Consider the following 112346-nt stretch of genomic DNA (forward strand, 5'->3'; position numbering starts at 1 on the left):
TTCTCAGCCTCCAGAACTGTTAGAACTAAATTTCTTTTGTTTATAAGCCACCTAGTCTATAGTATTTTGTTATAGCAGACCTGACAGACTAAGACATGCATGCATGGCTGCTATCATTTATTGAGCCCCCAAACACTGACCAAAATACAGGCTTAGAAGGGAAGAGAATGGAGAGTTTGAAGCCATAGGAATAGATGAGAAGGTCCAGGAAAGGAGTGTAGAGTGAACACAGAAAGCGGCCTGTGGCAGGAAGCAGAGTGGTGAGGAATCTTACATTAATAGCTTATAAGAAGGAAACACAAAGTGACATCAGAGCAAAATTCTCATAGGTATAGGGCCTTAATTTAAAAGAAAGATTAGACTGTCCATACGTGTCCTGAAGGCCAATTGAGGACAACAGTTTAAAGTCTGGGAAGTGTATTTAGATTTACCATAAGGAAGAATTTTCTAAAAGCTCAAGTTCCCCAAACTGGAATGAGTTGTTTAAGCACAATCATAATCACTTTCTATGTTACTTCATTTAATTTTCGAATCCTGTCAGGTAGGTGTTCCTGTCCTCATTCTGCAAATGAGAAAATTGAGTGGCAAGGAGAATATGTAATTCATTCAAGAACACACAGCTAATAAGTGTTAACATTGGAATTTGAAATTAAGCCCTCAGTCTTATAGTCTTTCCATCCACTACTCTGAAAAGAAAGCTAAATTTCATAATTCTGAGGGTCTGCAATCTAAAATGTGGTGAAAAATGTGACTCCCTTTAGAAGGGCTGCTATATACAATCATTCACTCCCAATCTTTCAACTCTAAGTAAAGTACAGATGAAGCACTTGAAAAAGCAGGTTTTTATTCACATACATATGTATTTTGTTATTTTACTTTAAGCCCTGGGATACATGGGCAGAACGTGCAGGTTTGTTACATAGGTATACATGTGCCATAGTGGTTTGCTGCACCGATCAACCTGTCATCCAAGTTTTTTTTTTTTTTTTTTTTTTTTTTTTTGAGACGGAGTCTCGCTCTGTCGCCCAGGCTGGAGTGCAGTGGCGCGATCTCGGCTCACTGCAAGCTCCGCCTCCCGGGTTCACGCCATTCTCCTGCCTCAGCCTCCCGAGTAGCTGGGACTACAGGCGCCCGCTACCACGCCCGGCTAATTTTTTGTATTTTTAGTAGAGACGGGGTTTCACCGTGTTAGCCAGGATGGTCTCGATCTCCTGACCTCGTGATCCGCCCGCCTCGGCCTCCCAAAGTGCTGGGATTACAGGCGTGAGCCACCGCGCCCGGCCTCATCCAAGTTTTAAGCCCCACATGCATTAGGTATCGTCCTAATGCTCTCCCTCCCCTTGCCCCACACCCCCCAACAGACCCCAGTGTGTGATGTTCCCCTCCCTGTGTCCATGTGTTCTCATTGTTCAACTTCCACTTATGAGTGACAATATGCAGTGTTTGGTTTTCTGTTCCTGTCTTAGTTTCACATAAATATTTCTTTCTGCTGTGCATGTGTGTGTGTGTGTGTGTGTGTGTAAAGCTTTTGCTAAAACTACTTTGGATATTGAGGATAAAGATTCGACACTTTCAGTACGCAAATCTCTGACATTCTATATGAGAATGTAACTGAAAGTATGCTACAAAGTCATTTGATGTAAAATTAAAGGAAAAATTTAGTAACAACAAATCGGATGTATATAAAATTAACAGGAAAACATTACTGTCAGGCTACCAGGCTTTTGGGGTTGCTCCTCCAGCAAGGAGCTTAAAGTTCCATGTGGCATTTGTAGGGGTGGGTGCACAACTTTGATAATGTATGAGATGAATTCCATGGTGTTTCTGCTTAATGCTGGAGAACTGCCAACCTGATTTCAAGGGAGCATTGGCACATGGAGTCTGACTCATGCTGAGAGCTGAAAATTATAACCTTTCAGTAGCACATTAGTCTTCATTTCCCAATTTATGTAGCATTTTGAGACTGCAAGGCATTTTTATGGCATACATATGTTACTATAGTTACATAAAAGTCACATTTCATTGTAAAGCAAAGATGGATGATAGATAGCCTGTCATTCTCCATTCCCCCAGAGAAAGTAGAACGTGGAGTATGGGCTTACCAATATAATTTGAGATAGCAATTGAAGTGAGATAAAGAGTAGTTTAGTGTGTATCAGAATACTAAATGGGAATCAAGAGGCAGAGATGTATTCCTAAAATTCATGATGTAACCTTGAACATGTTAATTTTTTACTATTCTTATTCCTTTCTGATAAAACGAGAATGATATTCACATCTTATCTATCTCATGGGGATGTTCCAGTGCTGTGGATGAGACCAGAGAAAAGGGAAACAGCAGACGATGAAGGTTTCTGCCCCTTTCCATCTGTCAAATCGCTCATCATGATAATAAATTTCTCTTCCATGTTTCTATGGTTCTGAGCTCATGCCTTGTATTATAGTGTTTTCTCAATGATTGTATGTGTTGCTTTTATAATGATTCTTATTAATGAGCTTTGTGTTTTAATTTGGAAGGAAAAAACAAGTCCTAGCCGTGATCAGTTTATAAACAGGGGTTATAGGGAAAAATAAATCCTGCAGGTAGCTGATGCACAAATTCATTGAACTCCCTGATACCATTGGGTAAGACTATGCCCAAATTGTTCCAAGCTAGTGAGTCTGTGAACAACACAGTTGGTGCCCCCCCAACCCCTCAGTTCTTACCACTTCCTTGCTTATACACTGTCTTCTCACGCACGCACTCCCCAGTCCTTAGGGGACCAAAGACAGTTAGTGCTTTTATCTCTAGACCTCCATGTTCTCCTTAAAGACCTTTATAAGGAGGTAGGGAGCAGCTATGGAACTGAAAAAAATCATTCCTTTAGGTGGAAATAATCTAAAAGTGAATGCATACAGAAAAGCAAGGTTATGATCATAATAGGTAATATTTATTCAGCATATCTGTAAACCAGATCCTCTGTAAAGTGCTTTAGATACATCATTTTATTTTATTCTCATGGCAACTTTATGAAATAGGATTGTTATCTCCATTTTACTGATGAGACAACAGAACCATGAAGGGGTCATACAGTTTGGAAGAGTCAGGGTTTGGGCATGACTGCGTTGTGATTCCATGCGTGCATTTTCCCCATGCTACATAGACTCCCTGCAATAAAATAAAGCAGCTTTTGTACATCTAGTAGCCTCGGCTTCTAGTTTGTAGCATATACCAACTGGTGCAAGCCCCAAAATCAGAACCATTACAAAGCCTGAGAAAGAACTAAAATTGTGACAGCAGCAGGAAAATATCTTAATAAATGCAGCTCGTAATTACCAGACCTCCAGACATCACCTGTGCTGCACCGCTGGCTGTAAAGCAAACAATCCAAGTTTACCCAACATGAGTAAATTGCTGAAAGTGCAAAAAACACAGGGAAATCACAACAGTGTTCGACACAAAGTCTTCCTTTTGGCTGCAAATATGCATACCTCAAGAAAATAGATAGGGATAAAAATAAAGTGAGCCACCGAAAGCATGATCCATCAAAGAAAAAATTGGTAAACTGGACTTAATCAAAGGTAACATAAAACAAAAAGCAAAACTTTTTCTCTGTGAAATATCCTGTAAAGAGGATGAAAAGACAAGCTACAGACTAGAAGAAAATATTTGCAAACCACACATCCAGTAAAGAAGTTGTATCTTTCAAAACTCAACAGTGAAAAAAGCGAACAATTAGAAATAAATAATTAGAAAAGGAGCAAAAGACATGAAAAGCTAGTTCACTGAGGAGGTTATACAGGCAGCAAATAAGCACATGAAAAGATGTTTAACATCTTTGACCACTAGGGAAATGCAAATTAAAATGCAATATCACCACATACCTATCAAAGGGGATAAAACAAAAAATAGCGATAACTCCAAATGCTGGTGAGAATGTGGAGGAAACAAATCACTCATATGTTGCTGATGGGAATATAAAATTGTACAGCCACTCTTAAAAAAAGAGTATAGCAGTTTCTTACAAAACTAATTATGCAATTACCGTGTGACCTAGCAATTTTACAATCTTGGGCATTTATCCCAGAGTAATGAAAACTTACGTTAGTACTAAAACCTATGCATAGATGTTCACAGAAGCTTTATTTATGGTTATCACGAGTTAAGGAGTGGCTGGGAGGGAAATGGCTGTGGCAATAAAAAGTAGTCCCAGGGTTCCTTGGGACAGAACTGTTCTTTATCTTGATCGCGGTAGTCCTACCATTCCAAACATGTGGTAAAATTGCGTAGAACAAAATACACACACACACACACACACACACACGAGTGCATGTAAAACTACTGAAATCTGAACAAGGCCAGTGAGTTGTAACAATGTTAATTTCCTGTTTGTGATGTTATGCTATAATTATGCAAGATGTTGGCTGGGCGTGGTGGCTCATGCCTGTAATCCCAGCACTTTGGGAGGCCGAGGCAGGCGGATCACCTGAGGTCAGGAGTTCAAGACCAGCCTGGCCAACATGGTGAAACCCTTTATCTACTAAAAATACAAAAATCAGCCAGGCGTGGTGGCACACACCTGTAATCCCAGCTACTTGGGAGACTGAGGCAGGAGAATTGCTTCAACCTGGGAGGTAGAGGTTGCAGTGAGCCAAGATTGTGCCACTGCACTTCAGCCTGGGTGACAGAGCAAGACTCTGTCTCAAAAAAAAAAAAAAAAGAAAAATATATTACCAGTGGGAGAAGCTGGGAAGCAACATATGAACTCTCTTTGTAGTATTTCTTACAAGTATATGTAAATCTAAAATTAAAAGTTTTAAAATTTTAAATTGTATTTAGTAAAATTTAAAAGTGAAATTGGAATATAGGAATGTTTATGTTTGCTCATATAGATTAAATTATAGTTTTACCTTTACAAAATGATGTATAGGTAACTTATTTACATTTTTGGTGCCAAGGTTTATCTTTTTTTTTTTTTTTGGTAAATAGAGCAAGGAGATACAGCAGTAAATTAAAGCATATTTGGATCTTCCACAAGAACTTTTAGTTTTTCATGTCTTACATGTCAACAGGGTATAGGGGAAAGAGTCCAGTCCTAGTAATCAGGAGCCCTAGGTTCTGATTCTGTTTTTGCCTCTTTCTAGCCTAGGCCAGGTTTGACCTTTAGTAATAATACAACACAAACATCATTTCCTTTAGAACATCGGTATTTGAAATGTCCATCCTTACTGAACATTCTTACAGTATCTTAATTTAACTTATAGAAGGCAAGGACAGCTTTTTCTTACATTTCTCCTCCTGAATTCATGTGCCATGATTGAACTTTCTCTTTGTTTATAAATATATGGAGGACCTTAATCTAAATTCATAGAACTTTAGATATCTGTTCAAGTAGCAAAATATTCCCAAACCAGTACCTCTCAGATCTCCTAGGAAACCTCAGTTCTTATCTGTACTGCTGATGTTTTGGTAGAACAAACTTCTCCCAATAACTCACTCCCTCTTCAGCCAAATTAAAACTTAGATTTATTCCAAATGACTGTGACGTGTCATTAGAGGAATATTTACTAGCTATGTGCATTTGACCTAACTCTACCTTTCAACAAGATCATACAATGATTGACTTAGCCAAGGAAATGCATGCCAGCATGGTCTCAGAATTTCTCTTTTTCTTTGGTTTCTATCTTGACCAAAAAGTTATGAGGCTTTAGAAATGTCAGACTTTGTCTTTGTCTTGCAACTAATGTAGCTGAGTTCACATTCTAATACATAACTGACTGATACATTTTTTGTCTCTTGGGACAGTGAGGTAATATGATGGAATGTTGGGGGTACATATTCTAGTGTGGAGACCCCATCCTCCATATGTTTAGTTTATTACTTTAAATCAGGCAAGCCCTAAGGAGCTTTGGAAGATGGGATGGTCATCCCTAGCAGACACAGGTAATAGAAAGAGGATCAAGTAGGAATCTCTTTAGATTATTGTTCCAAGAGAAGGTTTTGACAAAAATAGTTTATAGCAAATATTCTGTAAGATAAGAAAAGCTTTGGATTTGGCCAAATACCATTTGAAACTTATAAAATAGGAAGTCATTGGTACAAGGTGATCTTTAAAAGAAATTCTACAGGTCAAACAGAATGAAGTTAAGTGTTACAGACTGAGTGTTTCTGTCCCCCAAACTTCATATGCTGAAGCCCTAACCCTCAATGTGATGGTATTTGGGGGTGGAGCCTTTGGAATGTAAGTAGATTTGGATAAAGTCATGACAGTGGGGCACCCATGATGGGTTTAGTGTCCTTATAAGACGAGAAAGAGACCCCAGCTTGCTCAAGAGCTCTCACTCTCTCTCTCTCTCTCTCTCTCTCTCTCTCTCTCCCCCTGCCATCTGAGGACACAGCAAGAAGGCAGCCATCTGCAGGCCAGGAAGAGAGCTTGCCCATGCTGGCACCCTGATCTGGGACTTTTCCTGTCACTGGAACTGAAAAATAAATACATGTTGCATAAGCCACCCAGCCTGTGTGTTTGGTTGTGGGAGCCCAAGCTGACTAAGAGCAAGACTATGCTGGACCATATAAATGGGCAAGATTTTAGAGCTATCTTCATAAAGGGAATTGGACTACTGAGTCACCTCTTAGGGTTTAAAGTCACATTAGCTCAAAATTTGAAGCAGCCTGTACAAAGAAAAAGAACTCACTTCAGAGACTAATGGGTCCTTGTCAGACAATAAGTAGAAATATTTATCACCATATGAAGTTATTTACCTCTAAAAATAAATGAGTAAATAAATACACAGGTGTTTCCATGATACTGAATCCACTACGTAAGTCAAGGACCCTTTGGGATGAATATTTCCTTGGCACAGCCTTCCTTAGGTTCTCAATGCTTTATGAGGCGAAGAGCAGAGGTAGGCAGTGCTATGGGGAAGGTGCCTATGCAAATAGACATTTCTAGTGATTCTTGCCTAATCCTCCTCTCATCACTGCAGCCACCACTCCCCCACTACCACATCAGAATAACAGCTCAGAAACATTTAAAAACAGGTGAGGAATCAAGTGGAAAAGGAAAAGAAAAGTTTCCTGGCATCATGTCTTTTTCTGGGGCCTCCACAGTTGGAAGTGGTGCGGCACCACCCCGCTCCCTCATCCCATGTCAGCACTATCCCTCTTGCCTCAGGACCAGATTCAAAGCACTCTGTGGAGTCAGTTTCCCTTTTGGGTTTTGTTATTGTGGTTGTTGTTGTTTTGTATTATATTGTTCTTGTTGCTTGTTTGAGCACAGGGTCTCACTTTGTCACCATCCAGGCTGGAGTGCAATGGCACAACCATAGCTTCAGCCCCTGGAGCTAGCTGGGACCACAGGAGCATGCCACCATGCCCAGCTAATTTAATTTTGTTTTGTTTTGTTTTTTGTTTTGTTTTGAAGAGATGAGGTTTTGCTCCATTGCCCAGGCTGGTCTTGAACTCCTGGGCTCAAGCAATCCTCCTGCCTCAGTCCCCAAAGTGCAAGGATTACAGGCATGAGCCACCACTCCAGACTTATTTCCCAGTCAAGCTCCTTAGGGCTTGCCTGATTTAAAGTAATAAACTAAGCATATGGAGGATGGGGTCTCCACAATAGAATGTGTACCCCCAACATTCCAACATATTACCTCACTGTCCAAGAGACAAAAAAATTGTATCAGTCAGTTATGTATTAGAATGTGAACTCAGCTACATTAGTTGCAAGACAGAGATCCCAAGAGGAAAGGAAGCCTTTGGTAAGAGTTTGTGTCATGAGCTCCTGCAGCACACCCCAAGAGTTCCTCTTTACAGGGCAATCATGAAGTCTCTGGGTTTTAAGTACCATACCGTCTCCTTAGGAACACCTTGACGATAATAACCTTCCAGTGAGGAAGGTTCCCCACCTTCCCTCTCTTACCTCTGATACCACCTCTGAGCCCATTCACTGCCTTTGACTTCATTTCATCCATTAAAGCTACTAATGCCAATTTGTCCAGAATAGCATACTAACCTGAATGTAGACCAGGTCCTGAATACATAGATCAGGGCCAAGCAAACTATGGCCCTCTTGCCAAATCTGGCCTACCATATATTTTTATCAGTAAAGTTTTATTGGAATACTGCCATGTCCATTTGTATTATATCTGCTTGACTTCATGCTACAAAGGCAGAGATGAGTAGTTGTAACAAAGACCACATGGCCCATAAAGCTTAAAATATTTACTATCTGATATTTATAGAAAACATTTGCTATCCCCTGGTATAGATAGTCATCTTTGTTTGGGCTGCTATAACAAAATATCACAAACTAAGTGGCTTAGAAACAACAGAAATATAAAAATTTATTTCTCATAATTCTAGAAGCAGGAAAGTCCAACATCAAGCCATCAGCAGATTCAATGTCTGCTGAGGGTCTGCCTTTTTTTTTATTTTTGTTTTTATTTCATTTTTATTTATTTATTTATTTGAGACAGAGTCTCGCTCTGTAGCCCAGGCTGGAGTGCAGTGGCGCGATCTCGGCTCACCACAACCTCCGCCTCCCGGGTTCAAGCCATTCTCCTGCCTCAGCCTCCCTAGTAGCTGGGATTACAGGCATGTGCCACCATGCTCAGCTAATTTTTTTGTATTTTTAGTAGAGATGGGGTTTCTCTATGTTGGTCAGGCTGGTCTCGAACTCCCAACCTCAGGTGATCCGCCCACCTCAGATCCCAAAATGCTGGGATTACAGGTGTGAGCCACCATGCCTGGCCAAGGGCCTGCTTTATAGATGGTGCCTTCTTGGTGTCCTCACATGGGAAGGGGTGAGGGGTCTCTCTTGAGTCTCTTTTATAAGGAGATTAATCCGATGCATGAGGTCTCCCCCTCATTACCCAATTATCCCCAAAGGCCCCACTTCCCACTTCCTCATACTATCACGTTGGGGATAAGGATTTTGACATATGAATTTGGGGGAAGGAGGACATTAGCATCCAGACCATAGCAATAGTAAAAGTAAGAAAATGAAACACGCACACACACACACACACACACACACACACACACACACACACATTGTGTACTTAGCTATTTAAAGCTCCTTTCATATACATAACCCTATTGGAAAATCTCAACACACTTTCTTTGGTTTTCCTACAATAGTCTTGAGTAAGAAAAAGTAATTATTTTTTTAATATTGAAATAAGCACATGGCTTTAGCACAGTAAATGATAATAATCCATTTACTGTCAGTTTTCACATATTCTACTTGCTAGAAAGGGCAAATGGTAATCACGTTATTAACAATTGTTGGCCTACTGAGGTCTGGAGTAAAATTAATCATAGATAATTTAACTAGCAATTCTCCCCCTCATGCTAGGGACATGGCCACAAGAGCAGGAGGGCACAGGGAACTGGAGTCTTCTTATGCTGCTGGCTTCAGGCCTTTGAGAAAAGCCCTATGTGAGAGCCACTATAGATGAAAATCACTCATTTCCTATCACATGTCTTCAATGTCTTGTGCATTGAAATCTTTTTATTTTGAGATGGTTTGGGCTTTTTAGTCCATTTGGGCTAACAACATGTCTTAGATTGCACGGCTTATAAATAACAGAAATTTATCGCTCACAATTATGGAGGCTGGGAAGCCCAAAATCAAGGTGCCAGCAGATTTCAGTGTCTGGTGAGAGCCCGCTTTCCCTTTCATCAATGGCACCCTCTCCCTGCATCTCCTGCATCCCCACAAGGTGAAAGGGGTAAACCAGCTCACTCAGGCCTCTTTTATAATGACACTAATCCCATTCATGAGGGCTCCATTCTCTTGGACTAATCACTTCCCAAATGCTCCACCTCCTAATACCATCACCTTGGGGGTTAGGATTTCAACATATGCATTTGGGGGAAAACATAAACATTTGGACCATAGTAGATGGTTTTAAATTTTTCTTCCTTGAGTTTTTTGATACTTTTAAATTTTTTAAGGTAAACATATTATCTCTGTAATCAGAAAAAATTTGCTATTTAAAAATAAACTATACAAAAGGCCCATTAATTTCACATACACCATTTAGATTATCTACATAACATCCCACAAAGCTAATCTTCTGGAAAAAAAAAAAAAAAAAACACACAGCCATTAAAAAGTAACTGTGGGCCAGGCACGGTGGCTCACACCTGTAATCCCAGCACTTTGGGAGATCGAGGTGGGCAGATCACAAGGTCAGGAGTTTGAGACCAGCCTGACCAACATGGTGAAACCCCCACCTCTACTAAAAATACAAAAATTAGCCGGGATGGTGGTGCATGCCTGTAGTCCCAGATACTCAGGAGTCTGAGGCAGGAGAATCTCTTGAACCTGGGAGGCGGAGGTGGAGGTGGCAATGAGCCGAGATCATGCCACTGCGTTCCAGCCTTGGCAACAGAGCAAGACTCCGTCTCAAAAAAAAAAAAAAAAAAAAAAACCCGTGACTGTGTCCATGGACATAGAAAGTAGAAGGATGGCTACCAAAGGCTGGGAAGGGTAGCGAGGTGCTGGGGAGAAGGTGGGGATTGTAAATGGGCACAAAAGAAAAGATGAATTAGACCTATCATTTGATAGCACAACAGGGTGACTAGAGTCAATAATAACTTAATTATATATTTAAAAATAATTTAAAGAATGTAATTGGATTGTTTGTAACTCAGAGGATAAATGCTTCAGGGGATGGATACCCCATTCTCCATGATGTGCTTATTTCACATTGTGTGCCTGTATCAAAACATCTCATATAACCTATGAATATGTACACCTACTATGTACCCACAAAAATTTTAAAAAGTGGCCGGGTGCGGTGGCTCACGCCTGTAATCCCAGCACTTTGGGAGGCTGAGGCGGGTGGATCATGAGGTCAAGAGATCGAGACCATCCTGGCTAACACTGTGAAACCCTGTCTCTACTAAAAATACAAAAATTCAGCCAGGTGTGGTGGCAGGTGCCTGTAGTCTCAGCTACTCAGGAGGCTGAGGCAGGATAATCGCTTGAACCCGGGAGGCAGAGGTTGCAGTGAGCTGAGATCATGCCACTGCACTCCAGCCTGGGTGACAGAACGAGACTCCGTCTCAAAAAAAAAATTTTTTTTAAAGTGACTGTGTTGCCATATACACTATTCTAGAGGTATCAGTTGGTGGCCTGTTAGGAATCAGGCTGTACAACAGGAGATGAGCGGCAGGCAAGTGAGCAAAGCTTCATCCTCATTTATGGTTGCTCCCCATCACTTGCATTACTACCTGAACTCTACCTCCTATCAGATCAGTGGCATTGGATCCTCATAGAAGCCTGAACCCTGTTGTGAACTGCACATGTGAGGGAGCTAGGCTGCACACTCCTCATGAGAATCTAATGCCTGATAATCTGTCATTGTTTCCCCTGTGCCTCCGAGATGGGACCATCTAGTTGTAGGAAAACAAGCTCAGGACTCCCACTGATTCTACATGGAGAGTCGTATAATTACTTCATTCTATATTGCAATGTAAAAATGATAGAAATAAAGTACACAATGAATGTAATGTGCTTGAATCATCTGGAAACCATCCCTCCTCCCCCGGTCTGAGGAAAATTGTCTTCCACTAAAACTGGCCCCTGGTGCCAGAAAGGTTGGGGACTGCTGCGGTATTCCATGGCCACCTAAATATTTCATGTATATCGCGGGATAGTCGTCCCCAGGGCTCAGCTGTAAAATCTAATACATGAGCTCCCCAGCCTTCTCTTGGCAGAGAATGCACTTTTAAAAACATACACCTTATTTTTAAGGCTGGGCGCTGTGGCTCATATCTGTAATCCCAACATTTTGGGAGGCCGAGGCAGGCAGATCACTTGAGATCAGGAGTTCAAGACCAGCCTGGCCAACATAGTGAAACCCCGTCTCTACTGAAAATACAAAAACTAGCTGGGCGTGGTGGCATGCACCTATAATCCCAGCTACTTGGGAGGCTGAGGCAGGAGAATCACTTGAACCCAGGAGGCGGAAGTTGCAGTGAGCCTAAATCGCACCACTGCACTCCAGCCTGGGTGACAGAGTGAGACTCTGTCTAAAATAAATAAATAAATAAACAAAAATTAAATAAATGAAAATCAAAAACATACACTTTTAGAATAGATTTTACTTCTAGATTTACCCAAAAAAATGAGAAGATAATACAAAGAGTTCCTCTATGCCCATCCCACACAGTTTCAATTAACATCTTACATTATAGCCTATCTGTTACAATTAATGAGCTAATGTCGATAAATTATTAAAGTCAAAAGTGCAGTAAGGCTGGCATGGTGGCTCACACCTGTAATCCTAGCACTCTGAGAGGCCAAGGCAGGCGGATTGCTTGAGCTCAGGAGTTTGAGACCAGCCTGAGCAACATGGCAAAATTCTGTCTCTACAAAAAATACAAAACTTAGCTAGGCATGGTGGTGCACTCCTGGAGTCCCAGCTACTTGGGAGGCTGAGGTGGGAGAATCACTTGAGCCCAGGAGTTCGAGGGTGCAATGAGCCAAGATTGTGCCACTGAACTCCCAAAGTGAGACCCTGTCTCAAAAAAAAAAAAAAAAAAAAAAAAAGAATCAATAGTACAATACATTCAAGACTTCCTGATGCCCTATTTCTCTTCCAGGATCTCATCTAGAATCTCACATTACCTTTAGTGGTCATGTCCCCTTAGGGTCTTCTTGGCTGTGACAGTTTTTTAGTCTTTCCTTATTGTTAATGATCTGGACAGTTTTGGGGAATCTTGATCAGATATATTGTAGGATGCCCTCACTATTGGGATTTGTCTGATGTTTTTCTCATGATTAGACTAGAGTTACAGGTTTTAGGGGAGGAAGATCACATAGATAAGTGAAACTTTCATCACATCACATTAAAGGCACATACTATTGATATGACTGTTAATGTTTACCTTGGTCAATTGGCTAAAGTAATATTTGTCAGATTTCTCCACTGTAAAGCTACTCTTCTTTTCCCCTCTCCCTTTCAATACTGTGCTCTTCAGAAGGAAGTCACTATGCACAGTCCACATTTAAGGAGTGGGAGTTATGTGCCACCTCTCCTAAGGCAATTTTACCTACATACATTTGCCTACATAAATTTTTTTGAATTCTTCCACATAGGAGATTTGTCTCTTCTTCCCCATTTATTAACTTATTCAATCATTCACTCTAATCAATATGGGCTTGTGGATATTTTTCTTACACTTTGGGTTATAATAGGATGTACTTTTACAAAGATATAAAATATTAAAATACAGTGTTCCAGAAAAACCACAAGAGCTATGATCCAAGCCCTGCCTGTGCTGCTGAAATAATCGATGTCATTTATTGGGACAATCTGTTTCCATGTCCAGCTCTGTCCCTCTGGGGATAGTTCTCCTGCTATGAAAAATAAAAAAGATTAAAAGTTAAATGCTGAGCCCAGTCTTTCTCATTCCAGCCATACCTGACTTGTGGCTTCTGTCTGCAATACTCATTTAAGAAATACTTGCAAAATGATCAGTCCATGAAACAGTGAGTCCCTAAATCTCTTAAAAGTGCTATTTGCTGTCCAATAAGGCAGTAAAGAACATTTTCCCTAGGATGTACTGTGGTTCAGACAGAAGCCCTGATTTTGCATAGAGCTCTTTCTCTTTTATTTCTTCACACACAACAATTGGAAAATTGACTTTCCCAGGAAAAAGGAGGGAGGCACATTTTTGTGCCTGTAATTGAACGTCAATGTTGAACTAAGAATCTCTCACATGACATAATAAAATTCATATCAAAGCATATTTAGATTTTTAGTTTATTGTTTAAAAAAACAAAGGTCTTTTGAACCCAAGGGAGGCATTCCCAACAAAGCACTCCTCTAAGAGAAGGTCAAGCATCGTGGGCAGGAATAGCACTGTTTTTCTGTATTCCTTCAGTACCCACGTACAATAGATGATAAATAAATACATGTGAGTTAATTAACTAATTGGAAGAACCCAGGCTCCTGCATCAGGAGGCCCACGTACCTGTCCATGACCTGGCTGTCTGTGCTGGAATCACTTTGTGATTCTGTGGCTCAGATTTTTTTTAGCAGGGGTAGGAGAGGCTGTTCATTCCAACTATCAAAAAGCAAAAACACTGCACATACTTTGTACTGGAAATTCTTAGGCTTCAAAATACGTTCCAGGAAACCGACTGAGAAAATGTCACTGCTGGGTGAAAGTAGCCAGATTGATTATAATTGTGTGACAGTCACGGAAAATAGTTACACCACCATTGCTAGAAACTTCCACAATTGCTCCTGAGATGAAAAGGGGCAGTGACAATAAAGAATAAAGCTGTTCCTCATAGCCATTTTTCTAGACCAAGCCAGATTTCAGCAAGATTAAGAATTAAACAATTTGTGTTTTTCTATTTTCTCCCCGCTTTTTATGTAATTTTTACCTTTTAAAATAAACTCTTATTACAGGAACAAAACACATGTAGTGTAGAAAATAATGAAGTAGAAGTAAGTATAGCTTTAAAAATAAAAACATCACATTTCTGCCTTGCAGAGAACACCATTGTTAACAGCTTACTGCCTGTCATTCTGTGTTGTTTTCTATGTATACGTGTACATATTATTTGTGTTTAACTGAAATGAGGTCATATACTATTTTATTGCCTATTTTTTTCAGTCATTGATCTCTATTATTTTAACTAATATCCAGACAATATTCAGATTTTCTAATTGACCCCCAAATGCCTTTTAGCTGGTTTTTTTCAAACCAATATCCCACTTAGGACAATGAGGGCATTGCACTTTTTCATTTTTCCTTTTTAGTCTGTTTTAATCTAGTTCATTCACCCAGACTTGTGAAATAGATAGTTTCAATGATCCTGGAGAACGTTCCTTCTTCGGGGTTTGGATTTGTCCTTGCTGCTGTCTTACAGTGTTGTTTAGCCATTCCTGTTCAGTCTAAAGGCTCAATGGGCTTAAGCAACATCACATCAGAAGACACATCATATCTTAGCACAAGTTGATGATGCGGAGCCTGGCCCCTGGATCAATGTGATGATGGTCTAATATCATGTTGTACTTTTACTTTGTGCAAGTTTTCCCCCTGCATCTGAGCATGTATCTGTGTGGTATAACTTTGCCACTATAGAAATGTTCCATTCTCCTTCAGCTAGCCACCTAATGATTTTTTTTTCTTTTTTTTGAGATGGAGTCTTCACTCTGTTGCCCTGGCTGGTTTGCAGTGGCCCGATCTCGGCTCACTGCAACCTCTGCCTCCCAGATTCAAGCGTTTCTCCTGCCTCAGCCTCCTGAGGATTACAGGTGCAGGCCACCATGCCCAGCTAATTTTTGTATTTTTAGTAAAGACAGGTCTTACCATGTCGGCCATGGCTGGTCTCGAACTCCTGACCTCAGATGACCCACCCACCTCGGCCTCCCAAAGTGCTGGGATTGCAATGAGCCACCGCACCTGGCCCACCTAATGATTTTTAACACAAATTGATCATGCATGCCCAGAGGAATACTCTCACTATGATTTCCAAAACCATATTTTCCTTTTTCTTCCCTTTTTTGCATATTAAAATTATCTATCTCCCTTTGAGCATCCCAACTGTTTCCAGCCACTTGTGGATTCTCAAGTTACCATATCAATGGTCTCTTGAGCCTTCCAGCTAGGATGGACACATATGAATGTATAAGCTTCCACATTGTTAGCATGAGGGAGTTAACTCTGCTCACATCTTCATGAACTATCACCCCAGTGCCTCCCTGTTTTGTAAAGACGCTACTTGAAATGTCATTCATATGTAAGGGCAACTGAGATAGGGGCATTAACTTCCTAAGTGGGATCATGATTTGGATTTTGGAAATACACATGCTTTTGTAGTGTTTTGCACATATTAATAGAAAGCATTCAAAAACTGGTCTTTTTTTTCCTTGTATGTTTTATTGTTCCCCACTCTCTGTTCCCCATCACTGCTTCACCTTCATGTTGCCATGAGATCTAGTAGGAAGGGGCTGACCCTATCTAAGTCAAGATCACTTGCTCCTATCATTTGTTCTGTTTGGCCTTCATAACCAAAGAACACATGACTATTGGAGCAACAGCTTCCTGAAATTCTTGAACTATGGATGCTGGAAATGAAAGAACATGCTTTGATTGACTTTGTCTTGTGTATCAGGCATTCTGTTAAGAACATAATTCTGAAACACCAATTTATGGGTAAAGAAAACTGAGGACAGAGATATTAAGATTCTTGCCCCATGCTTCAGACATTTAGTTGTCTATTGGCTACATTACCCCACTCCTCCCCTGCCGGCAAAGTTCACCTCTCACTCTAGAGACTAAATACGTCACAGCTAGGGCATAAGCATGTGACTCATTCAGGCCATAGTATGCAAGAACAAATCTTCAAGGGGCTTCTGAGATATGCTTCTCTTCCTCATAAAAAGGAGTGTATAAGAAACTACCTCTCCTCACTTTTTTTCCTTTTGCTTTTCATTGTGATTGTGTGAGACAGTGATGCTTGGTGCTATGGCAGCCATCTTGTTACCATAGGACAATATGTTTGATGACAAAAGCCAGCATACCGACGATGGCAGAGCAGAAAGATAGAACTTGAATACTTGCTGGCATCAATTGAAACAGAACTTGAGTATCTGATGGCATCAACTACTAGCCTCAGAATTGCCCTGAGTTCCACCTTGCTTTTACATGAGATAGTAAATATCATCCAAACATCCTAACTAACACACCTAGGAAATCAAGGAGTAAGGGTGTGAGTCCCACTGTGTTTCCTATGAAAACAGGAGTTTCAATTTCCTAGTTCTCCTTGTTTGTTTCTAGATTGTAGAATATTCAAAGGAGATTCAAAGAGACTGATGCCCCTGCCACGTTCTACCCAGCTGCCCCCAAATATGTGGCCTGATGCTTAGCTCTTCACTTATCATTGAACTAGGTCTTATTTTACAATGGTTTGGTCTGTGACTTACTGGCTGATGTTGGCCCCAAGTCCACCCCTCCATCAAGACTTGAACATGTCCTTAAGATCCAGCTCTGGGAAAGGCATCTCAAGCACTAAACCTCCTCTTCTGCCTGCAAGGGTCAATGTAAGAGCCTGGACCTAATTGCTGCCTGGTAGTCCAAGTTAAATAAAAAGTAAATGCTAGGCAAATACTCTGTCTTCAGAGCATGCTGCCTGTGTGGCAACATTTCTGCTAATAGACTCCAGCCATCAGCCATCTGTCCATCTTGATATACTGTGCATTGCAGATGAGAAGGAATGTTCCTTTCCCCTGCAGTATTGCATGTTGATATTTTCCTTCAGGGAAATACCTGAATTTCATATCACTCACCTCATTAAAATTTACCTTGCATAGAACTAATGTAATATGTACTTTTTTTTTTCTTTTGAGACAGAGTCTCACTCTGTTGCCAGACTGGAGTGAAGTGGCACAACCTCCGCCTTCTGGGTTCAAGCGATTCTCCTGCCTCAGCCTCCCGAGTAGCTGGGACTACAGGTATGCACCACCACGCCCAGCTAATTTTTGTATTTTTAGTAGAGACAGGGTTTCACCATATTGGTCAGGATGGTCTCCATCTCTTGACGTCGTGATGCACCTTGGCCTCCCAAAGTGCTTGGATTACAGGCATGAGCCACCGCGCCCAGCCAATATGTACTTTTATAATAAAAATAAAGTCACAAATAAAAGCTTAAATTGCTTCCTTAGCGGAATTATACTTTTAAGGCCTGCCATTGCCTTAACTGGAAGGAGAGATTCACACAGAACTACAGGTGCTTACGCCACCTAGTGGGAAGAAATTTTTATTTCGGAGGGTTTTTCTATGCCACTTACATCCCTTGTGCACACAGGCCCGCGCGCGCGCACACACACACACAGTCACCAGGTGTGATGGCAGCCCACGAGCCTTATCAAAAAGGTGAATGTTGGGGCCAAGAGCAGACAGGACTTCACTGTGTTGCCTCTGATCCAGGAGGCTGCATAGGCAGAAGCTGTGTCTGTTTTTACTTAATATCTGAAATTGCCGGTACACTCTGACTCTGGGAGGAAGGGGGAAGCTACAATACAGAAAACCATTAACTTTGGGGACTGAAGGAGGGGACGTAAGTTGTTTGACCCTGCTAGTTATAATCATTGTTCTTTGCCTTTATTGGAATAAGTAAATATAATCCTGTAGGTAAATGTGCATTTCTTGACATCTTGGATCTCCATTCTGCGTCAGGGGACCCCCAGCTCACTTGTCAGATGAGGAACGGTGAGTAAGGCTGAGCTCAGCCAAAAGTCATGAAATCAGAGAAACTTGTCCCCAGAACCCTGCAGTCTACCGCTTTTGGCTCTCCTTTCTCCTCTCAGTTCTAAGCCTACTGTTAAATTAAGGTTAGCCTAAAGCTGCCTCCTTACATATTTTAAGTTTGGCCTAAAGCTTTCCCCATAAATAGTAAACTGTAACCCAACTGGGTGTGTAAACAGATTGAAACCTACTCTAATACCAATCACCAAGTTTCAGCCACTCACAGGCCAGCTGTTCAAACTGTGTTCAAATAAGGCAAACGCCAAGCTGTAATCAATCTGGCTGTTTCTGTACCTCATTTCCATTTTCTGTACATACGTTTCCTCTTTCTGTCTGTAAATCATCTCGACCATGCAGCAGCATGGAGACTTTCTGAACTTGTTCTTGTTCAGGGACAACCCAATTCACAAATCGTTCTTTGCTATCTACCCAGGCAAGTCTCTTGCACACTGACCATTTTCTCCCCAGTAGTCACTATTCAAACATCCCCTCAGCTAAACCTTGGGGAAATGTCCACAACGATGGGATGAGAGCTTCGTGTGTTATTCTTCCGAAGTCTTCTCATGGGCCCAGAGCACAATGCCTTATCCCAGAAATGAAGACTGCATCGTGAAATCTCAAAACGGGAGGAGAGAGAAGGATGATTGGATCATGGCTATCCAGCTGTTCCTCAGAATGTTTGTTTGGCCTATACTGAACGCAGCGAAAACATTAATGTTACCAGAAAAGGAGCCCGATCCAGACCCCAAGAGAGGGTTCTTGGATCTCATGCAAGAAAGAATTTGGGTTGAGTCCATAAAGTGAAAGCAAGTTTATTAAGAAAGTAAAGGAATAAAAGAATGGCTTCTCCATAGCCAGAGCAGCCCCAAGGGATGTTGGTTGGCTGCTTTTATGGTTATTTCGTGATCACATGCTAAACAAGGGGTGGATTATTCATGAGTTTTCCAGAAAAAAAAGCAGGTACTTCCTGGAACTGTGGGTTCCTCCCCGTTTTACGCCCTATTGGGTAGCTTCCGGATGTTGCCATGGCATTTGTAAACTGTCATGGTGCTGGTGGGAGTGGCTTTTAGCATGCTAATGTATTAAAGTTAGCATATAATGAGCAGTGAGGATGAACAGAAGTCACTTTCATTACCCAAAAGTGGGGTTTGCCTGGCTTCTTTACTGCATCCTATTTTATCAGTAAGGTCTTTGTGACCTGTATCTTGTGATACCCATCCTGCTGACCACCTAGCTCATCCTGTGACTAAGAATGCCTAACTTCCTGAGAATGCAGCCCAGCAGGTCCCAGCCTCATTTTACCCAACCCTTATTCCAAACGGAGTCACTCAGGTTCAAATGCCTCTGATATTAACACTCCAAATAATGCCATAGAAGTGTTAGCTATTATCATCATCACCATCACCGTCATCATCAGGGCCAGGGATAGAGTCAGGCATGTGAGGCGCTCACTTTCAGAGTCAATTTTCATCCCCACCTGCCTTACCCTCTTTCCAGCACTGACTGTCATCATCAATGAAGAGTTAGTAGCTCCCAGGCCCTGTTATAAGGCTGTTATATATTATTAATTCATTTAATGAGAAGAGGAAACAGCCACAGAAATCTCACCAATAGACATTCTGCCCAAGTTACACAGTGAAAGAAGGGTAAACCTTGGATTTTAACTGGTTTAACAATAGTTACACAGGTCTTACACAGGTCTCTTAAGTTTCTGACACTTGGAGACTCAGGGACTCAAGATATTGATTTTATTCATCACTCTGAGTACAAGCACCTCTTGGCAAAAATCTGATGACATATTTTAAGTAGGAAATTGCAAGATAAAGTAGTCAATTGTTAACGGTGGTAAGTTAGTCAACTGTTGGTGGGAGTGTAAATTAGTTCAACCACTGTGGAAAGCAGTATGGTGATTCCTCAAAGAGCTAAAAGCAGAACTGCCACTCGACCCAGCAATCCCATTACCGGGTATATACCCAGAGGAATATAAAGCATTCTGCCATAAAGACACATGCACGCGAATGTTCGCCGCAGCACTATTCACAATAACAAAGACATGGAATCAACCTAAATGTTCATCAGTGACAGACAAGAAAACGTGGTTCATATACACTGTGGAATATTATGCAGCCATGAAAAATGAGATCATGTCTTTTGTGGGAACAGGATAGAGCTGGAGGCTATCATCCTTAGCAAGCAGGAATAGAAAACCAAATACCGTGTGTTCTCACATATGGGTGGGAGGTAAATAAGAAGAACTCATGAACACAAAGAAGGAAACAACAGACACTGGGGTGTTATTGAGTGGGGAGGGAGGGAGAGGAGCAGAAAAGGGAACTATTGGGTACTGAGCTTAGTACCAGGGTGATGTATTAATATGTACAACAAACCACCGTGACACACGTGTTTATCTACGTAACAAACTTTCGCAGGTACCCCATACCTAAAATAAAAATTAAAAAAAAAAAAAGAATCTGCCAGTGACCACAAGCAAATCAAACAGCCTCTCCATACCAGTAAGCAAATTGCAAACTCACACACCTTTGGCGCAGGAACAAATGATAAGGGAATTAAGGAGTACAGGTGTAGAATAACAGGGAAGTGCATAAAGTTACTCACAGTAAAAATTACTGGGACACGGATCTTGGCAAAACCTCTGTACAATCTGTCCGTTTTCTAACACTATATTCAACCAATGCTGGCCAAAGCAACATGTCTGTTGATAAAATTCAGCTGCAGATGGGGTTGTGGATCCAATGAAGTGAGCACGGTTTCCAGGAGGTATTATCAATGGCCAGGAGCTAATTCCTAACTTGGAGCAGCTGAAAACAATCACTCCCCATTTTACAGTAACAGCACACAGAGATGCCAAGTTCTCTGGCTGAGCCGAGTCATCTGTGGAAAGTAGACACAATTCAATCTAAATAATAGAGAACAGCGGCAGCCTGGATTGATGTTTCTGCATGACTCTCTGCTTAGTTCAAATTGGAGCCATTACCTCGTTGGATTTCTCAGCAGGCGGTTTAGCCTATAGGAGACATTCCCTATCCAGTAACAAATCTCATTTCTTCTCAGGCTGAAGGAGATAACAAAAGCCAGATGGCCCTTCAAGACTGTTCATGATGCTCAATGAGCCCAAGATGGATGCGGCCCATTTCTAGACTTTTTTCAGCTGAACCACAAGGTGGTGCCAAAGTACAGAAAATGCTGCTTCAGCCTGCAGGTGTCACCAACTGTGAGGAAGGCAAAAGGAAAGAAAAGACCATTATCTCACTTCGCTGAATAAAAAAGAAAATGCAAGTCTAGGAGGGCCTAACAAGGCCTCAGCACACAGCAAATCCCCACTTATCCTTAGTAAATTCGGGTGCCTGAGTTTCAGGAGGCTGCAGGTAAATTGAGTCTAAAAATTCAAAGGAGCTTAAAAGAGCAATTAAGCCTTTGGTTTGGTAATGAAGGCAGCACTAAGCCATAGGCCAGATAATTAGTGTAATGGAGCTCAGTGCTGAAAGAGCTACTGTGTCTCATTGTAAATTCTGCACCTGTTAAGGGCTGCGTGGGTTTACAGGTGGGCTAATCAAAGAAGAAAACCACAGACAGATCCTGCAGAAAATTCCAGGCAACTGGAAGGTCACCTCCCCCAAAATCCAGGGAGCACAGAGGGCTGCTTTTCTCACAATCCTTCCTACTAGACCTGTGTTGTGCAATACGGTAACCACAGGTGGCAGGCTCTAAACTGAAAATACACACTGGATTTCAGCAACAACAAAAAGAGTGAAATCGCTCATTAATCAGTTGGATATTAGTTACATGTTGAGATAACATTTTGGACCTACTGAGTAAGACAAATGCCAAATTTAATTTCCCTTGTTTCTTTTTACTTTTATTCTTTGTCTCCTAAGTATGTTTCATTACATAGATATTGCTCTCATTATATTTCCATGGGATATTGCTTCTCAAAGAGCATATCATTGGTAAAATATGGAAATACTTCCACACCAATGGGATGCTTACACTGCCCTGGGCCTCAGCCCCTTACTATGTCCCACTGCCTCGGCTGCTCAATCCCTCAGAGCCGTGCAGCGCCTGCCACCCAGCCAGCTTGACGGAGGCCCCTCATTCCCTCACATCCATCCCACCACTCCCAGGATGGGCCTGGACCCAAAAGAGAATGCCCTATTCCCATCTGGCATGTCTTAGTCACACTGCCCTGGCTGTGGGTAAGAAACAGCCTTTGCAGTGACTCTAACAATTGTTAAATATTTGGTATTTGTTGTTGTTGCTTTTTTTGAGACAGGGTCTAACTCACTCTGTCACCCAGGCTGGAGCGAGTGCAGTGGTGCTATTTCCACCCCCCAGGCTCAAGCAATCCTCCCACCTCAGCCTCCTGAGTATCTGGGACTACAGGCATGAGCCACCACGCCCAGCTAATTTTTGTAATTTTTGTAGAGACGAGGTTTCACCATGTTGCCCAGGCTGATCTCAAACTCCTGGGCTCTAGCAATCCTCCCACGTCAGCCTCCCTGTGCTGTGGGATTACAGGCATGAGCCACCGCACCTGGCCAGTTGTCAACTATTTCAAATATCACTCACACCTATGAAGTTTGCACTTATCTCTGCCATGACATTTCTCAACTTGTATCCTAATTGTATATTGGTCTCCTCAGGAAGCATATGAGCTCATGGGTGGCAGGACAAACCTTGACCAGCCTTATTCCCCCTGCTTCCAGTCCTGTTAAGCACTTATACATGTGTGTACTGTGCATATGTACTTTGTGTATTTGTTGGTTGAAGATGAGTAATAGAAAGACACCAATGCAGGGTCAAGAGGCCACACAGCATCCTTTGATCCTGGGGCTCTACAGACCATGTTGCCTCTCACATTCAACAAGGAGACTGACTTCTCCAAAAAGATACTGAGATCAATTTTTCCCTTGGGGTTAGGCTATTTGGGAAGAACAGAGAGCAGGAAATCTATGAAGGGTTTACACAGTGAAGAAAGATAGAATCTGACAGGGTGCGGTTGCTCACGCCTGTAATCCTAACACTGGGAGGCTGAGGCGGGCGAATCATGAGGTCAAGAGAACAAGACCACCCTGGCCAACATAATGAAACTCCATGTCTACTAAAAATACAAAAATTAGCTGGGTGTGATGGCACACACCTGTAGTCCCAGCTACTTGGGAGGCTGAGGCAGAAGAATCACCTGAACCCGGGAGGCAGAAGTTGCACTGAGCCAAGATCACACCACTGCACTCCAGCCTGGCAACAGAGTGAGACTCTGTCTCCAAAAAAAAAAAAAAACCTAGAATTTATTTTGTCAGGAATCTGACATTTGGCATCAAATGACCCAAGTTGCATTCATCCTGTGCTTCGAGGTCTCAATTTGATCTGGCTTTTCAAATCCTCATTTATTCTGTTTCTTATTTGAATATGTTTATTTCTCTCCAAGCTCTCACTTGAATCAAAAGTTGTAAGATACAAGGTAGGTACATTTTCTCCGCTCTAGGATTGAAGGTCTCACATAACCCTTACAACAGGCCTCGGGAAGGAGGCCAGTGGAAGAAGAGCTGTTCACCAGCGAGGACCGCCCCTTGTCCGTTTGAAAGGAGAAGGCACTGGATTACTCTGTGCCCTGGGGGAGACCTAATGTGTCAGCAAACCACAGGTAAGGATTTCATTGACAGAAGATTAAAGATTGAGCTCAGCTCTCTAAGCCTGACTCCTGTGTTGCTAACAGAGAGCATGGAGGGAAATGGCTTGCCCATCCAAATGTGTAGCACTTGGTGAAATTTCCTGGGTTCCCAGGTGTTTCCACTAATCAAGGAGGCGGGGACAGCAGACACCAACTCACTGTAGGAAAAGTAGATGACTTTATAAAGTGCCTTCCTAAGAGTAAAGACCCAGACCACAGCCAGTCTCCCAGCTATCCTTGATTGAAGGTTCACAAAGTGCCAAGCTCTGTGCTAAGGAGTTTCCAAACCTTACCTCAATCATCATTCCAAATGAAAAGATAAGTACTATTATTGATCGCTAATTTGTAGATGAGAAAACTGACACTCAGAGAGAGGAATCAACTTGCTTAATGTTATACAGCAAACAGGTTCTAAGAGCTTCCCCGATCTGTCCGAATTCAAAGTCCAGGAATTTAATCACTACAAAATGCCACTCCTCATACATGAGAAATGTTGATTACTCAAGAAAAGACTTCACAACATTAGCTCAGCAGAAAGGTTGGGCTCACCAGCCCCTCTCCATATATACAACTTCGGGGGAGGCACTGAGGTTCTGCCTGGCACTGGTATGGGCACAGCTAACACTTGACTCTTCTTTAGACTCAAGTGGCTGCCTTGGGGGCTGCTTTGCTGAGAATAATAGCTGTCAATCAATTATGTGCAAGAAGGACACCGCTGTGATCACCTACTGTTGATAGGTACAGAAGGGAGGGGGAGAGAGAAAGTTTGTTGAGGTGCACATATATACCTTATATAACCTTCATAACATAGAAAGGAGGGGCCGGAGGCTCAGTAAGGTAAATGACTTGAAATTGTCACATAGCTAGCTAGTAAAAAGTAAAGAAAGGATTTAACCTAGGATTATCAATCTCCAAAGTAAGAGACTGCTTCTCCCCATGAGACAGAGTAGGGGCCCCCCTAAGGGGCCAACTGAGCCTCTCCAACATGGAAATAAAAGAAAATCTTGAGTTTCTTCGAGGGAAATTCTAGGTACCTCACTAGCCTTAAGAAGTAAGTGAGCAATTTGATAAGCAAGAAGGTGACTGTAGCTTAAAACAATGACCATCCAAATAAGTTAGAGCCATGAGATGTTTGGTTCCCTATGGAAACTAAAGATAATATCTTCACCTAAGTCTCCGACTTGTTTTTCACACCTGAACCCCTACCAGATGGAAAACGCCAACTGCTGTCACACAGACTTCAGATAAGGGGAAACTGAGGACTGAATTCTGACCACTGCTTCTTGTTCTAAATTTCTTCCTAGGCAGCCTGGAGAAAGTCATGCCAACAAGCCAGAACTTAGCATTCCTTTCTGTTAACCCCAAGTTTTTAGATGAAACTTCACTTCCTTCACCAATCGCAAATCGGAGGATTTTTGAATCCACCTATTATCTGTAAGCACCCACTTCAATGGATAACCTCCATGTATTAATTTATTATTTTTGCCTGTAACTTCTGCTTTTCTGAAACTTACCTCTGCCTTCAAAAATTCTTACTTGTGGCCAGGCACGGTGGCTCATGCCTGTAATCCCAGCACTTTGGAAGGCTGAGGTGGGTGGTTCACTTGAGCCCAGGAGTTCAAAACCAGGCTGAGCAATGTGGCAAAGCTCCATCTCTACTAAAAATGCAAAAATTAGCCAAGTGTGGTGGCACACGACTGTAATCTTAGCTACTTGAGAGGCTGAGGCATGAGAATTGCTTGAATCCAGGAGGCAGAGTTTGCAGTGAACAGAGATCATGCCACTGCACTCCAGCCTGGGCAACAGAGCAAGACTCTGTCTCAAAAAATTACAAAAAAAAAACCTTGCTTGTAAGCTATCGGGGAGGTCAGATCTTGGGCATGAGCTACCCAATTGTCCTTGCTTGGAGCCCTGCAAATAAATGTCCTCCCTTATCTTGCTGTAAAACCTCAGTGTGAATGTTTGGCTTTACTGTACTGGGCTAATGGAACCTAGTTAGATTCAGTAACACCCAGAGTGGATGAGATACCTTTTCAAGGTTCTTCTGAACCATATGATCATGCAACTTCAGGAGAAATTCAGATGCTAAAAAGAATTTGAAATTACAGTGCCTAGGAAAAGGTAGGTACTCCTCATTAATTAAATGTCATATTCCCTTCCCTCTCTGTTAGGATAGCCTTTTTGTATATAATACTGATTGTATTTGTACTAGTTAAAAATACTGACGGAAATACAATCAGTGAAAGGGTTCTGAGATTCTTTTTCCTTAGAGTCATGAAGCAAAAGAGGCAACGGAAGTTGATTTGGACCCTACTATGATCAAACATTGTATGAAATACAGGTTAGTGACTAAAGCAGACATCAACCCCACCTATTCTAGCTAGTGATCTGGAAGAAGCCAGACACTCAGATTTCTTCCGCCTTAATCTCTCACCAACAATTTATATAGAAGCCTTATTGAGTCTTCCTTCTAAATCTCTTCCCAAACATCCTCTCCTCTATCATAATTCAAGCATGCATCATCTAGACTTTGGCCATCTATGTCCTCCCTGCCTCTAGTCTTGCCCCCTGCCATTTACCAGCTTCTCAAGGTTACAGCCAGAAGGCTATTTCTAAAATGCAAATTGGGTCATGTCACTCCTTTGCTCAAAATTATTTCATGAAGAATGAAGTGAAAACTGAAAGTTTCTTAAAACAAAAAAAATGTATATCTACCTCATAACCCAGTAGGTCTAAGTATTTTTACCAAATTGTGGTATATTTATAGCATAGCATATGACTCAACATTTTAGAAAAGCTGAAAACATAACAGTATGGATTATGGGTACCAGATTTAGCAAATAAAATAAAAATTTTGCATGAAACCTACTTTTGCTAAAAAATTATTTGGAGTTTATCTGAAATTCAAATTTAACTGGGAATCCTATATTTTATCTGGAAAACTTAACATGGATAAATCTTCAAAATATTATGCTAAGCAAATGAAGTCAGACACAGAAGAGTAGATCCTAAATGATTCCTTTTGTATGAAGTTCATGGGCAGGAAAAAGTCATACTTACTGATAGAAATTAGAGCAGTGGATGCCTCTGGGAAGTGAGGATTGAGTGGAGGGAGACTAAGGGGCATTTCTAGGGTAATGAAAATGTTGGTGGGGAGGGTGTATACACAGGTATATACATTTAATAAAACTTGTCAACTTGTACTCTTTATTTTGCCTCAATGTTTAAAACTCGTAAAATAACCCCACACTATCCTCAATGGATTCTCAACCCCTGAACTTTTGAATATAGTACACTGTTTCTTCCTTATCTTGCCATTCTTATGCATAGGTCTTCCTCTCCTCCCATTATCCTTAGTGAGTCCTTCTGACCAAGTATGATGAAACCCTTACTCATCACTTCAGCCTACCCCTGGCTCTACCTTCTGTAAGCTGAAGACTTGCTAGAGAGGTTTAGACCTCCCTCTCTTCTCCGGTCCCTGGTACCTTGCAACCCACCTCCATGACAGCACTATCCCATTGCATTATTGTCATTGTTTGTGCTACACTAAACTGTAAGTTCCTCATTAAGGCAGGGACCTTTCTTCTTTGTGTTAATGCAGTACAATGCAAGGCACCTAGCAACCATCCATGAATGAACAAAACAATCACTCACTCCAACTTCTCTGCTTAATACCCTACCTAGAAGCTCCAAATGTTCATTTAATTTTTATTTCAAATACAATATTAAGTACATATGCACTTATATTTAAAAAGTAGAATGGTCAGAAGAGAATGAAGGACAAATCTTCTGTATACCTTATTCGCACAGTTACCTTTACCAGAAGCAACCACTATTTAAATTTTCTTCTATACCATTCCAGAAAATTTCTATGCACAGCTAGCATCTTTTGTGTGTGCATATATGTACATATTTATATATTTCTCCTATTTACATAAAGAGGAGATACTGTGCTACTTCTTTTCTATTTTCCACTCTCCATTCCCGGTCTATTTTAGGTCCTATTCTTTGTCCCCAGAAATGACCCCTACATACCTTATACTCCTTGCTGGCTAGTTTCCATTTGAGGTTGTCCAGTGAGAGAATGAAAGGGGGTTGGAGAGTGAGAGGAGAGAGAAACTTGGGTATCTCCTCTTCCCCACTTTAGCTGCATGCTCCTGGTAGTAGCTGCATCCCTTCACAACTTCAGCTTGTGTGCGGGATCTACTTCAGTCTCTAGCACCTTCAGCACCTTTGGCCCCAGGGATGTGCCTTAGATTAGGTTCCCTGGAAACAAACTGAGATGGAGAGGTGTGTGCAGATAGCTTATTGAAGGGTGCTTTATTTTAGTAAGGAAAGGAGGAAAGCAGGATTGGCTGGGAGGAGAAGCTAACCTGAAATGCAGTTCAATGAGGCCTCAGCTGATGCTACAGGGAACTTCTGGATGGCCCTTCAGAATTGTCCCAAATTGAGACAAGGGGGTGGGCTTTCATATCCCTGAATTGGACAGTCATTGGCCATGGCCACCCCAAGCAAAAGTGCAACCTGGGCAAGACTGTCCCCTGTGGTGGCTGAGGGAATTCTAGAGAGGGGTCAGCTGTGAGCAAACAACAGCTGATATTCTCAGCCCTTGTGGATGCTGTGTCAGCCCTGAAAAGGAGATCAGGTGGAGCAGCACAGTGTCCACTGTGATAATGGCTTCCCACTGGTGCTAGTGTCTGAGTGTCTTAACGTGCCCTGCCCACACTTCCGTTCATTGTCCATTGATGAAAGCTCAACATTTGAACCATCTGGGGCAAATTCTGTTTCCTGATGGGATCCTGACTGATACACACACACACACACACACACACACACATACGCACACACACACACTGTTTCACTTAATAGATCCTGAAGCACACTCTATAATAGCGCATCTCAGTGTCTCTTATTCTGTCTATTGGCTGCATGGCAGTTCAGTATCAATATAATATATCTTTATTAAGCCTTCTAGTCTTAGACATTGAGGTTGTTCCCAGCTTCAGTCTTATAAACAATGCTGTGATAAGCATTTGTGTTCATCTTTGCACACATCTAAAAAATTGGTATAAATTTATTTTTTGTGGGTTTTTTGTTGTTATTGTTTGTTTGTTTGAGACAGAGTCTCACTCAGTCACCCAGGCTGGAATGCAGTGACATGATCTCAGCTCACCACAACATCCACTTCCCCAGCTCAAGTGATCCTTTTACCTCAGCCTCTTTGGTAGCTGGGACTATAGGCATGTGCCACCAGGCCTGGCTAATTTTTAAATTTTTTGTAGAGATGGGGTTTTACCATGTTGGCCAGGCTGGTCTTGAACACATGGGCTGAAGCCATCCACCTGCCTCAGCCTCCCAAAGTGCTGGGAAGTAAAAATTCTTCATATTGCGACTACTGCATCAAAGGGTATATACATTCAGATTTCGGTAGATATTGCCAAATTGTCTATGAATAATTTACTCTGACACCTGTCATCATGGCATGTGAGAGTGACTGTATCACCACATATTTCCCAAAAGTGTGTTCACCACTTAGAGCAACCTGTTTGATTTAAGAGCTCCCAAGCACACACTTCTACCACTCCACATGCCTCCTTTGGAAATACACTTATTGCCGGATTGGAGGAAGACCACTCATAGATGATGTGTGACCTCACCACCCATTTTCCCCACAGTCATTTTGCCTTTCCTTCATGTAGACTATTACATGATACTTGGCCCTCAGAGGTAATTAATGGAGTAATTTCTATCTGTCCTCTCTTCTGTCTGAGTTCAAGATGGCTTTATAATTCCATGAAATGTCTACAAATAGCAAACCAGAAGTTAACCTGGAATAATGAAATCTGTCATATATAAATGCAATGCACCTTACTGTGTAATCAGTAATCAGGCCAGTGCCTCACATTCAGCAGACTCTGCTGACACTGAATGTGTGTGTGCTGCTTGAGAATACTAGCAAATACTCCTTGATAACCTTTTTGAAGCCATTGTAACATCTTAAGGGAAAAACATGAGCTTTCAGAAAAAAAATTAGGTTTATTAATTCTGTCAGCTCAGTTCCAAATTTCCCCTTAATACCCTCCCATTTATGCATAACACAGAGACATGTTTCATTTGCTTTGACTAGGAATATTAGCTTGTGAATTACACTCTCTAAAATTAAGTTCTGGAATGTTCTTGGAAATGGAAGAGAAGTTAGATAATTTCAGAAACACAAAATGAAAGGCCACCTATTGGGTTACATTGTAACTTTATCTAATCCTTTAATCTCTTAATTTTAAAAAGAGCTACACTGGATTTTAATAGAAGTAAATGTCATCCAGTAAAATCTGATAGGCTTGTCACCTCCCTTAAAACTTTGAGCCATAACCTGAGAAAAACAGAGCATCTGCAAGGGTCAAAAGAGGAGAGAGCTCAGGCTGGACTCCATGGCTTCCAGACACCAAGGCAGATCAAGCAGCCCCAGGTTGTTGATATATCACACTGAAGACTAAATACCATCCTTTCTTCCCTTCCTGTTATAAGGAAGACATCACACAGAAAAGCAGCTCTAGCCAAGAACAATAGGACTGAGCTAGCCAGTAGAACTGGACTCAGTGGGAACAACAGGAGACAGGTGGTCAGAAGTCCTGGGTGTGCATCCCAGCTCCATGCCCTAAGACAATTCCTCAGCCACTGGAATCTTCAGTTTTCTCCTTCATAAAATAGTGATTTCATCATCTGCCTGGCCTACATCACACTGTTGTTATGAGGATCAGATGAGATGATGAATAATAAAGCACTTTATAAACCAGGCAGTGCTGTAAAATCAAAGGAGGTGATACTTTATAACCTCATCCACAGCAACTGCCACCCAGTAGGTCCAACCAGAATGCCTTGCCCCAACTTACTGCACAGGTGGAGAGGACTTTCATAAGGAAGATGGCTAGGGATCACCCTTTAGTCAGACAGATGTTTCAAGTTATTTTTCCAGAACTGTGCATGTGACTCATCCACTTTCTCTCAAGGTAATTGCCATAGGAGAGTATCAAGAATGATCAAAGCCAGGAATTCATTTTTGGCCATGAGACAAACCAAAACAAATAAATCTCACATAGGGATGGAAACAGAAATTTTGGGCAAATGAGCATCATGCTCAATCATCTTTATGTTTTCAACAGAGTTTATGTTTTCATCATACACAAGAATAAACTACTTAAGAATTATTTGTATAGATGATTTCCAATCACTTTCCCCCAATTCTCTGTTGAACCCATTCTAATGAGACATTTGTGTGCTGGCTACTCCTGCAAACTACTTATCAAGATCACCAAATGATCTCCACGCTGTTGAAGCCAGTGATCAGTGTGCAGCCCTTACCTTACTTGATCCATCAGCATCATTTAACACAGCTCATCACTTCCTCTTTCTTGAATCACTTTCTTCACTTGGCTGTAGAGACATTATTCTCTCCTTTTCCTCCTATCTTACTGACTTGGTCCCTTTCAGTCTCTTTTGTTGATTTCATGGAATTCTGACACTTGGTCCTTGCCTCTCTTCACTCACTCCCTAGGTACCTCATCCAGACTTGTAGTTTTAAATACCTTCTATATGCCTGATGATTCCCAAGTAGACAGACAGCAACCCTGAACTCCATGCTCGTACATCTTGCTTAACATCTCCACTTGGATGTATAGTAGCTATCTCAAACTTAACATAGACACCCCAGGGCTCTTATTTCACAATCTGTATAACTTTTCCCATCTCAGCAAATGGCAACTCCATTCTTTTGGTTGCTGAAGCCAAAAGCCTTGGGATAATTTTTGCCTTTCTCCTTCATACCCCATACCAAACTTAATAAGTCTTGTTGACTCTACCTTGAAGTATATCCAGAATCTGGTTACATATCACCATCACTAATCTATTCCAAGTTACCTTTATCTCCCAAATGAATCACTGTAATGGCTTCCTACCTTATCTCTCTGCTTTTCCCCCTTGTGTTCCTATAGTTCATTCTCAACAAAACAACCAGAAGGATTCTCTTAAAACATTAATCAGGGTCAGCCATGGTTGCTCATGCCTATAATCCCAGCACTTTGGGATGCTGGGGCAGGAGGATCGCTTGAGATAAGTAGTTCAAGACTAGCCTGGGCAACATAGTGAGACCTAATCTGTACAAAAAATAAAATAAAATGAAAAGCCAGGCATGGCGGTGCCCATCTGTAATTCCAGCTACTCCAGGCTGAGGTGAGAGGATCACTTGAGCCCACGAGGTAAAGGTTGCAGTGAGCTGCGATTGCACTACTGCACTAAAGCCTGGGCGACAGAGTGAGACCCTGTCTGAAAAAAAAAATCCGATCTATCACTTTTCTTCCTTCTTTCCTTCCTGCCTGCCTTCCTTTCTTCTTTCCTTTATTCCTCCCTCTCTCCCATCCAGTCTCTCCGCTCCCTGTCTCTCATCACTGGATTGGTCTCAACCTCATTTAATGCAAAAGCCAACATCCTTATAGTGGCCTATAAGGCTCTGTATGATGCCTGTAAGTTCCTTCATTCTCTGATCTCCTCTCTTTCTCATTCACTTTACTCCACCCATCACAGCTAAGCATATTCCTGCCTCAGTGCCTTGGAACTCTGTTGCTCTACCTAGTATCAGGGAACCTGCCCCCGATAGTCATGTAGGTTCTTTTCTATTTTCCCTAATCATTGGCTGGGTTGAGAAATAAAGGGACAGAGTACAAAAGAGAGAAATTTTAAAGCTGGGCGTCCAGGGGAGACATCACATGTCAGTAGGTTCCATGATGCCCCACAAGCCACAAAACCAGCAAGTTTTTATTAGTGATTTTCAAAGGGAAGGGAGTGTACAAATAGGGTGTGGGCCACAGAGATCACGTGCTTCACAAGGTAATAGAATATCACAAGGCAAATGGAGGCAGGGCGAGATCACAGGACCACAGGACGGGGCAAAATTAAAATTGCTAATGAAGTTTCGGGCATGCATTGTCATTGATAACATCTTATCAGGAGACAGGGTTTGAGAGCAGACAACCGGTGTGACCAAAAATTTATTAGGTGGGAATTTCCTCATCCTAATAAGCCTGGGAGCGCTATGGGAGTCTGGGGCTTATTTCATCCCTACAGCTCGACCATAAAAGACGGCCACACCCAAGGGGGCCATTTTCGAGGCCCACCCTCAGGGACGCATTCTCTTTCTCAGGGATGTTCCTTGCTGAGAAAAAGAATTCAGCAATATTTCTCCCATTTGCTTTTGAAAGAAGAGAAATATGGCTCTGTTCCACCTGGCTCACCGGTGCTCAGAATTTAAGGTTATCTCTCTTGTTCCCTGAACATTGCTGTTATCCTGTTCTTTTTTCAAGGTGCCCAGATTTCATATTGTTCAAACACACATGCTCTACAAATAATTTGTGCAGTTAGCACAATCATCACAGGGTCCTGAGGCGACATACATCCTCCTCAGCTTACGAGATGACAGGATTAAGGGATTAAAGTAAAGACAGGCATAGGAAATCACAAGGGTATTGATTGGGGAAGTGATAAGTGTCCATGAAATCTTCACAATTTATGTTCAGAGATTGCAGTAAAGACAGGCATAAAAAATTATAAAAGTATTAATTTGGGGAACTAATAAATGTCCATGAGATCTTCACAATCCATGTCTTCTGCCATGGCTTCAGCCGGTCCCTCCTTTCGGGGTCCTTGACTTCCTGCAACAACCTAGAATTCTATTTCCTTAGCTAGCCATGTAGCTTGCTTTCTCATTTGCATCATGACTCTACTCAAATGTCAACTCCTCAGTGAAAAACCTCCCTGTCAATTATATCTTTAAAAACATCCCCATATCCTAGCCTGCTCATCCCTCTTACTCTTTCTGTCCATTGTATGTATATATGTATGCACACACACACACAGATCTATTTGTTTTTTATCTCTCTGCCTTATATAAAATCTAAGTGTCTTAAGGCCACTATGTGGCTGGCACATGGTGGGTGTTCAGTTATTTCAATATAAATAACATGCAGGTACACTTAAGTATCAAATTTTCAAAATAAAAATAGCTGGCATATCACATGACTTTCGGCCTAGAATTCATAAATTTTAAATTATGTTTTGCACTATTTGTCTAGGTTTTAGATGCAGAGAGAACATCGCCTAACAGTTTCTGACATTGCGGGTCTGGTTGTGATGTGAGCAATGTGATTTGAAGGAGACATCTTACAAGGGATTTCTGTGAAATAGTGAATTTAAAAGACTTGACCAAAAATTCCCATGCTCTCAGCAGATTTTCCTGTTTCCTTTTAGAAACTATCATAAGGGAGCTGATTTAAAAGCTAAGTTATTTAATACATAGGACATCTAGCTAGTTGTTTAGGAAAAAACAATAAGCTTGATCCCTAGCTCACTGCTTACACTAACACAAATTTTAGGTGGATGGAAGTTTTATGTGTAAGAAATGAATCTGCAAGACGACACAATGGTGATTTCTTTCTTTCTCTCAAAACCCAGATTATGCTCACATGCGTGGTAATCATTTGCTTTAGGCCCCGCCCAAGTCTCAGGATTAAATCTTTTTTAAAAATTTTTTTGAGACTGGGTCTCACTCTGTTGCCCAGGCTGGAGTGCAATGTTGCAGTTATAGTTCACTGCAACCTCCAACTCCTGAGTTCAAGCGATCCTGCCACCTCAGCCTCTTGCATAGCTGAAACTATAGTGCATGCAACCACACCCAGCTAATTTTTAATTTTTTAAGTAGAGATGGGGTCTCACTATGTTGCCCTGGCTGGCTTCAAACTCCTAAGCTCAAGAGAGCCTCCCATCTCAGCCTCCCAATGTGCTAGAATTACAGGCATGAGCTACCACGCTCAGCCAGTTAAATCTTTATTAGTCATTCTTGCCAATTTCATCTCCAATGCAGTGACTAAACTGGAAATGGTCATGCAGCATGATTTGGACCCAAGTCCAGCCATGGGCCTTCTGAGAATGCTTTTCCACTTTGTCCAAAGATGAAGTCTGAGGAGAAGCCTTCATTTTCTATTTTTATGGTTGTCCGCATATGACACTTAGAACAGTGGCAGCCCTTGGAGGCCATGAGGACAGCCAGCCTAAGAGGATAAACTACTATACTTATGATTATAAAACAAAAAGATGAAAACAACTTAAGTCCTTGATGACAATGTTTTGTCACAAAATTAACTATGCTGGAATTTTCCTAGCTCCAGACTTTTTGCTATGCAAGATAATAAATATTCTTAATATACATCCTTATAATTTTTAATGTTAGTATTCTCTAGTCTGTAACCAAAAATATCCTGATACATTTAAAAAATAATTTGAAGTTGAGAAGGCCTTCCTAAGCATGGAACAAAACTCATAAGGCATAAATGGGAAGTATTTATAAAATTCACTCCATACTATGTAAACTTTGTATTATAATTACAAAAATAAGCAAATAAGTAAAAATATTAGCTATTATCTAAGCTACTATCTAAATTACACAAATAACTCATAGCTACTAAGTTACTATCTAAGCTACTAAGTTATACAAATTTATATTTTAAATCAATTTGAGAAAACATGATAAAAATGAGTTAAACATAAAAATAAAAAAAAGCTTTAACATGGCAAAAGATGTGATAAATAAAAAGACAAATGAAAAAATGGGAAAAACCAATTTCAACTTATAGTACAGACAAACAAGGGGTAAATATCCCTAATATAGAATAGAAAGGGTTTCTGAAAATAGGGAAAAAACAGGCAAACTGTCCTGTAGAAAAAGAGAATTTGCAAATAAAGGAATACAAGTATCCCTTAAATGCGTAAAAAGATATTCAGTCTCACTCATAATAGGAGAAACACAAATTAAAAGTGCACAAATAAACACAAGTATCGAATTGGTGACTTAGTCACACGGAGAGAAACCATTTCAAGGGACTATAACATAGTTGGCTCACACATCTAGAATAGGTTATTCTAGAGACAAAAAGAACTAGAAAACAGTTTTCAGTTATCATATTATTAGTAATAATTATAATTTACTGTTATTTTGAAAATGTTATACAAATAGTAGGATAAAGCAAATACTTACATTACTGTCATTCGAAAATCAAGATTTTTAGCAACAGAGAAGAATTTAAATACAAAATCAATGAAGTTAGATAAAAAATATGTGATCATTGATTTAAATTAGAGTTGTCAGTATTAACTCATGATGCATTTTTGGCTTACAAAACAAAAATACCAATTTTGCAGAAGCAATCTCCAACCCAGTAGCAATGAGTATCTCTAGTACCCACATTACTAATAGTCTAAAAACTATCCCCAAAGCCTCCTTGGAGGAATAGCTAATTCCAGATCTGGGGCAAAAAAATATCCAGGATGATCCTAAAATATCTTATCCTATTGGGAAGTAAAGAAACTATCAAGGACTACTGACCTTCTGCGGACTTCGGACTCAGGAGTCAATTTGGTAGAAAATTTGAGCATCAGACAACAACAACAACAAAACTGCCATTGCTGAAATTCTCCCTCCTCCAAAATTTAAAATCCATGAGTTCATAATAATATTTGCCCTCAAGGGAGGGAAAGACTCATTCATTGGTCAACTCAGAATCAACTAGGTTGATTTCATATCTTGGCTATTGTAGATAACGTTGCAATAAACATGAAGGTGCAGATGTCTCTGATATAATGAATTCCTTTCCTCTGGATAAATTCTCAGTAGTGGGATTACTGAAACATATGGCAGTTCTATTTGCAGTTTTTTGAGGAACCTCCATACTGTTCTCCATAGTGGCTGTACTAGTTTACATTCCCACAAACAGTGTATAAGAGTTCCCTTTTCTCTGCATACTTGCCAGCATTTGTTATGCTTTGTCTTTTTGATAATAGCCATCCTAATTGGGGAAGATGATACCTTACTGCCGTTTTGACTTGCATTTTCCTGAGATTAGTGATGTTGAGCATTTTTTCATATTTATTGGCCACTTGTATGTCTTGTTTTTTTAATTTAATTTTTATTTTTTTAAGAGATGGGGTCTCACTTTGTTGCCCAGACTGGAGTTCAGTGGTATGATTATAGATCATTGCAGCCTTGAACTCCTGCCCAAGCAACCATGTGCCTATGCTCCTGGCAAGAGTAGCAGCACTGTGGCCTCAATCCTAGTGAGCTAGTCTCCAGGTCAGCCAACCCACTGTGTATACACATAAGCCCTTGGCCTGTAAAACAGCCTGGTGAGCCCAACACCAACAACACTGCTGCCACAACCTCTCTCAGCCTTGGCCACTGAGAAATTTTTAAATGCCACTAGTGTGGATTGTAGCTGAAGAAACTACACAAAGACTACACTGCTAAATCTACCTAGAACAAAGGCCAACATATCCCACCAAACTGATACCCCACGACCCATTCATACAAATAAATATTTCCTGACAAATTCTGGTTATTATATTATATTATATTAGCTATTATAGACAGGATTTGCCTTCTTGATTTCTTTTTTGACTAGTTTGTTGTTCATGTATAGAAATACTACTGATTTTTGTATGTTAATTTTGTATCCTGCAAATTTACTGAATTCATTTGTCAGTTCTAAGAGCTTTTTGGTAGTCTTTGGCTTTTTCTACATACAAGAGCATGTCATCTGCAAACAGGGAAAAGTTTACTTCTTTCTTTCCAATTTGGATGTGTTTTATTTCTTTCTTGCTTAATTGTTCTGTCTAGGACTTACAGTACTATGTTGAATAAGAGTGGTGAGAGTGGACATCCTTGTTTTGTTCCAGTTCTTAGAGGAAAACCTTTCAGCTTTCCCCTGTTCAGTAAGATGTTAGATGTGGGTTTGTCATATATGACCTTTCCTTCTATGCCTAATTCATTGAGAGTTTTTATCACTTTGGGATTTTTGTTTGACCATTTGATCAAATGCTTTTTCTGCATCTATTGAGATGATCCTATCATTTTTATCCTTTATTCATTGATGTGATGTATGATGTTTATTGACTTGCATATATTAAACCATCCTTATATTCCTGGGATAAATCTCACTTGATTTTGACATATTATCTTTTTAATGTGTTGTTGGATTAGGTTTCCAAGTATTTTGTTGAAGATTTTTGCATCCATATTTATTAAAGATATTGGCCTGCAGTTTTCTTTTTTTGTTGCTGTTCTGTTCTTACCTGGTTTGGGTATCAGGGTAATGCTGGCCTCATAGAATGAGTTAGAAAAAATTCCCTTTGCTTCAGTTCTTTGAGATAGTTTGAGAAGAATTGGTATTAATTCTTGTTTAAAGATTCGAGATAATTCAGGGGTGAAGCCATCTGTCTTAGACTCTTCTCTTTTGGAAGACTTTTTTTTTTTTTTTTTTTTTTTTTTTTGAGACAGAGTCTTACTCTGTCACCCAGGCTGGAGTGCAGTGGCCCGATCTTGGCTCATTGCAACCTCTGCAATGAGGTTGCAGTGATTCTCCTGCCTCAGCCTCCCAAGTAGCTGGGACTACAAGTACATGCCACCATGCCCAGCTGATTTTTGTATTTATAGTAAAGACAGGTTGTTGGCCAGGCTGGTCTTGAACTCCTTACCTCAGACGATCCACCCACCTCGGCCTCCCAAAGTGCTAGGACTACTGGAATGAGCCACCATGCCCAGGCTGTTGGAAGACATTTTATTACTGATTCAATCTTATTAATTGTTATTGTTCTACTCAGGTTTTCTATTTCTTTTTGTTCAATCTTGGTAGGTTGTATGTGTACAGGAATTTATCCATTTCCTCTAGATTTTTAGATTTAGTGGCATATAGTTGTTCAAGATATTTTCTAATGATCCTGTATATTTCTGTGGCATCCATTTTGATGTCTCCTTTTCTTTATCTGATTTTATTTATTTGTGTTCTTTTTTTTTTTTCTTAGTCTAACTAATGACTTGTTGGTTTTGTTTATCTTTTCAAAAACAACAGCTTTTTGTTTTGTTGATGTTTTGTGGGGATGTTTTTTCTCGATTTCATTTATTTCTGCTCTGATCTTTATTATTTCTTTCCTTCTACTAATTCAGGGTTTGGATTGTTCTTGCTTTTCTAGTTCCTTGAGGTGCATCTTTAGGTTGTTTATTTGAATCTTTCTAGTTTTTTAAATAGGTATTGATTGCAGTAAACTTGCCTCTTAATACTGCTTTTGCTGTGTCCCATAGGTTTGGGTGTGTTGTGTTTTTTATTTTCATAGTTTTAAGAAATTTTTTTATATTTCATTCTTAATTTTTTTCTTCACCCATTGGTCATTCAGGAGCATGTTGTTTAATTTTCATGTATTTGTATAGTTTCAAATGTTTCTTTTCTTATTGATGTCTAGTTTTATTCTATTGTGGTCACATAAGATACTAGATATGATTTGTTTTTTTTAATTCAGACTTGTTTTGTGTACTAACACATAGTCAATACTGGAGAATGTCCCATGTGCTTATGAAAAGAATGTGTATCCTGCAGGTGTCAGGTAAAATGCTTTGTAAATATCTGTTAGGTTCATTTGGTCTATGGTGCAGCTTAACTTCAGTGTTTCTTTGTTGATTTTCTGTCTAGATTATCTCTCACAATGATGAGAGTGAGATGTTGAAGTCACCAACTATTACTGTATATGGATCTCTGTTTTACTTTAGATCTAATAATATTAGCTTTATATATCTAGGTGCTCCAGGGTTGGGTAAATATTTACAATTGTTATATTCTCTTGCTAATTGGTCCCTTTACTATTATCTAATGTCTTTGTCTTTTTTTGCAGCTTTTAACTTGAAATCTGTTTTGTCTAATACCAGTATAGCTATTCCTGTTCACTTTTGGTTTCCATTTGCATGGAATACCATTTTCCATCCCTTCACTTTCCGTCTATGTGTGCATTTACAGGTGAGGTGAAATTCTTATAGGCAACATATAGTTGAGTCTTGTTTCTGAAATCCATTTAGCCGTCTATATCTTTTAAATAGGGAATTTAATCCATTTACATTCAAGATTATTATTGATAGGCAAGAATCTAGCTCTTGCCATTTTATTGTTTTTTGGTTCTTTTGTATATTCATTGTTCCTTACTTTCTTTCTCATTGCTTATTTTTGTAGGTGGGTGGCTTTCTGTAGTGATAAGGTTTGATTCCTTTTTCTTTCTCCTTTGTGTATTGGCTCTGCCAGTGAGTTTTATAGTTTTCATGATAGTGGTTTTACTTCCAGATGTCAGACTCCCTTGAGCATTTCTTGTAAGACTAATTGATCTAGTGGTGATGAATTCCCTTAGTTTTTGCTTATCTGCAAAAGATTTTATTTCTTCTTCATTTCTGAAGGATAGTTTTGCTGGGTGTGATATTCCTGGCTGGCACTTTTTTTCTTCTAGCATTTCAAATATATCATCCCATTCTCTCCTGGCCTGTAAGGTTTCTGTTGAGGAATCTGCTATTAGTCTAATAGGCATTTCTTTATATGTGACTTGATGCTTTTCTCTTGCTACTTTTAAAATTCTTTCTCTGTCTTTGACTTTAGACAATCTGACTCTAGTGTGCCTCAGAGAGAACCTTTTGGGTTGAATCTTTCTTCTTTGAACTTCCTGGACCTGGATGTCCATATCTCTCCCAAGACTTGGGAAGTTCTCTGCTATTATTTCATTAAATATATTTTTCTCAACTTTTCCATGCTCTTCTCCTTCTGGAATGCCCATTATACAAATATTTGTTCACTTAATGGTGTCTCATAAATCCTGCAGCCTTTCTTCATTCTTTTTTCTTTTTTCTTCTTTTATTTCTGTCTGCCTGTGTTATTTCAAATAATCTGTCTTCAAGTTTAAAAATTATTTCTTTTGCTTGGTCTAGTCTGCTGTTGAAGCTGTCAGTTGTACCTTTTATTTCTTTTTTGAATTCTTCAGCTCTAAGATTTCTGTCTGGTTCTTTTTTATAATATCTCTTTGTGGAATTTCTTATTCAAATCATGAATTGCTTTCCTGATTTCATCGAATTGTCTATCTGTATTCTTTTGTATCTCACTGTGTTTCCTTAAGATTATTATTTTGAATTCTTTTCTGACATTTTTATATATTTCCTCTTGATTGGAGTCTGTAACTGGGGAATTCTTGTTTTTATTTGGAGATGACATGTTTCCTTGCTTTTTCATGGTTGATGTGTTCTTGTGTTAATTTCTATGCATCTAGTGGAAAAGTCACCTCTTCCAATTTTAAGAATTAGGTTTTGTCAGGAAAAATTTATTTGTATGAATGGGTCTTGGGATATCATTTTGGTGGGATATGTTGGCCTTTGTTCTAGGTAGATTTAACAGTGTAGTCTTTGTGTAGTTTCTTCAGCTACAATCCACACTAGTGGCATTTAAAAATTTCTCAGTGGCCAAGGCTGAGAGAGGTTGTGGCAGCAGTGTTATTGGTGTTGGGCTCACCAGGCTGTTTCACAGGCCAAGGGCTTATGCGTATTCACAGTGGGTTGGCCAACTTGGGGACTGGCTCACTAGGATTGAGGCCACAGTGCTGCTACTCTTGCCAGGAGCATAGGCACATGGTTGCTTGGCCAGGCTGGGGGTGTGCCTACCCGGAGAAGCTTGTAGAGTTGTTTCTCAGGTCCAGAATGCAGGCAGACAGCTGCTTGGTCAGTCTGGGGACATATGTGTTAGGGGCAGCCCTTAGGGCTATTTCTCAGGTCTAGGATGTGGTAACACAGCTTCTCAGCTGACCTGAGTGCATGACTGCTGGAGGTGACCCAGGGGGCTATTTCTCTGTCTTAGAACACAGACATAAAGCTGCTTGGTCAGCCTAGAAGCATATCTGCTGTGGGTGGCCCACAAGGCTATTTTTCAGGTCCAAAAATGAGCACGTGGCTGCCAACCTGGCCTGGGGACTTGTTTGTCAGGGGAGCCACGAGGCTGATTCTCAGACTCATGCAGGTTGCTGCATGACTGCTTGGCTAACCTGGTGGTATTTCTGCAGGGAATAGCCCACCAGCACTGTTGTGTAGGTCCAGGATGCAAGCACAGGCATGAGGCTGTGCCCACCAGAAGCGGCCCATGGAGCTGTTTCTCAAGCCCAGTACATGGATGAACAGTTGCTTGGCTAGCCTGGAGGCATGCCCACCAGGAGTGACCTGCAGGACTGTTTCTCAGGCCCTTGTTGGGGATGCAGGGCCATTGGACAGTCCAGAGGCTTGTCTGTGGAGGGCAAGGTTGCTACAGGGCTGTTTCCAGATCCTGGACGCATTTCCACTCCACTGGCCCAGAGGCATATCAGCTGCTTGGAGGCTTAGGGACCACTTCTGCTTAGGATAGGGTATGCAGCAGTTTGGCCAGCTCAAGGGAGGGAGTCACCCTGGGTGGGACTGCCAGACCATTTTTTGGCTGGAGGTGCAGCAGTAGAGGTTGGTTTATTGGCTGTGCAGGACCAGAGTCACAGCTGATTATGGGCTCTGGCTCCACACTGCTGGTGTTGTGGCATTCAGTCATCTGTGCGGACTTGTGGAATGAAGCTGGAGCGCCAGTGCTGGAGAGGTGCAGTGGCTGCTCGCCCCTAGAGCAGGGTACATTCAAGGGGTGACTTTGATCTCAAGATGGCACTGTGCTGAGCAGCTTGGTTCACAGAGGCTCGAGGGTAGATAGGGAGTACACACCTTGTGCTCCTAATCTGGGGCAATGCAGCTGAGTGAATCCCCAGCAGCTCTCCAAACTGGGCTCAGGACTTGTGAGGACTGCAGAATTTTCCTGTTGTAAGGACTGTAGCTGTCTGCAGTATCAATGAGGGCTGGTGAGGATCTTCTACTTCCTTTCCCATGCAACAGGAAGTCCCTCCTATCTCTGGGCCAATCTGATCTAGGTGGAGGAGACAGGGCTGCAGACACCAGGTACCTCCACACTGCCCTCCTAGACTTCCAATCACCACAGGTGTATCTCCACTGTCCCTCTGTACTCCAGCACTCTCCCTTCAACACTGCAGTCAAATTTTAGCTGTGTATTTCTTTCCTTGGTTCTTTCATGTGGGGTGAAAGAGTGCCAGGCTTCTCCAGTTAGCCATCTTGCTCCCCTAAATCCATTCTTTTGGGAATCTTAATGTGAGTCAGACATGACTGAACTCCACTGGGCCAATGCTGAAGGACCATCCCAGCTCCAGAATTTCCCACAGGAGCTGAAGCTTCTGTTACAACTGCACTGCCATCTAACTTATTCTGATCAGCTCTGGGGCACCAATGAGCTCAAAGAGTACAGGAACCTTGTCTATCTTGCTCATTATATCCTTGGTACCTGGGAGAGTACCTAACACATACTAGGGGCTCACTTAAGAAGTGTTGGATGAATAAGAAATGAAGTACCTCAACCTGTCAGGAAAGAGCCAGACCCCAAATGTCCTAAGATAAGAAGGCATCTTTGTGGTATCTTGACAGTCGAGCAGCCAGTCTTGCCAACACCTTTAGAACTTAAACAGGACGAGACATGGTTTGTGAAGTACCTGTAACAATACTGGGCACATAAAAGGCCTTCAAGAAAGGTGTCTCCCTCCCTCTCTGCTCTGATGACCCTGTGTACTTGGCATTATCTCACCATGTTGGGATTTCGGTTGTCCTCAGTTTCCTGGTGGGAAAGAGACTATGAAACAGAGTTTGCATGCAGGAAGTTTATTAGGGAGTGCTTTCCAGAAAAATGGCTGCTCCGTTGTTGCTAGGGTTCTAAAGTCATTTGGGCTGCCCTTGGCAATGCCCTATTATAGCTGTAGATATTCAGCAGTTTTCAGATTTAAGCTGGAGGAATCACAACTTGCTTTATCACATCAGGAACTTTTCCAGGAAGAAAAAATAATTATATCTTTGTGGCTATGTAGTTTTAGGGTGACCTATCACAGGAAAGCACTTGACCACGGTTAATTATTATGTATTGAAAACATGTTGCTTACCAAAGATTTTAGAATATCTTTTTTTATTAAAAACTGATTAAATTTAAATTTATTTTTTCTTTTTGCAAGGAGAAAGAATAAAAGTAAATGACTCATTAGGACAAGGAATGCATGCAGCAAAAAAACAACTAATGCGGCTGAGCTCCACTAGGAATAGAATCCCAGGAGACCTGGCAAGAAATTGCACTCCCTCAAGAGTAAGTCTCAAAGGCTGGAAAGCAGTGAGGTAAGGGCCCTGAGCCGAAGCCAATTAGTACTCGGTAAACAAATCGGATCATTTTGCTTTCTGCCTAATTTCAGGCCCACCTTCGGAGCAGCTCAGATGAGAGTTCTTAAGAGAAGAAAAAGTTCAAATTCCCATAGCAATTCAATTTACAAAGTGGCTTCTATTTGATTTGTGGAGGAACGGCCTGTGTTTTGTTTTGTGTGAAAGCTTCTGAATGGCAATTCCAAAAAAATGTGCTGAGTCATGAATCCCTAGGGAAAGAAGATTTTGACAAGAACAGGCAAAAGCTGCGACAATTATGTGATTAGGAATAACAGAGGCTCATTATTCTTCCAAATGAAGCCCTTTAATGCAAACATTAACCCTACACCTGTTCCCGGAACACTTGATGCCTCCCTCAGGTACAGAGAAGCAATACATTTAAGAATGACAACGACAAAAATAATAGCTAATATTTTATTGGACATCTACTACATATCAGGTATATATATTGGGAATCTTATTTAATTCCCACAATAGCCCTATGATGTGTTTTATAAATGAGGAAACTGAGGCTCTGAGAGGCTAAATAATTCGCTCACAGTCACCTGGCCACAGGGACTGAGATAGGCAATCTGGTTGTGGAATCACAACCTTAACAAGTATGTACACTGCAGTCCCAAGTATTATCCATGTATTCATAGAGCTCTGATCATTTTAACTGAGTGCGATTAAACTCCTTCCTCAAAGAGGGATTTTACTGACATCCTTCATATACAATTGACTATATAGCAGACGGTCCCAAGATATTTTTTTCTTTTTGAGATGGGGTCTCATTCTGTCACCAAGACTGAAGTGTAGTGGTGCAATCTTGGCTCACTGCAGCCTCCAACTCCTGGGTTCAAGTGACTCTCCTGCCTCAGTCACCTGAGTAGCCGGGATTACAGGCATGTGCTACCACACCTGGCTAATTTTTGTATTTTTAGTTGAGATGGGGTTTCACCATGTTGACCGGGCTGGTCTCCAAATTCTGGCCTCGAGTGATCCACCCACTCAGTCTCTCAAATTGCTGGAATTACAGATATAAGCCACTGTACCCCGCCCAAGATTGTTACTAATGAAGGAGAAAGTGCATGGCACTGCTAATGTAAATCATGTATTTTATGTGTTCAATATAATATTCCTTCTAAGTAAAAGAGAAAATGAGATGTCCTTTGTTTCAAAATGGAGCTCCCCTTTATGTCCTGGAACATCCTGAGTTAGGATAATTCTATACCAACTGCTAAGCACCGAGGCTACCTAAGGTCACTGGACTGGTTGGCTGGCGTAAATGTTTGGTCATGACCTCCCAGTACTGGAACTCCTGGTTCTTGGGAACTGTTCCTCATGAGCCCTTTAAAGGTCGGTGGCTGAACCTTCTTCCCTGCTGACATGATTACCCTACAGAAAATTTTCTCTGTTCACTAAAGGATTGGCTTTAGAGCAACCCTCCTGGCCAGGGCTAATTTCTGAACCATGTTAGAAATTAAAGGGTTTACTTTAATTTCTACAAAGAGAAAAATTTTGCATTTTGATTTTGGAAATTACTTATGCTTTTATAATATGTTGTCCATAGTATTATGACAATTATGTTTTAGATCATAAAATGAGGGTCATAATCTCCATCTCACAAGGTTATTATGAGGGTTAAACAACATAAGCTTGAAACATATTAAGAATTCTATAAATTATTATTAAGAACTAAGACCTGCAGAGTACTCTTTACCACAAGAGGTAAAGCTGATAAACTAGCTTTTTGGAAGGCAATGGTAAAAGTAGCTAAGCATTTTGAATATGCTTTTGTCCAATAACCATGTTCCAGAGTCTGAATTATGCCAGGTAATTTATAGTTTTACATTCAAGTGACATGTCACTATAATTGGGTGGAGAACTAAGAGGAGAAAAAGCAACCAAACTGATGCAAAACAAAGAAAAATATTTTATTGTAACTTAAAATTCATCCCCTAGACAACAGATAACGCCCACATTGGATGTTATTTAGCAGACATAGTGAAGATGCCTTTGGACAATTATCAGCATTGATGAATATGAAGATGTCACATCAAAGTCAAACTTTTTCAGGTTATTGGGTTTCCTGAACATAACTGGCAAAAAGGAACTTTCAACACAACAAGTAGTTTAGTTTTTTTTTTTTTTATGTCACTTATTTTATTTACTAACCTTGACAGGGACTAAAGAATGAGGTACAGAAAACTTTCCAGAAGTCTGAGTGTGGTGTAGAAGTCCAAGACAACTTGGAGCTCCATTATTGCATTATTAAGTAGAATGAACTGTTATGAAATTCTCCATATTCCAGGTTTACTACATAGAAAAGTACTATTTACCTACCTCACAGAGGTATTGTGAGGATTTGTGTTTATAAAGTGCTTCAGGCGCCTTCGAAGAAAGGCAACATACAAGTATAAAATAATCATACAAATTTCAAAATAAATGAAAAGATGATTTTGGCACAATGGGAAGGGTGCCTCCTATTTAAAGAACACTTGGCTATTGGTTTATAAAATCCCCTGACCTCTTGGGTTTTAAAAAAATTATTATTTAAAAGAATAAATGTTTTTCCATTGCCAATCTTATAAAAATTCTCAATCCAGGCTGTGTTATCAGAATCACTTGAAGAGCTCAGTAAAATTATAGATGTTTGGGCAACAGCCTACACCAGCAGAATTAAAAGTTCTATGTGTGATACCCAGGTACCTATATTTTCAAAAAGATCTATAGGGAATTCTGATGCATACCAAAGTTTAAAACCCATTTCTTTAGAAAAAAAATCAATGTATTAAACATTGGAGTTTATCCCAAGGACATTTTTCTTAAGGTTAAATGCAACTGCATAAGGGTATTAATTTCTTATTGCCCTTTTCCATTCCCATATCCCATGCAGACTTAGAGCATGCATAGCACACACACACACACACACACACACTCACGTTTAATTCTGCCCTTGAATTATATTTGATAGTGGTAAAATCTGATAGTAGCAAATAAATGCTTCACTGGGAGGATATGCAAGAACTTGCAGCCCATCCCCACTGTGCCCAAAGCAAATGGATGTTTCCCATTTGCCAGAACGGAATGATTGAGAAATGTGTTTCCAATTTGGAAACAGGTAAAATTAGCACTTCCCAGGAAACATCAGCTGAGTGGATGGCCAAGAAGCAAAAGTGAGCAAGGTTGGAGTGGTCAACCATGAAGAAAGTCTACAGTGACTACTTCTCCATTTGGAGTTCACCCACATCTCAGCAAATACCTTAGGAACTGAAACAGTTGCTCAGTGGGTACCAAACAACATGCGAGTACTTCAGTGAGGTAAATAGAATAATGAAAACTGGTGACTGTAGGTTAAAATATATTTTTTTAAAAAATGACCAATTTGCTCCACTGCAATTCTTAAGGCTGTTTTAGTCGCCACTTTAATTTCCTGGCTGGCTTGAAGTCTTCTGTTTACTAGCAAGTCAAACATAGAGAAGAGAATGATTTATTTCCTAGTGGGCTTCACACATATCTTATCATGATGCTTGCATCACTTTTAAAATAGGAGCAGTCTCTCTAGGTGCCTTGCAGTGGATTAAATGGAGTCGGCAGAGAAATTATACTTCTTTACACAGAGAAAGCCTTCTGAGGCTGGTCAAACTTTTTACAATGTTAAGAACTAGTGAATAACAGCAAAACAGAATAGTCCCATTGATGGTGTGGGGAGGAGAAATAGAAAAAAATACGAGATAGAGGCTACGCATACACTACATAAAAAATAGGATATATAAAAAAAAATAATTCATTCAGAGTCAGTCATTGTGAAATTTTGCTATGAGAAAATAGTCTTGACTCTAGAAAATTTGCTTGAGAATCTGTTAAAATATCGTTGCTATATGGTATAAAATAGCAAAAATAGTGTCTTCCAATATTCTTCTAAACATTAGAGGCAACTTTGTACAAGAAAGTTGTTGGAGCTGGCTTGGGGAGTTGCTTGTTGCATGTATCCCAAGAGGGCAAGGCTGCCAGCAGCAGAATAAAACCTCCCAGCAGGACGCAGAAGCCACTAAAATAAAATGCAATATCATAGGTCTGGGTCCAGTCATAAAACCAACCTGAAAAGGCAGTAAGAAAAAAAGTAAGTTTCATGGAAATAGTATGAACATCCATCCCATACCCTAATTATATCAGTTTTATATATAGTTATAATTAGTATATATATTACTCCACTACTTCCAGCGTGGTTTACTGGGAGTTAGAAGAAGAGAATCTCTCAAATATTTGGATAAGAATAAGCAGGCAGGCTGGGTGCGGTGGCTCACGCCTGTAAACCCAGCACTTTGGGAGGCCGAGGCGGGCGGATCACGAGGTCAGGAGATGGAGACCATCCTGGCTAACACGGTGAAACCCCGTCTCTACTAAACAACAACAACAAAAAACATTAGCCGGGCGTGGTGGCAGGTGCCTTTAGTCCCAGCTACTCAGGAGGCTGAGGCAGGAGAATGGCATGAACCCAGAAGGCGGAGCTTGCGGTGAGCCGAGATCACGCAATTGCACTCCAGCCTGGGCGACAGTGCAAAACTCCGTCTCAAAAAAAAAAAAAAAAAAAAGCAGGCATTTTGAGTTTCTCCCAAATAAAGAGCGAACACAAATCCCAGAGCATGCATATTCGCTTTCTCAATTATATCAAAGCAGTCTTGAATAAATCATTACCATGAGATGTTCCATGCAGATTTCTTTTGTACAAATCTGTGCTACTATTACAATCTGGACCTCTATATCTGGAGATATGACAAGGAAGAACAGTAAAATGGGATGATTTTAAGATAAATATCTTACCAACGATGGGTGGTCCTAGGCTATTTCCAAGTCCAGCAAAGAACATTAATATCCCATAGGCATGGGCTAATTTTTCAATTCCCACAGTCTTCGTGGTCACATATGGAAAGATGGACCAATTACCAGTAAGAAACCCTAGGATCCCAGAAAGCAACGCCAATGTGACATAGCTTTTGGCAAATGGAATTGCACACAAGGCTAGGCCCATGATGATTAAGGTAGCAACATAAAGATACAAGGTATTAATCCACTTGAAGTCAGCCAGTATCCCTAAAAGCAGTTTACCAACTGCTGTCATAATGCCTATAATGGAAATAAGTGGCATAATAAACTCTTCTTCTTTCACGTTTGAACTTCTTGCTACATCTTCCATAAGTAATGAAGGTGGAAACCCTCCGATGTCAAAGAGTAAGATAGCAATGAAAAGGGCTGAAAATACTTTGTTTTTAAAAAGAGCCACAGTTTCACCACAGTAGTTTTTATATAACTGCCACTTCCTCTTGGCAAGCTGTTTGCAAAAATATGTCTGTTCTGCAACTTTCTTTTTGTACGTTTCAGGCTCTTTTGTGTGTGTCACTGTGGGGTTTTTATGAAGTAGGCTGTCTTGTTTCCAGTCACCATTGGCTAACGTGATCCTGCATTTTTCCTCACTACTGTAGCTCTTGTCAAGAATGTTTATGTTTTCTTCCAGATTCTTTCCTTTTTCATTGTAAATGGAGTATTTATCTGGTAGATCTTCTGGAGCTATTTTTTTAGGCAAAGGACAATCAGAAGATTGGAGGGGTCTCATCAGACTGCCACAGGCTAATATATTTAAAGCTAAAGCACCCACAATCAGCAAGCATCCATCCAGTCCATAGAACTCAACCAGCATCCTCTGCAGAGCAGCATATATGAAAAGGCCAACGCTTGAACCTAAAAAGGGAATGGGAACTGTTCAACCTCGTAATCTGAGGCTCTCAGGATTAGAATTTGTAATATCACAATTCAATTTATTTTTTATACTGGCATTTATATGTAACTTCATATTAAAATCATATTAAGAAGATAGAAGATAACAATAATAACAATAATATAGTAATACTGATAGAACATTTAAGAATTAGAATTTGCAGCTCAGACACTGTTAAGCACTTTACATTGCACGATCATGTTTAATGCTTTTACTGATCCCATTGAGTAGGTCCTATTATTATTCCCAATCTAGAGATGAAGTGACCTAGGGCTGGAATGGTTGAGAAATTTGCCATAGATCAAAAATCTGTAAAGAACATAAATAGGATTCACACTCAGTCAGTTTGAACCCAATAGCCCATATTCTTAACAAGTATCATCGGCTGGGTGTGGTGGCTCAGGCCTGTAATCCCAGCACTTTGGGAGGCTGAGGTGGGTGGATCACGAGGTCAGGAGTTCGAGACCATCCTGGCCAACATGGTGAAACCCCGTCTCTACTAAAAATACAAAAATTAGCTGGGCATGGTGACACACGCCTGTAGTCCCAGCTACTTGGGAGGCTGAGGCAGAAGAGTCGCTTGAACCCAGGAGGTAGAGGTTGCAGTGAGCCAAGATTGCACCACTGCACTCCAGCCTGGTGACAGAGTGAGACTCCGTCTCAAACAAGCAAACAAACAAACAAAAAAACCCAAAAACCAAGTATCATCATGAAACTATTTTCTTTGCACTTATTATGTGCCAGGCTCCATGCTACATATTTATTCCAGAAAAGTAAATTTTCATATTTTACTTTTTAAAAATAGTATATTGCAGTTTAAGGATATTTATAATGGCTTGATAGTTCAAATCCATTGCTGAATCACCGGAATGAGTGAGTCATCCTTTTCATGCATTAATACAATTATGAGAAAAGTAGAATTTTTTTAGGGTATTTAAATTACAAAGTATGCTGGTTTATACATCTATGTAACACTGTGAATAATTCACCTTTTTAGCACTGATCACACTAAACACAGAGGGTTGCCAAGTTATGGTAGCCTAATCAATTGGTACTGTTCTCATCTGGTTCTGATTTCAATCTTTAATAAACTGAGCATTTTTAAATGTAAATGTCATTGGGAAATGTCATGTGAAAAATCAGGAAAAAAATAGTCTGAAAAGGTTGATCATATGTTTAAAATGGTCAGTATTAAATTACATTATAATCTCATCAGGATGCCAATAGGACCAAGCTCAGAGGCATCACTGATTGCATGGATATGATTGCTATAAAAACCCATCTAATAAAACAATTCTTCCAAATAGCCAAATGGCTCTGCCTTAGAGTTGTAAGAAAATATTTTCTTTGGGACCTCAGTTGTCCCTTCTTAACATTTTTTAAAGTTAACCCCTTCATTCCCAAAAGGAAAAAAAACTTTGCATGCAAATATTAATGTTTCATGTTAATGTAATGGCAACTAAAATAGTATCTTTTGGGACTGCTAAGAGAGTATCTCTTTGCTAACTACTGAGAAGTAATAACAGTAGACAAATGTAACCCTTTCCTTCTCTCATTAAACGTGGCATATACTGTAAAAGTTAAAAACGCTACAGAAAACACACTGACAGAATTAAAAACAGCAGGGTGACCTCATGTACTGCATTAGTACCCATTAACTATAAATTTGTGATTTTTGCCTATTTCTTTGTACAGATTCTAACAAAGTGTCACATCATTAGATACTTAAAAATGCTCTTGGTGTTTTGAAAGTTCTATATTTTCACACAGAACAAATAAATAAACAACTTTCCTATTCTTGCCAACCAAGTTTATCTGTCAACATGATGAAAATCAATTCAACAGATATTTATTGAACACATAAGATAGCAGAGAATGGGGAATATCAAATTACACATTGGAGGCTAGTTTCCTCAGCCTTCATCCCACAAGAACATGTCTGTGGTTTAGAAAGATACAGGATTTTTTTCCCCCAGGGTATTGAAAAGTAATTTAGAGTTTCCTGGTGGAATTTTGTAAACTGCAAAACTGTGATTGTTAAAAATTTTAAGTTCCAGGATACATGTGCAGGACGTGCAGTTTTGTTACATAGGTAAATATAGCCATGGTGGTTTGCTGCACCTATCAACCCATTACCTAGGAATTAAGCCCTGCGTGCAATAGCTAAAACTGTAATTTTTAATCTTCAAAAAGAGCATCCTAATTTTAAAATAATCATTGTAAAGGGTTAAGTGAAATAAAGCACTAATTATGCTTCCATGCATGTTATACATTATTACAAAGAGAGAAAATATTAAATGGCGTTCAGGGAACACGAAGCAGTGAGAAATACAGCCATGCTTTAACTCATTAATACTAGGGGTCAATAACTTCCCGAAAGGATCAGAGAGTAAATATTTAAGGCATAGAGGGTGTACAATCTCTGTCCCAAATACTCAACTCTGCCCTTGAAGCATGAAACCAGCTAGAGATAATCCATAAAAAAATGAGCATGGCTGTGTTATAATAAAATTTTATTTATGCACGCTGAAATGTAAATTGCACATAATTTTCACGTATTATGAATATTCTTCTTTTGATTTTTTTCATTCATTTAAAAATGTAAAAACCAATTGTAGCTTGTTAATCATACACAAACCAGCAGTAGGCCAGATTTGGCCCATAGGCATTTGTGGACCAACCCCTGTTCACTACAGAGGAAGATCGCTTCCCCCAAACCTTCATTTCATGCCCACATTCCTTTCTTTCAACTAGGTCACAATATTTCAAGTGTTTTGATGCGGGGTTTCTTTTTAATTTTTAAAAAACTCTGCTGTGACTTTTGTTTAGCTTATCATATCTTTGACTGAAGGTGGGTTCATACTTCTCCCTAATTTCCCTTCACCTAGCTCCCTGTGAGTTGAAACTGAAAACTCCTTTAAATCTTGACTGCCCATAGTTGCTTCATTTTTTATTTAGTGTGCTATGGACCAGGCCCCTATGCCCTCCTCTCAAGACTGAGTGAAAAGCAAGATCATCTGTCACAGCATGCAACTCCCAACACCTTCAACACAAATACATTTGGACATTAGGGAAACCTAGGTCAGAATTATAACTGCTAACACTTGAGAGCCCCTGTCATGTGCCTTACACATACATCCCTTTCATATGTCCAATAACCCAATGTGATGGGTACTATTTGTAAATCAAAAATAAAATTCTAAGCCACCCAGCCAGCTGATGGACCCTCCCCTTGGCCAAGGGTATTCTGAAGTAAACCTGAAAAACTAGTTCAGGCCGTGATAAGGTCAGGGGGATGGGGGCTGGATATGCCTCATTATACTCTCCCCTCTTTGGAATTCAAACACAGCTGACCAGTATTAACATTAAAACAGGCACCTTAAGACTGATAGAACAGACTCTTTAAGTCTGATAAGAAATATTCCCTTCTATTGATTCTATCTGCATAATGGGAACCTTGGTCTCCACAACCCCTTGTCTTAACCCAGACATTCCCTTGTATTGATTCTAGATCTTCAGACAATAACTTAACCCTTTCAATTTACTGCCACTTAAAAAATTCTTGAATCCACCTACAACCTGGAAGCCCCTGTTTCCAGTTGTCCTGCCTTTCCAGACCAAGCCAATGTACAACTTACATATATTGATTGATGTCTTATGTCTCCCTAAAATGTATAAAATCAAGTTTAGCCTGACCACCTGAGACAGACTCTCATGGGACTCTGTCACAGGCCATTTGTTACTCATAAAAATTCAAATATTTTAAAGAATTTGACTCTTTTCATCAACGTACTATTATCCCCAGTTTACAGTTCCAAAACGGAGGCACAGGACAGTTAAGTAACTTGTCTAACACCAGATAGCTAGTGAGTGACAGAAGAGGATTCAAAACTAGACAGTGTGGATCCAGGCTTGTGCTTCTAACTCGATGTCATACTGCCTCTACAGCAAATATAGTACAGGTGAGACCCACTGTCCTTGAAGCTGCCATGCCTACTCTTACAGTCCTTCCCACACTTGTGGAAGATCCTCACAGGTTCTGCAAACTGCATTCCAACTACTCTGGATTCCCCATCTTCTGTTTTTGCATCCCTTCTCCCATCACTGCCTTAGCCATGTCCTCTGACTCTGGCCTTGTCTCCACCTAGACCACAATTCACACTTCTCACCGGGCAGTGCTTTTTAAAATATGTTGGGGAAATATACAGCTGGATTCAATTCAACCATGAATCACTTTGTTGCCACTGGGTTGGCCTCAGGAATAAAATATTAGTTTGGATCCTGTTGCCAGAATAACTACTGACGTTCTTCAGGCTATCTAAAAGCCTGACCTTCCAGGGTTACCCACCTACCAGCAAGAAGCATATGTAAATTTACAACTTTTGATAACTTGGCAACTGTATGTCCTAAAAAACTCAGGAAATGTTGGCCACATAAATTTTGATAAGAACTGTACATAACTTTAAAAAATTCATCTGAAAACTGAAAAACCACTTTTATATGTCCAGAATGCTTTTATATTTAAAAATTATATTTTATATTTTCCCCCTCAGTGATCATCTCTTGATTACTAAAGGAATAACAAGAGTAAACAGCTTGTCATTTGGATATGCACGTAGGTCAGTGAGAGGTATTGAGAAACCAGTACTTTAGAAAAATTGTAAGTTCCACACTACAAGGAGGTGGAGACATGATCAGCATCAGTCTTTCTGACAGTGGCCTTAGGGATGTTAATTTTCGTTCCTTTTCTCCTATCTTTAAAGAAACAAAGATCAAAAAAGACAAAGAAGGGCATTATATAATGGTAAAGGGATCAATGCTAACAATCCTAAATATATATGCACCCAATACAGGAGCACCCATATTCATAAAGCAAGTTCTTAGAGACCTATAAGGAGACTTAGACTCCCACACAATAATAGTGGGAGGTTTTAACATCCCTCTGTCAATACTGGACAGATCAATGAGACAGAAAATTAACAAGGATATTCAGGACTTGAACTCAGCTCTGGACCAAGCACACCTAATAGACATCAACAGAACTCTACACCCCAAATCAACAGAATATACATTCTTCTCAGCATCACACAGCACTTATTCTGAAATAGACCACATAATTGGAAGTAAAACACTCCTCAGCAAATGGAAAAGAACGGAAATCATAACAAACAGTCTCTCAGACCACAGTGCAATCAAATTAGAGCTCAGAATTAAGAAAGTCACTGAAAACCACACAACTACATAGAAACTGAACAACCTGCTTCTGAATGACTACTGAGTAAATAACAAAATTAAGGCAGAAATAAATAAGTTCTTTGAAACCAAAGAGAACAAAGACACAATGTACCAGAATCTCTGGGACACAGCTAAAGCAGTGTTTACAGGAAAATTTATAGCACTAAATGCCCACAGGAGAAAGTGGGAAATATCTAAAATCAACATCCTAACATCTCAATTTAAAGAACTGGAGAAGCAAGAGCAAACAAATTCAAACGCTAGCATGAGACAAGAAATAACTAAGATCAGAGCAGAACTGAAGGAGATAGAGACATGAAAAATCCTTCAAAAAAATGAATGAATCCAGGAGCTGGTTTTTTGAAAAAATTAACAAAATACATAGACCGCTAGCCAGACTAATAAGTAAGAAAAGAGAGAAGAATCAAATAGACACAATAAAAAATGATAAAGGGGAGATCACCACTGATCACACAGAAATACAAATCCCATCAGAGAATACTATAAACACCTCTACACAAGTAAACTGGAAAATCTAGAATAAATGGATAAATTCCTGGACACACACACCCTCCCAAGACTAAACCAGGAAGAAGTCGAATTTCTGAATAGATCAATAACAAGCTCTGAAATTGAGGCAGTGATTAATAGCCTACCAACCCAAAAAAATGCCCATGACCAGGCGGATTCACAGCCAAATTCTAACAGAGGTACAAAGAGGAGCTGGCAGCATTCCTTCTAAAACTATTCCAAACAATAGAAAAACAGGGACTCCTCCCTAACTCATTGTATGAGGCCAGCATCATCCTGATACCAAAACCTGGCAGAAACAAAACAAAAAGAGAAAATTTCAGGCTAATATCCCTGATAAACATTGATACGAATTTCCTCAATAAAATACTGGCAAACCAAATCCAGCAGCACGTTAAAAAGCTTATCCACCACGATCAAGTTGGCTTCATCCCTGGGATGCAAGGCTGGTTCAACATATGCAAATCAATAAATGTAATCCATCACATAAACAAAACCAATGACAAAAACCAAATGATTATCTCAGTAGATGCAGAAAAGGCCTTCGATAAAATTCAACACCCCTTCATGCTAAAAACTCTCAATAACCTAGGTATTGATGGAACATATCTCAAAATAATAAGATCTATTTCTGACAAACCGACAGCCAATATTATATTGAATGGGCAAAAGCTGGAAGCATTCCCTTTGAAAACCAACACAAGACAAGGATGCCCTCTCTCACCACTCCTATTCATCATAGTATTGGAAGTTCTTGCCAGGGCAATCAGGCAAGAGACAGAAATAAAGTGTATTCAAATAGGAAGAGAGGAAATCAAATTATCTCTGTTTGCAGATGACATGATTGTATATTTAGAAAACCCCATCATCTCAGCCCGAAATCTCCTGAAGCTGATAAGAAACTTCAGCAAAGTCTCAGGACACAAAATCAATGGCAAAAATCACAAGCATTCCTATACACCAATAATAGACAGATAGTCAAATCATGAGTGAACTCCCATTCACATGCTACATAGAGAATAAAATACCTAGAAATACAACTTACAAGGCATGTGAAGGACCTCTTCAAGGAGAACTACAAACCACTGCTCAAGGAAATAAGAGAGTACACAAACAAATGAAAAAACCTTCCATGCTGATGCATAGGAAGAATCAATATCGTGAAAATGGCCATACTGCCAAAGGTAATTTATAGATTCAATGCTATTCCCATCAAGCTACCATTGACTTTCTTCACAGAATTGGAAAAAAACTACTTTAAATTTCATATGGAAGCAAAAAAGAGCCCATATAGCCAAGACAATTCTAAGCAAAAGGAACAAAGCTGAAGGCTTCACACTACCTGACTTCAAACTATACTACAAGGCTACAGTAGTACTGGTACCAAAACAGAGATATAGACCAATAGAACAGAACAGAGGCCTCAGAAATAACACCACACATATACAACCATCTGATCTTTGACAAACCTGACAAAAACAAGCAATGGGGAAAGGATTCCCTATTTAATAAATGGTGTTGGGAAAACAGGCTAGCCATATGCAGAAAACTGAAACTGGACCCCTTCCTTACACCTTATATAAAAATTAACGCAAGATGGATTAAAGATTTAAATATAAGACCTAAAACCATAAAAACCCTAGAAGAAAACCAAGGCAATACCATGCAGGACATAGGCACGGGCAAAGACTTCATGACTAAAACACCGAAAGCAATGGCAACAAAAGCCAAAATAGACAAATGGGATCTAATTAAACTAAAGAGCTTCTGCAAAGCAAAAGAAACTATCATCAGAGTGAACAGGCAACCTACAGAATGGGAGAAAATATTTGCAATCTATCCATCTGATAAAGGGCTAGTATCCAGAATCTACAAGGAACATAAACAAATTTACAAGAAAAAAAAAAACCCATCAAAAAGTGGTGAAGGATATGAACAGACACTTTTCAAAAGAAGACATCTGGCCAGGCACAGTGGCTCACACCTTTAATCCCAACATTTTAGGAGGCTGAGGCAGGCAGATCACAAGGTCAGGAGTTCAAGACCTCCATGGCCAATGTAGGGAAACACTGTCTCTACTAAAAATACAAAAATTAGCTGGGCGTGGTGGCAGGCACCTGTAATCCCAGCTACTCAGGAAGCTGAGGCAGGAGATCACTTGAAACTGGAAGGTGGAGGTTGCAGTGAGCTGAGATTGCGCCACTGCACTCTAGCCTAGGCAAAAGAGCAAAACTCCATCTCAAAAAAAAAAAAAAAAAAAAGAAAAGAAAAAAAGAAGACATTTATGCAGCCAACAAACATATGAAAAAAAACTCATCATCACTGGTCATTAGAGAAATGCAAATCAAAACCACAATGAGATACAATCTCATGCCAGTTAGAATGGCAATCATTAAAAAGTCAGGAAACAACAGATGCTGGAGAGGATGTAGAGAAATAGGAATGCTTTTACACTTCAATCATTGTGGAAGACAGTGTGGCAATTCTCAAGGATCTAGAACTAGAAATACCATTTGACCCAGCAATCCCATTACTGGGTATATACCCCAAGGATTATAAATCATTCTACTATAAAGACACATGCACATGTATGTTTATTGAAGCACTATTCACAATAGCAAAGACTTGGAACCAACCCAAACGTCCATCAATGTTAGACTGGATAAAGAAAATGTGGCATGTATAGGCCAGGCATGGTGGCTCACGCCTGTAATCCCAGCACTTTGGGAGGCCGAGAGGGGCAGATCATCTGAGGTTGGGAGTTTGAGATTAGCCTGACCAACATGAAGAAACCCCGTCTCTACTAAAAATACAAAAAATTAGCTGGGCTTGGTGGCACATGCCTATAATTCCAGCTACTCGGGAGGCTGAGACAGGAGAATCACTTGAACCCGGGAGGCAGAGGTTGTGGTGAGCCAAGATTGTGCTGTTACACTCCAGCCTGGGCAACAAGAGCGCAACTCTGTCTCAAAAAAAGAAAAAAGAAAGAAAGAAAGAAAATGTGGCACGTACACTCCACGGAATACTATGCAGCCATAAAAAAGAATGAGTTTGTGTCCTTTGCCGGGATATGAGTGAAGCTGGAAACCATCATTCTCAGCAAACTAACACAGGAACGGAAAACCAAACACCACATGTTCTCACTGATAAGTGGGAGTTGAACAATGAGAACATATAGGCACAGGGAGGGGAACATCACACACCAGGGCCTGTTGGGGGGTGGGGGGCTACGGGAGGGATAGCATTAGGAGAAATACCTAATGTAGATCATGGGTTGATGGGTGCAGCAAACCACCGTGGCACATGTATACCTATGTAACAAAACTGCATGTTCTGCACATGTAACCCAGAACTTAAAATATAATAATAATAAATAATAAATAACGAGATGGTTTACTTTGGACTTTCAGGAAGCAAACACAATGGCAGGAAAAAATAGCTTTTTTAGAAATATCATAAAGACAACTTTTCAAGTTTTATGATCATTTAAATTTAAGTTTCTAAAAGTGCTTTGACAATGATAGGTGTCCATGTAAAAATGTATTAATGTTATACTAAATATCAGTTTACAATTTTAGAAGAGCTATATATTTTAGAAAACATCCCATACAAGACATAAAAATTTATAATGTAAAATGTAAAAAAAAAAAAAAAAAGAAAGCTACTGCCATATTTATGGTGTAAAATAAACTTTCCTTCCAGAAGTAAAGAAATTATTTTGCTACCTGATTGGTAGCTGGGTAATGGTTGGTTAAACATGTCTGTGCTTGGTAACTTTTTACTTTGTTTAGAAGACTGAATGGTGACAATACTGTACTCATTTTGAAAATATACCTGTTGAAATCAGGCCAAGCGCTAGGCCTCGGCGATCGTCAAAATACTGGCACGTAATGGTCACTGTTGCAGTGTATAATAAACCACATCCAAGACCTAAGCATGAGAAGACATTGCATAAATTAAGACGCTGCATTACTTCAATGCAAGAGAAAAAAGGAAAAACAAGTATGTCCGATAAGACATTCCATTACTCACTGGCTAAAACTGTTACAAGTACAGACTCCTAGATTCCTTCCATGTGTGTAGCCCCAATAGACACCATTGGGCAGCCTCATTTTTCACCCCACACCCACCTTAAGATCAGGGTCAAGTAAAAAAGTATCCAATTTCTAAAGCATGAATGAATAACGCCAATGTAAATTAAGAGATTATGGAGAAAGAAGGAAAATGGCTAAATTCACATACCAAATAGCAAATTTGATCAAGTTTGCCCCTTAGAGATCTATGCCTCTTCCAAGTCCTTGCCCCCAGCTCAGTGTTCTTCCTCTTCTAAGTCCTCTAAACAACTTTTTAAAATACACTTGATCACTCAAAGCTATTTTGTCAGAGTTTAGCCTGCACAAGCCAGTCTGCAATATGAAGGCCCTGTGGGGTTCTCATATCATCTCACACAGTGAAATTTGTATCTGTAAGTCTTCATCTTTTAGAGGTGCATATTACCTTATTTAGAAGTAAAATGTAGTAATGTCTTTACTTTAAAATACTTTCACCAAAAAAAGGAAGCACATACAACAAAATACTGACAACTATTGGTGAGCATATGGTTGTTTGCTATACTATTCTCCACTTTTCTGTAAATTTGAAATTATTTTATAATTAACAACAAAAAAAAGTTACAACTAAATTTCTCTTCCTGAATCCTAAGGGTAATATTTATCTCCAGATCATCTCCAAGGCTCTCGTTTGTTAGCTTAATATTTTCTTCCCTTTTAAGAATCTGACAACCCCAGTTTGTTTTTCATATAATTCTCCGTTGGCCCTCAGTCATTTACTTTATGCTTTTCTTCCACAACATTATCTGTTCTTGAGGATCACTCTAAAACAACAAATAAGCCATAGTCTAATAACTGAATTTTAACTATGGCCTATTATGTGAATTATTAAGGCCATTTTCCTTACTTAAAATAGCTACCTGGACTATGATTTAAAAGAATACATGAGTTTAACAAATACACTGCATAAACATTTTAGGAAATCAGCACTTAACCCATGACTCAGATGATTATCCATAATTGCACACAGAGTCTTATTAATGAAATGAGAGAGATTAAAACAACTAGACTTTAACCCTTTAAAAATAGAGTGCCCTTTTATGTCATTTATGGGGAAAAAAATACTCTCAAAATCTAAGACATGAGTTGGATTAATTTATATAGTTGTCATTACTACACAGAGGACACTTCAAAACATGAAATAAGAACTGTTTCTAACCAATCAATTTTGTGAAGCCAAAAAGTGTCACCCTTAACTAAGACTATTTCTGAAAGCCTTTGGAGGCGGTTTTATTGTAAATAATGCAAAGTTACATGCTTTCCGTGATTTCGTTGTCAGAGCTGTGTCAAAGGTTAAGCATTCAAGACATGAAAAAAAGACATTTCAGGTTACTAAATGTCAATGCCAAAAAAGTTGAAACAGCAACTTTTAAACTTTAAATCTTATACTAAAATGAATTTTTTAAAATGATTTAAAGGCCTTAGGGTTCAGATAAGATTACCTCACTTTTTTTTAATGTAGCAGAAATCTGAAACACATTTACTTTAAATTTGTCAGAAAGCAAAAGGTGAGGCCAGGCACGGTGGCTCATGCCTGTAATCCCAGCAGTTTGGGAGGCCGAGGTGGGAGGATCACTTGAGGTCAGGAGTTTGAGATGAGCCTGGCCAACATGGCGAAACCTCATCTCTACTAAGAATACAAAAAATTAGCCAGGCACACAATGGTGTGCACCTGTGGTCTCAGCTACTCAGGAGGCTGAGGCAAGAGAATCACTTGAACCCTGGAGGTGGAGGTTGCAGCAAGCTGAGATCGCGCCATTGCACTCCAGCCTAGGCAACAGAGCGAGACTCTGTCTCAAAAAAAAAAAAAAAAGAAAAGAAAGCAAAAGGTGGCATGATTCCTCTCTTCATCTGCATCAGGACAACCTTAAATCAGCAGTTGTTAAAGAGAAGTCTGTGTACCTATGGTCCCTAAGATCTTTCATGAAGTTAGTCAAGTCAAACCTATTTTTATAATAATACTAAGATGTTCTCTGCTTTTTTCACTATGTTCACATTTATGCTGATGGTGCAAAAGAGATGCTGAGTAAAACTGCAAAAAGCCTACCACAAACTAAGGTATTCCTAAGGAACTAGACACTTCATAGGCTTCACAACCACACCCTCACAGTAAAAACAAACACATTTGTTTTCAATGCTTCACCTGAATTACAATAATTGCTGCAAGTATAAGCACTTAAGTGATTGTTTTATAGCTAGCTGAAATAACCACTTTTAAAATATAACATCGTTTTATTTGAAACAGTGTCTGACAGACAAACTACAGTTATTTAACCTTGGGTGTCTGGCTGATATTTTCTTGTAAATGAACCAACGCTGGGAAACAACTGACAGTAATTGTTACCAATGATAAAATTCATATTTTCCAGCAAAAAAAAAAAAAAAAAACACACAGAATTTTGGAAAACTTGTATCTGTCACCATGCATTTGACAGCTTCCCAATTCATAAAGATTTCTAATGAGCTTTTTGGTAATATTAACCAAAGTGATGTTTTACAATGAAATGTGTTAATATTTTTAAGTTCTTGCATAACTCAGCAAATTGATATTTTTTGATATTTTTTGATAGCCAATGCATGAAGCTACAAAATTAAGTTTGAATAAAGATCTACTCAAAGCACAAAATAAACACATGGATTTACTATAACAGAGTATGAAAAGTATACTGATATGGTATCAGGTTCCTCATTGCAATTAATCCTTAGGAAACTATCACTTAACAAATTTCGGTAGAGGAATATCTATAATTACCTGAAAAGACTCTTAAACACTCTTCCCTTTTCTAATTACATCTTTGTATGAGACCAGATTTTCTTCATATACTTCAATCAAGAAGCATATTGTAACATATTGAGTACGGAAGTAGATAGGAGAATATAGCTGCCTTCTATGAAACCAGACATTAAAGAGATTTGCAAACATGTAAGACAATGGCACTCTTCTCACCAAATTTTGTTTTGCTTTGGAAAACAGAGTTATTTTTCATAATAGATATGATATTTACGTTAACATCTACTGGATTCGTTATCTTGAAATGAATAGCTAAACAAATATTTTTAAGTGTCTTATCTCTTAATACAGCACATTTTAATAGACTAAATCTAAGTATAATCCTCATAATCAAAAGTTTCCAGGTGTTCTAAATAGAAGAATGTAAAGGGTTCCAAGATTAAACAGTTTGGAAACCACTGCCTTAAAGCATTCCTTGGCCTCCAACCAGTTTGGATCAGACCCCTACCAGTGAAAAAATTCTGTGTACCAACCTCCAGTAAAAGAATAACAATTTTAAAATTAAATACTTGTACTACTGACCATTCACAGCATCAGTATTAGTAAGGCATAGTTGTTTCCCTTTCTTTAAATGGTAAAAACTAAATATATTTACATGTTGTAACATTTCTTTTCCACACTTTACCTTCCATTTCACACACTGGAGACACAACTTCAGAGGCCTCTTTCCCCTCACCTCCTCTCATCAAACCAGACATCAAGCTCTTTATCACACCCACGGCCTAAATTATCAACCTCACTCTCTCTCTGCACTAACACTGCCTCAGTTCACCTCCTCATCTTTTTTTTTTAATCTCATCTAAAGCCTCCTAATAGCTGTCTCAGCCTTCAGTACTTTTCCCACCAATCTGTCTTCTAAACTGTTGTCATATAGTTCTCATCATGTCATACTACTGCAATAAAGACCTCATTAAACTGTTAGCATCTGGCCTCTGTTACATACCATGCTTTGACATATTTGCAACTCCTCACACCATCTGTGCATTCCTTAACAAACACGTATAAAAAGACTGCTGTTTATCCATTCTATCTTGCGCCTCTGAGTACTTAGGCTACTGAAATGTCCTCCTCACACCATCCCCACTCCCCTTCCAACCGTATCCACTTGAACCACTTCCTGCCTGTTTTTCAAGACTTAGCGCAAGCATAAATTAAGCATGAAGCCTCCACCCTCTCTCCCCAGCACACACACATACATTGGCTTCCTTTCATCATTGCACTTATTGTGCTGTGCTACAAGTTATATATTTTCAAGTCTATTCCTCCAACTAGACAATTGGTTGTGCGACTTTGGCAAAGTCATTTAAACTCTCTAATTCCTAGTTTATTTATCTGTAAAACAATCTTGTAAGATAGTTGTAAAAATTAAGAGACATAAAAAATGTAAATATGTAGTTTCTGTCCCTATGCTATCATGAGTACAAAAAAAATCCATTATATTGGTATACTTTTTTCATTTTTCACCTGAGTATTATGGCATTATGTAGATACTGCCTCAGACTACATTAAAAAATCATAGTACCTTATTACACCTGCATATCCATGACAGTTAAAAATTATCTTCAATTATATAACAATTTTGAAAGGGGGGGCTTATAAATCTCTATTTCTACTAAAGCAAATATACAGGAAATGCTCTTTATCTCATTTGGCAGAATTACAGTAAGAGAATCAGACTGTCTACAAACATGTTCTTTTCCCTCCCCACTCTCAGTGGACTACGCAGGTATTACCAAAGAAAGGGCAGTGGTGGGAGGTGAGGGGAAGAAAATGGAATTCTTCCAAAAATCAGGAAGGGAATAATAAGAAAACCATAATCAGCTAGCTAAATAACAATATATTCTAAAGAAAAGAGAATACAAGGAATTGGTTTTGAGTTGTGCTTTTCAGAAAAGCAAAGAGAAATTATTAGAAAGAGGCTTGAGCAAATCATTACAGGCACATTCCCTGCACCACCACCTCCTACCCACCTAATTTTCATCTCTCACTGTATTGCCTTTTGCCTGATTTAGAAAATTTATTGAGAAAACAGGAGACTCAATTCCCAGATTTGGCTGTGTGGCTTACAATCACTTGCCAATACATAAAGATTTCTAATGAGCTTGTTGGCAGTATTAACCAAAGTGATGTTTTACAATGAAATGTGTTAACATTTTTAAGTTCTTGCATAACTCAGCAAACCAATATTTTTCAAATAGAGAATGCATGATGCTACAAAATCAGGTTTGAATGAAGATCTATTTAAAGTACAGAATAAACAGAGGCCAGGTACAGTGGCTCACGCCTATAATCCCAGCACTTTGGGAGCCCAAGACCACGGATCACCTGAGGTCAGGAGCTCAAGACCAGCCTGGCCAACATGGCAAAACCCTATCTCCACTAAAAATACAAAAATGAGTCAAGCGTGGTGGCTTGCTCCTGTAGTCCCAGCTTACTCGGGAGGCTGAGGCAGGAGAATCGCTTGAACCCATGAGGCGGAGGTTGCAGTGAGACTCCGTCTCGAAAGAAAAAAAAAAAAGTACAGAATAAACAAATGGATTTACCGTAACAGAGTACAAATCTATACTGATATGGTATCAAGTTCCTCATTGCAATTAATCCTGCAATCTGACAAGTTGGTACAGGTTTTCATTTGAGCTACAAAAACCTAACAAAACAACATCATGTTTTCAAATTGTTAGTTTTGGAAAAAAATCAATTAAATGGTAAAACAGAATTATATCATTTAACACACTTTAGTATTCTTTTGACATTTTAGCTTGTAATATCCCATATAACTTTAATTTCTTTTCTTGTATTTTTAAACCTCTTACACAAATATTTCTGATTCAATAGAGCTTCTTCAGTAGCCAAAAACTACTGCTGTATGGGTCAGAAAGGAATTTAAGGAGAAAGGAACAAATATGTATTAAACATCTCTGTATGCCTCTTTATAAACATTATCTCATGAATAGTCACAATACCTCCATGAACTCATATCAGTGCCATTTTATAAAAAATAAAAAAGGAAGCTCAGAGAGGCTGAATAATTTTTCAGGTCATAAAACAAATGATAATGGTTTATGCTAGCTAGCATTCATTGCACTATGTCACCCATCTTCACAAACTCCTATAAGACGGGTGCTATTATGATGCTCAGTTTACAAATGAGAACACAGAAGTTACAAAACATGTTTACAGTCACACAGCTGGCAAGTGGATAAAAGAAGGTTAACCCACATGGTCTAACCCCAGAGCCTGCCTGCTAGTCAGTGTCTGATCTTTCCCTTGGTCACACTGTCTAGCTAAAGAGGCCATCTAGCTCATTCCAGACAAATGAAAGTCCTTAGGATATGATTCTGCACAGAATTGCATCTTACAAATGTTACCATTAGACTGAACCGTTCTTATTTTTCTAAAGAGCTCATGATACAGGAATGAGATTTTAGACTGTGTAATAATTTCCTGTCACTTTTTTTTTCAATTTGATACTCTACTTCAAATGGTAACAGAATGAAAGTGCCAGTGTTCATTATTATCCCATTTATTTATCCCACAAACATTCCATGAGCCCTATACTATGAGCCTACTGATGAAATAAAACTGTGAAGAAATCAACCATGGTGGTAAATATTAATAATTTGCCAGCAAGCAGTAACTCACAGGTCCCCAATAATTACGGTGGTGAGAGATATTTTTATTAATTGAAATCTAACTCAACTCTTTATTTTATTGTTATCTTGCTTGACATCATTTAGTCCTCACAAGACCCATACGAGGTAGGTTTCTTAGCCTGCCTTCACAGATGAGGGAGGGTACAGTCATTTGTGGAGATGAAGGAGCTTGCTCAAACTCACAGAACCTGTGTCTGCTGACCTGAAGTCCAGTGCTCTCTCCATGAGCTGACAGTTTCCTCTCAGTCACTGAGAATCAGAACCTATTGCCAAATCAGAGCTATGTACATCCTCAGACCTGAGCCTGTTTTCTGACCCAGAATCCACTAAATGAAGGAAAGGCCAGGACTCTAGGAGGAAGGACACTGCAACAAACATGATGACAAGTTGGTATATATGGAATGATAACGTGAGTCTTTCCCCAGAGAGAACTATGCCATCTATTTAAGTAACTGTACACTGAGGAAAGTGAAATACATTTTGAACATTGTTGTTAGAGACACGAAGAGTTTGCATGGCTTCCCCTTAGAGTGGGCTTACATGGGCACGTAATATATGGGATTATGCCCCAACTGCCCAGCCAATGGTCCTTTCCCCAGTCCCTGATATTTAATTATAGCACATATACACAACAGCTGATAGAACTCCCTACATTGTTCTTTGGTCCCTTGGACAAAGCAATAAGAGGTATCATTCCCTACAACGCCATCATAGTGAGGAAAACCAAGTGAAAGCCCTGTAACTCCACCATCAGCGACAATAGCCATAAGTGTAAGCCTAAGCCAATATCAAATCCCATATAAATGGACTACTGAGTGTCAGACTGAGCATCTCTAAGTATCAAACGAAGTCTCCTAGCTTTGCTAATTTAGTTAGTAATATTTTTACTTCTCTGAGCTTCACTTTCCCTCTCTGTAAAATGGGTTCTTGTGAAGAGGAAATGAGATCATATAAAGCATTTAGCACAGTCCCTAGCATATGATAAGTACACAGTGAATATTAGTTGCTACATTTTCTATTATTTATTATTGGAGAAATATTTCCAGGCAGAAAAAAGGAATATTGGTAGTCAATAAAATTAGCTCCTTTCAGGCATTAAGAAGAAACTTGAAAGCTGGAGGCCATCTTTTTCTAAGTCCCTACCAACAGTCCCTAGAAATACCAAGTTTGGTGATTTTTAACACTGAACCCAATTAGTGTAATGACATGACAAGGATATCTTCCCAAATTTTCAGTACTCTAAGGCCCTGCGCCTCCTATGCTTTCCTCCCCTGTAACCAGCATCATCCCACCACTCAGCTTTCTTCACTCATGTCTTATCTCTAAAAAAAATAGTAATACATGCTTTCAAATCTACTTTTTACTTGTGCTGTGGCTTTTCACTTGGGTTCACAGCAACAGATGCTATGGAATGCAAACAGCTGTTTGTGAACACAAACAGCTTCAAAGAATCATGCTTGACTGCCCAATAGGAAAAGGGCCACTTCATAATTTAGTGAGAAGTGACAGATGTCAATAACATCCAAGTTTTATGTTCCCCTCTCACTTTTCCCATATGTGCTATAGAGAGACAAGGGCTGAGATGAAAAACTTCCCTGTGCCTTGCAAGGAGACAGAGTATGGATTGTTTGTTCTTTCAAACATTTTGATTCACTGGGCAGGTTTTTTTCACTAAAGCAACAGTTTTTGGAGAAGTGGTTATTGAAAGTAAATTATTAGTGAGCATTTTCACTCCTTTACATTAACTGGATCATAAACCTGGCACTGGTGAAATGATGTGTATCTCTTGAAGGTTAGGAAAGTCATAGTGACGAGGTTCCTTACCTACAACAATGCCATAGGAAAAAAACAGAAAGTAGATATTGGGAGCAAAACTGCTCAACATCAGGCCTCCAGCCACCATGAAGCCACTGAAGATTGTGACAGGTCTTGCTCCAAAAGATGAGACACAGAGACTGCAGACAGGACCTAAAAAAAGAAATGAAACCTTCACTTATTATCATATGATCCATCCATCATAAGTTCAAAATGATTCTTTCCACCATAAAACAACAAAAATAAAATGCACTGAGTATTTATGATATGCAGACACTATATGAGGCAGTTCACATGAACAATCTCATCTCATTTTAATCTTACTGCAGCCCTGGGAGGTGTATACTATTGTTAGTCCCATTCTTTTTGATAATGAAATTAAAGGATGATATTATCACATAGGTAAAATGGAGGTTCTGGAGTCAGATTTTATTCAAATTCTAGCCCTACTACTTGGTAGCTATTCGGTCTTGGGCAACTTATTTGATCATTCTGTGCCTTAGTTTCCTCATCTGAAAATGGGAATTATAATAGTACCCACCTGACCGTGTTACTGTGCCCTGTTGACTGAGAGGCAAAAGTGACCATCACCTGGAATTGTTCTACATGTAAGTGGGCAACAGCTCATGTAACAGAATTTAAGTGATAGTGAAATTCTTTCCTACTAGGACTGTACTCAGAAGTACAGAACTTAATGTACTAGAAATAAAAGGACGTTAAGGGTTATTTAGCCCAACAGTCTCATTTAACATGGAAGGAAACTGAAGCTCAAATAAGCTGTTCAAGTCAATGGTAGAAGAAAGACCAAGGATTTGAAAGCAAAGAGAAGTATATCTGAATTGAGTTGACAACCTTTCAAGTTGATCTCCAATTTTCAAAAACCACACCTACCAGAATGGCTAAAGACAGACAATACTGTTAGCAAGAAAGCGGTAGGAACAGAATTCTCACACACTGCTGGCAGTGTTTACTAAAGCCGAACACAGCACGCTGTAAAACCCAGAAGTTTCAATTCTATGTGGAATTCAATTCCACATAAACACCTAGAGTTATATACATAATTATATGGCAGTGAAAATGATCTACAACTACACACATTAAGGGTGTATCACACAAACACAATGTAAATGAAAGACACAATGTAAATGAAAGACACCCAACATAAAAAGTACAACCCATATACTTTCAATTATAAAAACTACAGAAACAAGCAAAACTAATCTGTGTTAGAAGTCAGGATACTGGCTATCTTTAGTAGGGGCTGGGGAGTTATAATCAGAAGAGCGCAAAGCCAAACTTGCGGGGTATTGCTCATGTTCTTGTTCTTGGCATGAATGTAATGATTATATGAGTGTATTCAGTTCATGAGCATTCATCAAGCTATACTGTCATGATACATACACTTTTCTGTATGTATGTGTCTTTTACCACTTTTTGAAGCAACCTCAGAGAAACAATGGAATCCATCATGGTCTCACTGTTTGTAAATGACAGAGGTAGGTTCCAATAACCCATGCACTATGCTCTTACATTCTTCCCAATACCAGAGAACTTCTTATACACATATTTAAGACCAGTTTATGGCCCCTGAGATACACTGAGATCATAGCTCCTGGTGCTTAAGGCTCTCCCACATTCCTTCCTGGCCATAAATTGGACCCTCCCATTTTCAGGCCCTCTTGTGTGAGTCAGCGCAGAAGAGGAGACTGATACATTTGCATGACAAATAGAGGGAAATATTCTGTGCCAGTATTTTAAAAGGAAAATCCATTTGAAAGACCAAATTTATCATCCAATAGTTGGGCTGTCTGTACACCCAATGAGAAATACTTAGATACTTCAAAAATAGAAACAGTTTTAAGAGTCTAATTTTACAAATGAATGTCTGACAGCATAAGGCATGACCCTTCTCTGTTGTTACCAAACTACATTGACATTGAGTTTCAGTGTTCACAAATTTTACAACACATTGGAATTGAAACACACAGAGATTATTCCTGGCATACTTGAAAAGTTTCAAGTTTCATCCTCAAAATAGGACTTTATGCTCTTTAATGCATGCTAATTCCATGAGGAAGCCTCAGAGCCTGGGAGTGTGGGGGCAAGATGGAGGAGTAATAATTTTCATAACATGTACAACCAAAGCCACTGCTGTATGAAATATACAGCATTGTTATCAACTATGTGATAAATTCTTAAGTCACTTTTTTTGCCTAACAAATGATTTTTTTTGAAGAACAATTTAAGCATTAGGAAAAAATGAACAGAAATTCTCTTACAGTGGAAACAGCAAATGGAAACAGGGTTTAAAATTCTCTACTTTCACATTGCCATCTGCTGCTGATTTAGAGAAATATATCATTAGGTCAGAGATTAAAGACAAAAAATTTTAGAGCTGAAATTTTGGAAGTTGAAAACGGTCTAAACACCTCAATTTAAAAATGGTGAAACTGGAACTCAGAAAGATCATGTGATTTGACCAAGAGTCCATAGCTAGCCAATGACAGGTCTAAGGCCAAAGTCAGACCAGCATTCTCCCTGATTGAGAAATAGTTCAATTGGGATCTTAATTTTTTCCTAGAAATCAAATTACTAGTAAAGAACATCAAGGTACTGTTAGAGTAGGTAGTTAGGCAGACATGAGCAGGGCAGGAGAGCCCTCGCCTCACCCAGGAATTTCCAGTAACCATCAGGTGATGGTCAGATGTTTATTAAACTGTTTTTCTGAAATGATAATTGGCCACAGCCAACACCAGGGGAAGAGAGTCTCCCAGTAGACAGAAAACACCTGGAGCTGGTGATCAGCAGCTTCCCAATAAGATCTCAGGAGTTGGACAAGTGGACTCTGGCATGCTCACTAAGAGGCAAAATGGTGGATGTACGACCTTCCTCTGGGGGCATTTGACTGGTAAAGGAAAACTGCCCCTACGGAGCATGAGCACAGCCTCAGTAAACACACTATGCACGTGGTCACCCTCCCAAATGACCAACACTGCCTATGCAGCAGTTGAGCAACAGCCAACCATAAGGAAAGAATCAAGAGAGAAGGAAAAACCCCAGAACCATGCCAACTTGTAAAACCCCAAGTCAAGGACTGAATGGGGCACCTGAATCTCTCAAGTTGCCCACATGGCCCTCTTCCAAGTGTAAATACTTCCTTTCACTCCTGCTCTAAAATTTTTTAATAAACTCTCACTCCGGCTCTAAAACTTGCCTTGGTCTCTTTCTCTGCTTTAAACCCACTTCTGCCCCCTGGCGGAATTCTTTCCTCCAAGGAAGCAAGGATCAAGTCTGATGCAGACCTGTATGGATTCACCACTGGTAATGGTACTTTTGTTAATGTCTTATAGATAACATAGCTTTATGAACTTATGTTAGATGAAAACATAAAATTTATAATCACTTGGTGTTCAATAGTTTAGAGCAAAATTATTTTACCCTTATCCTTAGAACCTGGGTTTATTTATAGATTCTATTCACATAGATTTAAAACACAATAGCCTCATATTTCAGCAATAACAAGACAAAATGTATCAAAGTGACCATCAAGTCACATCTGCAAAATGTGATATATTTATGTATTTAGCTCTTTGTAGTAACTGTGCAAGGCCTCAAGATGATAAACCATCTATTATTCCTCAGCACTGGATGAGTTTCAAGAGACAGATTAAATCAAAGGGCTACTTTCAGGAGATTTCTTACAATGCAAAGTGAAAACTCTGCAGAAGGGAACTTTGGAACAAAAGTTAGTTTACCTGTGACATGAACCAGTGATTCCACACCTTTGAACCTGAACAATTTTAGGGAAAAAAGGGGGGGAAAAAGGGGCAAGGGTTCCTAATGTTTTATTTTCACAAGATACTTTAAAAATATAATAACTGGCCAGGCATGGTGGCTCAAGCCTGTAATCCCAGCACTTTGTGAGGCCAAGGCAGGTGGAACACCTGAGGTCAGGAGTTCAAGACCAGGTTGGCCAACATGGCGAAACCCTGCCTCTACTAAAAATACAAAAATTAGCCAGGTGTGATGACACATGCCTGTAATCCCAGCTACTCGGTAGGCTGAGGCAGGAGAATTGCATGAACCGGGAAGGTGGAGGTTGCAGTGAGCTGGGATCACGCCACTGTGCTCCAGCCTGGGCAATGAGCAAAACTCTTGTCTCAAAAAAAAAAAAAAAAAAAGTAATAACCATCTATTATTACTACTGCTTAATTAGAGAAGAAGAAATGTTTAAATAAGCTAATAGTGAGAAGGATGTAATTTTGGAATAAAATGCAAGACAGTAAGAAGATAATAGGAACTTCACACACACACACACACTCATACATTTCCTCTATCATTGCCTTTATATTCATTTTGCCTTTGGTGAAAGTTTTTCCCGAACTTACCACTGCCTGCATATTAGTGTTCAAGAGCCAATATTATTGTTGTCAGTATTGGTGTTTAGAAGCCACTATTGCCTCAGCCTCCCAAGTTACCACCACTCCTGGCTAATTAAAAAAAAAAAAATTATAGAGACAGGGTCTCATTATGTTGCCCAGACTGGTCTTAAACTCCTGGTCTCAAGTGATCCTCCTGCCTCAGCCTCCCAAAGCTCTAAGTATTATAGGCATGAGCCACTACACCCAGCGCAGTGTGTATTTATTATACCTATAGCTCATCTAAACTGGAATAAGCCACATTTCAGGTGCCCAGTAGCCACATGTGCCCACCCTACTGGACAGCACAGTACTAGAATCTCATATCATGTTAGAAAAGGACACAGAGAAATCAAACACAATCCAGGACTCAGACAAGAGGCAAAACAAACTCGCATCAAGGTTTAAAATAAAACCCAAGGCCAAAAGCACCAAAAGAAAGGTTCAGACGGCTTGTTTGGGGATTTCATAAGAGGAAGAAAAACCAAGGCCACAGAACTAAGCCTTGAACTAGGCTGCGAAGTATGGTTATGTCAACAAAAGGGATGAACATCTATTCTAAATGGAGGGAACAGAAACATAACGTGATTTTTCAGTTTTTAATTTATTATAGGATAGTTTTGGGAATGAAATTATTCCCTTTAGGAAATAAACTCAACCTCCACGCACTTTTTTTTTTAAGTTTAGCTACTTTTATTATTATTTTTTTAATTTATTATTATTATACTTTAAGTTTTAGGGTACATGTGCACAATGTGCAGGTTAGTTACATATGTATACATGTGCCATGCTGGTGCGCTGCACCCACTAACTCGCCCTCTAGCATTAGGTATATCTCCCAATGCTATCCCTCCCCCCTCCCCCCACCCCACAACAGTCCCCAGAGTGTGATGTTCCCCTTCCTGTGTCACACTTCTTTTTCCTAAAAAGTTTCAGAGAGTCCCAGGAGTAGAAGGATGGCCAGGTCTGCTGCAGTGAATACATAAGTTGGCTGATGCTACAGTGAGAAACAGAATATAGTAGTAACCAGGTTATGGACCTGCCATGCAGCAAGGATTTCCTAACAGAGTGGATCAGTTGGGCCTGTGAAGGTCCTACCTTTCCATCTAAAATTCAGGGAGCCCAAGGTGTGAGCTCCTCCAAATTGCAGGTTCCTCAATCCTTGCTCCAGCAAAGACTGTAAATCTCAAGTTCATCTCCTTGAGAAAGAAAAAGGCACTAAGGAGCCACACCCACTCAAATTGTTGATCTCATATACCCTGACTGCCTTTCATTTTAGTGGGTTTGGTGGTATTTAGAGATGGCAGAAAGCTTAACCAAAACCTGGTCTTTATTCCTACCAATCTTTTTTTTTTCTTTTTCTTTTTCTTTTTTTTGAGACGGAGTCTCGCTCTGTCGCCCAGGCCGGACTGCGGACTGCAGTGGCGCAATCTCGGCTCACTGCAAGCTCCGCTTCCCGGGTTCACGCCATTCTCCTGCCTCAGCCTCCCGAGTAGCTGGGACTACAGGCGCCCGCCACCGCGCCCGGCTAATTTTTTGTATTTTTAGTAGAGACGGGTTTTCACCTTGTTAGCCAGGATGGTCTCGATCTCCTGACCTCATGATCCACCCGCCTCGGCCTCCCAAAGTGCTGGGATTACAGGCGTGAGCCACCGCGCCCGGCCACCAATCTTAAAACTGCCTAGCACACTGGGAACCTGCCAATGCAACAGAATCCTTGAGAGAAGCAGGAATTCAGTACTCCTTGAAGGAGTTAACAGTGCTTAGGGGTAATGCCCAAACCCAGCTCTGCCAGCACTCATAACTCATTCAGCAAGTGGGCCTGGCCATACTGACTCATTATATTAACATGGTGATGCGTTTACTGACTCGTATTATGAGTTTGAACACCTTTGGAGGAAGTGAAGACAAAAGGGAGAGGGCAAGGACTCTCAAATCTGCTTTGAGTACAAAACTGCAGACTAGATCTCCGTGCTATTTCCTGCTGTTTCAGCACTTGGGTAGTGTGAGAAACAGAACCACCGTTTCCTTGAATTTGGAGAACAATATCTAGCCAAAGGGTGTGTTAGCTCATCTTAAAACAATGCAAGGCCATGATAGCTCTCTAGTTCAGTTACCTTCCATTCTTCCCATATCAGTCAAGTTTCAACCAGAAAAACAAAACCAGTAGGAAGCATATATTAAGACATTTGTTGCAAGGAATTGGCTTACACGTTTGAAACAACCATACTAGGCAGCCAGACAATACCTGCCTAGCTAACCAAGTCAAAAATTTGCAGAGGAGGCCATTAGGAAGGGCATGTTGGAACTCTCAGGGATAGGCTGCAGCTACAATTACAAGCAGAATTTCTTCTTTTGGGAAAGCTCATTTCTGCTCTTAAAGCCTTTCAACAATTGAGCCAAATCCATCTAGATTTTCTAGGATAAGCTACCTTATTTAAAGTTAAGTGACTATGCACTTTATTCACATCTACAAAATAACTTCCCAGCAACACCTAGATTGGTGTTTGAACAACTGGAGAATGTAACCTAGCCAAGTTGAAACATAAAACTGACCGTCACACCTCCCAACACAATCCCTCCTTTCCAGCCAAATTTACTCCATGAGAACACAGCCTCTGCAGTACCAAATCCAGGCCTCTGCATAAAGGTAATTTGCATGGACTTCCCTCTCCCTGTCTATCTGCCTATGAAAGTCCATCTTCCTATCTGGCCCATCTCAATAGCTTCCTCAAAGGCTATCCCTCTAAAACCTCAGAGATTGTTTTGCCATTGCTATTCTCCTTGATATTTGTGAATTCTCAAATTATTAGTTACCTTTTTTTTCTGTCTCTTCCCTGAGACTACAAACCTTTTAGAAACATGGATGGTGTTTTCTATATTGGCATCCCTAGCTCAGAGACCCTAGGAATATATGTAATGAGGATGAGCTCATTCACAATGTATAACCCAGGAGGGTAGGATCCTTCCTACCCAGCTTTATTCATCCCAGGGATTATCTGGACAAACAAAGAATTCAAGCAAGGGGAAGAAGTATTTTCTTCTCAATTATTTAAGTCTCAAGGAAAAGGAATTAGGAATTAAGATTATAAAGAGTATAAAGTCCAGAATTTCATGTCTTTTCACAGTTGTAATATGCTATTATGAGCTACTGTCCAAATCTAGGTTTGCCAAAGCCCAGGAGTAGGACTTTATGTTTCACATGCTTAGGCACAATCTTGGCAAGGTTCCAGCTCCCTCTGCCACCCATCCTTCCAAGAACTGTCTTCATCTTTCATCCTGAATGGTCCCTTTCTTTTGCAGGTTTTACAGACAATTTACTTTTCATAATTTACACGGCATGAGTAGTGCCACACACAAGAAGAAATCTACAATAGTTCTCTTTATTTTAAAAATGTCAAAGCAAATCATATATCAGAGAGTTATCAAAAAGTGAAAGATTAAAATTTAAATATAGAGGGCTTAAGCCAGTGGTAGTTCCTAACTAAAAATCACTTTGGGGACTTTAAAAAATTCATGAGGCCAGGCACAGTAGCTTATGCCTGTAATCCCAACACTTTGGGAGGCTGAGGCAGGAGAATCCCTTGAGCCCAGGAGTTTGAGACCAGCCTGGGCCACATGGTGAGACCTTGTTTCTACAAAAAATAAGAAAAAAATAGTTGGGCATGGTGGCATGCACCTGTAGTCCCAGCTACTCAAGAGGCTGAGTTGGGAGGATCACTTGAACCCGGGAGGTCGAGGTTGCAGTGAGCCAATATAGCACCACTGCACTCCAGCATGGGTGACAGAGCAAGACCCAATCTCAAATAATAATAATAATAACAATAATAATTCATGAATCTAGGCCCCATCATGGACCAAATGAATTAGACTGTCTGCGTGTCAAATCCACGCAATTATATGCTGAAATGGTCCCATAGATGATCCTAATTATCTCCCTGGCTAAGAACCACTGATAACCATTTGAGTCACCAACATGAAAATACTTATTCCACTTCCAAGGTACTAATGATCCACTTGTTTCTCTGTAGAGCAAAGTTGTCATAAAGCTGATGGTCAGTGTGACTTGCACACTGCCAGACACTGCTTGCTAATACTATATAAACACTGTTTCAGGGTTTGCATCTTAATTTATGCTATGAGGAACCCAAAGAGGATAACATCAAATACAATATGTTCAATGGAGCCAGCTATGCTGAAACTTGTACACAATATCTAAAGTATATATATATGTATATGTATATGTATATGTATATGATGTATATGTATATGTGTATGTGTATGTGTATGTATATGTATATGTATATGTATATGTATATGTATATGTATATGATGTATATGTATATGTGTATGTGTATGTGTATGTATATGTATATGTATATGATGTATATGTATATGTGTATGTGTATGTATATGTATATGTATATGTATATGTATATGTATATGATGTATATGTATATGTGTATGTGTATGTATATGTATATGATGTATATGTATATGTATATGTATATGTATATATATATGTATATGTATATGTATATGATGTATATGTATATGTATATGATGTATATGTATATGTATATGATGTATATGTATATGTATATGATGTATATGTATATGTATATGTATATGTATATATGATGTATATGTATATGTATATGATGTATATGTATATGTATATGTATATGTATATGTATATGTATATATACACACACGCAGGCGTAAGTTGTAGCTATTTAGCCATCCTTTTTTTTTCCCCACCACTTTTCATTCTTGAATTATTTGCCCTCATTTTTCTATGCTCATCTTTAAAAGCTTTGCTCACCAGGTGCAACTGCTTCCTCATCTAGCTAAAGGCAGTGGACCTAGAGAGGTTAAGTGACTTGCATAAGGTCACTCAGCTCAATGGTGGTAGAGCCAGGACTTGAATTAGCTTCTGACTCCACCCTCAAGCTCCTTCAAGTACTTGTTGTCTCCCAGAATTTTGATAAGATGCCCTAACTCTCTGGTCCCTACAAGCAGGGCTGGCTTGTTGGATTTGTGACTATGCAAGTTGCACAGGGCCCAGTGTTTAGAAGGATCCCACACTTGGTTTAGTGCTCTGCTGTCACTAAATTCTGTCACTAAATTTGCTCTGCTGTCACTAAATTTGCACTGGGGCCTGCAAATTATGTAGCCAGTTCTGCCTAAGAGTAAAGAGGGCTGCTCCTGGCTCTTGAGATGAGTTATCATCCACCTAGAAACTTGGAAAACGTGTAGAGCTGCAGTTGAATTGTCAAAAACAGTCAGCTTCAGCTCTGACCACCAATGCCCATCCTTAAGGAGATCTCCGCTTTCCTCAGCCCTCTACTCCAACCTGGACAGACTTGTGAAAAGAAGCTTCATTCTTCAAGTATGTGCTAATTGAGTCAGCATTTTAATTATCCTTTGACCCTTGCTGGAAGCCAAAGTAATTACATTTCTGTTTAACTTAGTATTTGCTAATAGAAATGGTGACTAATTAGAGAACATTAAAAAAATTATTTCCTCCCCACTACAGGTCTTATTTTAGAAATCAATACATTCAAATCACATTATTAACATATCAGTTATCATCCACTTGTACTTTGGTGGCTTTACAAACAATCCTTATTTTGAGAAACTATGAAACAAATCTAGGGCAAACGTTCCCTGTTTCCCTTGAGCTCATAATGGCTATATTATTTTTTTTTGTTTACTTATATTTAATCATCTTATCTGACATAGCAAGATGATCCTGCATTGTTTTTTAAGCCTTTTTTTCTTGTTTATAATTTAACAAGGTAATACAACAATTGGAGGCATTGCTTTTTTTGAAAGACATCCCCTTTACAATTCAGGAGAGAAGCATATTTAAAAGAAGGAATGACTAATGCATTTTTCATGAAACCATTTTAGAGCTGAAAAATACCTTACAAATCATATTTAATGTCCTTATTTTCCCCATAAGAATAGAGATTGTGATTTGCTCAATGAATAATGGTGAGTTCATAGCACACAGGAAGAGAGCCCAGGGCTACTGACCCTATCTAGATCACCATCTGTTGTGCTTAAATAGTTCCAAATATGTTGGAATAATGGTCACTAAATATTACTGCAGAGTTCAAACTATGACTCTAGAAGTTCAAGTGGCATATGATTTTAATGGTGAAAAGGAAAATAAAAAGTCTCTACTATTCTCTCTAAAGATGACAGGAATCACTATTACATCATATGTAACTGTTCATCAAGAATATCACTTTTGGAGACACACAAAATATATCACATATGTCTTATACATAACACTATATTAAAATCCTTAATGAGGATTTTAATTTTGTGATTGGATTGGATTGGATTTTGTGAGACTCTTTGCTATGTCAGCTTTTTCTTGGGAAGTTCTCATGACCACAGGACATGTGATTTGACCACAGTGTATCTGAAACAGAGAAGAGTAATCACAAGCCATGTAGAAGCTGCCTAGAAGGCTGCTGAGAGCCATTTTGTCCTTTGGTCCTTACCAATGTACCTTGAGCATACCTGGATCACTACCTTCATCTCCCTGACTCATTCTTACTCATATATGTGTGTATCTTACAAGACTATGAGCCTCTTAAGGGCAGGAACCATGTGTTTGCTGTTTATCTTTTCATTTCCAGCATCTAGTTCAATGCCCGGCACATCGTAGAAAATAAATGAATAAAGAAATGAATGAATTGATGGTTGATTTAACATCTTAGGGAGTGCCTGCATTTTCACACTGATTTATTACAGTGAAAGTACAATCATTGCAATGAAGGCAGGAAAAGATATGTTATACTTTGAAAAGAAAGCCCTCTCTGCCTTGCACAATGTTCATGATGTAGTAAATGTAATTAAATGATTAAAGAGTAAAGAGAGGCATTAATTTATCCACTTACTTGCAAGCAAGCCAACTCCACTTGCCAGGGATCCAACCCAGGCTGTTTTTCCTTTTCCTTCACCAAAGGCATCCAGCCATTCTATGTACAGGACTCCAACAGCTAGTGGGGATCCGTAACACAAAAACTGAGTAAGGAAGGAGACAAACACAATCACCCAGCCCCATCCACCGTCAGGCGACTTTTTAAGTTCCATTGTAAGACAAAATCAGGAGGCGTTTCTCTGCAGGTCCTAAACAAAAACAAACAGAAAAGAGAATCTTATTTAGAGTGTGGTAGGGCACAGCGCTTGGGGTAAAAATATCTCCTCCTAAAGTGAAAAAAAAAAAAGGTTCTCCAAAGACATACATGGAAAAGCATAAAATATCACTGACATAGCAAGTTAACAAATACATTTGCATTTATAATTTGAATAAATGATGTAGACACATGGTACAATTTTTTTTAATTATAAAAAGGCATAAAGTGAAATATAGCCTTCTCAACCTTGTCCACCTTCACCAGATTCCCACCCTGCTCAACCACAGAGAACCACTAATTTTAGTTTCTTAGTTTTTAGTTTCTTGGGTTCCCTAGGAAGCAGATTCCTAGCAAGAAGTAGACTGATTAGGAATGCTTTCGAGTTGATGCCTATGGAAGGGCACAGATGGCAGAGGGAGAAGATCAGCTGCAGATAACCTTGCAGTTATAAAGAAGGGGATTTCTAAAGTTGGGATGACCCTTCAGAGATGTGCTGAGCTGGGTGCTGGGAGCTGCCCATCCACACTTCCATGTTGATCATGCACTGGATGTGGCTACCCAGGAATGGGTGGTGATCTGAGGTGAGGCGGCTCCCTTCAAAGGAGGCAATCTATCCCCATAAGGGCTGGCAGCATTCTCAACAGCTGGGGCAAGAACTCTGTCATTCCTGAAGGAGGCCTGGAATGGAACTGGCAGCACATCACAATGTTCACCAACTGGAGTATTTTTCCAGTTTCTTTATGCATTTATAAGCAAAACCAAGCAAATATTTTCAATGTCTCTCTTTTTCATAAAAAAGTAGTATATTATACATTACATTCCCCACCTTCCTTTGTCCACATAACATCCTGAGAGATTTTTCCCTATCAATACATAGACAGCATCCTTAGTCATTTTTATAAGTACATAGGATGTATACATATGGCTGTATGCTTGCTTATTTATTTACTCACTGAATAGGCAAAAACACTTGCATGGTTCATAATGAAAAAAAGACAAAAGATAAACAGTCCCCTGTCTACCTATTTCCCATCTAAGCCTTATCTCCTCCACAGGTAACCAATGCATCTTGTTTCTTGTATAGCCTTCTAAAGTTTCTTTATGCATACACTGGCAAACTCAAGTATAGATTTCCCTTATTTTTTACACACAAAAAAATAGCATATTATATACATTGGTATGTGCCTTGTTCTCTTTCACTTGACAAATATCTGGAAGATCTTCCACATCAATGCATACTGACCTTCCTTATTCATTTCTTACTTCTGCACTGTATTCCAGTATGGGACTTTATCTTAGTTTGTTCGACCAGTCCCTGTGGCTTTAATGGAAAACAATGTGCAGTGAAAAACCTTACATATTCATATATCTTTTTGCTTATAGGCATATTTGTTAGGTAAAATCCAAAAGAGGAATTGCTGAGTCAAAAGGAATATACATTTGTAATTGTAATTTCAGAAAATATTGAAAAAGCTGAGTTGGGAGGATCATTGAGGCCAGGTATTACCAAATTAAGTTCAAGAGCATTGAGCTAATTCATATTGTCTCCAGGATTTTGAATGTGTTGTGAAACTTTTGGATTTTTGCAAATTTCTTGGTTTTAAAATAGCATTTCATCATAGTTTCAACTTGCATTTCTTTCTTTTTTTTTTTTTTTTTTGAGATGGAGTTTTGCTCTGTCGCCCAGGCTGGAGTGCAGTGGCGCAATCTCGGCTCACTCAACTTGCATTTCTTACAGTATAAATGTCGTGTACCGTTTTGGAGATGAAAAGCCAGCTGAAATTCCTAATTCTTAGGTGTATATGGATATTCTATTCTGTTCCATTGGTCTGTCTATTCACACATCATTACCACATTTGTTTCATCACAGAATCTTTTTTATAAAAGTCCTTTTACCATATTTTAATCTCTAATGGGGCTTTTTCTGTCTTTATAATTACACTCCTTTTGAAATATTTTGTAGCTATTCATGTTTTCTGTTCTATATGAACTTCAGAATCAGCCTGTCTGGTTCAAAAAGAAATCAGATGATGCTTTCATTAGGACTGAGTTAAATTTAAAAATTGATGTAAGGAGAATTGACCTTTTATGATGTCAACTCATTCTAAGAACATAATATGTTTTGCATTTGTTCAAGTCTCCATCTATGTTCTTAGTGTTTAAAATGTTCCTCAATATTTCATTGTATTGTATTTTTATAGATTTTATCCTCGCTGCTAATATTGTAATTGGGGTCATTTATTTGTCTTCTGTTTGTATGCTTAAAAGCTATTGATGTCTGTATGTTAATTTTACATCCCACTTCCTTACAAAATTCTCCTATTTGTGGTGGATTTTCAGATGATTTTCTTGGGTATATACAATGCACAATGCAATACAGTCATATAGTCACCTACAGTTACAATTTTTTATCTCCTTATATGTCTTAAATTTTTATACTTCCAATTTCCTTTTTTATAAAATCAAATGGTAGATTTATTGGCTGTCTCTGTTACACAATGAGATGAAAACATCTTAATTCAGGACATCCTCCACCTTGCTTTGGTTTCCAGTTGTACTGCAAGACCAGTGTCAGGCACATAGGCTGATTAATCAAAGTTTCGCTCTTGCTGCCCAGGCTGGAGTGCAATGGCACAATCTCGGCCCACAGCAACCTCCGCCTCCTAGGTTCAAGCGATTCTCCTGCCTCAGCCTCCTGAATAGCTGGGATTACAGGCACCACCATGCCCAGCTAATTTTTTGTATTTTTAGTAGAGACGGGGTTTCACCATGTTGGCCAGGCTGGTCTTGAACCCCTGACCTCAGGTGTTTCACCCATCTCAGCCTCCCAAAGTGCCAGGATTACAGGCATGAGCCACCGTGCCTGGCCCCTAATTTCCTTCTTTTGTCTTTGCATTGAACAGTACATACAGAATAATACCAATTAACAAAAGTATACATTTTTGTCTTGTTCTTAACTTTAGTGGGAATGCCCTCAAATACCATGATGTTGCCTCTGGTGCTTTGTTGGATTTCTTTTACGAAGTTAAGAAAGTAATTTGCATTTTTATATTTTTGAGTGTTATTATAAATAATTGTTATTACATTTTATCAATGTATTTCCAGTGTATAGGAAGATGGTCATACAATTTTCCCTTTATAACTCTTAATATGATAAAATATATGTTTTCTACTACTGAAGCATCCATGAATTATTGGATTAAATTTCCTTGGTTCATGCATTGTTTTGACTATGTTAGTCTATTTTGGCGGAGGAATTTTTTACTTCATAGGCAAAATTTGTCTATTTTTGTTTTTGATTTCTACTAGTGTTGGTAACCAAATGGTGTTTACTTTATTTAAAGCTTTGGGCTGGGCACAGTGGCTCATGCCTGTAATGCCAGAACTTCAGGAGGCCAAGGAATGGCTTGAGCCCAGGAGTTCGAGGCCAGCCTGGGCAACATAGTGAAACTCTATCTCTACAAAAAAATACAAAAATTAGACTGGTGTGGTGGTGCAGCTGTAGTCTCAGCTGCTCAAAAGGCTGAGGTGGGAGGATGGCTTGAGTCCAGGAGTTTGAGGTTACAGTGAGCAGTAATTGCACCACTGCACTCCAGTGTGGGTGACACAGTGAGACCCTGTCTCAACAACAACAAAAAAAAAAAAAGGAAAGAAAAGAAAAGAAAAATTTTCCTTCTTTTCCTAAACAGCTTACATGGCAATGGATTTGGAGATCCAAGGCTTAACCTTCAGGTCCCCAGCAGGGCCTCCCACTTAACCTGTACCTTCCATGTCTCTTCACTATGCCAGGTTTACTGTCAGGTGCAACAGAGTCTTTGCCCACGGATTCTGCCAAACCATGCACTTGGCTGTGGTTTCAACAGATAATCTCTGAAGACAGTAGGAATATCAATTATCCATTCACACACAGCCTAATTAGATGACAAGGCATTTGGCTACCTTCAGAGAGTCATAGCTACACCCATCATTTGCCTGGGCTTCCATGGATTTATTTCTTCACTTTGATTTCAGAGCACTGGGCAGAACTCATGTCACCACGTGCATAAGTCTTTACACAAATTAACTTTCAACATTTAATGATCAAAAACAGAGAGATGTTACAATTAGTGAACAAAACTGTAGGTATAAAATCTAGACACTCAAACCATATGATTGTGTTAACAGAATTATCCAAACTTCCAAATCAGAAACTTTTGTAGTAATCAAATATGTCCCTCCATTGGAAATTTGCTCTCTCTGGTACCTACTCTATTGTAAAAGTAAACAATGCAATTCTGATCTTTCTAATGACAATTTAGTACTTTACAATTTCTGTCCAGAATCCTCTTTAAAGAAAATATTGTCTGAACTCCTCAAACTAGATAGGATATGATAGAAATAGCCAAACATCTAAAGAGACTAAGAGGTTGTGTGAAGACAAATGCATACGAGATTGTCCTTCATTCAAATGCTCCAATCACAGCACTTCAGGAAAAGTACACATTTATAGAGACAAAGCACCAGAATCATGAATAAAGCCAGTATTCCTGGGAGGTTGCGGGCAATGGGGGAGGATGAAGAGAATTATCTCCCTTACCAGTTTTCAAACCTAAGTAGACAAAAATGCCTTTCTACACCACACACCTCCGCCCTCCCTTGCATTGCCATGCCCTGCCTTCGGTGACATTTCAGGATGTAGGACAAGAGCCAAAGAAATTCTCACAGTAAATATTTAAGAGAGCAAACCTTGGAAATACAAAGTTCCCATGCACATCAACTCTGACTAGAAAGGCAAGTTTTTATAGCGATGACTAACAGCTTCTGATCTGTCATCATCTCAGAGTTTAAGATACATGTAGTGTCAATAGAACACAGTTAAAACTACCATTGAGTGATTTCCTGTATTCTGTCACTCTAGTACCCTCCTCCCGTGGCTTCCTCTATTCCCTAGGTGCCTCTCACCAGCTGTTTTTCTGATATTCTGTACTGCGTAAGGTGATTTTATGAATAGGCTAGCCTTCATTTCTCCTTTTTTGTAATGGTGCTCAACTTCCTTTTTGAGGATGTAGATCAGTCCTATGGCTAGAGGGCTTGTGGGACTGTTAATTAAGTTTCCTTGACCTTGAGCAATAAAGGGCATCTAACCCAAGAGAAGCCAGTAGGCTTTCAGGACTCTGAATCTTGATTGAAATGCCTGAATCTTGAGTGAAATGCTATATAAGGAAAGGAAAATCTGCGGAGTTTATGGATCCCCATGAAAGTGCACTGAAGAGACCTCTGTCAGTCCTACTACGTTGACCTCCTAGAGATACCGAAGCCTGGTTTCTCCAACCTTCCACGTTTGTGAGCTAACCCAGTAAATTATTTTGTTAAGTTATCGGTACTCATTTCTTTACCTGCAGCTGAATAAATATATTGTGAGTATGCAGTAATTTCAAGTTGATTATTTTAACCATCCATACCCCACTTGGTTCCATTTGGGACAAAGGTAAAGCTGAGGAATATTGTTGATGACCATAGAATATAAGAAATATAGATGTGCCATATCTATTTTTATGAAAATTTCTTATTATCCTCCCTTCTTCATATCTTATGATCTAATATGATACATTCCCTTATTTGGCACTCTTTTTCATAAAAATTCCAAATTAACTAAAACTTCCACTAAGCCCATTTATCCTAATGTTTATAGAAATGCAGCAAGATAAAAGTGGTCTTAAAAATTAGCTGGGTGTGGTGGCATGCACCTGTGGTCCCAGCTACTTGGGAGGCTGAGGCAGGAAGATAGCTTGAGCTGAGGAGGTGAGCCATAACAGTGAGCCATGATTATGCCACTGTTCTCCACCCTGGGCAACAGATCAAGATGCTGTCTCAAAAAGAAAAAAAAGAAGAAAGTGGTCTTTATTCAAAATGTTCTTGATCACTTACATTTAAGTTATATTGCACTAGCTACTAAGGGAGACCAGAAGGCATATAAGGTATGGTCCCTGACCTCAGGAACTCTTTTAACTCACTTAGGAAGGTAAGATATGTGTACATGGGAAGGTGTGTCCACGTGGAAAGGTATGTGCAAAAGAGTACGTACACGATTGGGTGCCATACAAGTGGATGGATATTAAATGTTTAGGAGTCGAAGGAAATGAAAGCACTCAAGATGGGAGCAGGAGTGGAAGGGCCTCATAAAGTAGGTTAGTTGTGAAGAACAATGAAGGGATTCATAGAAGGGCGGCCAAGGCAAGAGGAATAACATGAACATACATGTGTAATCAGGATAGGCCCGATAGGTTTGGTGGAGTTGGAGAGGGCAGTTCTTACAGGGCTCACAGAGCAAAACAAGATTAGAAAAATGGTACTCTCCATGTAAATTCAAGAAAAATGTGTTTCAAGAAGTCTGTGTTTATAACCACAAGAAATAATTGTTTCTACATATTGTAGAATTAATCATTTATATTATCTAAGTGGTGGAATTTTTTTTCCAAAAAAAAAAGGCCAGGCAGGGTGGCTCACACCTATAATCTCAGCACTCTGGGAGGCCGAAGTGGGTGGATCACCTGAGGTCAGGAGTTCCAGACCAGCCTGGCCAACATGGCAAAACCCCGTCTCTACTAAAAAATACAAAAATTATCTGGGCATGGTGGCACGCGCCTGTAATCCCAGCTACTCAGGAGGCTGAGGCTGGAGAATCGCTTGAACCCGGGAGGCAGAGGTTGCAGTGAGCTGAGATCACGCCACTGCACTCCAGCCTAGGTGACAGAGCAAGACTCCATCTCTAAATAAATAAGTAAGTAAATAAATGAATGAAACAAGATCTGTAAGTATCAGAAGGCACTATGTTATTTAGATTTATGATCCATGCATACATTCAACGTTTTGGAGTCTTATTCAAATGTATGAAAATGTGTTTCTAAGAAATAGATATTGTACTACATTCTAGTAAACTATTTGAGAATTTGGAATCTCCTTCAACCAGAGTGTTAACAAACCAGGACTCTGAGTGACCAGACACCTTATAAAACTCAAAATTAGAAACCATTTTGAGAGATCATTTGAAGAACACTAATTTAGGGGCAGTTTTTTTATACTACAGGGTTTAAAGAAGTTTCACAGAATTAATTTGAATTTGAACTTGAACTTGTAAGCATCTTTCTTAACTTTAACTTAAAAAAATTAAATACAGTACATGTATTATGAGCCTCCCTTGGAGGAGAGAGAAGAGCATGAAATAATATTAACCATAAGAAGATATCACTATTCAACAAAATTAGATTATCATTAGTAGAAAGGATAGTATATCTCCTAAAGCCAGAACCTGTTTTGTTTAAGGGGAAAGGAGAGTTGGCAAGTTCTAATCCCTTCCTTCGGGAAACGAAAAAGACTATTGATGAAAGACTACATTTCATTCACAATAAAGCTTTAAGTTCCAGCACCTTCGATTATGTTTAGTTCTGCTCAAATAATGCCAATCCTTTGTTTCTTCAACTCTTTACATTGGCTGAAAATTTCTGCTCTGGATATAGGCTGTCAGAACTGCAGGTGTGACATTTAAGAACACTGAGTATTTCTATCCCTGAAATGTATACATATGCACTATACTAATTTTTGCCAAATACAAAGTGATTTACAAGTATTTAATCTTATTTTCAGCTGACAGTTTCCTGTTGCCTTTGCTCCCTTCCCCAAAATTATCTTTCCCTAATAACCCCCATTTGAGCATTGTCTATAAACATCTCCTTAAAGATTCATAGATAGACTTTTCACTTGAAATATAAAAGGAGGTCAACAGTAGCACATTTTTATTTGAATCTCAATCACTACCGGATTGTCTGGTGCTGAAGCACTTTAAGAGCCTAGAATCCTGTGACTTTATCTTGGGAAAAAAATGGTTGATTCCAGGTTGATTTTGCCTTGATCTAGTTATCTGTGAGGTGAATCAAAAATCTAAATCATGCTGGGTTCCATGACCTTCCTACAGTTACATTTATGACACTTTAAGGCTATAAACCATGGGCGAGGAGGTGGACTGAAACCCTCACATGCTGCTGTGGCAGATGAAAAGGCTGAAGCCACTTTGGAAAAAAGTTTGAGGGGTGGAAATGGGGAATGACTGTTAAAGGGTGCAGGGCTTCTTTGTGGGATGATGAAAACATTTTAAAATTAGATTGTGGTGCAGGTAGCACAACTCTATGAACATGCTAAAAATCACTGAGCTGCACATATTAAATGGATCAGTTTTATCATGTATGAGTTATATACCTCAATAAAGCTGTTAAAATAAAACACTTCAAAAGCTACTGAAAATTATGTTTTAGCTCTGACTCCAATGTAGGTAACAAGTTTTATAAACTAAAAAGCAAACCTGTTCAGCCAGAAGCAGTTGTAATACTGATATCACTCTTTCCCTCAAACAATGACTTTTGTCCCTCCAAACATGTATCATTTATTCTATACCACCTCAGTTTGGGTGAAGGAATCCTGGGAATTGAGAAATAATTAACCAATACCTAAAAACAAACAAAAAAATGTAGGTAAACAAGTCATTCTTTGGGTGTTTTCATGAAATGTAAGCAAAAATGTAGATAACTTTTTGGGAATTCTAAAACAATAGGTACACAAATATATTTAAAACAAACTGAAGCTCCCAATTCAAATACAAATTAATTACATTTCATTTCATGAGACACATAACACAAGTGATCTTATCTCTAGTTCTTGAGTCCGCCTTCTCCATACCACATGTAATATTCTACTTCTACTTTTGCCTTCCCATTTCTTAAGCAATTTCATTTTATACTGTTCAAGGGGTAAAAAGTGCATCTGCGGTCATCAGCTGCAACAGTGTCAACACACTTATAACTGATTTTTATAACAATTTTTAAGTAGGACAGAACTTTAAAGTAAGTCTCCTCTGGGTCAAAGACCTAAACTGTCAAGTAAATCTACTCTCTTTGTTGATTGATGTATTAGCAAATGTCATCATGTTAACACTAACGTAAGTCCTTTAAAAGTTATAGTCACTAGATCAATTTTGTCACTTTCCAATGACGTTTCAAGATGTCAGTGTATCATTTCTCTTCTAAAGTCAAAAAAATATACTTATATATCAACATCAGTTTTTAAGGAAAAGAAAAAGAATCCACCCTGTTGTGCTTCTAAAGTATTAAAACTCTTTGTAAAATCATATTGAGTCATCTTCATTCTGTATGTCTATATATACACACACACACAATTCTATAAGAATTTTCTACGGTTTGAAATAGCTATTCAAGGGGGTGAACTCCAAATAATAATTTTATGTATTATTTATTTATTTATTTATTTATTTTGAGATGGAGTCTCACTCTTTCGCCCAGGCTGGAGTGCAGTGGCGTGATCTCGGCTCACCGTAAGCTCCGCCTCCCAGGTTCACGTCATTCTCCTGCCGCAGCCTCCCAAGTAGCTGGGGCTACAGGCGCCCGCCACCACACCCGGCTAATTTTTTTGTATTTTTAGTAAGACGGAGTTTCACTGTTAGCCAGGATGGTCTTGATCTCCTGACCTCGTGATCCGCCTGCCTCTGCCTCCCAAAGTGCTGGGATTACAGGCGTGAGCCACTGCACCCGGCCTTTTAATTTTACTTATTTATTTATTTATTTATTTATTTTGAGATGGAGTCTCGCTCTGTCGCCCAGGCTGGAGTGCAGTGGCGCTATCTCGGCTCACCACAAGCTCCGCCTCCCGGGTTCAGGCCATTCTCCTGCCTCAGCCTCCGGAGTAGCTGGGACTACAGGCGCCCGCCACCACGCCCGGTAACTTTTTTTTGTATTTTTAGTAGAGACGGGGTTTCACCGTGTAAATCAGGATGGTCTTGATCTCCTGACCTTGTGATCCACCTGCCTCGGCCTCCCAAAGTGCTGGGATTATAGGCGTGAGCCACCACGCCTGGCCTCCAAATAATAATTTTCGTACAACTGTAAATCCAGTTGTGGTGGCCTTGATCAGATTGTCTCAGAAATCAAGATGGGATTAAGCTACTTTCATGTTTCTGACTACTAGCATACTAAATATTGAAAGTAAGAAAAGAAAAAAGAGGATATGAAAATCAAGGTTTCGATTAAATATCTACATCTTAAAAATGAATGCTATTAGCCAGTGATTAATATATATAGAAAATAGTCTATATATTAAGATAGACTATAGATAGAATACATTAAGTATACTAAATATTCAGCCAGGTGCAGTGGCTCATGCCTGTATTCCAGCACTTTGGGAGGCCAAGGTGGGTGGATCACTTGAGGCCAGGAGTTTAAGACCAGCCTGGCCAACATAGTGAAACCCCATCTCTACTAAAAATACAAAAATTAGCCAGCTGTGATGGTGGGTGCCTGTAATCCCAGCTACTTGGGGGCTGAGACAGGAGAATCGCTTAAACCCAGGAGGTGGAGGTTGCAGTGACCTGAGATCGTGCTACTGCGCTCCAACCTGGGTAACAGAGCGAGACTCCATCTCAAATATATATATATATATACACACACACACACACATATATATACACTAAATATTTTTATATATTATATGTGATAAAAACTGATAAACATATATAGATAATGGATCCAAATGCCCATCAACTGATGAATGGATAAAGTATGATATATATCTACACAATGGACTATTATTCAGCAATAAAAAGGGATGGAATGCTTATACATGCAACAACATGAATAACCTTAAAAACCTTAAGCTAAGTGAGAAAATGTAATTGAAAGAGACCACACATTGTATGATTCCACTTATGTGAAATGTCCAGAACAGGCACATCTGTAGAAACAGAAAGTAGATTAGTGGCTGCCTAGGGCTGGGAGGTTTTGGGGTAGGGAGAAATGGGGAGTGACTGCTAATGCATATGAGGTTTCTTCGGGGGTGATGAAAATGCTCTAAAATTGATGGTAGTGATGGTTGTACTACTCTGAATATACTAAAGCCATCAAGGAATTATACACTTTAAATAAGTGAATTATATGTAATTTATAATTTAATAAATCTGTTACCAAAAAAATTAATGTAAACCCTATGTGAATTTGTCAAAACTCATCATACTGTATGCTTATAATTGTTGAATTTTACTGGATGTAGGTTATAACACAACAAATTTACTTTTTAAAAGATGTATGCTATAAACACACAGTTACAATGACCAAATATATGGCCTGACTTAGAAAATTAACAGCAGCTGCATGAGACTTTTCATAAATACGAGCCCCCCCACCTCGTCAATGGCCCTCCTTGCCACCCACATCCACTCTCCCCACCTATACCTACACCCAAATTTCTAACCTAGTAACAGGTTTGTATGAGGAAAATACAATCAGGAAATTATGTATTGCTTATTTCATTGGTTATTATGGCTCCTCAAACAAAGGAGCAACAGAGCAAAGCTTCTCCTCAGGTGCAGGAATGCCTAAATAGCCTGAAAGAGGAATCTGAACAATGAGAAAAAAACATAAATTCAGGGTTTCCGAGGTCAACATCAGTGTCCTTGGGCTGCTTTAGGTACATATGGAGGAAGGAGATAACAGAAAACTATTTTAAGCAAGTTAACAATTTTTTCAATTACTTCCTAGCTTTCCTTTATTCTTTATTCTTAATTTTACCATGAAGATGGGGTAGACAGGAAGAAGGCACATTTCTCTAGCATCTGGTTCCAGAACGATAGGAACTGAGTAATGTTAAGATCAGAGGCGGTGTGACCCTGTCTCTACAAAAGATTTTTAAAGCCCTCTCCCCTCTCCCCTCTCCCCTCTCCCTCTCCGTCTCCCCACGGTCTCCCTCTCCCTCTCTTGCCACGGTCTCCCTCTGATGCCCAGCCGAAGCTGGACTGTGCTGCTGCCATCTTGGCTCACTGCAACCTCCCTGCCTGATTCTCCTGCCTCAGCCTGCCGAGTGCCTGCGATTGTAGGCGCGGGCCCCCACGCCTGACTGGTTTTCGTATTTTTTTGGTGGAGAGGGGGTTTCGCTGTGTTGGCTGGGCTGGTTTCCAGCTCCTAACCGCGAGTGATCCGCCAGCCTCGGCCTCCCGAGTTGCCGGGATGGCAGACGGAGTTGCGTTCACTCAGTGCTCAATGGTGCCCAGGCTGGAGTGCAGTGGCGTGATCTCTGCTCGCTACAACCTCCACCTCCCAGCTGCCTGCCTTGGCCCCCCAAAGTGCCGAGATTGCAGCCTCTGCCCGGCCGCCACCCCGTCTAGGAAGTGAGGAGCGTCTCTGCCTGGCCGCCCATCGTCTGGGATGTGAGGAGCCTCTCTGCCTGGCTGCCCAGTCTGGAAAGTGAGGAGCGTCTCTGCCCGGCCGCCATCCCATCTAGGAAGTGAGGAGTGTCTCTGCCCGGCCGCCCATCATCTGAGATGTGGGGAGCACCTCTGCCCTGCCGCCCCGTCTGGGATGTGAGGAGTGTCTCTGCCCGGCCGCCCCGTCTGAGAAGTGAGGAGACCCTCTGCCTGGCAACCGCCCCGTCTGAGAAGTGAGAAGCCCCTCCGCCCGGCAGCCACACCGTCTGAGAAGCGAGGAGCCCCTCCGCCCAGCAGCCACCCCGTGTGGGAAGTGAGGAGCGTCTCCGCCCGACAGCCACCCCGTCCGGGAGGGAGGTGGGGGGTCAGCCCCCCGCCCGGCCAGCCGCCCCGTCCAGAAGGGAGGTGGGGGGGTCAGCCCCCCGCCCGGCCAGCCGCCCCGTCCGGGAGGTGAGGGGCGCCTCTGCCTGGCCGCCCCTACTGGGAAGTGAGGAGCCCCTCTGCCCCGCCAGCCGCCCTGTCCGGGAGGGAGGTGGGGGGGTTCAGCCCCCCGCCCAGCCAGCCACCCCGTCCGGGAGGTGAGGGGCGCCTCTGCCCGGCCGCCCCTACTGGGAAGTGAGGAGCCCCTCTGCCCGGCCACCACCCCGTCTGGGAGGTGTACTCAACAGCTCATTGAGAACAGGCCATGATGACAATGGCGGTTTTGTGGAATAGAAAGGGGGGAAAGGTGGGGAAAAGATTGAGAAATCGGATGGCTGCCGTGTCTGTGTAGAAAGAGGTAGACATGGGAGACTTTTCATTTTGTTCTGTACTAAGAAAAATTCTTCTGCCTTGGGATCCTGTTGATCTGTGACCTTACCCCCAACCCTGTGCTCTCTGAAACATGTGCTGTGTCTACTCAGGGTTGAATGGATTAAGGGTGGTGCAAGATGTGCTTTGTTAAACAGATGCTTGAAGGCAGCATGCTCGTTAAGAGTCATCGCCACTCCCTAATCTCAAGTACCCAGGGACACAAACACTGCGGAAGGCCGCAGGGTCCTCTGCCTAGGAAAACCAGAGACCTTTGTTCACTTGTTTATCTGCTGACCTTCCCTCCACTATTGTCCTGTGACCCTGCCAAATCCCCCTCTGCGAGAAACACCCAAGAATGATCAATAAAAAAAATAAAATAAAAAATAAATAAATAAATAAATAATTAAAAAAATAAAAAAATAAAAAAAAGATCAGAGGCTTCTTAAATCAAGTTTGTATCTAAGTTCTGGTCCAGTCTGTGCTACTTAGCATGGGATTTTAAGCCAATTGTTTGTTGGCTTTGAGCCTCAGTTTTCTCATTTGTAAAATAGGATAAGAGTGGGTTGCAAATTCAAAGCTCACTGCTGGGCACACAGTAAAAAAAAAAACAAAAAACAAAACAAAACAAAAAACCCTCAATAAATGTTAGCTATTACTTTCACAACCTTAGGGTTTTTTTCTGGTATTGAAGAATCTGGAACTTAAGGGATTTCTGGTAATTTCATAGCCATTGTCTAAGGAGTAGTTACTGGTTACCCCAGAATTCTAGAACAACAACTGGTTACTGGATTATTTAGAAATCTAGGGCTTTGGAAACTTTTAAATCTTTAGTTATTTCTTAATACTTAGAACACTTAAACAAAACTTTACAAAACAAAAGAGCAGAATAATTAGATCCTTTCAGGAGAATATGACTTTTTTTTCCTAAGCACACTGGACCATAGAGGAAGACCAAAGGAATGTACAGTTGCCTGCTCCTTCCTGACTTGCTGTATTTGACTCTGTCCCCACTGGTGGTGGCAATGCTATTAACCCCACACTTTAACGTGGCAAATCCCCAGAATCTGTTGGCTGGTCTCTGGCTAGAGAATGAGCACAGTTTCACCCTTATGGCTCCAGAAAGAGCAAGAACACACCACTGCCAGCCAGAAGAGAGAAAAGTCTTGTTCTGTCTCTTTCCCATTGTCCCAAATAGCCAAGCACAGGTTCAACCACCCCAAATGCCACCCTTCTGCTGTGCAGCAGCCAAGGAAAAGACCCAGGAGGAGCAGCTCCAAGAACCTCTGGGCAGTCAGTGCCCAGATACTTGCCCCAATTCTTTGTGTCCAAGCCACACTCAGCTGACAAAAGCCAACACTTTGTCTCTCTTTTTTTTTTTTTCTTTTTTTTTGAGCAGAGTTTCACTCTTGTCACCCAGGCTGGAGTGCAATGGCAGGATCTTGGCTCATTGCAACCTCCACCTCCCGGGTTCAAGCAATTCTCCTGTCTCAGCCTCTCGAGTAGCTGGGATTACAGGCATCCGCCACCATGCCCAGCTAATGTTTTTTCTTGTATTTTTAGTAGAGATGGGGTTTCACCATGTTAGCCAGGCTTGTCTCGAACTCCTGACCTCAGTTGATCTGTCTGCCTCAGCCTCCCGAAGTGCTGGGATTACAACACTTTGTCTCTTAAGCACTGCACAGTCGAGTTTATCTTTGCATTTTTCATACCCTAGTGTTCTGCTCTTTCCCCAATTCTGCTTTATCCGCAGTCCCCAACAGAACAGGCATGGGCCTGGCAGGAAAACCCCTGAGAAGATTCTAACAAAGATAATGGTGTGAATGATGATAATTATAAGGCTGTCAGGATAATGACTGTCACCTATTAATTTGCTCAAATTAACCAAACAACCTCTCAGTGTGGGAAAGGTAGCAGGAGAGAGGCTGTGATCATTTGGTAAAGGTATTATGTAGTTCAAAAGAATGGCAGGTTGAATTTCCACTTCTCTGTGTTTTCAATAACTACAGTCTCATACGAGTACACACACAGATACTTACATCTGTGAGTACATGAGAACGTCTATTCTAGAAAATTTCGCATAAGGAATAAGCACACTGGCTGGTGTCTTGGATAACCCGAGTGTACATCGCAGCTCTGGTACCAGCCAAGAGTGTGACCTTCAGCAAGTTACTTAAATAGCTCTCTGCCTCTTTTTCTTCATCTGAAAAGTGAGGGGAATGACAGTATTTACCTCATCAGATTGTGGTAATAATTATATGAGTTAATTTCTGTAAAGCACTTAGCCCAGTGCCTGGCACATAGTAATCTCAATATGAAGTATCACTCTTTTTTTTTTTAAATCCCTTTAGACATAACTGGTAGTCAGAAAAAGTTATTTTATCCTCATATAGCTCCCCCAAAATCTTTAAGGTACTTTCCCTATAAAGACCTCTGGCCAGAACATCCTCGACTCTCCTCCTTCCCTGCCATAATAGGACATCTTCTGTTAGATACTTGGTTCTAGGTTTTCATTATTTCAGATTCAACTGCACTGAAAACACACACACACACACACACACACACACACACACATACACACATTAGTACCACATCTCTCCCCCCACCCAAAAATAATAACAGGATATGGTAATGGCATTTTTCAACATCTCTTAGAATAATTTCCTGATGGAAAGAAAAGTCAGCAAATAAGAAGAAAGTCTCAGTGAGGAAAGACCAGAATGACAATCATAGGCTGCTCTTAGATCATTGAAAAGCCCCCAGGTTAGTGACAGCCAAAAAAAGACAAAATCAAGAAGCACTGAAGTCCAAACAAGGTTTGCTTTTGTTTCCTTTCTTTCCTTCTTTCCTTTTCTCCTCAAATCAGGAAACCACATAGCTGGCTACCACCCCCTTTCCAGATGTTGCAGTACAGTTATTAGGGTACCTGTTGGTAGAATGAAAGCTGACAAATGCTGACTTTGTCTCATAAGCACTGCACAGTCAAGTTCATCTTTGCATTCTTCATACCCCAGTTTGCTGCGGTTTCCCCAGTTCAGAGACCCCTTCCTTATCCCAAAGACTCCTAGGATCTCCCTTTCAAAACCAGTTTGCAAAAAAAGGTGGTAATTCAATGTGCATCAAAAAGCAAATGAAGAACTCCATTTTAAGTTTGTATTTCACATGAGCATGTTTCTAGTAACCATCCAAGCATATGCTAAAACCTACAGGGGATTTCAAGCCTGGCCATGAAGCACAGGCACGGAGCTTCGCATAAAGTAACTATTTAGTAAGTGTTCAATCTTGTTACTGTAGTTGCATCTTTCAAAGGTTTTCTTAGAAAAGCATGAAAGGGTACTCTCCCTACCTCTGCTTCCTCACCTTCTCATCATTCCTCTACTCAGTGATTTCTGGCTTCTGATGCACCTAGACAATAAAAAGTGTTTCACTATGGCATTCCCTGCATCCTCACAGTTTGTCAGCACAGCCTCCTCATTCTTGACACTGTTTACGTCTCTGTTTTTATGAACCACTGCCCCCTTGGCTTTCGTGAGCCCACTGCAAGACTCTCCCAGGCTCTCTCTAACGCCACCAAGTGATCACAGATACTCAAGCAAGAAGTCTGAAGTCTCCATCCCCAGCTCTGACCTCTCTTCAGAACTCCAGATCCACATTTCTAACGAATTTTTCACCATTTTCCATGTCAAGATCTCAACTGGATGTGCCCAGGCCCCTCAAACTCAATTCTTAATTTCTCCTCCTGAATTTTACCTGGAAAACTGTCATGACCGTACTTCCATTTGCCCAAGCACAAAGCCTCCACTTCATTGCATTCCAGCTCTTCCTTGAATCCCAGCTACCCGTCTCCAGCATCCTAGGGTCCCCCAAAGAGTTCTGCAATCAGACTCTTCCTCTCCATCTTTTCTGCGAATGCCTGGACCATCACAACTGCCTACAGGTGGATCCCTCAGCTTACACTGTCTCCCTGCTGCAGGGCATCTGCCGAGCTGCTCCCAGATCCATCTTCCTAAACCGTGGCTCTCTGGTCATCTCAATTCTGCTTCCAATTTTTCAGATCCTTCCATGGTTCCTCATTACCCACAGTTTACCCATTAGCAGAGCACAAGGTTTTATTTCATTAATTACAAAAGGACACTAAGATATCAATGACAATCATTCTTTCCCTCATGAAGCTTACAGTTGTCCATCACTAAAACTATAATGTTATTCAAAAATTATAAACAAAAATGAAAGCATTGGTTTTATAAAACCATGTTGTGTTCATATGACATCAGATATCCAGATCTTTAAATAACTAGCCAGTTACCTGATTCTTTCTTCTAAAAGTCTGTAATGCTAGGATGTCCAACAAATCTGTGCCCCCCAACCCACAGCTCACGACTCAGCATTTTAGCTATGCTCCCTCCCTCGTCCAAGCTTTGACTCTTCAGTTCCTGTTAGTAGCTGGAGGCAGCTGGAATGCCTTTCTCCAATTCTACTCTTCCTTCAAGACTGAGCCCAAACTGTTTCTCTCATCTTGATGCCATCTGTGAAACTCTACATCAGTCATTCCTCCTCCAAGGTCTCACACCGATTTAAGCATCTCTGCCATAATATTTATTACAATAGATTGTTATTTGTTAAGGGACTAGCCCACAAGTCTATCACATATGCCTAGCACTAAGAATTATGATTGGCACATAGGGAAAGCTCAACAAATCTGTATGGAATGAATGAATGAATGCATTGAAAGCCTACTTACCTAAAATCTCCTATATATTCAAATGATTAATCAAAGATCTTTCATTCAACAAAATGAACTGAGTGCATTTAGAAGGCATTGTGGGGTGAAGGAGATGTGGCCCCTTCCTCTCTGGAGCTTAGAGTCTGTCTCCACCATTGAATCTGAAAAGCTAGCCAAATACATGAGTAAAAAAATTAAAATCCAAATCTTTTACCAATATAACATCGGATGACATGGCTGTAATGATCAAATAATTACCTGATTCTTTCCGATTCGGTTTTAAATGTTAAACATTCAGTGATGGTTAACATACTCGCTGATGTGAAAGGGTGGGGGCTGACTCATTACTGGGGCTAGGACAAGGGCAAATCGTGGCTCAAAACTGTCATTCAGAGCCTCTTGTTTGTCCTCTGTAGTCAGCTCAGTCACAGTAAGGTATGTGGTTTCTCTCAACATGTCATTCTTGTTTTATGTACTCAAATGCTTCCTTCTCATTGTCAACATCTGCTCTGAACTTTAAGTCAGGCCCACTTGTTTGTAGAATAGCTCATTGACATAAAGCAAATAACACATCCCAGCCAGTCAAATCCAAGAAACTCAGCTTTAAAAACACACTTGTATTAAAGAATTTCACTGCAAATCCATTCATTATGTTTACCTTTTTATTTTTTGGATCCATATAAATAGCTTTTTAAAAAAATCGAAATTGCCATATTAACTTCTACAAGTCAAACACTTAATTTATCCATCTAGTTGAAATTCAAGAACATCCCCAGATAGCTCTGTTAAGGAAGAGGGACAGAATACGTGGTGAAATATTGCCAGGTTAAAGACAATGAAGATTGCTTTGTCTGAACACCATCAGCCAAGCCTATAAATACCCCTCATCCAAGTGGAAACCAAAATTGATTCTTTCACATTAAGATGGAAAGGCAGAACAGGAAGTAAAATATTTAGAGGAGCAGTTCTGAATCTTGGAACTAAATCACACTAATCGTTCCTGAAAGGGACAATAAATACAGGTAATTAACTTCTGGAGCCTCTGATTTTTTGAGACAGGTCCTTGCTGTGTTGCCAGGCTGGGGTGCAGTGGTGCAATCACAGCTCATCACTGCAGCCTTGACCTCCCAAGCTCAAATGATCCTGCTACCTCAGCTTCCCAAATAGCTAGGACTACAGGCAGGTGCCACTATGACCGCTAATTTTTCATTTTTTGTAGAGACGAAGTCTCACTATGATACCCAAGCTGGTCTCAAACTGCTGGGCTGAAGCAATTCTCCTATCATGGCCTCCCGTGGTATGAGGCCTCTGAATTTTATCAATAGTGCGGCTATGAAAAAAGGATATTTTTTAATCTTCGAGGCCTTGTAGATTTTTTATAGTCTAGCATTTGCCAAAGAGCTCCTCCAAAGCTGTCATAATTTGGATACAGGGAGTACTACCATATGTTTTAGCAAAAGGGGAAGAAATTGGCTATATAGGATCACAAAAGTCTGAAGTCAGAAGGAATTTTGGAAACTTTGGCACCACTCAGGCCAAATCTGGCCAAGTCTGGTCTCTTAATGTGTTTCGTTTGGCGGACTCAATGTTTTTGGTTTTGTTTTTAGTAAATTTGAATGAATTGCTGATTTTTTTTTTTCGTTTTTTTTTTGAGACGAAGTCTTGCTGTGTCGCCCAGGCCGGAGTGCAGTGGCGAGATCTCGGCTCACTGCAAGCTCCACCTCCCGGGTTCACGCCATTCTCCTGCCTCAGCCTCCCAGGTAGCTGGGACTACAGGTGCCCGCCACCATGCCTGGCTAATTCTTTTGGTATTTTTTTAGTAGAGACGGGGTTTCGCCCTGTTAGCCAGGATGGTCTCAATATCCTGACCTCGTGATCCGCCCGCCTCTGCCTCCAAAGTGCTGGGATGACAGGCGTGAGCCACTGCGCCCGGCCAAATTGCTGATGTTTTAACACTAGAATAGATTTCACATAAAAATCTGAACTTTAGGATTCTCTCAAAACATTGAAAGTTCTGATAACACTGGGCCCTCATTCTTACATAACAATTAACTGGAACTGAGTAAGTCTGGCTCTCATTGGATGAGGCATTTTCTCTCCAGGTCCTTCTACTCCCTAATATCTCCCTGACGCAGGACTAACGTTGCCTTGCATTTAGTTTCACCTGTGCTATCCCCCATACCTCCACACACCTACTACCCAACCACTGCCCCCAGTCTTCTTTGCTCATTTATGATGCCTGTCTCATCCGGGTAAACCTTGTGAAGATTTGTGATTGCCACCACTTATCTTATTCAATCCCTCAATCTACCCATGAGGAAACTGAAGTTGAGAGACGTCATGCTAAAGGAGAGAACAGTTTCAGGATCCTTTACTCACCAATCCATTGAAGAGTCATCTATTTCTAAGTCCTACTCTCAAACTCAAAAGTGAAAATAGCAGAATCTGTAAACCACTCAGAGCCTGAGAAAAGATGGAAAGGTCCAAATATTTAACAAAGTAAATACAAAAATAAAGATGTAACAGTTAAATTTAGGCAGAGTGAGGGCCAGACACTGAGATACATTGGTATCATCATCTCCCTGTGTCCCACACTGTTACCAGGGTCACTGGACTGCCAGGCTCTCATTTCAGCTTCTCTCTACTCCACACAACCCTCTCCTCCAGAGCTTGGCCTGAGAATAGTGTTCTGGTGAAGAAATCTATGATAATAACACTGACGTGTTCTTTCAGTTAGCAAACGTTTTGCACAATTTATACATGATCATGTGATGTTTGATCTGTTGTCTAAATACATACTTTAGTATGTCATGTACAAAGTAGTATGTTTACTGTATTACCTTCATAATAAAAAAATCAAGACACACAGAAAAATATATGGGATGCTGAAATGCAAAAAGATCTGGTGATTTGGGGAGTTTATTGGGAATCATGAGAATATTGGTAATCAACATTCTTCCAGAGGCCTGGTCTTCACATCTTGTGCCATCACTGTTGCTAACATTTTTTTTCGTCCCACATCCTGTCTCTTCTCAGAGTTTAAGAGTTTCTTTTGGGTGGGTCATAAAAATACGAGATCCCATGAGTAGTTTAAAAGTGTATTAAAACATTAAAATATGTCCCGTCACTGAAAGTGTAAGATAAAATTAATCCAAATGATGAAAATTAAGATGCAAAGAAAAAAAAAACAGAGAAACAGTCCTGCTACAGGAATCAGGCCCAGTTTCTATCTAATATTAACAATAATTATCATACACTATGCCCCGTTACATGATAGTACAATAGTTCAAAGCACAGACTCTGGGGGTAGACTCCTTGGTCCCTTTACTTAGTTGTGTGACCTTGTAAAAATTCTCAGTCTAAGATCAAAATAATGCCTCCCTAGATAACATAAGGCTATGTGGCTCCCTTGACATAACATGTTTAATAAACATTAATTATTATTATTAATGATTGCAACAGAGAATAGAAAATGACTATACACTGCATATTGCCCCAGGAAAGTGGAAGTGTTTTTCTATCGGAAGTTTTAATCAAGCTAAGAGCTATTAATATCATAGGAATGCAGGTTTGGGGGTAAAACACTGTTGGATTTAGATAAAGCATTGAAGGATATTAGGAATACATTATTCTTTTACTGATTGAAAGAAACTGATAGGAAGTGAATATTGAGATTTTAATCAACTACTTATTTTAGAAGGAAACTCATAAAACTGAAATTAAAGGCAAAAAGTACAGTTAAGGATGTTGATACTGTTTATGTAAATATACCAATAATGTTCAATCATATTTTAATTTCTTAGCATGACATGTCATAGTCTCTATAATCTAGCCCCATCCCACCTCCCAGCCTTATCTGTCTTAAATTCCAGGTTTCAGCTACTCCAAACTGCTTTGCTTCCTATAAACACACTAGACTTCCTTATCTCTGTGCTATTCTCTTGTTCCAGCAGGCCTCTTTTCCATCAAGGAAATCCTCTTCCTAAATTGCTACACCCACCCCACAACTTTTCTTCACACTTAGCCTTGAATGAACCTCTCCTTTCCTTTGTCATTCAGTAGCACACTATTGATGTTCTACCCTATGACTCCATTTATACTATCTTGTAATGCAGATATTTGTAAATCTATTTTTCTCACTAAACATTTGGAGGCAGGGACCATGTGTTCTTTTTTTTGAACTTGGTGTTTTGTTATAGTTCAGTCTCATCATCCATAAGGGTTACTTTGGTGTCTGCCAAGAACCTCCAGAAGAAAAGGCTAAGTAGCTCAAAATACATACATTTTTGCAATCATTAATTAAAATTGAAGTCATTAAGTGATACTATCTTGGAAAGCCATGATGGAAAACAATACAGTGGTTCCTCAGAAAAATTAAAAATGGAACTACCATATGATCCAGCAATCTCACTATATACCCAAAGGAAAGCATTATATTGAAGAGATAGCTGCACTTCCATGTTCCTTGCAGCATTATTCACCATAGCCAAGATATGGAATCAACCTAAATGTCTATAAGTGGATGAATGGATGAAGAAATGTGATACACACACACACACACACACACAATAGGAGACTAATTCAGACTTGAAAAAGAAGGAAATCAGTCAGGCGTGGTGGCTCACGCCTGTAATCCCAGCACTTTGGGAGGCTGAGGCGGGTTGATCACCTGAGGTCAGAAGTTCGAGACCAGCCTGGCCAACATGGTGAAACCCCATCTCTACTAAAGATACAAAAAATTAGCCAGGCATGGTGGCACGCACCTGTAATGCCAGCTACTCGGGAGGCTGAGGCAGAAGAACTGCTTGAACCCGGGAGGCAGAGGTTGCAGTAAGCCAAGATTGAGCCACTGCACTCCAGCCTGGGTGACAACAGCAAAACTCCATCTCAAAAAAAAGAGTGAAACTCCATCTCAAAAAAAAAAAAAAAAAGGGAAGTCAGCTGGGCACAGTGGCTCATGCCTGTAATCCAGCTTGGGAACCATGGCGAAACCCCATCTCTACAAAAACACAGAAATTACCTGGGTGTGGTGGCACACGCTTGTAGTCCCAGCTACTCGGGAGGCTGAGGTGCGAGGATCACCTGAGCCTGGTGAAGTCGAGGCTGCAGTGAGAAGAAAGAGAGAGAGAGAAGAGAGAGAAGAAAAGAGGGAAGGAAAAGAGGGGAGGGCAGAGGAGGGGAGGGGAGAGGAGGGAAGGGAAGGGAAGGGAAGGGAAGGGAAGGGAAGGGAAGGGAAGGGAAGGGAAGGGAGGGGAAGGGAGGGGAAGGGAAGGGAAGGGAGACTTGAATCTAAAATTGTTGAACTCAGAGAATAGAGTAGAACCCTGGTTACCAGTAGGTAGGGTTGGGGTGAAGAGATGTTTGTCAAAGGATACAAAATTTCAGTTAGATAGGAGCAATAAGTTTAAGAGATCTATTGTGCAACATAGTGACTATAGTCACTATAGTCACAATTTTGAAAATTGTTAAGATGGTAGATTTGAAGTGTTCTCACCACACCAAAAAAAAAAAAAAAACAAAAGATAAAAATGTGACGTAATACATATAGGTTAATTATGTTGGTTGGGCCATTCTACAATGTATTACTGTTTCAAAATACTGTGTTGTGTGCATCATAAATATATACAATTTTTATTACCTAATTAATTAGGGGTTTGAAAGATTGAGGTAAGGAAGTAAAACTTGAAAATGTGACCACATCTCTGTAGTTGTCATCCTCTAGCTTGAGTTGCATGGCCAGATCCACCCCAGACCACCATAATGTGTCCTGATAAAGATTCAGACACCAACCAATTCACACCACCTTTTCAGACTCAAAGTCAGAAGCCAGAAAAGATTTCCTAATGTCTTGATCTACCTCCCCATATCTTTGGCTCCTCCCAATGCTCTTCCTATGGATATGAAGGATACCTGTTATTCCACTTGCCTACACAAAAAATGGAAGAAACCAGTAGGGATGTTATTAGGGGGTCGGTGGTGCTGAAAGTCTGAGTTGTTGCAAAATTGCAGGTTAAATTATTTTATCTAATTCCTACTTGCGAGGACTTTTTTTTGATGGTGGAGGGAGAGCGGGACTGGTTTCTGGCAATGATATGGGTACTAACCATGTTTTCTGCATTTACATATTTATTATTAATTATTGCAACAGATAATAGAAAATGACTTTACTCTGCATTTGGTCCAGGAAAGTGGAAGGGTTTTCCTATTAGAAGTTTTAAAAGAAGCTATAATCATGCAACAAATAATCATCCTTTCTCTTCGGAATCTTCTCTAGCTTCCTCAGCCCTCTGCCTAAACCTGCCTGAAGAATTTCTCGAAGCTGAAGCCAACTCAAATATAAGAAACTGTTAGGGCATACCGATTTACAGAATTTGATGGAACAACGGAAAATCCTGGGTGCAGGGAATGGGAGAATCCACCTTCAATATGAACTGTTATTCAGTTAATTCAAGATTTTTAAAAAACACATCAAAACTGTAGCCTAGAAAATTGACCAAAAATGTTATATCGAATAACTTACTATATAAGTAATATATTTAGCGTAAATCCTGACTAAACTTCGGGGATAGTTTGTGTTGGATAGACTAGGCACCCAGAAAACAAGGTAAAGCATTGATTTGCTTTTGACAGCCAAGTTTGTTCGTGGTTATCAGCTCTCTGGAAAGCCTCTGGGCGCTGCTGAAGCCAGAGCAGGTTACCTAGGGCGAACCAAAGATGGGGCATTAAGCACCAAGTCCTCCCAAGTGCTGGCTGAGGGTCCAGGTGGGCGCGGTGCCGGTGCCTCCTGCGGCGGTGGCGAAGGCTGGGCTCCCGCGCTCGCCCAGGGCTGCCGGGTGGTGCTGAACCTGGCGCCAACGTGCAGAATCCGCCGGCCCTGCGCGCTGCGCTCCACGTAGGTCAGGAGTACCCGCGGCGCCCCATTCCCAACCCTCCGGGGGCACCTGGTTGCTCGCGCTCCGGACCAAGGCAGTTGGAGGCCTTTCGGTCCTCTGGGAAATGGAGGCCCACCTGCATCACATGCACCTCTCCCTGCTCTTCCACCAGCAACCCTGGAAGCTCTCTGGAGTCCAGAGGCAGCTCTCTGGGGGGCCACCGTACCACCCCCAGGACCCCCTCCCTCTCTTTCAACTCCGTACAAAATGCCGCCTTCGGATTCCCGGGAAAACTTGCCCACTTTGTAGAAGCACCCCATCAAAAAGGGGGCGGCGAGGGGCGGGCGCACCGTGGACACTCGAAGCCCCCGGCACACACCCCAGACAAAAGCCCGGTTCCATGCTGCTCCACCGCCCCCTCCTACTGCTCCGAGTCGGAGTTACTTCTTGCCTCTAGGACGCTGGGCAGCAGGGGCTGCTGCCCACCTTTGGAACCCTCCCCGCAAGCTCCAGCCCTTTACCTGAGTCCCGGCCTCGGCGGGGCCTCCGGTGCTCAGCACCCGGCTCAGTGCCCCGTGCGGCCGGGCTGGTGGTGTGGTGGGGATCGCGGCCGCCGCTCTCCCCTGCAGCTCCGGGCCAGCCGGGCGGCTATTTATCCGAGCCAGCTGCGGCCCCGGCCCCTGCCGGAGTATTAGGCAATCGGTCCCGCTACGCGCTGCCCCGGGAGCCGCCGCCCTCTGCCCCCACAGACCCGCAGCGGCGGCGGCCACATGGAGCTGGGGAGCCGGCCCCCTTCTCTGAGCTCCACCTTCTCTTTCGCCTTCTCCTCCCCGGGGTTTTCCCTGCTGTCTTTTTCTCCCTTGTCTCTCTTTGCGGGGCACCCCGGCCAGTCTGAACCGGTTGTGACTGCGCGGGTGGTTGGGGGAAGGAGGAGGAGGAGGCGGAGGAGATGGAGGCGGAAAAGCGGGCGGTAGGGGCGCTGCGCCTGCTCCCGCTGCTCCCGGCCCGGCCAGGAGTAGGGAGGGCACTGCCCGAGCCGCGGCCCCGGCCCTACCAGGCCTGGAGCCACCAAAGCCACGAGAGAGGTGGGCGCCGTCGGCCAGGCGCCCTCTCGGTGCGCACACACGCGCGTCCCCAGGCGCCGCTGTGCCCCCGCCGCCCACCACGTGCCCTGGCCAAGCCCGCCAAGGGCCGTGCGCGTTTGGGGGGAGCCGGGGTGTACAAATGAATGCGAGTGTTCCTTGGTCTCCCTGGCTCCCGGGGCCGCTGGCGCCCTCCTGGCCGGAGCTGTATGCTCAGCTGGCAGTGGTCCCGGAGAAACGGGCACCAGAACTTTGTGGAGTCCGTGATCCTGGGAAGTGAGGAGTGAGGATGCCAAGTACAGTCCTTTGTGACAGCTCCGCGGGAAAGGAGGGCGTCCTGCGGTGCACACACACACACACACACACACACACACACACACACACACACACACACAGGCTGCTTCTAAGGACGTTCAGTCTGTCCTGCAGTTGAACTGCACTAACAATACTACCATTGGCAATACTATCTTTGGTAATGGGCTTGCGCGCAGAGATGGATGGCTGTTTTATCCCTCAGTCACTGCAGCAGCTGGGGGCTGTCCATAGGTACCAGTGGTTCGCCGGCCGTGGGAAACCTCCAAAGTGATATGCACTTTTTGTGTTCCTCTGTGTTTTTTCTGGGAAGCCGCACCACACTTTCTACTTCTTAAAGGGGACTGCGGCCATCAACCACCTTGATGAGAACTTCCTTTATACACTGAAGTGACAGGTCCTGGCCTAGACGAAGACTCTACACCTGGCAAAGGGTTGGTTTCAGAAGTGCTGATCAAGCTGCTGAGCCTCTGTTTCCTTGTCTATGAAATTACAAGAATCTTGCCTGTATCATGGAGTTTGTGTGAGATGAGAGTTTAAAAAACCTGTGGAGCCTAGGCAACCATGTCATGTTTTCTTACAGCACAAATGTGGTGGAGGTTCAGCCCTTTTGGCCCCCATCAGTCCTTTCTACTCAATTTATTGACTTTCAGGTTAGAGTGAAGAGAATGACCACTGCTAGTCAATAGTATTTTGTTTTGTTCTAAGAAGGAAAAAGAGAAGAGGGGAAAAGTAACAGTGAGAATGAGAGCAACATGGTCCCAAGAATAAGTTCTGGAAGGAAAAATGGAGAAACTGTACTGTCAACACCATAAAAAACTTACTTCTAAAGAGGCAAGGGAACACAATAGGGGATTCTTAGGCTGTATTTTTTTACCTGGTTTATGGTTACTCAAGTGCGTTCACTTTGTGGTAATGCGTTGACCTATACACTGATAATTTGTGTTCTTTTCTCTATGTTTCAATAAAATAGTTTTTTTGAGATGGAGTCTTGCTCTGTTGCCCAGGCTGGAGTGCAGCGGCGTGATCTCAGCTCATTGCAACCTCCATCTCCCAGGGTTCAAGCAATTCTCCTGCCTCAGCCTCCTGAGTAGCTGGGATTACAGGCACGCAGCACTATACCTGGCTAATTTTTGTATTTTTAGTGGATATGGGGTTTCACCACGTTGGCCTGGTCTTGAACGCCTAACCTCAAGTGATCCACCGCCTTGGCCTCCAAAGTGCTGAGATTACAGGTGTGAGCCACCGCACCCAGCCAATGAAAGGTAATTTTAGAAAGTCTGTCTTTGATTCAAATACTTCCTAAGCACCAGAGCACATGTTATCTTGATTGTTGCTCAAACCAATCAATGTATATGAACTTATGTTTTGGGGACAAGGAAATTGTGCCTGGAAAATATTCTACATCCACCAACTGGTTTCTGAAATTGACACATGCCTGTTATCACTTGCACCAAGTTTTCCCAGATTTCTTTTAGAAGAGTATATAGCCAGCACTTCCATTTCTACTCAGGCCAGCCCTTGCCTATCAACTAAGAACCAAAAATGAGCTTGTGCTCACACACAGGCATGCTCCCAGCTTTAGAGAGAAAGACTGGTTCTCAGGGGTCATAAACTCAGATGGCTGCAGGGCCAGGCTTCTAATGTAATGAATGAAGTGGCTAGAAGGGAGCTTGGAGGAATCAGAGAGCTAGAATCTTGCCCTGGGGCAGTAGACACTTGGCTAAGGGGACTGCTGCCAGGCTGGAATGTGAAAATTGCCCCCATCATCTGCAGGGGAGCATTAAGACATGTAAAAGAACTCAGAAATCTAGTTGAGTCCTGACACTTTACTTCCAAATGGAATTTGACCGGGAGAAGCTCAAGATGTGCTCCAGATCACCCTGGGGGTGAGGGAGGCAGATAAGTCAGCAGAGACAAAGCTAAAACCACCCCTCTATGCCCCCACTTTTTTCCATCCAGTGACAAAAAAAAAATGCAAGCTGTGCTTGCCAAGCGAGAATCAGATAAGTTAGATATTGCTGGCTTTACAGCTCTGGCCAGCATCTGCCCTTTGGGTCACTCTCCAGGCTCAGAAATAGTTTCAACAAGATGGAAAAAGGCAGGCTATTACATAAGCCAGATTTAAATGAACCCGGCTTTGGAAGAAAAGGAACCTGAGAAATGCTTTTAAAGAAAAGTTGATATAGAGGTGTCAACTAAATAAAAGAGTTCATTTTTTGCTTTTCATTGTTATTATTAGGTATTTATTAAGAACTTCATAATTTGTGAAATGTTCTAAGACTTCCCTTTCTTAAGCTATTTGCCACCTTAGTCCTTTAGAGAATGAGATGGAGAAATTAACCTAAAATTGTTCTTTGGTCCTTATCCCAGCATGGAAGCAGAAACATGAAACACAGAGGGCAGAGCAAGGTGTCATCAGGTCAGGGGAAGGTGGTACACTTGACCAGCACCTGAGTCACTGGTCCAGTGCTTGCCTGGCTGACCAGACTTTCCTCCCTGACTTACCACACCATTCAGGTTTCTTTTCTTTTGACATGATGTTCTTCTCCTGTTATGAATGACAGCATAGCTACAAAGACACTACACTTTGTGTTAAAAACAATTAAAGAAAACTGATTTTGTGGTTTTTATAGCAGTTGGCTTGGAGATCTATCTATAAACCATTCTATTAATTCCAATTTATTCTCTCACACTCTAACAGACAAACAGTCAGAAAATAATAAAAGTGGATAAATCATTCTCTTATGCTTATAGAGCTTTTGTTTAAAAGGACAAATTTTCAAATGTTAAAAGTGACCTTAAAGATACACTATATTGTATTTTTACTTGCAATTCTCCAGAATATCATTTCATATTTTCCTGCCTTTATCTTTCATCATATTATCTGGCTCAAGTGATTTTTACTTTAGGGGAAATGGGGAATATAAATCAATGGTATTGTTTTGTTTTGTTTTTTAGAGACATGGTCTTACTCTCTCATCCAGGCTGGAGTGCAGTGGCATGATCACGGTTCACTTCACCCTCGAATTCCGGGGCTCAAGGGATCCTTCACCTTAGCCACCTGAGTAGCTGGGACTACAGGCATGCACCACAACACCCAGCTAATTCGAAAAATTTATTTGTAGGGACTTGGTCTTGCCATCTTGCCCAGGCTGATCTCCAACACCTGGGCTCAAGAGATCCTCCCTTCTCGGCCTCCCAAAGTGTTGGGATTATAGGCATGAGCCACCGTGCCCAGCCTGGCTAAGTATTGTTATCTTCACTTTACAGATGAGGACACTGGGGTTCAGAATGGTTAAGTTACTTGCTGAGTCACTTGCTGGGTCAGTGATGGAGTGAGATTCCGAGCCTGATCTGGCTGATTGTTAAGCCTGTGCTCTTCCCAATCTACTTTGGAAGAATGATTCAAGATTGGGGAGAGCTAACAATGAGGACTGACTTCTTACACTAATTTAAAGCTTCACAAGAAACCCAAGAAGTAGGTTCTACTATTATCACCTGCCTTTTGCCAATAATGAAAATGAACTAGAGAGAAGCTGAATAATTTGCCCTCAATCACATAGTGAGAGGTGAAGCTGAGGTTTGAATCTTGGTGACCAGGCTACAGAGAACCCTGCTCTGAATTGTCACTCTAAATTCTCATGAAAGTGGAAATCAGAAACATAAAATTATACAGAATGTGCATATTCTTATGTATAAGGAAAATTAAGGCCTCATGAGGTTAAAGAGGTGCCCGAAGTTGGAGGGCACCAAAATGGCTGAGACAGAGGCAGACACAGGCAAAGTGAGTCCAGGGTCCACACATAACGTAGGACCTCCAGCTGTGCTTACCAAGCTTTATACCAGGCTCCAGCAGAGTGCTTGGCACATAGCAGGTTCTCAAAAGTTCACTGAAGGAGAGGAAGAGAAAATTTCTGCATCTGTCCAGGGCACTTTAAAGCCATTTCCCACATTTTAAATCCACCCATAGAATCTTATGTGCTACAAATTCAGTTTACATGATCTACAGTGTCATTATTAAGGAAGAAGGGCTTACTACCAAAGGCAGGGTGTGGAGTTCAAATATACCAACGGATCCAATTTCTTCTTGTGAAAATACAGGTGGAGTAGATGCATACTATATAAAAATAAACACAAGATGAGTGCATCAAATCTTTTTATGAAACAGTGCCAGTTTTTTTTAATGTGCTTTTGCCTAAGTATTTGATTTAGATGTATTACATAAAGTTTCAGACGGCACCAGTTTTTCAGTTCAAAGTGTTACATTTTAGCCTTCTTCTCTTCATTACATGATGTAAGAGAAAGAGCATGACTTTTACTCTATGTACAGGGTCCATCCTGCCTAAAATGTGTAGGTAGTCCAAAGACTTTGCCCACTGGTTCACTAAGTAAAAAATGTTTACTTGGCAAATATGGTCACCTTAGATCTATCTATTCAACAGGCTGCAATTTTGATTTCTTGGGAGTAATTTAGAAGATGGTAACTAATCCATGAAAGTAAAAGTTATACAGGAAAAAACATACCCTTGAGGAAAAAAAATATAGTCAAGCAGTTTCCTAACAGTTTGAACATAGACTGAAATCAATGCAGACAGAAGCAATCTAAAAGGATACATGAATTATCCTCTACTTACCCTACCCCCAGGCTGGGCTCACATAGAATGGTTTACTCATCTCTGTCCCTACCACCTACCACATTGCAGAGCTACTTACACTTTTCCATCAAAGTACTTGGGAGTTATTCCAAACCATAGGCAAGCAACTTGCTGTAGATATGAAATGTGTCCTCTGGTTTATGTTTTTTGTTTGTTTGGTTGGTTAGTTCGGATTTTTTTTTTTTTTTTTTTTGGCAGGGTCTCTGTTGCCCAGGCAGGAGTGCAATGGGATGATTTTGGTTCACTGCAACCCGAACCTTTTGGTCTCAAGCGATTCTCCTACTTCTGCCTCCAAGTAGCTGGAACTACAGGCAGGCAGCATCACACTCAGCTAATCGTGTGTATGTTGAGGGATGTGTAGACAGGGTCTCACTATATTGCCCAGGCTGATCTCAAACTCCAGGGCTCAAGTGATCCTCCTGCCTCTGCCTTCCAAAGTGCTGGGATTATTGGCGTGAGCCACCATGCCTGGCCTGCTTTATTTTGAAGATGCTTCTGAATCCTGCCTTCTCAATATCAATGTTTGTTTTTATATAGTTAATCAAACTATATGAAAATTTCGTTGATAGTTTAACAATTTAAATATTTATTATTTGATAATTTAACAATTATCAAATCACTGATAATTTAACAATTTAAATATTTAATATTAATAATTTAATATAATAACCAAAGCTCACATTTTAAAGAAATTACTATGTACAGTGTATTAGGGTCTGGGCAGGAAACAGGATTCATCCCAGATAGTCAAAGAAATCTTAAGGGAAAAATACTTTATAGCAATGTGGGCAGAGTCAAAAGAATAAATAGGAGGCACTCAAAGCTGAGGGACAGTGGGAAGCCTTTACTGCTCCTGGGGCTTCAGTGACAAAGGGAAGACCTAGTGTGCCCAGGGCCTGGGCTAGCAGCCCCTGAAGGGGGCTGAAATTGGGAAGGAAGGTAGTTTGTTCCCAGAGACAAGGCATCAAAATGGGTGTACAGCCAATACTCTCACCTCTCTCTCTGCTCTCAGATCTCTTGGTGGTGCCTACCCTTGACCAAGCCCACGCAGAAGGCAGGCATTGAGGGAGAATGGAATACTGCCCATAAGGGTTCAGCCTCCCAGGAACAGAGAGTCAAAGAGGGGCAGAAATTGGATTGGGATGGGGTGGGCTGGCAAATGAAGAATGACTAGAACCACCAGGCACTGTGCTAAGTACTTTACCTATATTATTTTATTTTCATAATGACAACCTTATGAGGTAGGTACAATTTATTCCATCCAAAAAATGAAAAAATACAGGTATGGAGATTAAACCCAGGCTGTCTGACTCTGGATTCTGTGCTCTCAACCACTACTATTTAACCAAGCTGTATTAAAAATAGCATTTTGAACTGAGTGTGGTGGCACATGCCTGTAGTCCCAGCTACTTGGGAAGCTGAGGGAGGAAAATTGCTGAAGCTCAGAAGTTTGAGTCCAGCCTGGGCAACATAGTAAGACCCCCCAACTCTAAAAATAAATAAATAAATAAATTTAAATGATATTTTAAAACTACTTACCTAATTAGAAACTACTTAGCTAGTGACATACATGCTCTGTGTTTGTCACGTAACTTTATCATCATCATCACTCCTATTTTAATAAATTTGCCCTGATTTCATCAGCAATTCTCCTATAGTCAGTCTCATGAATTTTATGTTGATCCTATTATCTTAAACCTTCTATCCTTTTCTTCAGTTCTGGAGATGTGCCTTATTTGTTATCTATAACATAAATTCCCATGTATGAACTACAAAATATACTGTCATTTTATTTATTCATTCATCTAATAATTCTTGTAGCCTGGGCATGGTGGCTCACACGTGTAATCCCAGCTACTCAAGAGGCCGAGGCATGAGAATCGCTTGAACCTGGGAGGCAGAGGTTGAAGTGGGCAGAGATCGTGTTACTGCACTCCAGCCTGGGCCACAGAGTGAGACCCTGTCTCAAAAAATAAAAATTAAAAATAAATGATATATCTTGTTTATTTTATGCCAGGCATCATATAAAACAAAGGAGGTTGCAATCTAGGAAAGAAGACTGACAGTAATACTAGAATGGGCTAACCACCCCAATC

At 40.4% G+C, this 112346-nt stretch overlaps 1 protein-coding gene and 1 long non-coding RNA gene across 15 annotated transcripts, besides 6 other annotated features; one reads left to right on the forward strand and one right to left on the reverse strand.

Moving 5' to 3' along the window:
• Positions 17612 to 17906: an enhancer, noted in NCBI's record as "tiled region #11473; K562 Activating DNase unmatched - State 12:CtcfO". NCBI's record gives its function as "activates a minimal TATA promoter and a strong SV40 promoter by Sharpr-MPRA in K562 cells {active_cell/tissue: K562}" and the evidence as "EXISTENCE:reporter gene assay evidence [ECO:0000049][PMID:27701403]".
• Positions 21519 to 21738: an enhancer, noted in NCBI's record as "active region_3386". NCBI's record gives its function as "activates an Ori minimal core promoter by ATAC-STARR-seq in GM12878 lymphoblastoid cells {active_cell/tissue: GM12878}" and the evidence as "EXISTENCE:reporter gene assay evidence [ECO:0000049][PMID:35858748]".
• On the forward strand, positions 24611 to 44019 carry LOC105378319 (uncharacterized). The gene is made up of 3 exons (XR_945991.3): positions 24611 to 24683; positions 25250 to 25379; positions 43911 to 44019. It is a non-coding gene; the product is annotated as an uncharacterized LOC105378319 (long non-coding RNA).
• Positions 44020 to 46004: 1985 nt separating this feature from the next.
• On the reverse strand, positions 46005 to 105320 carry SLC16A9 (solute carrier family 16 member 9). 14 transcript variants are annotated; one of them, XM_017015884.3, is made up of 7 exons: positions 104720 to 105091; positions 87912 to 88056; positions 79337 to 79568; positions 68011 to 68154; positions 59468 to 59563; positions 48916 to 49830; positions 46005 to 48191 (listed from the first exon to the last, which is right to left on the reverse strand). In XM_017015884.3, exons 3-7 carry the CDS (start codon positions 79530 to 79532, stop codon positions 48013 to 48015), a joined length of 1530 nt encoding a protein of 509 aa, XP_016871373.1. In that variant the 5' UTR covers positions 79533 to 79568; positions 87912 to 88056; positions 104720 to 105091; the 3' UTR covers positions 46005 to 48012. The 14 variants fall into 14 exon arrangements, with proteins under 14 accessions (XP_016871373.1, XP_047280709.1, NP_001310907.1 ...); XM_047424753.1 differs by having other exon boundaries at positions 48790 to 49830; NM_001323978.2 differs by lacking the exon at positions 87912 to 88056 and adding an exon at positions 102347 to 102429 and having other exon boundaries at positions 79337 to 79438.
• Positions 104234 to 104433: an enhancer, noted in NCBI's record as "active region_3387". NCBI's record gives its function as "activates an Ori minimal core promoter by ATAC-STARR-seq in GM12878 lymphoblastoid cells {active_cell/tissue: GM12878}" and the evidence as "EXISTENCE:reporter gene assay evidence [ECO:0000049][PMID:35858748]".
• Positions 104664 to 104723: a silencer, noted in NCBI's record as "silent region_2382". NCBI's record gives its function as "represses an Ori minimal core promoter by ATAC-STARR-seq in GM12878 lymphoblastoid cells {active_cell/tissue: GM12878}" and the evidence as "EXISTENCE:reporter gene assay evidence [ECO:0000049][PMID:35858748]".
• Positions 104864 to 104933: a silencer, noted in NCBI's record as "silent region_2383". NCBI's record gives its function as "represses an Ori minimal core promoter by ATAC-STARR-seq in GM12878 lymphoblastoid cells {active_cell/tissue: GM12878}" and the evidence as "EXISTENCE:reporter gene assay evidence [ECO:0000049][PMID:35858748]".
• Positions 105164 to 105433: a silencer, noted in NCBI's record as "silent region_2384". NCBI's record gives its function as "represses an Ori minimal core promoter by ATAC-STARR-seq in GM12878 lymphoblastoid cells {active_cell/tissue: GM12878}" and the evidence as "EXISTENCE:reporter gene assay evidence [ECO:0000049][PMID:35858748]".

This window comes from Homo sapiens, chromosome 10 (genome assembly GCF_000001405.40).
Source record: "Homo sapiens chromosome 10, GRCh38.p14 Primary Assembly".
NCBI classification, from domain to species: domain Eukaryota; kingdom Metazoa; phylum Chordata; class Mammalia; order Primates; family Hominidae; genus Homo; species Homo sapiens.

Excerpts from the sequence above, each read along its gene's own strand:
- SLC16A9 (XM_017015883.2), bottom strand. The coding sequence starts at position 79,532 with ATGGAACTTAAAAAGTCGCCTGACGGTGGATGGGGCTGGGTGATTGTG. Across the intron at positions 59,564-68,010 it reads TTCCTATGGCATTGTTGTAG|GTCTTGGATGTGGTTTATTA; the intron begins GTAAGGAACCTC and ends TCTCATGCTTAG. Across the intron at positions 49,831-59,467 it reads GCTTGGCCTGATTTCAACAG|GTTCAAGCGTTGGCCTTTTC; the intron begins GTATATTTTCAA and ends TTCCCTTTTTAG.